Here is a 125,867-nt window from a genome sequence, read left to right as displayed (position 1 = left end):
ACTAGTTGAAGCCACTGCCGCCATTTCTGTAAGGGGCATGTTGTATATATTATTATTTACTTTTTATGCTGTAATTCTGTACGTTTTGTACCTCGCCTCGAGCTTTTTTAGACGATTAAATACATAAAAAATCCTAGACACAAAATAAATGAGTTATTTCAGCTGGTGTTTGAAACACGCACAGTAATTAAGAGATTTTGGTTTTTCTATTATAGTTATTAGCATTTACATTTTTTTTTAAAACTCCCTTTACCTAGTTATTCTCACCATTATGATCCTAAGTAGATGAGGGCACTGCTGTGCAGCCTCTGGTTTGTTATCCTCTGCAGTACTGAGAAGCGTAAATCAGGGCTTCTCAGCTTCTGGTCCCGAAAGGCTGCAGCCAGGCCTGGTTTTTCTAGGGAACCGGGCTGCGGGGGGCTGGGACTTCCTTTTAGACCATAGGTAAGCACATACACCTGGCACACGACCATTGCAGGACCGCAGCTGAGTCACCCTGGCATAAACCACCAAAGCGTGCATGGAAGGAAAGAAATTAATAATAATTAGCAGGCTAATTTAAAAAAAAAACCAAGTGCATGAGCGTATGGATGCGCTGGAATTTTAAATCGCGTGCACATTTACGCACGTAAGATTTAAAATACACCTAGCATGCATGTGCACGCTCCTAATGTTGAGCTGTTACCCAAGTGAACGAGCTTCGTGTATTTTCCTTAAGAAATTGCCGGCTTTAGCGCGCGCGTGTGAGCCGATTTTAAAAAATGCTTGCGCGAGGAAAAGTCCCAGCTTTCCCAATTGGTCCACCAGGTGGCTAGTAAATCTGGAGGTCATCCGGACCCCTCTGGTTCTTCATCCTGCAGGCCGCCCGGTCGACCCGGACCCCTCACCCTGTCGTGTAAGCACTGGAAAAGCGGTTTCCGCAGACTCGCTCCCTCATCAGGGGCAGCAGTAAATATATGCGGCTTATTACAAGCCCACTGCGCTCTGCGTCCTGCGTTTTTAAAATGCGGAGTTCCGCACGTTACCGTTGGCCCCGCCCTGGAATGCTCGGGCTCCGCCCACCCCTTTCATTCACCTTTTTTTTTTCACTCGCACCTGGGTATATAGACCTTTCAAAATACTCGTCGCTCGCGCGCACGGCCAAAATATTTGCATATATGGGCTTTTTAGCGTGAACCACACTTTTAAAATGCGGCCCTAGTGCTTCTGATGCTAGTGGTTTATAAATTGCAAATTTATTTTTCAGGCAATGGGTGTATTTGGCGGGTACTAAAAACAGGGGTTTATCCGTGTTTTCATGGAGCGAATGAATGTTTTTGGCAGGTTTTTAGGTGGATTCTATTTTTAAAAGCGTAAATCAATTTATCTTCAGATGTTTACATGCTGTCTCGCATGGTGTCAGTGACGTACTAAGAGATGGGGGCGAGGTCTGCTCTGGGTGATAACAGGGGGAGGGGTGCCATTACCGCCAGCATATAAAAAGGTCCCGCGACGGAATGGAGGCGTAACGTGCTGGTGGGCTTCCTACTCCCCGCCAGGAAAAGTGAGGTCCTGCGGCGGAAAATGAGGCCCTGCAGTACCGCCGGCTTTTCCTCCAAGCTGGCAGCAAATCAAGAGGCCTTGCGGTGCTCTGGGCCTTTCCTCGGAGCCAGCGGCAGAAGAAGAGGCTCTGCTCTGCAGCCAGCCACCAAAGAAAAGGTCCAAAATGTGTGTGAGAGAGCGAGAGACTGGCCCTGTGAAAGTGTCTGTGTATGAGAGGGTGGGTGTGGATGTGTGTGTGTGTGTGTGTGTGTGGGGTGGTGTTTGAGAGGCTGCCTAATTGTATGAGAGGGTGAATATGTGTATGAGTGTGAGAGGGGGTGTGTGCTTTTAAGTGTATGAGAGGGTGCATGTGTGTTTGAGAGGGTGTATATGTATGAGTGTGAGAGGGGGTGTGTGTTTTTGAGTGTACGAGAGGGTGCATGTGTGTATGAGAGGGTGTATATGTATATGAGTGTGAGGGGGGGGGTGTTTTTGAGTGTATGAGAGGGTGCATGTGTGTATGAGAGGATGTATATGTGTATGAGTGTGAGAGGGGGTGTGTGTTTTTGAGAGGGTGTATATGTATGAGTGTGAGAGGGGGTGTGTGTTTTGAGTGTACGAGAGGGTGCATGTGTGTATGAGAGGGTGTATATGTATATGAGTGTGAGGGGGGGGTGTTTTTGAGTGTATGAGAGGGTGCATGTGTGTATGAGAGGATGTATATGTGTATGAGTGTGAGAGGGGGTGTGTGTTTTTGAGTGTATGAGAGGGTGCATGTGTCTATGAGAGGGGGCCTGTGTGTGTATATGTATAAGTGGGCCTGTGTGTGTGTGTCTGTGATTGCCTGTGTGGATGTTTGTGAGACTCAGAGTGCCTGTGCATTTGTGCCTGTATATATGTGTGTGAGAGGATTTAAAGATTGTGCGTTCTCTCCAATTCAGGACAATCTCAGGATGACTAGAAATCTAAAGTTCCCAGGTATGGCACGCAAGAGATTTTTTTTTTATCCTTGTTAATTTTAATTATTAGATTTTTTAGATATTTTGAAATATTTTATTAGTGTTTGGTAATTCTATTCATCAGCTGTTTTGATATGTATATTTTTTTTAGTATGGTTTTACTATTCTGATTGATTTATATTTCTTGATTGTATTGTTTTGAGAAATAGTGATGTTCTGCTTTTCCATTATTGCACTACATACAGAATCTGGCTTGTTGTGGTTTCCATGTCAGTTTTTGTCTGCATGTGGGTGTGTTAGTATGAGTGAGAGAGAGAGGAAGAATGTGTGTGGGTGAGAGAGAGGGGAAGCCTGTCTGTGTTGTGAGAGACACAGAGGAAGAGTGTGTTTCTCTCACACACACTACTCTGTCTCTCTTTCTCACCCACACACACGCTTTCCCTCTGCCCCTCACCAAGCGTGTACGTGTGCGTGGGTGAGAAAGGGAGCATATTGTTTGTGTGTGTGTGTGTGTGTGCATGCGTGTCCCCAATCCGCGACAATCTTAGGATGACAGATATGGAGAGTGGGAGCTTTTTAAAATCCTTTTTAGTTTTAATTACTGGGTGTTGTTTTGAAATCTTTTATGGATGTTTAGGAAATTTTAAAATGATATCTATGGAGGGGGGGGGGGGGGGGGGGGTGCCAAAGGCCGTATCTGCCCTGGGTACCACTGCATGGTGTATGTGTATGTGGCTAGGGTGAGGGTGGCAAGGGAGGGGGGGGGGGGGGGGGGAGTGGCTGAGAGAGGATGGGGGTAAGGGGGTAGAGAGTAGAGGGAGGCAGGCTACATGTGGGTGGATGTGGCTTTGGAGTTGGCTGTGTCAGACTGTGTGTGGTTAGGGCTGTGTGGCTGCTGTGTGGGACCCTCCCCGTTGCCTTCCTCCCCTCCTCCTCCTCCTCCTCCTCCTCCCACTGAACTCCCCTAATCACTCCCTCCCTCATCTCATTGCACTTTCCTTCCCAGCTGCTCCTCCTCCTCCTTTGCCTGGCAGGGCTGGGGATCCTGGCCAGGTCACTTCTCCCGCAGAGAAGCTGCTGCGGGGCTTGGGCTCTCGGCTGGCCGCAGTCTCTCTTTTCTTTTCCTCCTTCCGGCGGGGTAGCCCGAGTCTGCTCACACCACGCCCTGCAGACATTGCAGGCTGCTTCTTTCCGAGTCACAGTGGCCACTGCCAGCTGGCATCATTGATTCATTGGAGCATCTGCAAAGAAGATCTATTTCGGGGGGCTTTTCTCAGTTAAGAAAAAAAAATTCCCACTCGAAGGTGTTTGACCCGGGGGTTTTCAGTTTTCACCGTGTGGCCATGATACCAGGTCACGCCCTTTTAGTTAACAAAAGCCCTCAAACTATATGAAACTAAACGCACGATTACAAATGGAAAAAGTAATAAATAAGAGCAAAGAAGGAGCCAGGGAACAGACAGAGTGATATTTTGGCTGATTTGTAGGGTAGGTCAGGGTATTGCTCTAATGGCATCCGGTGCTAGCTGAGCCTCCCAGGGCGAGGAACAATGGCAGGAGAGTCACCGGCGGTGCTTAATGCAGGCCGGGATGACGGCAAGCGAAAGGAATGAGATTTCGGGCATGGAGGCTGCTGAGAAATACCCTGGTGTCAGGCAATACAAATAAGCTTCATACCTTTTTTTTTTTTTTCGTATTTGAAATGCCAGAGCTACGCTGACAGCAAACAGAAGCAGCTAACAAAAAGCTGCTTTTTTTTTTTTTTTGCAGAATAGCTGAAAGCAAATTCAGATTCCAACAAGGGATTCGTTATCCTGCGTCTCCTGTTCTCATTTTGGCTCCTGCCTGGGAGACAAAAGAACAGTGGTTGGAAGCCAAGAGCCACGCGTTTTGGGGGCCCCGGGCTTCCAGCGGGGAGTGACGCGGCAGAACCTCCTCAGCCGAGCCGGGAAATCCGCAGGCCCACTGCCACCGCCCATAGCGAAGCCGCCTTCGCTCTTCTGCCAGCAGGGGGAGTCAGTGAGCAGCACTTCATAAGAACATAATAACATGCCATACTGGGTCAGAACATAAGAACATGCCATACTGGGTCAGAACATAAGAACATGCCATACTGGGTCAGAGCAAGGGTCCATCAAGCCCAGCATCCTGTTTCCAACAGTGGCCAATCCAGGCTATAAGAACCTGGCAAGTACCCAAAAACTAAGTCCATTCCATGTAACCATTGCTAATGGCAGTGGCTATTCTCTAAGTGAACTTAATAGCAGGTAATGGACTTCTCCTCCAAGAACTTATCCAATCCTTTTTTAAACACAGCTATACTAACTGCACTAACCACATCCTCTGGCAACAAATTCCAGAGTTTAATTGTGCGTTGAGTAAAAAAGAACTTTCTCCGATTAGTTTTAAATGTGCCCCGTGCTAACTTCATGGAGTGCCCCCTAGTCCTTCTATTATCCGAAAGAGTAAATAACCGATTCACATCTACCCGTTCTAGACCGCTCATGATTTTAAACACCTCTATCATACCTGTTGCTGCTGCCCCCTCCTCTGCCAGCCTCACTCCGAAGTCAGAACTGCATGGGGCTGGCAGGTCTGGCGAGATTAGGGGGCGTCCGTCATGTGGTTCCAGCTTCACAGGGAGGCGGGCATAGGAGCAGGAGGAGGAGGAGGAGAAGGCAGCAGCATTAACAGGAAAGAGGCACTGCTGGCTGGAGGCAATCGCCAGGGGTGGGGGGGGGAATGATTGCATTGGAGCAGGGAGATAATTCCGTCTGGCGGGGGAGAGTGATTATGCTGGGGGATGGAGGAGGAGGAGGAAGGAATTGATGATGTTAGGAGGTGAGAAGGGGGTGAGAAAAGGTGACTAAGCAAGGGGGATGAGAGGGCAGGAGGGAAAGAAGGTGATTAATGCCAGAGGTGGAGGGAACAGCTGGGGTGATTATGCCATAGAGGTGAAAAGGTGTGGGGTGAGAGGAGACGTGTGTGTGTGTGTGTGTGTGTGTGTGTTGGGGGGGGGGGGGGGGTAAGATGACAGTGCCCCATAGCAGAGAGAACGCAGCGCCAGGCGATACTGTGACATGGAAAAGACTGGGAAGGGGAAGCCTATGCACCTCATTGCTTTTCAGCATCCTGGCAGGCAGGTGCAGAAACCTCAGCTGCAATCTCCACCCATGTTAACCTTAGGCCCCCCTCCGCCCAAGAAAGATTCAGATCTGGCCTGGCCCCTGCTTTGGCATAATCCGGTTCCCCCCAGGCGAAAGCCAGATTTGGTCCCGTTGGAGGGAGCTGGGCCTGCGAGCACGCGGGTCAGAGCTGGCGAGCGGGTAAGGCTGCAGCCGGGTGGCGTTTGTGGAACGGCAGCTGCTTCCACACACCCAGCTCTCTGCTACAGCTGCCACTTGCTCCTGGGGGGGGGGGGGGGGGGGGGGGGGATCATCCACATAATTTTGTGAACCTCCAGGTGAAGGATCTGGGTTGAAGAGCACATCCTATATGAGTGCAGAGGGAAAAAAAAGAGCAAGGAAGTAAATGCTGTGCATGGACTCTCACACATTTCTGGATGTTGTGCAAACTGATTATGAGACTAAGAGCAAAAAATGGGAAAATAAAATCTTTTTATTATCTTGGTCAAACAGCAACTCATCTGCTTTGAATGTGTTATTCGTTTGATTTATATTATTCCACTTTTCAGACACTTCGTAGTGGATTACATTCAGGCACAGTAGCGGGCTCAAGATCTGAGTTTGTACCTGGGGCAACGGAGGGTGACGTGATTTTGCCCAAGGTTGCAAGGAACGCCAGCGGGATTTGAACCCTGGTGTCCTGGTTCGCAGCCCGCCGCTCGAAACCACCAGCTAAGAAAAAGCAGTAATTACGTAAGTCATGACATCTTGGCACATCGCTAAATAAATTCTGAAAGTTGGAAGCAAGGTTGGCCGTGGGCATTGGGCTTAATTAAGAACTGCACCGGTACACCGAGCAGATCAGACTCAAGAACCTCTCGGAAGAACTTGTAGACCCTGAGAGCCTTCCGCATAAGCTAAATTAGTCGTGGCGGCACTGGACGATGATAGCAGGACAAAATGTTTTTACATTTCTTTCATATTTTCAACCACGAACGATCCAAGAAAAGTGAAGTCAGACAGCAGATTAATGTGCCATGAGGTAACTAATCGGATGGCTTCAAGTAGAAGTGAACTGTATGGCGAATAATGGGCACCCGCGGCACGGATATCTATCGGGCTGCAAAGCACCGGCAAGTCTGCTAAACTGAATGAGTCGTATGAACCTTTAACAGCAGCACTTCTAGAGAGGGGTGGGGGGAGATCATGATCAGATCCCCATTCCAAAACCCTGCCTATTTAAGGAGTCACAATCTGGTGGGATCTGCACCGAAGTGCAATGGTCTAGAAATGAAAGGGTACAGTTTTGCCAGATTGTTGAAATCTGATTTCTGATCGTGAACCAATAAACCAGGCTTGATGGAAAATGCCCAGCCAGGTTATAAATGAGGTTTATGAATCATGACCGTGGAGTGTGGTTTTTTTGCCCCCACTCCATGAAGTTAGCAAGTAGCTCATTTAAAACAAAACGAAGAATTTTTTTTTCACTCAGCCCATACTTAAGCTCTGGAATTCATTGCCAGAGGATGTGGTTACAGCAGTTAGTGTAACTGGGTTTAAAAAAGGTTTGGATAAGTTCCTAGAGGAAAAATCCATAAACTGCTGTTACAATAATTAATAAGCAGTAGTAGTTTGTGATTTATTTAATGTCTGGGTACTTGCCAGGTTCTTGTAGCCTGGAATGGCCACTGTTGGAAACAGCGTACTGGGCTTGATGGACCCTTGGTCTGACCCTGTATGGCACATCTTATCTGCTTTCTGATAGCAGCGCCTCTCAAGAAGACTGGAAAGATCTGCACAGTTTCTAGTGCGCTGTTTTATTCTGGTGTATCACAGTGCTGCTTAAATCTCTAAAACTTTCCTAAAAGGACTAGCATATAAAGTTAGTGATCAGAATCTGTCGGGTCAATTTTAAAAGCATTGTTCACACAAAAATGGGCCTCACGCGAACAACACACATTTTAGGAAGCTGCAAAGTTATGTGTGTACATACCCGTGCACGCGTCACGAAGAAGGGGGTCGGGAAAGGGGCGGGGCATGGGCGAGGTCATAACCGTATCTGATATGCTCATGTTTTGTTGTATTGCTATCTCACTTAATAAAACAAGGCGACGTGCACCATGGTCAGCTTTCTTAAAATACAGACTTAAGTGCGCTAGTCTTGGCCCCGCCCCAGATCGCCCATGACATTTTAAATATTTTTAATTTATTTTATAAGCACTTAAAAAATGTGCACATAGTTTAAAAATTGGTAAATAGGTTTTTGCAAACATCTGCTTTTTTCAAGACGAATACCTCGCTTTGAATAATGGAGTTTTTATAATGTGGTTTACAATTATAACTGTCATGATGTTTGCAAAAACCTATTTACCAATTTTTAAACTATATGCACATTTTTTTACTATTTTAAAAATATTTAAAATGTCAGCTGTTACACACACTAAAGCATATTAATGTTTTTGGATGGAGGACATACAGCTGATGATTAAAAAAATTAAAATAATTATCGGGTGGTAATGTTTGAAGATATGAAACCTGCCGCCTTGTCCATATATATTATTGGGCCTATAATTTTTTTCACTGTTTGAGTAGCATTTCTTGTAATTTCAATTTTTTTCAAAAAAAACAATCACTGAGGCATTTAGATTTGGAAGGTGTTGGGTATTATATTTGGTATTGATATTGTACACCTTTTCAGTGGAAACTATTGTGTTTGTGGATTATTTATGTATGAACTTTAGATATTTTGGGTCCTTCATTTTCAGTTTGTTTTTTTCCTGAGAAAATATCAGCGTTACTTACAACAAAGAAAACTGGGAGAAAAATCAGTGAGAGAAAAAATCAGTTGTGTCCACTGATTTTCTCTCATTTTTATTTGTTATAATAAACACTGATAAATTCCTGGGAAAAATAAAATACAAATGGAAAACGAAGGTCCCTATTCCACCACTTTCCAAAGTTGGCCTCGAGGTGGATTACAATAAATGTAAAGGAACAGAGGCATTACAATCAAAGGCTTACAATCAAATCAGAATTTGCAATTAACATAACTCTGGAATCAAAGACGTACCGAGGGTCTCTGGGTACCTGGGGGCCCAATGCATTTATGTTGCCGTCCCTGTTCCCCTGCCCCATCCTCCTTGTAATATGCTTGCCATCACAGAAAGTCTCACTGTTACAAACCCCCGAAAAGAAATGAACTGACAAACTATCGTTGAGCTGCCTATGGGGCAAAAGCTTCCCCTGCCTGAAGATAGGCTGCCAAAAGAGTTTCGTTTGCACCTTCCCTGTGTGGTACTGCCCTCTTCACAGTCTCAAGTGGAGCCGCACACATCCCCTTTAGGACCCAATTAAGATTCCAAGATGGACATAGCTTTTGCACTGGAGGTTGCAAATGCTTTGCTCCCTGAAGAAAGTGAACCACATCAGGATGTGCGACCAGGGGCACCCTCTGCACTCTGCCTTGAAGACAGCCCAAAGCCACCACTTGCACCCTAGGGAATTAAAGGCTAGGACGTTAACCAACCCCCTTCTGCAAAAAAAAGTAAAAATATGTGCAACTGAAGCATAAGTAGGCTTCATTCTCTGATCGGTATATACCAGGACTCGAAAACCCTCCAAATCTTCACATAGGCTAAGGAAGTGGATGGTCTTCTCGCCTGCAACAAAGTGGTGATGACCTCCTCAGAATACTCCTTCCAGCTCAGATGATTCCTTTCAAAAGCCAAGTGGCGAGACAGAAGCGACTTGGATCTGACTGAACGTCAACAGCCCATCTACCGCTAGATTGACCAGATCTGCGAACCATGATCAACATGGCCCACTCCAGAGTCACTATGATCACCTTGCCTAGATGATTCTCTATCTCTTGTAGTACCTTGCCCATCCATGACCACGAATGGGCAAGGACATCAATGCCTTCTGCCCCATGTTCTCACCTGTGACTGTAAAAATGAAGCACCTTGGTGTTCTAGTGAGACATCATTAAGTTCATGTGGGGTATTCCCCATCTGACTCAAATGAGGCGCATCACCTCCTCTGCCAGTTCCCACTTGCCAGGGTCCAGCGTTGCTGACTGAGAAAAACTGCCTGTATATTTTCCTTCCCGGCTATGTGAGATGCCACCAATAGGGCCAGAGGCTGCTTCCCCCAGCGAACCAACTCCTGGTCTTCCTGAGCCACTTCTCAACTCTTGGTTCCTCCACCATCATTGCAATTTCTGACAGAATCCATACTGGCCAACCGCATAGCCATGGCAGAAAGGCAAGCAATGCGAAACGTACTAATCGATTGATAGACCACAATGCTTCCTCCTTACCATAGAGACTGGCATAGGTGGTTACTACCACTCAGGTCAGAACTTCCCGCTCCACTCCGCTACTCAGATTGGCGCAAACATGCCACCATGAAAGACTGGACCTGGCGCCCCCCCCCCCCCCCCCCACCCCGAGTGGAAGTGGAGGATGAAATTGCTCCAATAACGGATTCCAAGGGGAGAGGAGAGCCTTCTGCACAGGCTGCATATGAGCAAACATCCAAGGAACCAACTCCAGGGTCGATGCCATAGAGCTCAGGACTTATAGCTAGTCCCAGACCTTGGACACCACAAGCTATGAAAGGCAGCGAACCTAAGTCTTCAGTTTGAGCCTCCAATCCCTAGTGAGAAACACCTTCCCTACCCTGGTGTCGAAGTGGACTCCTAGGTATTCCAGGACTTGATAAAGTATGAAATGGCTTTTTGCTAGATTTACCACCCAGCCCAGGGATCTCAATTTCTGAAAAACCTGTTGTATTGACTGCTGACAGAGATCCACCAAATTTGCCTAAACGAGCCATTCATCCAGATATGGATGTAACAGTATGCCCGCCCTTCAGAGAGCCGCCACTACCACCACCATCACCTTGGTAAAAATATGCGGAGCCATCACCAACCTGAAAGAAAGGGCACAAAATTGAAAATGCTTCAACAGAACCATTAACCATAGGAATTTCTGGTGCTCTGGTCAGATTGCTATATGCAAATATACTTCCATTCGGTCTAGGGATGCCAGAAACTTCCCTTTGTGCACCTCCACGATGACTGAGTGCAGAGTCTCCATACAAAAACGGGGAACCTTAAGAGCAGCATTTAACTTCTTTAAATCTAAGATTGGTCTGAAGGTTCCTTCCTTTTTTTGGAATCACAAAATAAATGGAACACCTTCCTGATCGCTGCTCCCCCTGCAAGCGATCCATGGTCCCCGGTACTGCCACCTTCTTGGCAAGTGGAGACAATGTATGTGTCTGAGTGGTCGAGCAAATTTTAACGCATAGCTGTCTCTTACCACACTTAGGACCCACTGGTCCATCCTAATTTTGGCCCACTCCTTGTAAGAGAGAGTCAGTTGGCCCTCGATAGTCAGAATAGAAGAGTGGACCGACCTCACCCCATTGTGAGGATTTGACTCCACCAGCTCCTTGCCCAGGGTTGTCCAAGTTTGGCTTACTTCCTCCACTAAAGGACTGCCCCCAGGATTGTGTTCTGCCTGAGCCTTGCCTCTGAGACCCCGAAGGAGCTCTAAGCTGCCTAAATCTCCTATTATCCTGAAAACAGGAACGGATAGGGAAAGACCTCTTTCCCCCCTTTGGTCTGTCCTCGAGCAACTTATGACCTTTGAACTCTAAGATGCTTTACCAGGTCTTCCAAGTCCCCTCCAAACAGAAGCTTGACTTAAACCGCAAAGCCCACAACTGCAAATTGGACCAGACATCTGCTAACCAGTTCCTCAACCAAAATAGATGCCTGGCCGACACAGCCAACATCATAATCCAGGAAAAGGTTCTGATCAGATCAAATAAGGCATCATCAACATATGCTACCGCCACCTCCTGACGCTCTGCCTGCTTCACTGCAGATGCAGACGTTGGCTCCTTTGCCAGCAATTGTTGGACCCAGTGCAAGCATGCTCTTTGCATAAAACTACTGCAGCCCATATACTCAACGAGGTCACCTCAAAAATCTTCTTGAGATGAACTTCCAACTTCTGGTCTTGAACATCTTTCAGTGTAGCTGACCCAGCCACTGGAAATTGTGACCTTTTTAGTCACCGCTGGCACAGAAATGTCCACCTTTGGAAGCATAAAAAGCTCCAGTGTGTCTTCTGGCAACGGATACAACTTAGCCATTGCCCTGCCAACCTTCAGGCTGAGCTCAGGAATGTCCCACTCCCTGACCATCAACTTCCTCACCGATTTTGGAAAGGAAAAGTCTTCACCAGGCCCCTTAATCCATCCACACCCTCCTGGGGAAATTCTTACTGTGGGACCTTGATCCCTAGCTCCTTTAGAACATGGGGAATCAAGGGCCACAGCTTCTCCTTGTGGAAGAGAATCACCACCTGAGGGTCATCCCCCTCAGTTACAGGCAATTCTTCTGAGACCTCTTCTGGATCTGACAAGTCGTGATTGGAACCCGTGCCAGGAGAGTCGTCTGCTGGCGGAACAGAATCCTCTGATTACTCAGAGTCCTTTCTAGGGCTACCTGGGCGAGCTGTCAGCCCCAGGACCCTCTGGATACTTGCAGAACCTTTCCTCTTCGAGACTTTGGGTCTCTTCTTGGGTCACGAGTCCCCAACAAGGTGCACCTTGGACTGGGACCTCTGCTTTTCTGGCCAGATAAGCTTTGTGCAGGAGCAGCACAAACTCTGAAGAAAAAGCAGAAGAATCTCCAGGCTCCTTCCCTAGGAGGTCCTCTTCTGCCCCAGAAGCAGCTTCCTGCCTAGAAGCAGCTTCCTCAGGGCCCTCTATGGCAAGAGATAATGGTGATGGGGAAATTCCCTGATACCACTGCTGCCGAAGCCAAGATGGCTGCCAATCCCGCACTGACGGGAAAGATATCCGTAGCTATCCCCAAGCCGCCTTCCCCTATAGAGATGCAGCGGATACAAAAACTCACACGCAACTCCCCACAAGAACAGCAGCTGCTACCATGCACCATCCCCTTCTACCTGCAAGCCAGACCACGTGGCATCAGGAGCTGAGTGCCACGGTAAGTACCTTCTTGCCAGGAGCAATGAACTTCACTGCCGCGCCAGCTCCCAGAGTGCAGAAAACTCATCCTCCCACTCAGACTGCTGCAGCCTTTGCTTATTTTGCTTTTTTTTTTTCAACAAACTTTAACAAAGCAAAGAAAAAGTCAACTTCCCTGAAGTTGACAACTCCTGAAGCTACAGAACTGGAGCGGGATCCAATGGGTCCTCCTGGGGGAGAGGGAACTGGACCACCAGCTTTCAACCCTCACTGAGAAAAGGACTGAGCCAACTCATGGGTCACCAACCCCCTGCTCATCCGCCTCAGATGAGAAAGGATGGCCCCACCAGGACCTAGCAACCTCCTAAAAGGAAATCTAAAACTCCTTGTTTTTCTTCTTTAATTTTCTTTTTGTTTTCCTCTCCAGACTGCAGGTTTCACACGTCTACCTTCTGCTGGAGACAAAGAAATACTGAGGGACTGCAGATGGCACACTGGGTTAATATGGTAGAGTCAGTGAAGCTTTTTTTCTCTGTCTCCATCTGCTGGCAGGGAGGTAAAACCCAGGGAGTCTGGAATGATCTGGTTATGAACAGGAACTGTCAGTCTCACACTCTGTCGCAGGCCCCTTTCCCCACTGAAAAAAAGCCATGCTTCTTCCGACAATCTAAACTTTTAAAATGGACACCCTCCCCGAACCTCAATGTCAAAATTAGGCAGGATTCATTCACTAACCGGTATGGAAAAATGGTGCTGGCTGGCCTTGTAGCTGGCACCATTTTGTTGCACTGTTATGGTGCTACCTAGTAAACCCATATGGTATTAGACCTATTTTAACACGTGTTGGGTGTGGGTTTAGTCCTCAGAAAATCTTGAGTAAATTAAATGACAATAATGACACAGTAAACTTCCCATACTAAAACAGTACTAATAGCCAGCACCCAAACAAGAATAATGCTATCTATGAATAAGCAACACTGCAAATATTTCATCAGGCCTTAAAATAACAATACATGCCCTGTGGGAAAAAACAGAACAAACCAGGCTGCTGTAAACCCCTACATAGAAACTACAAGCTAGCAGAATACCCCACACCTCATTTAAAAATGCAGGACACAGACTCATCCTCACCAAATACAGAATAAAGAGACCATAAAGTATAAATAGAAACATATAGACAGAAACTGAACTGGAAACTGCAACAAGTCATGCAGCAATGAAGAAACAAATATCACCAGTCCTCATAAATCATCAAACAATAAAATCAAGGAATATAAATCAATCCTATTAGTAAAACCATATTAATAAAAAGAGTATTTCCAACAAAGTAAGGAACAGAATAATATCCAATAATTAAGAGCTCATTCAAAATGTAAAAAAATTTCAAAACAGCAATAAAATATTTCATCACCCCTAGGTAGGTTCCCATACACACACACATGCACACACAGTCAGGGTCCCATTCATATATATTCAACCAGTCACTCTCATTCATTTATTCACACACATCATCGGGAGCAGATAGGGGTGCCCATTCTGCTGCTCCTCTTTTTGTGCTGGCACCTGCGCTAGTCAAATCTCACGGGGCTAGCACTTCCTCTGTGCTGATCTTGTGCATCATGAGACCAGCATAGAGTGGTGCTAGCTGCATTTGCTTTGGCTACTGAATGCTGGCACAATGAAGGAGCAGGAGAACGGGCACCCCACCTGGTGGGCCTCCTCGTCTTCCGCCACCGGTAGGATGAGGTCCAACGGTGGCCTTGCGGGCCTCCTCTTCTCCTCGGCCCCCATCGCTCCCACCGGGCGTGCACACCCGTTAGCACCGGATCTGGTCTCGGGTCTCTTCCCCAAGGGCAAGCAAGCCCCTTTGCTTCAACTTGTATCTGAAAAGGGCCTCTAGATGTTGTCTACCTCTGGTGACATCAACAGGAAATGACATAGCTGGTAATGAACACCGGAGCGGTGGAACAGCAGCAGCAAGCAAGGGAACAATTGGAGCTCCCCTATGGCAAAAAAAATCCTGCTCTCTCTAGTTCTTCCTCTCGCCGGCAGCAGGCATCTAAATGTAATTGGCCCCTAGTGAATGTAAACACCATCACCGTACATAGTCCAGCTGCAAAACTCATGGGCATCACTGCTGGTGTAGGTGAGGATGGAGATAGGGATGTGACCCTTTTGCTTCCCAGAACAGCTGCTTCTCTCTTGCTGGTTGCTAGCAGTGAACTGGGACAGGGCAACGGAGCCTTTCTTTTCTAGGCAACAGTTATTGGATTCAAAATCTAGTTCACATTGTCCATCAGAAAGCCATTTAGTGACCCTTATGAAGTGAGTTTAGTCCATAGGGGGTGTGTCACAGTGTGGCACTAGCTACAGTCATTGCGGAAAGACCCAAGACTGTACAGGCACGCAGGCTGAATTACCCTCTCGCTCTCAGAATTGGGGTGAGGTACATTGGCAGGGCAGGGTAGGGGAGCTTACATTGCTGATGTCTGTGCTGTATCTGTTCTGTGGATAAATGGGAAGAATGATTCCAACGTTGTCAATCCAGTGCCTTTCAAAGGCACTATATTTATCTAGAAAACAAGTTTTCTTCCTTGCAGCATTTCAGATTTGGTATCAGCTGAGCTCCTAACATTCCTTATTTATTTAAAAGTAGTTATATACCACAGCCTCCAAGGTTCGGGGCTGTTTACAATAAAATACATACATAAAATTGATAAATGAAATAAGATAAAAATAAAAATACGATTAACATAAATAATGAACAAAATATCAAAGAATTATATAACAAAAAATTAAAAATGGCAGGGAAGAGTGATGGGGAGGGGTAGACTATGGAAATAGAATGTAGAACAGGAACACATTATTCTGGGTATGCAAGTTTGAAGAGCTGAGTGTTTAGTGCCTTTTTGAATTCTTTGGCATCAGATATAAGACGGATATTTGGTGGGAGGGCGTTCCAAATGATTGGGCCTGTAATGGAGAAAACAAATGTTGCTTACCTGTAACAGGTGTTCTCACAGGACAGCAGGATGTTAGTCCTCACATATGGGTGACATCACAGGATGGAGCCCAATCACGGAACACTTTTGTCAAAGTTTCTAGAACTTTGACTGGCCCCTACTGGGCATGCCCAGCATGGCACCAACCCTGCAGCCAGCGGGGGTCCCTCTTCAGTCTTATTTAAAAGCTACAGGTAGTGCCGAAAAATAAAATAATAAATGAACCCAACACCGCAGGGTGGCGGGCGGGTTTCGTGAGGACTAACATCCTGCTGTCCTGTGAGAACACCTGTCCTGTGCTTTCTCACAGGACAAGCAGGATGGTAGTCCTCACATATGGATGAGTACCGAGCTGAGGATGTCCGAACATGCACCAAATGAACCCAACGGCGTGCAACAAGCACAACAACTGGGGTGGAATTTGGTAGAGGGCATCCTGAACCCCACCGGGCAGGCGGAAGGGTGTTGGTACATCACGTCATAAATAAGTTACGCAAGACAGACTGGCCGAAGATAGAATCTTGTCTTCCGGCTTTGTCCAAGCAATAATGGGCTATAATGGTATGGAGAGAACTCCAAGTGGCAGCCCTGCAAATGTCAGGAAGCGGCACCGATCGTAGGTGTGCTACTGAAGTCGCCATGGCCCTCACAGAGTGTGCTTTAACAAGGTCTTGGAGTGGAATGCCCCCGTGCTGATAGCAAAAGGATATGCAGTCCGCTAGCCAGGAGGAGAGAGTCTGCTTACCCATAGGCTGCCCCAATTTGTTAGGATGGAAAGACACAAATAATTGAGTGCTTTTCCTGTGGGCAGCTGTACGGTCTAGGTAGAACGCTAGAGCTCGTTTGCAGTCAAGGGTATGCAGAGCCTGCTCACCTGGATTGGAATGGGGCCAGGGAAAGAAGGTAGGTAGTATAATGGATTGATTGAGATGAAACTCTGATACTACCTTAGATAAGAATTTAGGGTGAGTGTGAAGTACCACCCGGGCCTGCAGAAGGTTAGTGTAAGGCGGATAGGTAACTAGGGCCTATAACTCACTAACTCTGCGAGCCAAAGTGATTGTCAAAAGGAAAATCACTTTCCATGTGAGAAAGCGAAGTTCACAGGATTGGAGAGGTTCAAATGGTGGTTTCATGAACCGACCAAAAACCAGGTTGAGGTCCCAAGAAGGGGCCGGAGGACACAGTGGAGGCTTTCAGAACTCGTGTGACAAGGGGTTGTACTGAGATAGGGACATCCCCGATATCTTTATGGAAGGCAGCTACCGCACTGACATGCATTCTAATGGAGGAAGTTTTAAGACCTGACTGACAAGTGCCAGAGGTAGTCTAGAAACTTCTGGATTGGACAGGTATAAGGATCAAGGGCCTGAGAAGAGCACCATGACGTGAACCTGTTCCATTTGTAGGAATACGATTTTCTCGTGGAAGGCTTCCGTGAAGCAATCAAGACACAGGAGACTGGATCAGAAAGGTTAAGCGGCTGAAGGAACCTTTCAACATCCATGCTGTCAGGGACAGGGCCTGAAGATTGGGGTGGCGAAGGCACCTGTCGTTTTGAGTGATTAGAAGCAGGTCTGTTCCCAGAGGAATGTGCCTGCGAATGGAAAGATCCTGAAGAATTGGAACCCATACTTGGCGGGGCCAGTGGGGTGCTATCAGGATTATGGTTCCCTTGTCCTGACATAACTTCATGAGAGTCTTCGAGAGAAGTGGAAGTGGAGGGAATGCATATAGGAGAGCGATTGACCATGATAGGGAGAACGCGTCTCTTGGTGGATACTGTTGGCTGCGAGGGAGAGAGCAGAAATTGCCTACTTTGAGATTCTGGGGTGACGCAAAGAGGTCTATTTGAGGATAACCCATTCTTGGAAGATGGAATTCACTACTGAGGGGTTTAGAGACCAATCGTGCAGTTGGAAGGAGCGACTCAACTTGTCTGCCAACATGTTGTCCACTCCCAGCAAATAGGTGGCCCTGAGTTACATTGAGTGGGAGAGGGCCTCCGCCCATATATGTGCAGCTTCCTGACACAGAAGGTAGGATCCTGTCCCTCCCTGCTTGTTGATGTACCACATGGCCACCTGGTTGTCCGTCTGGATTAGGATGACTTGATTGGACAGGCGATCCTGAAATACTCTGAGAGCGTATCTTATTGCTCTAAGCTCCAGGAAATTTATTTGGTGTTTGGCTTCCTCTGGAGACCAGGAACCTTGTGTCTGGAGATCGGCCCCATGGGCTCCTCACCCGAAGTTGGAAGCATTGGTGGTTAGAGTTACTTGAGGGTTTAGCGCCTGAAAGGGCAAGCCCTGTAGAAGATTGATGTGATTCGTCCACCAGGCGAGAGACAGACAGAGTGAGTCGGTGATGTGGACAATGGTCGACAGGGGCTGAAGGGACTGTGTCCATTGCGACCTTAGAGTCCACTGCATGACTCTCATGGCCAGGCGGGCCATTGATGTGACCTGAACTGAGGACGCCATGTGTCCTAGAAGGATGAGAAAACGATGAGCAGTCGTCGAGCGTTGAGACTGCAGCTGATGCGCCAGAGACACAAGAGTGAGGGCTCGTTGTCGAGGCAGGAAAGCCTTTGCCTGTTAGGTGTCCAAGTCTGCCCCAATGAACGATAAGGTTTGAGATGGGACTAAGGAGGATTTGTCATAGTTGACGAGAAATCCGAGTGAAAGCAGAGTGTTTAAGATGAGATGTAGGGATGACAAAGCGGATTGCTGAGTTGGAGCCCTGATTAACCAGTCGTCCAGATAGGGGTAGACGTGAACACCTTGAGTCCTGAGGAAAGAGGCAACCACAACGAGGCATTTTGTAAAGACTCGTGGTGCAGATGCTAGGCCGAATGGAAGCACTCGGTATTGATAGTGCTTGGAGCCTACGAGAAACATCAGGAATTTGCGATGAGATGGAGTTATCGCAATATGAGTGTATGCATCCTGGAGGTCGAGATAGCAGAGCCAGTCTCCTCTTTGAAGAAGAGGAAGCAGGGAGCCCAAGGTTACCATCTTGAACTTTTCTCTCTGGAGGTACTTGTTGAGGGCTCGTAGATCCAAAATTGGACAAACGCCTCCTGATATTTTGGGGATTAGAAAGTACCGGGAATAGAACCCGAGGCCTTGCTGAGGCAATGGTACTGGTTCTATTGCTCTGGACTGGAGTAGGAAGGAGGCCTCTTGCTCCAGGTGCAATGAATGGTCGGATGTTTTCCACATCATTAGAGGAAGGGAATCTGGCGGGATGGAGAGAAATTTGAGATCTTAGCCTTGAGCAATTATTGCTAGGACCCAGTGGTCCGAGGTGATTGATTGCCATATGTTGTTGAAATAGCACAAGTGGCCTCCCACTGGGACATTTGGTAATGGAATCTGGCTGCTGCTCTCTATGCGAGAGTCAAAAACCAGAAGCAGGGCCCGATTGGGGGGCTGTCTGTGGCTTTTGCTTTCGGGTTTGACGAGAATGTGATTTGAGGAATGGTCTCGCAGAACAGCATCTGGCTGCTGGCGGGTAGGACTTTGGTCTATAAAAAGACTTTTTAGAGTCCTTCCGGAAAGGCTGTTTAGAAGGATAAACCGAAGGTATCAGAGAGAGCTGTCTGAGAGTCTCATGATGGTCCTTTAGTTCAGCCACTGTCTTTTGAATCTGCTTGCCAAAGAGATTGTCTCCTATGCAGGGGAGGTCAGACAACCGCTCTTGCACTTCCAGACGAAGGTCTGAAGACTTGAGCCAAGCCCATCGTCTTGCTGAAATAGTGGCTGCAGATACTCTGGTTGCAGTGTCAAAGATATCATAACATGATCGAATCTCATGTTTGCCTGCCTCCAAATCCTTATTAAGTAAGGTGTGGAACTTTTCTGGAAGTGACTGAGGCATGGAGGTTGTCAAGTCTTGTAGTTGCTTAAAAATGACCCTATTATATTGGGTCATATATAGTTGGTAAGCAGCAATTCGGAGGAACAGCATTGATCCTTGAAAGACTCGGTATCCAAAAATTTCTATTCCTTGCCAGGGGGAAAGAAAGTATGAGTTTTCGATCTTTTTGCTTTCTTTTGTGCAGATTCAACCACCACAGACTTGTGATTCAACTAAGGCTTTTGAAAGCCTGGAGCTGACTGCACCAAATAGGTAGTCAGTTTTCTGTGGACTGGTGCAATGGAGCCAGGATGTTCCCAGTTCTTTTTGAGAAGGTCAAGAAGAACGTGATGGATGGGGATGGAGGTGATTTCCTTGGGCACATCCAGGAATTGAAGCAACTCCATCATTTGATGTCTGTCGTCCTGTTCTGTCAGTAACTGGAAGGGGACCAATTCAGACCCATCCTTCACAAAATTTATGAAAGAAAGGTCCTCTGGAGGAGAATGCTTTCTACTTTCAGTGGGTGAAGGTGGTGAAGGCAAATCATCGCTGTCTGGTGAAGAATCATCAGTCCAGGTATCATAAGGATCAGCACCCTGTTGCTCTAGGAATTGTAGAGGGACAGGGTAGTTGGATACCTGAAGGTCCTGGCTTAGGCTCCGAAGGCATCGGAGGAATAACCGGAGGCACCGATGAAAGCAATGAAGGCTCTGGCACAGGCATCGATGGCATCGGTGGATGGTTCGATGGTGTCGATGGAGGTATCGGTATCGATCTCGATGGCTGAGGCAGAGCTCCCAATGGAGGGATGCGGAACGGTGTTTCTCCTCCCAATGATAAAGTCAGCGGGGAGGGCACCGGAGCCATCTGTGACCCGGGGTCCACTGGTGGAAAAGCAGCAATAAGCGCTTCCATCCTCGATAGCAGCGGTGCCAATGCTGCTGGAATGGGTTCAGTGCTTGGTTCCACTACCGGTACCAATATCGGTGTTGGGGGAACCTGGAGTCGGTGCATCACCTTGTCGATGGCCTCCTGAACCATCCGGTCCAATTCTTCTTGGAGACCTGGAGCAAGCAGCCCCGGCTCCGGAACAGAAGAAGGAGGCAGAGGCATAGCCGGAGGGACTACCGCTAGAGGCGGATTCGCAGCTCCTGCCACCTTGTCGGGTGAGGATTGCCTCGGTGACCCGGTCGCCGAAAAGGTGGGTGCCTTTTCTGGACAGGGTTTCTTCAGCGGCGGCTCGGACAATGGCGAGGTCGATGGTTTCGATGCCTCGATGGTCCGAGACTTTCGGTGCCGATGGCAATGTTTCTCCTAACGATCCTCTTGGTCCTGAAGGGGAGAAGCGGGTGTCGAAGGCCAAGAAGTGATCAATGCCGGGTGGTCACCGGTCGGTGGTCGATGCTGACGCGACATTGACGGTGCCGGTTCAGATGACGTCGATGCAATGGATGGAGTCGGGGTTTGAGCATGGAAGAGAAGTCCCATCTTCTCCATTCTGGCCTTGCAACCTTTTGGTGTCATTAGGGCACATTTGGTGCAGGTCAAGACATCGTGCTCTCGTCCAAGACATATTACACAGACTTTATGCAGGTCTGTAATGGACTTGGTACGAGTACAGTCTGGACACCGACGGAACCCCGACGCCATGGCCATAGAAAAATCGAGCCACGGTACGGTCGATGGCCAGTAGGCTGCGAGGGCCAAACTCGACGGTAATCGACGGACAACTTACTGGAGTACTGTGGACTGAAAAAAGTTAAGAGGGACCCCTGTGGGGCAATTTAACTTTAAATAATTCCGTGAGGAAAATTCCTGTCAGGAATCCTTGCAGAGTTCCTTAACCATGTGGCTACTGCTGCACAGAAAAAAGAAGACTGAAGAGGGACCCCTGCTGGCTGCAGGGTTGGTGCTATGCTGGGCATGCCCAGTAGGGGCCAGTCAAAGTTCTAGAAACTTTGACAAAAGTGTTCCGTGATTGGGCTCCATCCTGTGATGTCACCCATATGTGAGGACTACCATCCTGCTTGTCCTGTGAGAATGATCTTTCATGAGTGAACACTAGCCTGGTAGATTTGGGGGATGGTATTTGAAGTAGCATTTGGTTCTGAGATCTTAAAACATGCGATAGAGTGTATAAATGTAAAGTTGAAGAAAGCCAGCAATTCTTGTTATGGATTAAGTTGTGAATTATGGTAAGTAATTTGTATTGTATATGCCAGGAGATGGGTAAGCAGTGAAGATTAAATAATACAGGAGGGACATGGTCAGTAAACTTAGAATCACTGAGTAATTGAGCGGCCGAATTCTGAACGAGTTGTAATGGGCGTAAAGACGAAGCAGGGAGACCACTGTAAAGAGTGTTACAGTAATCGAGGCCAGTTAGGGCAAGGGACTGTAGGAATGTTCAAAAAGCATCATATTCAATAAAAGCTTGATATGTCTGAACAAGCGGATCTTGTAAAAAGAGGATTTGACGACTGATTGATAAAGTACCCTGAGGTTCCGTACTTTATTAGTAATATTAATGGTAAGGTCATCAACAATAATGTGTATCGAGTTATTATCAAAAGACGGATTTCCCAAAATCATGATTTCTGTTTTGTTTTAGACTTAGTTTATAATGAAATAACCAGGTATTAATGTAGGATAAACACATGGTGAGAAATTGTTTGGTGGAATTCCAGCCATTGCGAGTGGGGAAGAAAAACTGGTAGTAACTGGTAAGGTTTAGGATGGAATTTTGGTCTAGATATTCAGATAATTGTTTTAATACTGTGGATTCAATTATTTTCGCAATAAACAGAAGTGCAGAGATGGGGTGAAAACTACTAGTCAGGTGTAGAGCCTCAGGTTGCATACAGCACTTTTTAAAATACCATAAAACCATAAATAAGTGTTGAGTAAATCTGTCCTTGGCTGTTACAGGGTGTCAGCCTCCAAGCTTCATGGCTGAGTGTGCCAAGCACCCAATTATGATATGAGCAACAAGTTTAGTACAATACTGCATTATTAACAAGTCAACATCCATAGGGGCGGATTTTAAAAGAGTTACGAGCGTAATATATGCGCATAACCCTTTTAAAACCCTCCTGCGCGCGCCGAGCCTATTTTGCATAGGCTTGGCGATGCGCGCAAGCCCCGGGATGCGCGTATGTCCTGGGGCTTGGAAAAAAAGGCGGGGAGTGGGCGGGCTGGGGGCAGGGCAAGACTGAGGCCTCTGGCACAGCATGCGTGCAAGCTACGCCTGCCCAGAGGCAAGTGTAAATAAAGAAATAAAGGTAGGGGGGGGGGGGATTTAGGTAGGGCTGGGGCAGGAGGGAACAGGGAAAACCATTGGGGCTCCGCTAGGGCTCGGCGTGCACCCCCTTGTGCGCACCGACCCTGGATTTTATAACACGTGCACGGCGGCGCGCGCATGTTATAAAAATCGGGCGTAGATTCGAAAATCTGGCCCATAGTGTGCAAATATGTTGTACCTAATACCTGAAGATGTTTAACCCTAGATATCTCCTCTCTTGGCATGAATCTCTTTGTGCTGCACTAAAAAAGAAATATCCTTCACACTTGTGCTGAACTACACGCACAGAGTTAAATCTGCTTAGCAGCAGGCATAATTCTGAGTCCATACTTGCATAGTTTCGAAAACCGCAAGTAAGGATGTTAAGTTCTGTCCCTGCCCCAAACTCAACTCCCTGGACGCCTCACTGCAGGGTGCGCAAAGTACGTGTCAAATTGCTTTTGCTTGTATTTTTATTCATCCAACTCACCAGGCAATTTTCAAAAGGCCATTTATGTGCATAAATCCTTTTGGAGGTGACTCCATAGATCTTTATACAAATCACAAGGCGACATTTTTTTCTAGGGTTCCATGTCCTGTCCTGGAGGCAACACCTTCAAAACGTTATGGACAGAGTCCAGAGGGCTGTCAAAGGGTGAAGTACATGTATATATGCTAAAGGAAAGACGGAGGGGGAGAATATAACAAGACATTCCAATACTTGAGAAGTTTAAACAACATATAAGAGGCAGACAATTTTCATTGGATAAGGAAGTTCTAAATAAATAAAAAAAAGGTCATGGTTTGAGTCTAAAGGATGAACTGCTTCATAGAAACAATGGTGGATGTATGGAACAATATTCTACTAGAGATGGTGGAGGCAAAGAAACGGTAAGAGAATTCATGAAAGCCTGGACTAAGCCCAGCGCATCCTTAGTGGCAGGGAAGAGAGGGTAAAGTCTGAAGCCAAGTTGGACTTATAATATTATTAGAGGATGGGAAATGGGCAAACCAGACAGACCTTGCACTCATTATCCGTCGTCAGATTCTGTTTCTCAGTGTCACCCAATAAAAAGGTATCACAATGTATATAGGGAACCCAGTTTTCCCCAGGACCAGCATTGTTCCTACACATTCAGAACAAATGAATGAATGAAACAGCGTCTGACTTTGCCCCTTCTGACTGGCTGTAGGTTATGCCTCTATGGACAGCATTCAACTTTTGCTAGGAATGAAAGAAACATATTTTACGTCTGGCAATCCAACAATCTTGTAAAGCAGAGCAGGATGTGTATTCAGGCTGGAGGGCCCTTCATTAAAGAAAAAAAAAAGGACTCAAGTTTAAAAAAAAACTTTAAAAAAAAAAAAGACACTTTTTATTTATGTACATGGCAGTACATTATTGTATCAAAAGGTTAAGTGCAGTTCTGCTGCACCAAATGACAGTAAGGCAGCAAGTTCCGATCCAATATAAAAATAATAATTACAAAAAAAAAAATAAAATAAAAAAAAAATTCAGTGTTCTCATCACGTGTTAGTGCTCGGTAAGGCAGTACTGTACAAAACACCAAGCGTATCCGGAACAAATGACCAAAACATAGGCAACCCTACTGCAAAGAGAACAGCCAGGAAAAGATTAAAAAAAAAAACAAACGCAACACAGTTTCTTCTTCTCCCAAACATTACAAGGTGCAAGGCACAGCAGGAAAACAAAAGCACAGAACATTTTCTAAGTACCCCCGACCCAAGAACATCGGTTCCTTTGTGGGGGGGAAAAATAAAAAGCGAAGAGATCTCAAATGCTAAACGTGCGGGTGAACCAGCTAAAACGCCAAGCCCATCTCTTCCTCGACTCCCGCAAAAGCCCTGCCGGCTCGCCTTGCGCCGGCTGCACGCCCGAACACGTGCAAAGCCCTTAGCAGCCGAAAATTATTTAAAAAAAAATAATAATTAAAAAAAAAAAATACATTAACCATTGTACAAAATTAAATTACTGAATAAAAATATAATTTGTTCTTATAAAAACTATGTTTCGTACAGTAATCTTTTTTTTTTTTTTAAAAGCAAGCTAACAATGATAATAATAATAATTAAAGAAAACAGAAACTCAGGCACACGCTTGCGTCGTCCTGATTGCGGGACCAGCACAAGGAAGGCAAACGGGTAACTTCGAACTCTTTGATTCGTGCTCCTCCCCACCCACCACCCCCTCTTCTCCCTCCTGCTGTAGTAATGCTTGACTTTTTTTTTTGTACCAGTGCATTTTGTTCATTGACTTAATAACCTCCCCCCCCCACCTCCCAAAAATACAAGTCAGATAACTGCTTCTGTCCATGCCCCCTCCCCCCACACACACACGCATGCACTGCTGTAGAAAAACCAATACTGGGGGGGTGAGTCTGCTTGCTCTACAAAAAAAAAAAGTTACATAAAAGGCATTTTTGGTTTCCTTTCGTTAATGTTTGTCTCGAAACATTTCACGAGGGATTGATTAAATCATGTAATACCTTAAAGTTTAGGTAAGGCTTTTTCTATGTTTTGGTTTTTTTTTTGAGGGGGGGGAGGCGGGGATCTGCCTGTTTCTGTCCCGCTGCTCCTCCTACTCCCCCCCCCCAACCTTGGAAAAAAAATAAAAAAATCTCCCTTTAGTTGGGTTGAAATCCAACAAGAATTATGCTTTCACGACTTTAAATGCACTTTGTGCTGCTCCCAACTGTTGTACCACACTAACAACAACAACAACAACAACAACAAACAACAAACAACAATTATGTTTATCTCCCAATAATGAAAGTCATTTTTTTCAGGTAGAGGAACTGTAAATTCCGAGTCCACTTTTAAGTGTTTTAAGAACGATAGTAATGCTGCTCCAGAAATGCGCCAGTTTTCCCATCGAGGGGGATGGGGGGAGAGGGAGATGTGCTTTGGTGCTTCCCTTCACATGACCAGGGTCCTGGCGGAGAGCGCGTTCATGTATTTGTGGGCTGCTTCCGTTAGGATCTTCTGCTCCCCCGTCTTCCCGCAAGTCATGGCTTCCCAGGTGCTGCTCAGCTGCTGTGGGGGGGAGAGAAGACGGAAGGAGAGAGAGAGAGAGAGAGGTGAGGACCCAGCTTTCTGCACAGACAACCTGTCCCCCCCCCAAGCATGGGGCACGGATGCACCGCTCACAGCCAGCCCCCCCCCTCTCTCTTGTATCCTACCTCACACCTTCCGCTCTTAACCAAAGCCGAAAGCGGTTAAGAGCAAATCTCCCAAAAGGCAGTGACAGGAATGCTGAGAGAGAGGCTTTGGTTTCTCCACTCGTGGCCCTAAGGGGCTCAGCTGAGAGCACTGTTTCACCGGCAGGTGTATAGGCGCTACCTAATCCCCTTGTAGGATTTTAAAAAGCCCCGGGGCTTTACTAAAGGGGCAGGGCCAGAGAGGCCTCCGGCAGAGCGGCCATTGCCGCTGTGTCGGAGGATCGCGTGCCGGCGGGCACAAAAGGTAAAATAAAAATTTGGGGGGGGTGTTAGAGTAGGGCTAGGGGGAGGAAAGGTTAGGGGAAGGGGTGGGAAGGTCAGGTTAGGGGGGGAGGGATCGGGGGAAGGCAGCGCGGCTCGGCGCGCGCAAGGCGCACAATTGTGCACCCCCTTGCGAGCGCCGACCCCGGATTTTATGACTTGCGCGCGCAAGTTATAACATTGGGTTTACATGTGCGCGCGCGCCTGGTAGCGCGCGCGCGCACACGGACGCCCGCGCACACCCTTTTAAAATCTACCCCTTAAGAGGCACATTTTTGTACTCAGAATTTAACGCCTGCCCAGAGCAGGCGTTAATTGCTGAGCCCTCCTTATAGTAGTACAGAAAAGCAAAAAAAAAAAAAAAAAGCTTTTCTGTACATCCTCCTACTTAATATCATTACGAGGAAGTAGGAGGAACAAATCTTTAAAAAAAAAAAAAAAAAAGCAACGGCAGTCGGGTGCAGGCACCGGAGGCTCAGTTGAGAAGAAGCGTCCGTTTCCCGAACCCCTGGCTGTGCAGACGGCCGACGCTCGTGGGCTCCTTGGTAACGCAACCCCTAATTTAAATATTGCATGGCGCCCCCAGGAGGGGCGCCCGGGGGGGGGGGGGGGGCGTTAAGAAAGCGGGCGCCGAGTGTTCAGCGCCCGCTTTCTGCGCATATTTATCGCAGATCAGGTGCAGGCTGCCGCCTCTGCACCAAAGGCCACTGCCCTTCATTAAGTGAAACTCTTTTGAGATGCTCCCCTCATTCTAATCCTTCCCTCTTTACTTTTTTTTTGTTTTTTGGGTGGGGTAAGTCACACATTTTGTAAACCTGCCCATCAGAAAAAAAAAAAAGCTGAAGCTGCACAAGAAATAGCAGGAGCCGTCCCGCAGAACAAAGCAGGGCTTTGCTTCCCTGCCAGCCTGGGGAGCAGCTCCTGGCAAGTGTTTTGCCGGCCGCGGAGAGCATGTCTGGCCCGGCACACCTCGGTCAGGCATGGACCCTGGTGGCCAACATTTCCATTCCGCGTTATTAGCCCAGAGGTCAGCCGCAGGCAGAAGAGTGGGTGTGATTTTATTACCCTACACGCACGCCATGGGGGGGGGGGGGGGGGGGGAGAGCCACAAAATGCAGCCAGCCGTCACAGTACCCTTTCCTCGGGGGTACACAATCCAAACGCCAAGCTGCCACCCCCCTCATATGCAACCCTCCCACATCTACATGCACACAACTGAGGCGGCTTGCAACATTAAATAGCAATAAGGACCCACGTTTGTCTATATTACTACTTATTTTTCCCATTATTAAACGTAATGATATAAAGTTTATCAAGCAAATTGCATTTATGAATTAATACCCCGACCGCATTACTTCACTCAGTACTAAATAAGTAATATAAAAAAAGATTGCAATATATTTCTTTAAATTTGCAGGTAATAAAGCCATCATCCATTCAGCAGCTGAGTTGAGGGCATGCACACAGATTATGGAACTATACTGGAGTCACGTGACTGCTCGTGACCAATCGTGCTGCTTGGAGTCTTGGCCTTACTCCGGCAGCGATTCTGAATAACTCGCAGTGCTGGAAATCGACACAGCCGTTTTTAATATGCGTACATAGCAGACAATTTTCACATTGCTCACAATGTGGGGCAGATTTTCAAAGCCTACGCACATTGGGGGGGGGGGGGGGGGGTGGTGGGGGTGTTACATGCTCCGGGCCTATTTTCAAAAGGCCCAGCGGAGCGCGTAAAGCCCCGGGAAGCGTGGTAAGTCCCGGGGCTTGAAACAAAATGAGCGGTCCGGGGGCCTGGGGATTGTGCGCCGGCCTCTGGCAGGTGTAACTTCTGGGATAAAGGTACGGGGGTAATTTTTTTTTCAGGCTGGGGGGCGGGACAGGTAGGGGAAGGTGAGGGAGGGCCGAAGGAAAGTTCCCTCCGAGGCCGCTCCGATTTCGGAGCGGCCTCGGAGGGAACGGGGAAAGCCATCGGGGCTCCCCCTAGGGCTCGGCACGCGCAAGGTGCACTAGTGTGCGCCCCCTTGCGTGCTCCGACCCCGGATTTCATAACAAGCGAACGGCTGCGCGCGCGCGTGTTATAAAATCGGGCGCACACTGGTGCGGCACAAACGTAGGCCGCGCGCGAAGGTTTTAAAATCTGCCCCTGTATGCGTGGCTGCGTAGATTTGCCTCTGCTATTGGTACGGGCAGCCAATCGGTGGGAGGGCAAGGGAAGAGGTAAAATATATGGCATGAAACATGAAAAAATAAATCAGACATGGACAGACTGTTTCACCTCACTTTGACCTAAACACGCTCTTGAGAATGTCTCGTTTTACTGCAGATAAAAGTCAGTGCCTACTTTTTAGCTGTGTCGAGGAGGGCGACGTTCAGCCAGCTCAATTCACCTGCATATTTGCCCAGATAAATGCCTTTGAAAAATTGTCCTTCTTGCCACTGCTCAAGAGATCAAGCACAAGCACAGGTGGCAAAAGGAGCGCTATAAAGAGAGAGGATCAGAGGGAATATGCACGGCAGCCAAAACATGACAACGCTGCGGCAACGTGGGATGCAGGGCTGCCAGGCCCCAGGAGCTGCTGTTGAATTCAATGGGACTTCCCCTCCTTGCCCTGCAGAGCTGTTTACACTTTCCATTTTCATTTTAGTATTTAATTTTTAATTTTTTTTTTTGTGGTCGTTGCTGTGCCAGCCAAAAATTCCTTATCTCGTTCTTTCAAAAGGCACTCGAATCGTGAGCACCTTCTCTATCCAGCCGCTGCAGATGCTGCAGAAAAGGCCGCCGAGTGTTTGCACAGCCTTCTGGTTTAAAAAAAAAAAAAAAAAAAGTGGATTCGTGCTCACCGCGCCTTCGTTTTATTTGAGTTTTAATTACGACAAAGTATTAGGAACAACGCGGGCCACATTAAAAAAAAATCTCCCTAATCACAAATAGATCTGAGCTGCAAATCCAGTTAAAAAGCCCTTTCTCTGCCCAAGTCCTCAGCTCCCCTTGCACCACCTCCTCACCCATGCCCTCCCCCCCCCCCCCCCAGCCCACCACGGATCTGGTTTATCTCTTGCACCAATGACTCGAGCAGCGTATCCTCCTCCTTCTGCCAGTGGCATCGTTTCATTTGTCCTGTAACGGTGCCTCTGACTGCCCTGGGGGATAGAAATGAACTGTAAACAGCTTGTCAAGCTTTCCCGGGGATATCCTGGTGCAAGCTCTCTGAATAAGCTGCAGGCGTCGATAGAGGTACAGTAAGAGGTGCATCGGTGCTCTCACAAGCCTGCTTTCTAGCAGGCCCAGCGCAGCCTTGTGTTTCCCCTCAAACGAAAAGTGCCCTGTTCTCGCTTGATCTGGAAGGCAGGATGGCAACCCGTAGTTTTCAAATGGGGAAAACAGATGAATGGCAAAGATTTACAAAAATTTAAAAAAAAAAAAAAAGACATAGTACGAGCCTGTCTGTCAAACTGCTCCGACCAGCATTCTGCTTGCATTTACATTTCAGATCCCTGCCCTGCTTCGGTGAGGGAATGTAAAAAAAAACAACGGTAGATCCGGAGGTCCTCGACAGTAAGTTTATTTATAAAAAGGTCGCCCAGTAAGTGCCCGGCTCCAGGCCCGAGCTTCGCCCATGTGGGGGCTGCTTCAGGGGCTGTCGCGCATAAAACGGATTTTACTTAACGAGATGGGCACGTAAAGCCTCCAACGCCTCCAACAAAACGGTGGCAATCACCGGATTCCAAGACAGCAACGCGGGGTCCGTTAATCTCCGTTTGAAGTTCTAATGAACGGTTCAATCGTTTAAGCACAGGCTGCGGCGTCGTTTTAAAGCTTTCCGAGGTTACGGTCAAGCACTCTCACAGACGGGTCGGAACCGTTAACCACGCACACCGCTACCTGATGCCTCGTTTCGCGCCTCCGGATCTACTGTCGCTTTTTACATCCACTCAGGGCTCTGCTAGGTCGCCTTTCCTTTCTGGTTTGTTTTTTTTGGGGGGGGGCCCTGCTTTGGCGAGGGGCTGACACATTCTTCCATCATGGCGTCTGAAGCAACGCAAGCCTCTAAATTTCCTTGTACGGTGACAAGAGGGAAGAGGGGGGACAACCGCAGCTAAACCTTGGAAACTTGACAGGCAATCTAAAAAAAACAAAGCAAATTAAACAAACAAACAAAAAAAAAAATCCGTTTTTAAAACTTAGAAGTGGGTGACATCTGAATGCAGTGCTGGCTTTTTTTTGGGGCTGTGTGACCTCTTCGGACACTCAGGGGCCATGCCTGAGGGGGGGGGGGGGGGGCGCTGCAGTGCTTGGCCACCCTCTTCCTCGCCGGCAACCCTTCCCAACATCCCCTTCTTCTGTTACGGTCGCGCCGGCGGCCGGAGCTGCCACGCAGGTGCAAAAAACGCCGGCGCCCGCTCCAGAACATCGGAGGTGCGTGCAGGATGCAGAGAGTTTAGCTGTCCTGTGCCGCTACCGTGGAGAGCGTGTGCGGAAGCTTCGCAGGCCTGCAACCCGCACGGGAGCCACCGGCCAAGCTGAAGGAGCACCGGCTTGCAGGAATGGAACTAGGGAGCCACCAGCGCCAGTAGAGACTTGGGTTGCAGGTAGGGGGGGGAAGAGGAACTCTAGAAGGGAGATAGCGACTTTAGATTAGCCTGATGGTAGGGAGAGAGAGAGAGAGAAAGCCAGAACCATGCAGCCAGCAGAAGTTAGGCTAGGGGGGGGGGGGGGGGGGGGTGAAGCTGCTGCCGAGTAATGGGGCATAGAACAGGAAATTATTAGTGCCGAGTTCTGTGGTGGGGAAAACTAGTGCTGAGCACTGGGATGGCAGGATGGGAAGCTGCTGCTGCTAAACACTCTGGGGCACAGAAAGAGATGGACTGGGGCGGACTGGTACTGCGGGGAAAGATGGAGGGAGTCAGGAGATTCTAGTGCTGGGCAGAGGATGCATGCATGGAGGGGAGTGGGGACACGGGTATAACTGGACAGAAGGTAGGAAAGGGTGTAGAGAGGAGAGGGGTCGGGGTGGATACCGGTGCTGGGCAGAGGGACATTAAAATCAGTTTTCCTGCAGGATACTGCCAGCACTGTTCCAATGCACTACATGATAGCAATGCTGGAATATTCTGAATAAAAAAAGTCCCCCATCTCCCAGTAGGACTGCGTAAGGAGACTTTTCTCCTAATTTAGAAATGCAACATTATCTAATGCAGACATCGATTTTTCTTTGAAGTTCCTCCTACAACCGTCTCCTCATTTCTGCGGCGTTAGACGAATTCGCATGCTCGGTTCCATCTTCGCTAAACAGTGACGTATCACAAATGTTTCACCGCCCTTGCGAAAAAAAAAGTTCAAAGCCTTACCTAAAGCAAAAACAAACAGCAAAAAAAAAAAAAGAAAAGAAAATGAAGAGCTACTTCTGGGCAACTCCCCGATGCTATCCTGAACAGCGTGGAAAGCGACGGCGGGTTCGACCTGGGGTTTGTACCGATGCAAGGCAGCGGGACCTGGGCACAGCACAAGCAGCACCGTCCCCCTCCAAACTCCAAAATGGTACCCCCTTTTCTTGAAAGTCTCATCTCAGTTCCCCCCCTCTGGGTAAAGTTCTGGAGGTGCTGGTGCTGGCCCAGCTGGTAGGATAATAACATTTGAAATGTGCCACCATAATCGGTGTCCGTGGCCGATTTTATTCTGAGGGAATCGGCTCAGAGGCGAGCGGCCATGGTTGTTTTATTAGATGAATTTTCCCGCTTTCGACTTCCCATTCCCTTTTGTGGTGGAGGTTTGGGGAGGTGGGGACTGGCGGGGGTACGGTGCCTCACTGGTTCATTCTTTCTCAGAAGGTGGAAAGCAGCGGGTTTTTGTCTGAGCGATTATAGCTCATCTTGGGAGCCAGTGAAGTCAGAGGTTCCCCAGTTTTTTTTCAACCTTTATTTTTGTTACAAGGCTTGGGCGTTTCGTTCCAAGGTCTAGGCTGATGATATTCCACTGGCACTCCCCTGTGGAAGGGGCAGTTTTGCGTTTATCGGTAGTGTTATATCAGGAGAGTAAAATCTTACATGACCCCGCACAGCCTTATATTAAAAATGTCTCAAATATTCAAAAGCGCAATCAGCGCTATTCAACTGGATAAGCGAGACTTATGCAGATAATTAGCGGCTGCTGAATACGTGCCCATGTTCAGCAGCCTCCGCTTAGCCGTTCAAGTCCCTTATACGGCAAAAATGTACGCGCATAAAAAGTAGGCGTGTACTGGGAGGATCAGGACATATAAAACGTATACACTTAACTATCTGATATTTGGAGTTAGCTGTACAAGTGTCTGTCTAAGTTTAGATGCCCAATACAGCAGGCCTAAACTTAGCCGGGTTGCCTTATGCAGCTAAGTGCGCACACACATATACGCGTATAATCAGCAGCTTTGCCGTGCTGATGAATATACATGGATTAGTCACATTCAGCTAAGTTACTTAAACGGCCAGCACTGAATATCAGGCCCCGAGATTCTTCAGATTTCTAGGAACCGTGTGAATAACTTCCCGAGCCAGTTGCCTCTTGAAGGCTCGGCCATCCCTATTACTTCACTGGTTAGGAATTTGTGGGTACGGATGGACTTAGATTTTTCCCCTTCAGCCCCAACTGTTAACTGTGGTAAAAGCGGGATTTTTTTTAAGCTTTGTATATTATTCCAGCTCTACGGCACATCCTGGCGACATTCATGGGGCAGTTCCAACCATACATGGGAAGGAACCATAAGGTTCCCACACTCTTAAGCTGAATAAAATGGAAGACTCTCTACTGCATCACTATCCAGAATCTGAAGATAGTCTTAACCTGACACTCAGAAGTAACAAACCACAAATACATACAATTAAACTATAAGGCTAATGTTCTGTCAAGAGAAACCTCCTTTACGATGGCATAAGTTGCTTTTGTTGATCACATGTCATAATGCCTCTGTATCGCTCCATGGTGAGACCGCTCCTTGAATACTGTGTACAATTCTGGTCGCCGCATCTCAAAAAAGATATAGTTGCGATGGAGAAGATACAGAGAAGGGCAACCAAAATGATAAAGGGGATGGAACAGCTCCCCTATGAGGAAAGGCTGAAGGGGTTAGGGCTGTTCAGCTTGGAGAAGAGACAGCTGAGGGGGGATATGATAGAGGTCTTTAAGATCATGAGAGGTCTTGAACGAGTAGATGTGAATTGGTTATTTACACTTTTGGATAATAGAAGGACCAGGGGGCATTCCATAAAGTTAGCAAGTAGCACATTTAAGACTAATCGGAGAAAATTCTTTTTCACTCAACGCACAATAAAGCTCTGGAATTTGTTGCCAGAGGATGTGGTTAGTGCAGTTAGTGTAGCTGGGTTCAAAAAAGGTTTGGATAAGTTCTTGGAGGAGAAGTCCATTAACGGCTATTAATCAAGTTTACTTAGGGAATAGCCACTGCTATTAATTGCATCAGTAGCATGGGATCTTCTTAGTGTTTGGGTAATTGCCAGGTTCTTGTGGCCTGGATTGGCCACTGTTGGAAACAGGATGCTGGGCTTGATGGACCCTTGGTCTGACCCAGCATGGCAATTTCTTATGTTCTTGGTTGGAACTGGGCTGGGTTGAGCTACAACATCATGGAGCTTTCATTCACAACTACCCAAAGTTTTCCCTATTCTTTAGAACCTTCCCTCCCTCCCAGTAGCTTGCCCAGCCCCTGGCCAGGGGATCACAGACCACAGTTTCTTCCAAGAATCTGGTACATGAGTACCCCAGGTCTGACCATCGAGTGCTGTCATTGAGCAAAGCCAAGACTTGCTTCCCCTAACCCAAGGGAGAAGAAGCTGGGGCCTGGAACTAAGTTTTAAACTCTTCTTGGAGAGATGGGAAACAAAAGCAATGGGATTCTCCATTGCAATATAAAGCTCCTCCTATTATCAGATGGACTCTTCTTGATTGCAATGACAGATCTAATAAAATCATCCCAAAAAAAGCAGCAGTAGAGTCAATGGGTCATCTCAGAAAAATAAGGGATTTCTTCCGTTTCTACCCCCAGTGGGGCTGTTGCCTTGCCAGGGACATAAAATGCCTTAGTAATCACTGGAGTTATCTCTTTTGGTGCCAATTTCTTTATCACAAGAAAAGTTAACCACACGCAAATTTAAATATTGAAGGGAATTTTCAATATTTTCACTCGATGAACATTTCTGAATTATTGGAACTTTCGTTTCAGACAGAGATTCAAGCAAGAGGAACTTTATTAGTTTCATTTGCCTTTGAATCAGATAGGAGTTTAGTATTGAGATTCTTTTTTAAAAACAGGATGGCTGAATATTATAAGCAAGGTCTGGATTTATCCTGACATTGTTCGCTCTACACAAGAGCGTAGGAAATGGTTCCTAAACATGAGGCCTGAAGTTATAAGTCATGGGGGCTACCATGTAAATGCTTAATTAAATTTCAACAGAAAAATATGTATTTCTAGAGCTGGAACAACTAAGGGATTTCTAGATGGCAGGCTTTGAATTGTGTTACTAAGAAGGAAAAGGGGATATTGTCCTATGTGTTGGCTTATTACTATTGTGTTTGTTTTTCTTTTTGAGAGCTTCAATTTCTACATATCTTGCCTCCCATATTACCTTAAAAATTAGAGATCAGGATTGATTATGATGGTAAATATAAGTATTGCCTAAAGAGAAATGTTTGTTAGATCTCTTTGTTTACCTCAATTTATGATTGTAATATATCTGAAACTGCAAAATAAAAAATTAAAAAAAAAGAAAAAAAAAGGGATTTTGTAAAGTTCACTGTGATATTTCCAGATTTTGGGAGGTTTTTTTTATTTTAATTTTTTAAATCTATGATTACAATGAAGGAAGCTCTGCCTGCCCTGTAATTCCTAAAATATAGGCAGAGGTTCAAATAACAATTGTGAATTGTAGTATTTTTGGCCAGTCTCTATTTTGTTTCGGCACTCAGCTGGATGCCCCCAGGGTTAAACACATTCATTACCACCATGATCTTTCTTATTACCATAAACACGAAAGAGCAGACATTTACTGTATAGGTCATTTTTAAAGCCTTTTAGGTACGTAAAATCTGATTTTATGTGCTTAAATAGCTGTTACAAAATCTAAATTGGACTGTGTGCGTGTTAACATGTGACCCGGTTTTGCGTGCACGTTTATGCCAACTGAGCAGAGGCATTCGGGTGGGGGAGTTACGGCAGAGTCAACACCTACTCGCATATTATGTATGCACATAAGTTATGCCCGCCAAACGTGTAATGTTACACAAGCTACTTTCTGTATATACCTGGCCATTTACCTGCAAATTTTCAAAATGAAATTATGCATGTAAGTTTACTTTGTAAATGAAGACCTTACCGAGGGTTTTCAATGTAGGTGCAGACTCTACTGCAATACGGGCTATTTAAAAATTACCCTCCAGAAGTAAAGAGACAACCAATAAGGATGAAAACAAAAACAGACTTGGATAAGGAGTGATTTCCTACAAGTGACCTTGCTTCTACAGCTGCCAGCTGGGTTACATCCTTGTAGTATAGACAGGAAGAACTAGGCAGACTGGATGAGCCAATTGGTCTTTCTGTCATCATCTACTATGATGCTTATATTAGTATTTGAGTGCCATGGCTCTTATACATGGTCAAGTTTGACACAATCTGAATATCCTGAAAACCACATCCGTTTGCAGTCCTTAAGGACTGGAGTTTGAGAACCCCATGTCTGGGCATTTCTGGCTCAAAATATATAAAAAAAAAAACAAAAACGGAATAAGCTCCACATTCAGGGGAACGCATCAAACATACTGGCACGGAAGGTCTTGCAGTAGCTTTTGCCTGTGGCTCTTGTTCCAACCACATGAACGTCAGGCGCTGTATTTAGCAAAGGTGTGGGAACGTGTTTCTCCTGAACACCGTTGCAAGGTATCCGGATAAAACATAACAGTGCATAACACATGGAGGACTGACTGAACTGCAGAGGTAGAACGTGTACCCAACCTCTTCTGAAATCAGGAGCTGCCTGGTGGCAACGGCAAGACTAGCGTGAGAGGGAGGAGGGGCCCTGGCAGACCTAGCCCAAACAGCACGTTGTGCGGCGTGTGCAAGGATAACGCACAAAAAAGTTCACTTGCGTGCCCAATGGCCACATTAAAAAAAAATATATATATATATGTGATACTTTGTTACATAAAGGTAAGCTGAGAATCTTTTTTTTTTTAGGGAACGTCACTATGAAAACAATTTCATAAGTTAGAAGCACTGCGGATATCCCGCTTTTCATAACTGCTCTACGGAGGTTGGGTGAAACATTTTAAGTCACTAGGGCTTTTCTCCCATTCTGTGTCTACGGGAAAAAAAAAAAAGGCCTTTATATCAGAATCAGGTCCCGTATCTTTACTGCACTGACAACCAATAATTTTATCTCTGGGAATTCACAAAGAGTAAATAAAATATTAAAGACTGGTTATTATATGAAAAAGAAGGTCATTTTCAGCAACCCGCTTAGGGCTAACGTCTGCATGGCATCCTCTGGCAACAAATTCCAGGGCTTAATTATTCGTCGAGTAAAAAAAAAAAAGTTCTCTCTTATTAGTTTTAAATGTATTACCCAGCAGGCCTGATTGCTGGATAACTTATCTATATATATTCTGCATATATTTTTTAGCTGGATAAATACCACTGAATTATATCTGGATGAACTTATCCAGGTATCTTACCCACTCAGTGGAGGGTTTTTTGTTTTTTTTAATATGGACCTCATATTTAATATTTTGAAATGCTTCTTTAATTATTTTATTCATGTGAGTAAAACAAAAAACCCAAAATGGCTAAAATATATCACAAGTTCAGAAAAATGACAGTATATATATATATATTTATAGATTGATTGATCTAGAATATCCAAAATTCAGCAGCTCAGGGAGTAGGAATTTAGCAAAGTAAACTTAGGCCATAATTCCCCCTCCCCCCCAAATTAAATTCAGCTGGGTGGAACTCAATATCAGTGCTACCCGACCTCAGAATACTGCCCACGCGCCCTCTTTTTACCCCAGGTAAAATTTAGCAGGCGAGAGGCAGAAAACGTTCAATAAAGGTTTTCGTCCAGCAACTAAAAAGTTATTCAAACAAACCTCTTTGAATGTTGACCTCAGAGATGTCTTTCAACAAAAAGCAATGGGGCTAGCCAGATAAAAATTCACCCTCTCGCCAGCTAAATTTGTAAGCATAAAGTTGCAAGGTGCACAGAGTTAGCTGGTTACATAAGGGGTTACTCTAGAGGTATTTCTAGGTTGGTTTTCGATTTAGCCAGTCAGTGTGCAACTATACCCACACAATTCTGGTCACAAAAAGAGCCGTCCTAAACCTAGCTAGCCAAATTCTGTCCAGTTAGATATAGGGAGCTTTCAGCTGCAAGCCTAGGGCCTGATTCCCATAGACACAGAATGGGGCAAAAACCCTTGGGGCAGATTTTTAAACCTGCGCGCGGCGCAGATTTGTTTTGCACAACCTGGCGCGAAGAAATCTAAGCCCGATTTTATAACATGCGGGCGCAGCCACGCGCAAGTTATAAAATCCAGGGTCAGCGCACACAAGGGGGTGCACAATTATGCAACTTGCGTGCGCCGAGCTGTGCAGCCTGCCTCCGTTCCCTCCATCCCCCCCCCCCCCCCGGCACCATCCCCCCCTTCCCAGAACCCCCCCATACCTTGTTGAAGAAGTTACGCCTGCCTCCTGGCAGGCGTAACTTAGGTGCGCCGGCAGACGCCGGCCTGCGGTCCCTGGAGGCTCAGGCCACACCCCACCCCGCCCCCGAACCATCCTGGCCCCGCCCCAGGAGGCTCGAGTCTGTCATGAGGACCAGCCAGTTTGGAGGGGACAGGAGTACACCCCTGCCCAGATGAGCTTCTTGCAGCCACCATGGAGCCGAAAGCATACCTTCCATCGGTAAGTGGAGGCAAATTGAATAGTCTTGAGACAGTGGGTTTCCAAAATGACAGTAGGGAGCGCTGAAGTGGTTGCATTTGTGCCCTCGCCCTCGGCACTACTTCCAGGGTTGCCACCATCAAACTGAGGACTTGAATATAGCTCCAAACGTCAGGCGTATCGTGTTCATCAACAGACGCACTTGGGACATCGACTCTTTATCCATGTGGTCGGGAGGAAGAACTTGCCCTGCTTGGTGTCGAACCAGACTCCCAGATATTCCAAGGACTGGAAGGTTTGAGACTGCTTTTGTCCAGGTTAACAACCCCAACCAAGTTCCCTGAAGCAAGGAGGTCACCTTGTTGGTCACCTGGAGACTCTCTTCCACGGACTTTGCCCGGATCAACCAGTCGTCCAAGTACTGGTGCACCTGGATTCCCTCTTTTCTCAACGCTGCCGATACTACCATAATCTTGGGAAATGTTCTGGGGGCAGTGGCCAGGCCAAATGGCAGGTGCACAGAACTGATAATGGTGACTCAGTACGCAAAGCGTAGGAAAACGATGTCCCTTGCCGGATTGGAATATGTAGGTAAGCCTCGGATAGGTTCAGAACTCTCCTGATTGTATGGCCATTATCCGGAGCATAGGGTTTTCCATGCGGAAATTAATCACTCATAGAGGTCGGGTTGACGCTCCTGAGGTCCAGGATGGGGCAAAAGGAAACTTCCCTTCTTGGGTATGATGAATAGATGGAATAATGCCCCGTATTTTTCCTGGGGCGCAGGTACTTGGGATTACAGCCCTCATCCTGAGGAGTCTTAACAGGGTAAACTCCACTACCTGCTTCTTGTGCTGGGAGTGGCAAGTAGGTATCATAAATATGTCCCGAGGAGTGCTGCAAAATTCCAGCGCATATCCTTCTCATATGACCTCCAGTACCTATTTGTCTGAAGTGATCTCGACCCACTGTTGGTAGAAGAGGGACAATCGACCCCCTATCTCCTCGTTCTGAGGGTGGGTCGGCAAAACTTCATTGGGGGATTCGGGATGAACCTGAACCTGAGCCTGACCCTCTCTTGGGCTGCAGACTCCAAAAGGAGAGACCTCCCAAAGGACAGAGACCTCTAAAATGTTGAGTTTCTGTAGGGGCGTAAGTGTTGGGAGCCCCTGGGTGAGGGGTGCTGTAACTGCTTTCTCTTATCTTCTGGTAGCCGGGGTAGTGGAGATTCGCCCCATTTACTGGTCAGTTTTTACAATTCGCTTCCGAAGAGAAGTGATCCTTTAAAGGGCATCTTTGTGAGATTTGCCTTGGAGGGTTCATCTACTGACCAATTCCGCAGCCATAGCTGTCTTCTGGCTGCCACCACTGAGCCACTCCTCTGGCCAAGGTACGAACTAGGTCCGAGCCCGCATTAGCTAAAAAGGTGGCGGCAGGTCACATAAATGCTCTGGAATTCGTCCCAGCATCATCCACCTCCTGATAGAGACGCAGGCATGAACGAGCTAGCAGGACGCAACAAGAAGCAATCTGTAAGATCATTACTATTGCGTCAAAGGCCTTTTTAAGGATGGACTCTATCCGCTTATCATGCGCATCCTTTAAGGCCACTCCTCCCTCCACTGGGATAGTTGTTTGCTTAGAAACGGCACAGACCAGTGCATTCACTTTAGGGAAGCACAAACGTTCTCTCCTGCCATATCCAGTGGGTATAGAGCTTCCCCTGCTCGTCCACCTTTAAAACTTGCTTCTGGGGCATCCCATTCCAGGTCAATCAACTCCTGGTTGGCTTCCAGTACTGGAAAGTAGCAACAGGCTTTCTGTAAGGAAATAAGAATGGGATTCCTCTTTGGTTCCGTCATAGAGTCCGCCCCAGGAACTCCCAGCATCTTCAGGGTCTGGGAAACCAGGGCTGGGAATTGGTCTCTGTGGAAAAACCATAACATGGTCCGATATGGTTCTAAGCCAGGGGGGATTTCCCCATTTTCCAAGGAATCTGGATCCTCTTCTTCATCTGTGCTGTCCGGGTCCCTACCAGGGATACCCTTGGTGAGTCGAGGCATGCCTTGAGGTCTGCTGATAGAACTGGGAGAGGGAGGGCTTACTGGCTGAGGTTCGTAAGGGGCAAGTAAGGTAGCACGAAGGCTTGAAGGCCTTGAAAGAATTTCACCCAAGAGAAGGCACCCGGGTCCATGTCTAGCCCAGGAGGTACTGGGGTAATTGTAGCTAAATTTCCCTCTCCCATGGATGACCCAGTCCTGGGGTTACTCAGATCTGGGGTACTTCAGTTTAAGGACGTGGCTGAACTATCCTCTGAATGGGAGGAGCCGGGCTTAGCAAAGTCTGGGGAGGCCAACTCTCCCTGGGCTTCCTCACAGTGCTGACATAAGCAAGTATCCAGGTCAGACTAAGCAGTCCTAATATGATAAGCAGCACAGAGAGAAAGGCGCTTATGTTTCTTTGCTGCCAGAGCCACTGGTGACGTTAACTGCGAGTTCAGACAGCTCGAGTTTAAAATTTTATGTGCACAGATTTCGGGTGCCTACGCGGGCCGCAGTGAGGTGCATGCAGCCCGTGTGCCCGGCTTTACTTGTATTCTGCTCCTAGTAAGTTGAACGCGTATGAGCAAGTGCAACATTATGCGCGCAGCGTGTGTGCAGAGCTGACATGTACTGCATGTACTGAAGCTCTATGGTGGGCAATACAGGCACAAAAACGCGCACAAGATGGCGCCGCTGTGGCCTACCACACGGTGTGCCGACCAAGCCTAAAGTGGGACCTAGCCCACCGGGGGGGGGGGAGGGGGGGCGGGGTCCCTCAACCCACTCGGAAGCCCACTCTTCCCCTTACCCCAACGGGATCAGAACAACATCAGTATGGCAAGCCGAGCAAGGAGACCAGAGGAAATCTTATCGAAACCCCTCCAATGTCTCTGAATTGGGAGGAAATGCTCTTCTCTCTTCTCTGTTTTTACTTACCTGGGCTCAGTGCTTACCGGCTAAGTACAGAGACAGTCTCCAGCTGCGGGGTGAGAGGGCTTAGGCTGTCACCGCCACGCTCAGCTTCCTGCACCTGCTGCCTTTCAGCTGCTTCAGCAGCAAAGTCCACGCTGGGAACTGGCTAACGGACCAAGGCTCACCTCCGAGGGATCTCGGAAACACCTCAGGAATTCTCAACTGGGGGAGGGACCTTTAGGTATCACCGCAGGAGAGTGGGGCTTAATCTTTTCTCCAAACTAGAAGTAGAATTTCTTCTTCCAAAAGGTACAGCGATCCCCATAGGGAAAGCATGTCCGCATCTGCTGGAGACGGAGAAATACTGAAGGGCTGAGGTCACTGCAAGGGTGTATCTAGGGTGACGTCAGCTTTGAAACCTGACTCCGTCTCCATCTGGCTGCACGCTAGGAAATATTTTATTTTCATGGGTAAGAATAAAATGTTGGTCAAACTCATTTGCATACTTCCCAGTATACGTAAATCTAGGACTCCAGTGCAGCTATTATGAGATACCCGCAAAATGATCCCCCTTTTGTGTACAGTCCCTTGGCAAGTGTACACAATCAAAACTAAAGTTTGCATGCGCTATTCCTGAGCTTCTAACTCTACATGAACAAAGGGAAGAGTCATTTATTTCTTCTCCACACTCAATTGTATTTGCAGCGAGCTATTTGTGTGCCCTAATAGTCACCTACCCCATCATAATGATAACAATACACAGCTTCTTCATGTAGACACCACTTAAAAGCCTTTTCTGCTGTTTCAACAGGCACGACATAAACAAAGAAGAAAAGTTCCTAAGGCAGTGCCCGCCCCATCAAAGAGAGAAGCTGGGATTCTGCTCTTTGGAGGGCAAAAAGCATGCAGTGAAGTGTCCAGAATGACCTTTTTAGGACACTAAGCCACTGTCTCCAATTGCTCAAATACAGGCATCTGAGTCGCCACTCTGCAGATTTTAAGCTCAAGACATTCTTGTGTGTATGGATTTTTCCAGATTATTTCCTGTGACACAGATCAGTGGATTTCCAACTGGTCTAATTTCCCTGCTCTAGGCTACCTGACCTGTGCTACTTCCCCCACTGCAATTTTTCCACGGCACACGGGCTAGAACCACAGATGCCAAATGTGAAACTCCCTGCCACCGAGAGGGGGCCAAGTGGCAGGACCCACTGCAAGCCGAAGAATTCACGAGAAGCTGCTGCATGCAAGTAACAGGAGGTCAGAATCCCTGTCCGGTGCCAGGATTGTGCTCGTGCAACACAGGTCTGATTTTCAGAAGGAAAGTTACCTGCAGGGGGCTGGTCAGAGGGCGGCTCCTGGGACCAAGAAACGACTTGTGTAGGCTGTCGTCCTTGTCAGCCAGTGGCAATCATCAGAACAGAACTGGTGAGAAGATTCTGTGTGAGGCGCATATACGAAAGGTACAAAATGGTGGAGGAAAAAAAAAAGGTTATTTGCACTTCTTCATAAGACTCCTCTCGTATAACATCAAACGTAATATAGAGAATTCTTCAGCCACACTGCAGCAGCAAAATATAATGCTACAACCTCTAAGGGATAAGAAGGGAGAAATAAAAAATAACTCGTTCATTAAATAGTTCTGTTCTCTGTAACTTCAGCTGCCATGGCCAGAAACTCGTTTGTGGTAGGTGATAAAGGAAAATTGGGTCCTTACCTGCTAATTTTCATTTCTTAGTACCACAGATCAGTCCAGACTCCTGGATGCCTCCCCCCCTGCCACCAGATGGAGACAGAGAAAGTTTCACTGTCACTGGACATAACCCGGTGCGCCACCTGCAGTCCCTCAGTATTGAACTGAACCCAAGCCAAGATAATAGCAACAACCATAAATTTCTAAGCAAACTCCGTCCCCTCCAATGAGCCAGAAGAAGGTTAAGTTGCCCAAAGAGACAATGGAAAACTTTAATCAAATTTAAAATAAGCGATCAGCATTGAAAACCTCCAACTCCGCACTTTATACAAAGCAACAGTACGAGTGGCGGACTCTCCCCCCCAGTAAATGGGCGGGTCTCTGGACTGATCTTTGGTACTACAGGAATGAAAATTAGCAGGTAAGAACCAATTTCCTTTTCCCTGTATGTATTCAGATCAGTCCAGACTCCTGGGATGTACCTAAGTTCTCCTTAATTCGGGTGGGACTTGGAGAGTTCTGCTCATAGAACACTCTCACCAAAGCACATGGAAGCTGGAGCCCTGACATCCAAGTGATAATGCCTAGCAAAAGTGTGCAACGACTTCCCAGTAGCTGCCCAGCAAATTTCATGTGGCGATACCTGTTGTGACTCTGCTCAGGAAGTCGCCTGAGAACGAGTCGAGTACGCCCCTAAACGCCCCTGGCAGCGGGTGCCCTTTAGCAATGTAAGTCAACTCGATCGCTTCCTTCAGCCATCTCACAATTGTAGCTTTAGACACCTTACTTCCCTTCTTTGGACCATTTCATAGTACAAAGAGGTGATCCGATCTACAAAGAGGTGATCTGATCTACAGAAATCATAAGTGACCTTTAGATACCTCAATAATGCATGCCTCCCATCTAAGAGCCTAAACTCCACCGCATGAAGCATAGACGAATCCAAATTCAGAAAGGTTGGAAGCTCCACTATTTAACTAAGATGGAACGCCAAGACTACCTCAGGAAGAAAAGAAGGCACTATGCATAAAGATAGCCCCAAATCAGACATCTGTAGGAAGGGATCTCGACATGAGAGCGCCTGGAGCTCCAAAATTCTCCTGGCTGAACAAACAGTTACCAAGAAAACCATTTAAAAATTAAGTCCTTAACCGTAGCTCTCTTTAGTTGTTCAAACCAAGTCTCACACAATTCTCTAAGAGCTAGATTCAGATTCTAAGACAGACAAATGTTCTGGACCTGAAGATGCACATTTTTAGCTCCCTGAAGGAACCGTATAACATCTGGATGTGCAGACAGAGGATACCCTTGTACCTTACCCCGGAGACAACCCAATGTCACTACCTAGACTCTCAGAGAGTTAAAGGGCAGTCCCTTGACCAGAACCTTTCTGTAGAAAAGCCAAATTATGTGACAACATAGCTGAACAGGCTGAAGCTGCCCTCTGTTAACAGCAGATCAGGACTCCTCCAAATTCGCACATACATCAAGGATGTAGAAGGTTGCCTAGCCTGCACTAAGATGGAAATAACTGCTTCAGAATATCCCCTCCATCTCAGTCATCTCCTTTCAGAAGCGAAGCGGCGAGACAGAAGTGAGCTGCCTGACCCCAAAAATATTGGGCCCTGGTGGAAAAGAGTCGACCGATGTTTGAACCTCAGGGCCCATCTATGGCCATGTTGATCAGGTCTGGGAAGCATGGTCGATGTGGCCATTCTGGAGCTACCAGCATCATGTTGCCCGAATGTTTCTCTATTCTCCGTAATACCTTGTCCACCAGAGGCCACGGAGGGAAGACAAAGAAGAATCCCTTGAGTCCACGACAGCACCAGAGCTCCGATTCTTTCCGTACCGTGTTCTGTTCAGGGCCGTAAAACCCCGACGCCTTGGTGTTTTCTTTGGTTGGGACACCCCCATCTTTTGTGAATAAGACACATTGCTGTCTGACAGCTCCCATTCCCCAGGGTTGAACTTTCTCCAACTGAGAAAATCTGCCTGAACTTTGTTCACTCTGGCAATGGAAGACGCTGCCAGCCACGCTAAGTCTTGCTCTGCCCAGAGAATCAACTACTGAGCCTCTCCAGCCACTGCCTGATTCTTGGTTGAGGTAGGCCACCAACATCACACTGTCTGATAGGATCCGTACTGGATGGCTGTGTAACCTTGGCAGACAGGCAAAAAGCACTGCTCTCATCTATAACTAATTGATAGACTGTGAGGTCTCCTGTTTCAACTACTGGCCCTGCGCCAACTGATCTGCCACTCCGCCCTCCATCAAGAGAGGCTTGCATCAGGGGTGACTATTACCAAATTGAGAACCTCCAATTCTGCACCATGCTTGAGATTGGTGCGAGTAAGTCACCACAAAAGACTGTCCCTGGCTTCCCCCACAAACGGAAGAGGAAGATGAAATTCTTCCAATAACAGAGTCCAGCGAGAAAGAAGAGCTCCCAGCAGAGGCCTTATATTCATGAACGCCCAATGCATTAATTCCAGTGTCAATGCTATAGAACCCAGGACCTTTAAATAGACCCAGACCTTGGGCACTGAAAGCTCTAACAGAAGCCTAATCTGACTCTGCAATCTCAGCAATCTCTTTCCGTGAGAAACACTCTCTCCGCCAGCATGTTGAACTGAGCTCCCAGATACTCCAAGTTTGAAAGAGGACTAAATGGCTTGTTGCTAGATTCACCACCCATCCTAGAAACTTCAAGAGCATTGGTACCTTTTTTACTGATTGTTGACAGAGGTCCTCTGATTTTGCAAGGATGAGCCAGTCGTCCAGATACGGATGCACCAACACACCCTCCTTTTGCAATGCGGCCACCTCCACCACCATCACCTTGGTGAAGGTACGTGGAGCCGTCGCCAGACAAAGGGAATAGCTTGAAACTGAAAATGTTCCCTTAGGACCATAAACCCCAGGAATCTCTGATGCTTCGGCCTGATGACTATATGCAGATATGCCTCTGTCAAGATGAGAGATGCCAAGAACTCTCCCTTGCGAACTGCTGCTATGATGGACCTCACAGTTGGACTTCAGAGTTTCCATGCGGAAACGGGGAACCTTGAGAGCCGCATTTACCTTCTTTAAATCCAATACATCTTGAATTGGATACAAGGGGGGGTGGGGAAGAAACAGGACGCTTAACTTAAAATTGACCTCTGGCCACATACTTGGCTTTCTCGTCTCTAGAAGAGGAAGAAAGTGCATTTGATTGAGAGCCCCTTTGGACTCTGCTCAGATTTTTTTTTCTTTTTTTCACAGAGGTGTCTTGCTGAGTTTGTTGGCTCAGACCCCGAACATGCTGATTCCCCATCAGAATCCTCCGATGTCTCATGATCCACATCTCCTTGAACATTACCGGGGATAGCCTCCCTGCGGCATTTGTCCACCGTGACTGACAAACTGGAGGCTCGAGCACGCAATCCCTACATAGTAGGTTGCTTCACCTTTGCTGGTCACCCCTACAGAAAGTTCTGCAGACCCTGGAAACATTCCACCCAGGAGAAGGAGAATGGATCTATACTGGAGCCCATAGACCAAAATTTTCTCTCTCCAACTTCTCTCTCTCTCTCTCAGGGAAGCTTCTGTCCTTGTGAACAAGGAAGGAGGAGAAATGACCATTGCTTGCCTCACACTCCACTCCCCTCCAGAGACACCATAGGCCGAGGGGATGACCCAACAAGGGCAAAAGCTAGGAGTCACATCACTTTGAGCATCTAAATATTGCTGACATAAAGGAGAGAGCAAGGCAGAACTGCTATCAGACTGCAAGTCTCACAGAAAGCAAGGCACTTGGACCTGTTCGTTTCCGGCGCTTAGCTCTCCTGAACTTCAGCTCTAGGAAGTCTCCTGCGTGCACACCAATGCCACCCAGGTGTACACACACACCCTCCTCCAGGACGCGTGCAAATAAGTGCTCAAGACTACATCACGGACATCCACGTGCAAGTACATGCGCAAATATGCGCTCATATAGGCTGTTGTATGCGCCTATACAAGAGCGTACAACCTACACAACCTATATATCTGCACAAATATGCTCTCACGTTTAGGCTACAGTCTTATGCGCACAAGTACCCGTGCAAATACATGCTCCAGTCAAGGTCGCGACTTTGCACACACAAATACCTGCGCATGCAACTGCCACGTGGCGAGAATGCGTGCCCATGCCTACGCATGCAGGAAAAGAACCGCTGCCATGGCCAACCACATGGCTAAGCAGAGCCTGCCTGCACCTTCCGTGCATTTAGGCCTGGATCCGTTCAACATCTGGCACCGAAAATCATTGAAGACCCGAAGAGCTTCTCAGGCCTCTTGACTGGCCGGGAATCCATGAAGACTGGGGCTGAGGGCCAGCATCCACTGCTACTTGTTCCGCTAAACAAGCTTTGCACATAAGCAAATTAAAACCAGCAGAAGACATCTATCAGAACCAGAGACTTCTCCTCGGTGCAAGTGCTTCTCTGCACCTCCGCGGGACAGGGAACCACCGGCGATAGCTGAGATGGGGATTTTCCTACCTCTCCCATCGGCGCTGCTAGGGAAAGCTTCAGCGCCAGACTGGTACACGGCCATGCTAGACCCCTGAACGCCATATGTTTTGTCGCACGTGCCTGCTGTTCCTCCTTGCACCTGCGGCACCACCAGCACCTCAACAGCAAGCAGAGGAACGGTCCCTCAGTGCCACGAGCCAACACCCGATCAACTCCACAGGCAGAGAAGCTGCAGAAAACCCCATCGCTGAGCTCCCCAAGCTGCTAAGATAGCTCCCCCCACCTTGGAACCCCACTGCTGCACAGATTCCTCTATCTAGTCCCTTGTTCTCTTTACTCTCTGAGAACAAATAAAGATACATAGAAACCAATACTTTCCTTTGGTGCAGAGGTTCTGGTTCCAGGACTGCAGACCACATGCAGATCAGACCACAGGCTATATCCACATCCTTTTGCCAAACTTTAGCAATGCAGCCCAGGACAAATCATATAAAAGGGATAACTTCTCTGCTCAGCTGGGCTTGCAGTGCAGAACTGCCAGCAGGTTCCACTGCAGTCTTATGGGGGGATAAGGGATCTGGACCACCAGATGTCCACCCCATGGACCTCCGGACCGAGCTATCAGAAGGGTCATCAACCCCCTGCTCGTCCGTCTCAAACCAGGGGGGGGATGGCCCCACCAGGACCTCACAATCCCCTGGGAGGATCCAGAAATTTTGCCTTTTCATCTTTTTTTCTCTCTCTCCAGACAGCAGGTTTTACACCATCTACCATCTACTGGAGACAGAGAAATACCGAGAGACTGCAGGTGGCACACTGGGTTATGTACAGGGTCAGCGAGACTCTCTCTGTCTCCATCTGCTGGCAGGGAGGCAAAACCCAGGAGTCTGGACTGATCTGGGTACGTACAGGAAACTCCTAAGTTAGGCAGGAAATATATCTTTTTCTCCTATGTGGAGTGTGCAGCACTGCATGATAAAACTCCTTGCAGCTGTAGGGGGAAGGATTACAAGCTAGCCAGCTTCCAGGTCTGTTGTACTGAAATAGCACACAACAGTCTATCACCAGCACCTTCATCAGCCTAGAACCTGTTTGTGATGTAAGGGGCTTCTGTCACAAGAATGCACAGAATTAATCCACTAACCACATGAGAGAGGGGAGAGTGAACATTTTTTTCTAATGTAAATAAACAAAAAAAAGTTCGGGCAAATCAGAATTTGTAATACTTGCTGGAAATTGGGAAGAACATAGGAATTATGAGAGAAAGTGCCAACAGTTCTTTCGGGGTGCAATTTTCTTTACTGGGAGAGTCCTCGGGTATATTTTACCCACAGACTTTGCAGCAATTTGCAGAGAGAAAAAAATCACAGCACTTTGAAAGTTGCCAAGGGTACAAAGTACCCCCAGACATTTATTTGCACCTCCATTTCCCACAGGAAATAACACACTTGGCGTTGAAAATACAGTCTATGTGTGCTATTTTACTCTCCTCTGGGAACGCCTCCTGTAGATGTGGCTTAATGTGCGTGCATTACAGAACAGTGCACAGAATCTTAGCCTTACTAAGGGAGGGCCGCAGCCAGTTTATGAGCATCCTCCCCATATCTGCTAAGGCAGACGAGATCTGGATGGAAAGTCTCCTTTGAACACCTGCATTCTGAAGATCTGGCCGTGCCTCCCTTCCCCAGTGCATCACGCTGGGACCCCTGCTCTTCCCTGCACGCTGCCTGCCCCAACACTCTGGTTACTCTCCCCATCAGGAGGACCTGCAGGCAACCAGGAGGGGAGAGCCACCTCAATATTTGGCTTTCAAAGGCTTTATCAGGATTCTCCTCATACAAAGAAACCAGCTGCTTCTACCATGCAGTAAAACTGCCATGTGGATGGGAAAATAAGAGGCGTTTGATCCCTGTAGCAGGTTCTGAGCTACACACAAGTGGCTGGGAGGGTGGCATCTCTGACTTTATTTGTTTGCTTGAGTACACCCCAGACATGGTTTAAGAATACACATTGTTCAGCCAAAGGAAGGAAAAAGTGCATGCTTATTGGGAACAAAGCACTTATTGGTAATTTCCAGGCAGGCTCATCACCTACCTAGCTTCTGAGGAGTAGGCAGGTGAGAATCAAGGCTGATATAGTGACAGTGACTTCAGTGAAAACCAGCAAATGCCATTTTCAAAGGATAATGATAATCTGTGGCTCAGGGGCAGAGCTGTGCCTTGCCACACTGGGTGATCCAAGCAAAAAGGCACCAGGGAAATGATATGCTCGGGCCTTGGGTGAAGGGAGGTCGAGGATGCGCTACAACAGCCCTGGAGAGTTCAGCCCCAGAGGAGGCTTCCTTCCAACCAGTGCAATTGTTCCAGGGATCAAAAAGGAAAAAAATGCATGGTGTAAAAATGATGAATTAAGTGTTGCTCACAGAGCAGTACTGCAAACTCGCCAAGAGAATTTTAGAAATTATTAGGACGGGAACAGTGAATAAAATGGAAAATGTCATAATGCCTCTGTATTGCTCCATGGTGAGACTGCACCTTGAATACTGTGTACAATTCTGGTCGCCGCATCTCAAAAAAGATATAATTGCGATGGAGAAGGTACAGAGAAGGGCGACCAAAATGATAAAGGGGTAGAACAACTCCCCTATGAGGAAAGGCTAAAGAGGTTAGGACTTTTCAGCTTGGAGAAGAGACGGCTGAGGGGGGAACATGATAGAGGTCTTTAAGATCATGAGAGGTCTTGAACGAGTAGATGTGAATCGGTTATTTACATTTTCGGATAATAGAAGGACTAGGGGGCATTCCATGAAGTTAGCATGGGGCACATTTAAAACTAATCGGAGAAAGTTCTTCTTCACTCAATGCACAATTAAACTCTGGAATTTGTTGCCAGAGGATGTGGTTAGTGCAGTTAGTATAGCTGTGTTTAAAAAAGAATTGGATAAGTTCTTGCAGGAGAAGTCCATTATCTGCTATTAATTAAGTTGACTTAGAAAATAGCCACTGCTATTAGTTATTGGGTACTTGCCAGGTTCTTATGGCCTGGATTGGCCACTGTTAAACAGGATGCTGGGCTTGATGGACCCTTGGTCTGACCCAGTATGGCATGTTCTTATGTTCTTAAGACTAATCGAAGAAAATTCTTTTTTCACTCAATGACAATTAAACTCTGGAATTTGTTGCCAGAGGATGTGGTTAGTGCAGTTAGTGTAGGTGGTTTAAAAAGGTTTGGATAAGTTCTTGGAGGAGAAGTCTATTAATTGCTATTAATCAAGTTTACTTAGGGAATAGCCACTGCTATTAACTGCATCAGTAGCAATGGGATCTTCTTAGTGTTTGGGTACTTGCCAGGTACTTGTAGCCCGGTTTGGCCACTGTTGGAAACAGGATGCTGGCCTTGATGAACCCTTGGTCTGACCCAGTATGGCAATTTCTGATGTTGTTAGCTCAGGGGTTCAGCACACACTCATGCAGTAACAAAATACGTACTGGCACGTCTTCCACCGTCGATGTCTGTGCAAAAAGCTGAGTGTTCAGTGTCTCTCCAACCCACTGATTCGAACAGAAGAAGTTGCCAGCTTTACCCGTCGGGGACTCCACCTGCAACAGAAATAAGGAGTCATGCACTTGGCTTTTTCTGCCACCGGCTCACACTCATCGTCTTGGAAATCTGTGCGTGCCACAGCATGTACTTTCAGGGGGGGGGGTGGGAGCTGTAGCCTGCCATCTCAGCTGGGGGAAATATTGCTGCTACCTACTGCAGGAGTAGATAATGTGACAGTCCCTTTTTGATTCGTTCTCTAGCCAAAAAAGCCTCTGCAGCATCTCCAGCCTCAGCTGGGCTCAGCAATCAAAGTAGTCACATGCACTGCCACAGAGTTTTTGGGTCCAGCCCATTAAAAAAAAAAAAAAAGAAAAAGCTAATTTAAGGGGTATTCCCCTCTCACAACTGTATGTTCAGTTAGTTCAATACATTACTCCAAACTGAGTGGCAAAACCATGTACAGAGGGTTAAACCTGTCCCGCCACTACACAGTGGGGTTCACCGCATACTGGCTCTGGATACCACATTGCCGGGAGCACCTCCGTTCTCTGAGCCGCCCCAGCCAGCTGGAAGCAGTAAAGAAGGGGGACAGAGGGCCCCCATCCGTGCCACAATCCCCAGCCCATTTGGAAAAGCAAAAATCGCCTCGCTTGATGGCAGCCAAGCAGCGCTGACCGATGCAAGGTTTCCAGGTGCCCAGCAGCTTTACCTCCTGCTTGATTTTTTTCAGCAAAGGCAGTTCGTTTTCATGCAGCTCGGGCACCAAGCCAGACTCATCGGACTCCTGCTTGATAACCTCCTGCAGGTCTTCTGCAATGTGACTCGGAATCTGAGGCTGAAAAAAAAAAAACACAGAACGCAATGGGCACCCCCAGGCACAGTCAACAAGACACTGTGTTCTCCTTCAAATGACAAACGCTGCAGTCGTATAAACAAACCTAGCACCTACCAACATCTTTAGAGAGCCGTATTTGAGCTCCTGGACGGCAAGTGCATTTTTGAATGGGGTGGGCGTCCTCGGTGAGGTATCTAGCAGCGACCTTTTGATGGCTGGAGTCCTGAAGCTGAGAAAAAAAAGAAAGGTTGTTGCAGAATGGCAGCAAATCTTATCGCAGTGAGCTCGGATCAAAGGCAATCTCAAAAGCTAGGTAAGGCTGTGTCCAGCAAGTGCTTGGATGGAAGATGTTAAACAGCAAGTGCCGTTGGAAGCAAAGACTAATTTTCTTAAGCTGTCGATCACGAAAGCCAGATTAAGATGAGCAATTAGTTTTCGACTGGGTCCCAGAGGCATGGGAAGATAAAATTAACTCGTCCAAAGTCACAAAGAGGGATCAGCATCAGAGGGGTGTCCTGAATTCGTGTCCCAGAGCTTCTCTCAAGCGGAAAATTAGTTCTTATACCTGTTAATTTTCGTTCCTGTAGTACCATGGATTAGTCCAGACTCCTGGGTTTTCTCTCCCCTCCAGCAGATGGAGACAGAGAAGTTTTGACAGACTCTGTCTTATATCCCAAGGTGCCACCTACAGTCCCGTCAGTATTACTCAATAGCAAAGCAGAATGGCTCAAAACCAAACTAACTATATAAAACTAACATATAATCTGAAGTGGATCACTAACCCCAAATGGAAACAGAACCCGTTGAATACGATGAACAAGCCTGATCTGCAGACCCGAAATAAACAAATGATGATGATGATGATGAACGAGTGGACTCTCAGTTACCTCTATACGGAAAACCAGGCGGGACTCTGGACTGATCCATGGTACTATACGAACGAAAATTAACAGGTAAGAACTAATTTTCCTTTCCCTGTACGTACTCGGATCAGTCCAGACTCCTGGGATGTACCAGAGCTTTTCTTACCTGGGATGGGATCCGGACAGGCCCGCTCAGAGCACTTCTTCTCCAAATCCCCCGGAACCTGGACATCCAGTCTGTAATGCCTCGCAAAGGTATGCAAAGACTTCCAAGTAGCCGCTCTGCAAATCTCTCGCGGTGAGACCTCTTGGCACTCTGCTCAAGATGCCGCCTGCGAGCAGGTAGAATGGGCACGAAGCCCCACTGGTAAGGGTCTACCACCCAACAAGTATGCTGAACTTATAGCCTCTTTTAACCAGCGGGCTATCGTGGTCTTAGATGCCATATTACCTCTTTTTGGACCACTCCACAGCACAAAAAGATGGTCGGACACACGAAAGCTGTTCGTCACCTCTAGATAACACAGCAAGGCTCTGCGAACATCCAGCTTCTGTAAGTCCCTAGAGACGGGATAGGACCGGTCCAGTTCTGGAAAAGACGGGAGCTCCACCGATTGATTCAAATGAAATGCGGAAACACCTTTGGAAGAAAGCAAGGGAACTGTCCTGCAAGGAGAGTCCAGAATCCGAAAATTCTCAGGAAAGGTTCTCTGCATGACAATGCCTGAAGCTCTGACACCCTACGAGCCGAAGTGATAGCTACCAGAAAAATCATTTTTAGCGTGTTGCCCTTTTTAGAGCCTCAAAGGGCGCAGCACACAGAGCTGTGAGTACCAAGTTTTAGGCTCCAGGAAGGACAAGGGTGTCTTTCTGGAGTCGTCCAGGGGGACGTAAGTGCTTTGCACCCCTAAGAAAACTAGCCACATCGGATGCGAAAGCTAAACTCTACCCCCTGGATTGTACGTGCAAACAACCAAGAGCTGCCACTTGATTTGCCACTTGATTGCCACTTGATTTGCCACGAACTTGCCACTTGATTTGCCACTTGATTTGCCCCGAACTTGCCACTGATGATTTGCCACTTTGATTTGCCCGAACTTTTTTTTGTTTATTTACATTAGAAAAAATGTTCATTCTCCCCTCTCTCATGTGGTTAGTGGATTAATTCTGTGCATTCTTGTGACAGAAGCCCCTTACAATCACAAACAGGTTCTAGGCTGATGAAGGGTGCTGGGTGATAGACTGTTGTGTGCTATTTCAGTACAACAGACCTGGAGACCAGGGCAGTACATCTAGCGTTGCAAGCGTTTCTTCCACTACTCCAGTGGCTTATTTCAGTCGCCAAGGAGAGACTAAGAGCCGGCCAGTGGCATTGGAAGCTCAACAGTTGGTCAGCTGGGCGGAGCGGAATATTGTCAGCATTGCGGTGTCTCACATAGCCGAGGTTGACAACGTTCACACAGATTTTCTCAGTCATCACCATCTCAGGGAACTACTTGATAAACCCTTGGAGAGACCAGCTTGAAGAAAACACAAAATATCGGCCACTGACGCCTGGATAGGAAGAAGCCCACCTTCTACGCACCAAGATTCGAAAAGACTTTCCACACCCCGGACATAGCAAGTGAAGTGGACGTTTTATGGGATCTCAAAAGTGTCGTCACTACTACTGCGTCAGAATAACCCTTACTTCTCAGATGCTGCTCTCAAAGCCATGCCGCTAGACCAAAAGCGATCCACCTCGTCTAAACAGACGGGCCCTTGATGTACAAGGTTTGGAAAGTACTGAAAAACGCAGGGGCACCGCGCTGTGAAATTGAGTAGATCCGCAAACCATGGACGTCTCGGCCATTCTGGAGCGACAAGGATTACCTCTGTCGGGTGAAAGTTCTATTCTCCTGAGCACCCTGCCGATCAAAGGCCAAGGCGGACAAGACATACAGAAGAACGTTTCTCGGCCAGGGAAGAACCAGAGTGTCTACGCTTCCGCTTCCTGTTTGCCTGCGAAGAGCGAAGAAGCACGGGCCTTGGCATTTGAAAAAGTCCGCCATCAGATCCATTTCTGAGTGTGCCCCTCGTGTTTGCAAATTGAGCTGAAAGGCCTCCTCGGCGAAACTTCTACTCTCTGGGATTGAGATGGTGATGACTGAGAAAAATCTGTGTGAACGTTGTCAACCTCGGGCTATGTGAGACACCGCAATGCTGACAATATTCCGCTCCGCCCAGCTGACCAACTGTTGAGCTTCCAACGCCACTGCCGGCTCTGTATCTCTCCTTGGCGACTGAAATAAGCCACTGTGGTCGCATTGTTTGTCAACACCCTAACCGACGTCCCCTGGAGAGTAGTGGAAGAGAAACGCTTGCAACGCTAGATGTACTGCCCTGGTCTCCAGACGATTGATGGACCACTGAGATTCTTCTCGGGACCACTGGCCCTGCACGGACTTCCCCAGACAAACTGCCTCCCCACCGGAAAGGCTGGCAACCATGGTAATCACTGTCCACTCGGGCCCTAATAAGGGAACTCCGCGGCTTCAAATTGTCCGAGAGTAGCCACCAATCGAGACTGATCGCGTTGAATCCGAAGAGGCAGGGTAGATGAAATTGTTCGGATACTGGGTTTCCACCGAAGAAAGCAACGCTGACTGTAAAGGACGTAATGTGAGCAAAGGACCATGGACCAACTCCAGATGTCATTGAGCCGAGGACCCTCAAGTAATCCCAACTTGCAGAGGATGTTTGGACAACAAGACTCGAATCTGGCTCTGCAGCTTGACAATGCGATCCGTAGTAAGGAACACTCTCCCCTGTTGTGTGTTGAACAGAGCCCCCAGGAACTCCAAAGATTGAGATGACACTAACGTCTCTTGGAAAGATTGACAACCCCACCGAGCGCTGTAAATATTGAAGCACCCGGTGGACAGCCGAATGGCAACAAAGCGACTCAGATTTCGCTCGAATCAGCCAGTCGTCCAGATATGGATGCACCAACAGGCCTTCCCTCTGTAGCTGTGGCTACTACTACCACCATTATTTGGTGAAGGTCCTGGGCGCGGTAGCAAGGCCGAAATGCAGAGCTTGAAACTGGTAATGATGTCTAGGATGGAAAACCTCAGGAAACTTCTGGTGGGCGGCCCCGAACTCCGATATGTAAATATGCTTCTGTCAGACCTAGCGATGCTAGGAGAACTCTCCTTTCGAACTGAAGCAATGACGGACCACAAATTCTCCATGCGGAAGCAGGGAATCTAAAGACATCTGTTGACCCACTTAAGTTGAGAATGGGCTGGAAGGTTCCCTCTTTCTTTGGTATCACAAAATAAATGGTAAGGTAGCGGCCCACTTCCGTTGCTCCACAGGAGGAACGGGGTATAATCGAGCCAAGCTCGAGAAGGAGCGCTGCAATGTCTCCCGTACCGCCCAATGCTTTTTCTCATAAGCGCATGGGGAGAGACTAGAAATATGGGGACGAAGGCGGCGGTTGCAAAATCTAAAGCGTAACCGTGTCTTATCACGGAAAGGGACCCACTAGTCCAATGTCACTTTGGTCCATTCCTCATAAAAACAAGAGGACAGTCTGCCCCCTACGACCGGAACAGAGGAATGGACCGGCGGCACATCATTGTGGAGGCTTACTGCCCTGCGCAGACTGGGTGTTTCCAGCATGGTGAAGCACCATCCACGAAAGGACTGAGACCAGGACTGCTTGTCTGTTAGTATTTTGCCTAAAGGAGGGAAGTGGACGATTGTGGCGCTCGAGATCTTTGACCCCCACGAAAAGCGAGGACCTAGAAGAAAAAAGAACCCCTCGCCTTGGCCTATCTTCAGGCAGCCGGGAATCTTATTCCTCTTTCTCTCCCAGGGACTGAATCATATCCTCCAGTTCCTTTCAAACTGTAACTTGCCCTTAAAAGGCAGAGACCCTAGTTGGAATTGGAAGAAACATCTGCAGATCAGTTTTCTTAACCACTAACAGTCTACGTGCCGAAACAGCAGAAACCATGGACCTGGCAGAAGTCCGTAATAGGTCATAAAGGGCATCTGCACTATAAGTGATCGCAGCTTCAAGACGCCCATCCTAAAGAGCTTCCCCTTCAGACAGCGATTCGTTGGCCTGTAGCTGTTGCACCCAGCGAAGACCAGCTCTCAAAGAAAAAACTGCTTCACATCGCAGCTCGGACTCCCAAACGCTGAGACCTCAAAACTCTTTTTGAGCTGAAGCTCCAGCTTTCGATCCTGCAAATCCTTGAAGGCCGTCGACCCCGGTAACTGGAATGGGTGGACTTTTAGTGACTGCTGACACCGCCGCTTTCCACCTTAGGAACTCGAAGAAGGTCCAAAGCATCCTCCGGCAGAAGATATAGCTTGTCCTTAGTAACCTTCAGCCATCAATCAGGGGTGTCCCATTCCTAGAAGAGCAAGTCAGTGACCGAGAAATGAAATGGAAAGGAAGTAGGTGGACCACGCAAGCCTAACACTGGATCTGTAGCTCCCAATCGGGATTCCTCTTGGGGAGCTTCAATGCCCAATTCCCCCAAATAGTGGGAATAAGAGGCCCAAGCTCCTCCTTCCTAAACAGATGGACCACCTTCGGGTAGTCTCCCTCCACAACATGAGACCCACGCACTGCTCCCTGCTGCTGGTCCGCATCCCCTTCAACCCCCCCGCGGAAGCTGGGATGGCAGGTCCTGATCATCCGGGTCCGAAGTCCCTGAAGATGTATCTGTGTCATTCTGGGGCGCCACTGACCTTAATGGACGCTTCACCTTAGAGGGCCCAGCGCTTTCCGCAGGCTTGGAAAGTGGCTCTGAGAAAAAGGATTTTTCAGCCGTCCTCTTCTTTCCTGGCCTTAAAGGCCTTATGTAATAATAAAACAAAATCTGAAGAAAAAGAGGATGAAGAAGAGGAATCTGAATCCCCATCGGGGGTTTTCCTCTGTTGCATTTGAGCCAAGCCCCACCGATTTGCCCCCCCTCAGGGGCCATTTTGTTGAGTAGACAAAGGCGGCGGGAGACTCCCCTCCCCCGCCGCTGCTAGCGCTGCCGACGTGAGGGAATTTAAAATGGCGCCCGTTCCCGCACTCAGCGGGAACGGACCAGGAGAAGGAGGCTGCAGCTCTCCAAACGCTCGGGAGACCGTGTGGACACGAACCACGGGGGCCGTGGAGGCTCCCTCTCCTCCCGGGAGATAGGCCGTCTCTCGAGAGTCGCGCGCACGCACAACACGCTGACCTCCGCGGCATCTCTAACAAAAAAAGGGGCTTTCCCTTTTAATTTCAGGTTCTTTTTTTTTTTTTAAATACCGGTGAAAAATGGCGGCTCAAGCCCGACCGCGACCTCGAGGGAAGGGAGAGTCCGAGAAAAAAAACAGAATGAAGAGTTCAACAGATTTTTTTTTTTTTTAAACAAAACTTGCCCGGCAGCCTATAGGTCCTGGTCCTCCTGGGGTGAGTGAGCCGCGCTCCCCGGTATCACCCCCAGCGCTGCTACAAGGTGGCAATAGGGCCCTCGACCCCTAGCTGCAGCTGCCTCAAAAACCAGGGGGGGGGGGTGGTCCCCATAAGACCTGGGAGGCCGAGGAACGTCATCTTCGTCCTGATCTTTTCCTGCCTTTTTTGTTTTTTAAGTGCTATCTGTCTAAGTTTCTTTACCCTTTTTTTTTTTTTACTAAGTAACTAGAAAAGACTGTAGGTTTTGCACCTCCACCATCTGCTGGAAACAGAGAAAATACCGACGGACTGTAGGTGGCACCTTGGGATATAAGGCAGAGTCGGTCAAAACTTCTCTGTCTCCATCTGCTGGAGGGGAGGCAAAACCCAGGAGTCTGGACTGATCCGGGTACGTACATTGGGAATCGGAGTTTGATACTGCGGCCAGCGCAGTCCTTCATTCTAATGTCACTGATTAAGTATGGGAAGCCCTTGAGGCCGTACTCGGGCATCCCAGCATGGAGTGAAGGGCACTGAACTATTGAGAGTGCTGAGTTTGGATTAGACATGAACCCAAGGTCCAGTCCAGTCCAATCCATGCTGTGCACACGAAAAGATCCCAACAAACTTTCCCAGAAGAGTAGGGAAGCTAATCCCTGTGCCATGTCTACACTGCTGAACCTCTCCCCCTTCGCAAGAGTACAATAAAACTAACAAAAACCAGGGACCAGCATGCAGCTGCACGGCTCCATCATTAACGGCAAAGTGCATTCGCTGATCGGAGGGTGGATTCTGCTCGCTCTTGAAGTATTGAGCAGAAATTGCTGCACACCGAGGAGAAAAAGTTGCACATTAACAAGAAAGACAGCGAGTGGGACAACAGCACACTGGAATTGCCAGCTGCAGTCCTGCCATACTGACAAGGAGGACGAACTGTTGCATGATGTGAAGGGATCTTCTCGCCAAGTATCAAAACCATGGCAGAATTCAAACGTGCTTGGGATAGATGCGGGAGGTGGTGGTGATGATTATGGTGAGGGGACCACGGCCAGAGATTGAGTAGGGCCTGCAGAAGACACCATGGAGAGAGGCAACAAGGCAGACCAAGTAGTCCTTGGTCTGTATTTCTCCTCAATACGTCAAGAGCGAATAAAATCCAAAACGGCTTAAGTTTCCTCCCACCCTCAAAGAAAATTCTATGCAATGGACTGACTACCTGCTCCATTTACCCAAAAAAAAAAAAAGTCCGGGGCCAAATATGACCTGGAAATGTACATTTCAGCTGGAATGGTCAAGCACTAGAGCCCCAGGACTTACATGCTGTTCTCCTTCTGAGGCCTGAGCGTGTGGTCACGGTGGAGCGGCGTCATGGCAAGAACCTTCTGGACGCAGAGAGGTGTGGACGTTAAGGTAGGGTGGTCTATGTCCAAGCTTTCAAGCATGGTTGAGGTGTTTAGAAACTGAAGTCACAAAGAAAACCCAGGTAGGGGAACACAGAGACAAAAAAATTAGGCTTTGAACACATACGGACTCAGAGAACCCAAAAGTGCGTAAAAGGAGCGTGGCATGCGCACACGGGGCACATAAATCATACATCAAGACCACTAATCACGTAGAATGCCAGAGGCCCGATTCAAGGGGTGTTTTCTCATTTTGCATCCGCAGGGAAAAACCATCCCCCCCCCCCCGCCCTGAAAACAGAGAGGTAGGAACGAAAGCGTTAAAAGACAAAAAACACAAAAAGGAGAGGGAGAGAAGGGGAGGAGTTAAAACTGAAAACAGAGCGAAAGAACGAAAAGCAAAAAAGTGCAAAAAACACGCAACCGCCTTCTCCTCTCCTCCGTCGATGAGCGAGGCGGCTAACCCCTCACCTCCACCAATACTTGCATCCTCAACAATTCCACCCCTCTCCCCCCACCCCCAAAAAAAGGAGAAAACTCAATCGCTTGTTAGTTTGCCGATGAATTAAGTGGTAAAATGAGCAACAGCCAATTGGGAGCAGATTCAAGCACGGGGCACAATCAGTGAGCGCCAGGAGCAGCCGTTAGTCATTTCTTGCAAAGGGTTAGTGTCCAAAATCGTTAGCGCTCGGGCAGCTGCTGAGGATTAGTAGCGGCGGGGGGGGGGGACGCAGCTCTACCTGGGAGGGAGAGAAGGGCAGGCTTTTGACGGGGGAGCGCTTGGGGGTGGAACCGCCGAGGTCGGCTAGGACGAAGCAGCTGCTCCTGCCCGGGGCCGGGGGGCCGGGATGCCCCCTCTTTTTCCGAAGGACGACCATCACCACCGGCGACGGGCTGCGTCTGCAGACGGGCGGGGGGGCGGGAGAGCCCCGGGCCGGCGGGCTCCGGCTCGCCGCGGAGGGCCCTCCGGGGCCGCTCCCCCTCCGCCGGGGCCGGGCGAGGCGGCCCGGGGGAGCTCGGCCGGGCCAGGAGGTGCCTGCGTCTTCGGGGAGTTGAAAGCTGCCGGGGGCGCCCCACGAGGAGGAATCCTGAAACAACGCGGGAGGCATGCAGCTGTCAGACAGGGTAGGGGTGCCAGCTCACAGAAGCGTAGCGCGAGGGGGGGGGGGGAAAATAATGTAAAAATACACAAGCTCCTCGTTTTCGTTACGCTCCTGCGCACTATCCCCCTTGAGAATCACCGGGATATCTCTGCAACAGGAAGAATACTTGGCCTGCCGCCGTCACACATCGTGTGTCCCCCCCCCCCCCCCCCCCCCCCCGAGAGCTGGCAACAGGTCTGATTATCAGGATGTCTATACACAAGAGTGTTCATCGGATATAACTGCACCCAGCTGGCCTAGAGTCCGCTCCATCTGATGAGCAAACCCGCCTGCGGCTCTCCACGACCCTCACTGCCCACCTCTGGCCTATCGGTTAAACGCACCGGTTCTACCTCTCCCCTCCACCAGAGAAACTGTGAGCCCGGGAGAGGAAGGGGGGGGTTTGTAAGCAAGTGAATTATTCCTGCAGGGTAACGCCGCACCGCGCCAGCCGCGGTGCATAAAAGGTAAAAAAACCCAAAACATTCCTATCCTCTGCTTGGAATGACAAAGCCGGAGGGGGAAAAACAGAAGGCCGCTCTGCGCTGGTACCAGTCGGCCTGCTCCCACCGGTTCCCGTGAAAGAAGGGTTCGTGCTTTATGCAGCAAAGCACAGAGCAGCACCGAGTTCTTTAAAAAAAAAAAAAAAAAAGACAAAAACGCATCCACCAGGCAAGTTCCTTAAGCTCTGAAAAGAGAGAGCGTGAGAGCAAGAAGCCCCCCCCCCCCCCCCCCCACAGCTCGGGACACCCGGCACCGCAGCGCGACGGATCTCTGGGTAAGCAGCGCGCACAGACCAACGCAAAGCGGCAACCTCCTCGCCGACGCCAAGACCCATCTGGGCCTCATTAAGCGAGGGATCTCAAACTTCCACCGCGCTGCTCAAAAAAAAAAAGGAAAGCAATGGGTATCGAGCCAGGGACGAGGGAACCCCTGCTGCTGCTGCCGCCGCGATGCTTCACCCGGACCAGCAAGAAAAGACAGGCCCGGGTCACGTTCTGCCTGCCTCCCTCCCTCCCACATGCACCTGCCTCCAAACTCACCGAATCAATCAGCTGCAGCGTGTCCGCGAAGCCCGAGAGACTCTTCACCTGAGACAGGAGGCTGCCCTGGCTGCCGGCCGGGCAGCGGGCGGGCGAGGCGCTCTCCTCCGGCAGGCAGCCCTGGTCCGCCGGCGGGGACGGCGTGGAGTGCCGAGGGTGGTCCCCCCCCCCCCAGGCAGGGGTGGGGGGCGCCGTCGCCGCGGGGCCCGGCGCCGTCCGCCATGGCCGCGCTGTGCCAGCTAGGGTAGCTGCATGCATGGTTCTGCATTTTAGGGAAGGAGGAGAAAGGGGTGGGGGGTGGGAAAGAAGAGTAAAGTAAAAAAAAAACAAAAAAAACAAGAAGGAACTTAGCAATGAAATTGCACAAGGTGTCGTATACAGCTGCAGGCCTGATAAGAGCAGTTGCATCATCCCAAGGAGTTGCACTCTTCTGAAACAGTCGTCAAGATGTTTCCTTCCATTAGTGCAGCAGCCTGTTTGAAGCCACGGCACCTCTCGTCTCCTATCAATGACTTTTCTGTGCTACCGCTTACGCTGGAAAAGCTATAACCTACAAGATATGCACCTCCACGCCTTGCCAACTTTTATTTGGCACAATTTTTTTTTTGGGGGGGTTGGTTCAGAGAAAAAGAGCAAAGTTTGGAGCGCTCAGGGGATTGAGCCTGGTGGAAGCTGAAAAATCTAGGGATACAGCTGCTTTGGGTTTTTTTTAGTTAGTTTCTCTCGCTTAAGCCCCCCTTCTGTCCCCCTGCCTCGGGCTACAGCTTTCACCAATGCAGTGAAGAGGGAGTGTGGGGGAGGGGGGGGAGGGGGGGTGGGGGCTGTCAAATCAAATGCTGTTAGGAAAGCAGGAGAGCACATTAAAAACAGAAATTTGTTTCCAGTGCGGTCATGCAACAGATGAAACTAACCGCCAAAAAAAAAAACACATTAACTCAAGTTAAAAAGGTGAGTTGAACTAAGACATCATGCACACAATTATCCTCACTAAAAACAATCAAAGACATTTTAAATAAAATCACTCGTGGACATCTGCCGGCCACCAGCTATCTTCTGCATTTTGTTCACCCGCACTAAGACATGCTGCACAGCGCGAGCGAACCGCGGCGCTATTTTTCCAGCTGCGCGTTGTCAAAATAGGCGGCAAATCAGAATCCAGTAATAGCCAGCAATGGGGGGGTGGAGCATGCAGCTAAGTCTACGGGGGGAAAAAAAGGCGGTAAAAAGCGTGCACGCCAAACAAGCTGATGTTACAGATGTGCAGCATCACATAGCGCTATTCACACCGAGGGCTCCTGCGCAGGCTACAGCCTTCGTTGAATAGAGGATTACAGGCAAGAAGGAAGAACAGTTGGGAAAAAAAAGGCACTATATTTTCATTTCACGAGCCTCTAATGTTTTCAGAAATGGATACAGACCGGCAGTCTTATCATCAAGTTTATCATAACCTGAGGTCTGCACAGTACATCTTGTATGTCTGTCCATACACAGAGATATATATCTATATAGTCATATAGATATATATATGAATATCGATATACGGTATTGTATAGGCAAGTAATATAGTCAATTTTTTTCTCCCAAAAACAAAACTTTTGGGGCATATCTCAGGTGACTTCACAGACACAAAGAGGAAAAAAAACCCCCCATTGCATTCAGTCTGTGGCAGGTTCCCTTCTCTGATGGAAATATAGAGCCGTGAGCACAGGTCGCAAGCAAAGGGGATGGAGAGGTGCGGGGAGAGGAGTGAAGCACTGGGGTAAAGCTGCTATCCCTGCATCCAAGCACGCAGTGACTTTCTTACTGGTAGTGCCTGCTTCCCCCTCAGTTCAGTCTCAGTCGCCATTAGCAACAACTCTAACTCCTTTATTCGCTTTTCTTTCTCAGGGTCTTCGTCATTATAGTGTCTCTGAAATTAAGAGTTAAGGGAGAAAAGATAAAAAGGTCCAATCTGTTGGTGGGCTTTTTCTTTTTTTTTTGGAGGGGGGGGGGCAGCGAGGAGGGGGGAACAAAAAAACTTACAAAAACGTTAATGCCCGAGGTCTCCAGTCACACAGCAACAACACCATGCCAGCAAAATCAGGCTCGGAATTGAAGCAGATGGCTAATTTATGCCTGCGTACAAATCGCCGAATGCTCTCCGCGTTTTCGCTTGCTTTGGACACTGAGAGCGGCGTTTCCGGCTGGTCGTCAACTGCGACAAGACCCCCTAGTGCTTTTCCTGCCATGCAGCTTAGCCAGGGCAAGCTTACTGCCCCCATAACCCTACATCTAAACAACCGGGTGGGTACTCAACCCTGCCACTCAATGCAGCCGTGTTAGCCACATTCAAAATGCCGCCTTGCCCTAAGGTTTACAATTTCAGCTGCAGCGCCAGTCCAGCCCGTGCAGGGCTCTGCGGACTCTGTTCTGTTACAGAACCACACAGGGTGAAATCTGAAGCACAACCTGCTGCTCCCAGGCCTCCAGGCAAGTATCTTTGGTCTATAACTGAAGCTCACTCTCACCATCTTCTCTCTCATGTTAACCAAGCAAGTCCATTAATCATTTCATATCTTCACTTCGAATGGACTTACAAAATAAGAGGTAGCCTTCTGCAAACAAGGCAAGATTACTGTCAGTAGGGATACACAAGTGGCTACCTATTGCCCACTGCGCACACACTGGTCACACTGGATGGTTTTATGCCACCGTGGACAGTTGAGCCTTTCCTGGTTTAGCAACACCACATCTACAGATCTGCAGGTCTGATTTTCGCAGATATACTGCAACAACAAGTGCAGTGAACTCCTTGCAGGCTGCAATACTTTTTTTTTAATGTAAAAAACGACCCAAAAGATAATGAACGTGACCTTGGACCATGCTGACCTCTTTTTCAGAATACAAAGTTCACACCAGCACTGAGGCAAAGACAGCACTGGCTCCTAATGTCTTTGATGGCCCCGTGTCAACTCGTAACCGAGGCCCCTGTCCCCAAATAAATGTGCCGATTTGTTTGCCGGATCAGGATCTCCCTACTTTCCAGCTAAGTTGCCTAAATCACTTAAAAGCGCCTACAAAATGGTTTTCCCAGTCACAACTTGACTACTTGCTGGTTATGGGAATGTCGCAGGTCAATCCTCTATTTGTCCTTTCCTGAAACGAGCCACAAAATATTTACCTGGACAGCTGCAGTCGCTGGCTGGGGGGCATTCACAATATTTACATGCAGTGCTACAGGATAGGGGACCTAGGAGAGGCAACAAAAGATAACGTTAGAAGGAATGCTAGAAAACTGCGGTTCAAAAGTTGATCTGGTCAGTGATCAGCGGGGATCAAAAGATCCCTTGACTGAAATAGAGCTAAAACACTCAGCCGTAGAGAGGATCAGGACCGCAGGGTATGTCTTCCTTCACCTGCTGGAGTCAGAGAAATACTGGAGGATCGCAGGGTTATCATAGGGTGCCTTAAACTTTTTTCTCTCTGACTCCACCTGCTGGAAGGGAGACACAACCCAGCAGTCTGGACTGATCCTGGAATGCATCTCCATGCCGGAGAGGTTATCCTGCGAAAGACGGCCAGATCTGAGAGCGACCCAGCAGGCACGTCAACCTCCAAGTCACCGCAATCAGAAAAGCATCTAAATGGCTTGTGTGAAACGAGGTGGTGGCCTCAGCTCTGGTGGAGTGTGCACCCGCATCCCTAAAATCAAAACGAAACGCGGGTGCCAAGTGGCACCCGTAACTGGAAAGTCCACCCCCTCTGGTGCTGCCCCCCCCCCCCCCCCTCCTCCAGTGGCAGAGCCGCTCTGTGGATGAATGGAGGACGTCAGTTTCACTCCGCGACCGATTTGGCACCTCTGGCAAGTGCTGAAATTCACTAAAATTAAAAAAAAACAAACAAAAAATCCTGCACCCTTCCCCAATAAAAAAAGGGAAGGGGTTTCATCAAACTTAACTGATCCTTTTTTGCAAAAAAAATCGAAGCCGAAACAGAAACACAAGCCTGAATAAAACATGAAGGGACCGCGCTGTACCCTGTCCCCGGCTTACGTTTTGCTGCTCGGGCACGTGATAGTAGGAGTAGTTGCCGGTGGCAGAGGGCTGGGTGGCTGGCTGGAGCTGAGAGGAGGGCGGCGTAGGGTTAAACCCTAGCAGGTGACTGTTCTTCTGAAAGCCGGTGGTGGCTGCCGCTGCGGGATGGCTGCCTTTGGAGGAGTCCTGCAGATAACCTTCCTGTTCCACCTTCCTCCGCATGGTAGAATTCCAGTGGTTCTTGATAGCGTTATCGGTTCTGCACAGAGACGTACGCACACATCAAAAAATGAAAACAAATCGTTAGGAGGAATTTTTTTCCCATTCGTAAGAGAGTTAACCTACGGAAAACAGGATAGCAGGGAGCGCTGCAAACACCTTTTCCCCAGCTTATTTGTGAAATACAGACACCGTGACGATGTCTTCTGTCTTCAGATATCTCTGTGCCCCTAAGCAATCCAAAAATGTATTTTTGATGCACATATTATTGGCCAGATGTACTAATCTTCCCCCCTGTCCTCAATGAAAGGGAGAAAAATCTTTACTATGTGTTTCTTCCAGGACATGCTCTAAAGTTACTGTCAAGTGAAAACTGCTTCTGAAGCCAAACCTGTGTTCTTCTGCTCGTTTATTTATTTATAAAATTTGTTAATTTCTTTTCGGGTTTTACAGGTGCGTTTTCCAAAGCAATGCACACATCAACTAAAACAATAAACTCAAACGTAAAAATAACATATTAAAAACAATAAACAAATCAGTCGATGTAGCCATCATTATTTGTCCCTTCCTGAAGATTTATCTACCTTCAATATCATCACTCATGCCTTTACCCTTAGGGCCAGAGTCGCTCATGACCCCCAGACAGACAAATAACGTCATCAACAGGCAGTACACAGCTGGAGCTTCGCAAGTCACTGTCACTTAGCAGTACCCAATGTATGTATGCTTATAAAAACCAATGAAATTTAACTAGTAACTCAAGCCAATCGGGTACATTGTTTTCTGTTTATTATACTATTATTTACACTGTATGTCTACTTACTGGGCATTTATGATAAGGCATCCTGCCAGAATTAGTATGGATTTCCTATGGCCCAAAAATCATGAAGCGGAAAGCGGATGTGCTACTGCCTAAGCGCTTAGCTCTGCAAACTGACTGAGTGCTGGGGAGTGGGCACCAGGAAGAGCAGTGCCTCCTATCCCGATAGATAGGAGAGCTACTGGCGTGCCTTACTGCCCCTGGGATCTGTGCTCCGAATGTAATGCACCATTGCAGCAGGCTACGCTGCTGGGTATTCTGCCCGACCGAGATTCTATTCAACAGGTGCTGATGCAGGAATGTGCTCTCAAAACCTTCTGGGAGGAAGTGCTGCAGGGTTATTTTTTTTTTCCCTTTCTTGCTTCCTCTGGATCACCACAGAGAATTGCCTAAACAGGGGAGGGTGGTGGTGGTGTGTACTGGGTATATAACTCAATGGACTGATGTCTTTCGACAGAACTCTGCGTCTGACACTCCACGCGCAGCACTGAGGTTTCCTCCAAGCTTTGTGGGTAGTGCTCTGCTGGAAATGCTTATATGCTTGTCATTCAGAGGGGCGACAATCTGCGTTACATTTCAAACCACTCAAGAACGGACCCGTACCTACTCAACAACTTGGGACCAGGAAGGCAAAGTACCTGCAGTCACTTGCCCTCTCTAGCGGAGATGATTTAGAAGCATTTAAGTAACAAACACTCTCATCAATTAGATTGCTGGGAATTAATCTGAAAATCTATTCAGACTGCAATTAGAGAGGGTAATTTTCAAAGGGACTTCTGCGGGTAAAGTAGTGCTTGGCCATTTAGAAAGCCGCACGGCCAACCAGAAAATGCTATGCATGCACACTGCATGAAGTACTTTTAAGCGTATAGGGGAAATGCATGTCAGAGGGCGGAGTCTGGGCAGGCTGTGGACTTGCGCTCATACAAAAGTAGGCAAACAAAATATCAGGTGCGACTGTGTTCACGTGGCGTCGCCGGGATAGTTTTCAAAACAGACTTGCGCTCATACGTTCGCTTTGAAAGTTGGTTTAACTATGTGCATATTTGCTAACTTGTGCACGAAGATACGAAATGACGGCATTCCCGTAGTGGGCACCGTAACAAGCGGCAGCTTTTTCACGAATGTAACTGGGCAACTGGAAGCAGCGACAACAGGCTGCCATACTCTGCCTGTCAAAGAAACCCGGAATCTTCCATCAAGGTCGGGTGGCTGTAAACATCCATATAAACCCATGCATGCATCTCTCTCTCCCTCTAAACATGCACTTTTTCTTTTCCTACAATGATATGCATTTTTATCCTACTACACAAAAGAAAAGAAGGTGGACGTGTGCATCCCCCTAATGACTTTTGGTTTTGGTGCCCTACTCATACGAAGGTTTTCAGGACACATCTGGGGGCGGGGGACATGAAGACTGCCAACAAGGGTGGGTTTTTGTTTTTTTTCAGACCCTTGCATATTTGCGGACACGTGCAAGCCTAGGTCCCTGAAAACAGGTGAACTTCTAAGTTTTATTTCTAATGGTGGCCATAATGATCCTAGAGAAAACCGTAATCTTTGGCAGATTGTGACACCTTTCGTAGGACATCCGAAAAAGGGATCAACGAGGTCTTCAAAGCTCACGTACAACATCTTTTTGTATTGGTCCTATGAAAACAGTGTCACAACCTGCAAAGAATTCAGTTTTGTGTGTGTGTGTGTTTTGGGGGGGGGTTATTATTATTAAGCTTTAACATTTACAACCAAGAATATTAAACTTGATGCAGGAAAAAAGCAATTAAACATCATAAATAAAATCCTATAAAGAAGCAAGGTATTATGTTAGTCCACAATACGGAAAAGAAAGGAAAAGAGAGAGATCCCTCAAAAGAAAAAAGAAATACAGATGATCTTAGTTATTTGGGTTATGATATTACCTTGATATGAGCCCAGTTTTATGTTCAATAAAATGTAAAAAAAAAGTACATAGTTGGGATTTTATAAGTGCAATGAATTATTATTGTTGTGGGAATGTACTGGTAAGGGTGCAAAACAAAAAAAACCACAAACACAAAGGTGCCACAGGTGATCCAGGACCGTGCTGAATACACACAACTACGCACACATCCAACTTCTTTAGAGCCCAATTTTCATAGTGACAATGGCACACATGTTCAACTTTCCAAACTGTCCACAGTACACCATTTGCACATGTAGGTTATAACGAGGCATGCATAGCACAGAATTAAATGCAAAGGCAAATATTTTATAGAGTATGTGCACACTCCACTTCTGAAAATACCAGTTCTCCGATGCCTCCACCAGTTCACCCAGATCTCCCACCCAAAAACCACAGACATAAAACAAGCGCGATTCCAATTACAAATGTCTGGTAATACACACCCCTATAATGCTTACAAAATGGTAACTTGTGCATGAACCTCAAAATCCTGTCCCAGAATGCACCTAAACTGTCCCTTTTTTTCCCTTTAGCATTTACATGACACTGATAAAAACGCATATACTTCGAATGTTTGTAAAATATTACTTACGTGTCCACATACAACTTACACACACAAGTTCCAATTTTACACGCGTACATTTTTTGAAAATTCACCCTTTAATGTCTATTTTGTACCAGCAGACCATAAAACTGACCGCGATTCCAGGCCACAAAAATACAAAAGATGCAATATACCCCGTCAGCATGCCTCACAATAAGCATCACTTAGGCCTACATTCTTTTATTTTTCATCCAGCAATTTCCTTTTGTTCCTTTGGGCTTCCAGCTCAGTCAGAACTAGGGCGGAGATCCTGGCACCATAAGCCTTCATTCACAAACTACCCCCGTTTCTCTTTCCCGGCATACTTAGTCTGGCCACTGCAGCGATGGCCCTGGCACAGAATTCATGCACCAGGGATCTTTCTGGAATCCTGGAACCACTTGAGTGATGACTGCCCAAGTTCTATTTTCATAGTGGCTGGGGGGGTCAACAAAACATTTCTGCTGAGAGCAAGGTTTGTAAAAATGGGCTTCATCTTTCAAAGGGAGAGGGAGCCCAAGAAGCACTTTACAAGTCTCTCTTTTTCAAAAAGGAAAATTGGTTCTTGCCTGCTAATTTTCATTCCTGTAGTACCACAGATCAGTCCAGACTCCTGGATGCCTCCCGCCCCCTGCCACCAGATGGAGACAGAGAAAGTTTCACTGTCACTGTACATAACCCAGTGCGTCACCTGCAGTCCCTCAGTACTGACCTGTACCCAAGCCAAGATAACGGCAACAACCATAAATTTCTAAGCAACCTCCTAAGCAAACTCGCTCCCCTCCAACAAACCGGAAGAAGGTGAAGTTGCCCAAAAAAACAACCGAAAACTAATTTCCCAAATTCAACATAAGCGATCAGCATGGAAAACCTCCAATAACTCCGCACTATATACAAAGCAACAGTACAAGTGGTAGACTCTCCAATGGACAGGTCTCTGGACTGATCTGTGGTACTACAGGAATGAAAATTAGCAGGTAAGAACCAATTTTTCTTTCCCTGTACATACCCAGATCAGTCCAGACTCCTGGGATGTACCTAAGCTCTCCTTAACTTGGGTGGGACGTGGAGAGTTCTGCTCAAAGAACACTCATTAAAGCTCATGGAAGCCGGAACCCCGACATCCAAACGATAATGCCTAGCAAAAGTGGGCAATGACTTCCCAGTAGTCACGCAGCAAATTTCATGTGGAGACATCTGATGTGACTCAGCACAGGAAGTCGCCTGAGAACGTGTCAAGTTTGCCCCTAAACCCTCCAGCAGCGAGCACTCTTTAGAAACGTAAGTCGACTCGATCACTTTCTTCAGCCACCGCACAACTGTAGCCTTAGACAACTTAGTTCCTTTCTCTGGACCACTCCACAGTACGAAGAGATGATACGATCTACAAAGAGGAGATGCAATCTGTATAAATCATAAGTGAATTTAGATACATCAATAATACAGCATGCCTTCAACCTAAGAGCCTAAGCTTCCCTACATGAGGTGTAGAGGAATCCAAAACCACAACAGCTGGAAACTCTACTGTCTAACTAAGATGGAATGCCGAGACTACCTTAGGCAGAAAAGAAGGTACCATGCATAAATATACTCCCAAATAAGACATCTGTAGGAAGGGATTTCAACATGACAGCACCTGGAGCTTCAAAATTCTTCTGGCTGAACAAACAGCCACCAAGAAAAAAACACTTTAAGAGTCAAGACTTTAATTGTAGCTCTCTTTAGTGGTTCAAACAAAGCCTCACACAATCCTCTAAGGATTAGATTCAGATTCCAAGATGGACAAATGTTCTGCACCTGAGGACGCAAGTTCTTAGCTCCCTGAAGAAACCATAGAACATCCAGATATGCGGACAGATGATACCCTTGCACCTTACCCCAAAGTCGCTACCTCCACTCTCAAAGAGTTAAAGGCCAATCCCTTGACCAAAACCTCTCTGTAGAAAATGCCAAAATATGCAACACCATAGCCTGAACAGACTGAGGCTGCATTCCGTCAACAGCAGACCAGGACTTGAAGATCCTCCAAATCTGCACAAACGTCAAGGATGTAGAAAGTGTAAATAACCACTTTGGAATATCCCCCCCATCTCAGTTGTCTCCTCTCAGAAGCGAAGCCATAAGACAGAAGTGAGCCGCCTGACCCAAAAATATTGGGCCCTGGTGGAAAACAGTCGACCGATGTCCGAACTTCAGGGGACCATCTATGGTCATGTAGATCAGATCTGGAAAGAATGGTCGATGTAGCCGCATTGGAGCTCCCAGGATCATATTGCCTGGATGTTTCTCTATCTGCCGCAATGCTTTGTCCACCAGAGGCCACGGGAGGAAAGACAAAGATGAATCCCTCAAGTCCATGGCAGCACCAGAGCACCAGTTCTTTTGGTTTGTGTTCTGTTCAGCAGCTGTAAAACACGACACCTTAGTATTCTCTTTGGTGGGGATATCCTCATCTTCCGTGAATGAGACATCGCTGCCCCTGACAGCTCCCATTTCCTGGGGTCTATCTTTCTCCGACTGATAAAATCTGCCTAAGCATAGTTCATTCCGGTGATGTGAGACACTGCCAGCCACTCCAAGTGCTGTTATGCCCAGAGAATCAACTCCTGGGCCTCTCGAGCCGCTGCCTGACGGTTGATGTAGTCCACCGTCATAAGAACATAAGAACATGCCATACTGGGTCAGACCAAGTGTCCATCAAGCCCAGCATCCTGTTTCCAACAGTGGCCAATCCAGGCCATAAGAACCTGGCAAGGATCCATACTGGATGGCTGCGTAATCTTGGCAGACAGGCAAGCAACGCGAAGTGCACCTCCCGTTTCGACCACTGGCCCTGAACTAACTGATCTTGCTACAACACCCTCCCATCCAGAGAGGCTTGCATCAGTGGTGATAATTACCCAATTCAGAATCTCCAATTCCACACCACACTCAAGATTGGTGAGAACAAGCACCATGAAAGACTATCCCTGACTTCCCCCCTAACGAACAAGGAATTCCATTAATGGATTCCAGTGTGAGAAGAGTCCCCTGCAGAGGCCGCATACGTGTGAACGCCCAATGCATTAATTCCAATGTCGATGCCATAGAACCCAGACCTGTAAATAGTCCCAGACCCTGGGCACCGAAAGCTCTAGCAGAAGCCTAATCTGACTCTGCAATTTCAGCAATCTCTCTCAGTGAGAAACACTCTCTCTCCGCCAATGTGTTGAGCTGAGCTCCCAGATACTCCGAAGTTTGTAAGAGGATTACATGGCTTGCTGCTAGGTTCACCACCTATCCTAGAGACTTGAAGTGCCTCGTACTGATTATTGACAGAGGTCATTTGATTTTGCATGAATAAGCCAAGTCATCCAGATACGGATACACCAACACAGCCTACGTTTGCAAAGCAGCTGTCCCCACCACCCTCACCTTGGTGACGGTACGTGGAGCTATCACCAGCTGAAGGGAAGGGCTCAAAAACAAAAATGTTCCCTTACAACTATGAACCTCAGGAATGTCTGGTGCTCCGGCCTGATGGCTTATGTGCAGATTTGTCTCTATCAAGGCGAGAGATGCCAAGACCTCTGCCTTGTGTACTGCCTCTATGACGGACCTCAGAGTTTCCATGTGGAAAACGGGGAACCTTGGGAGTTGCATTTACCTTCTTTAAATCCAATATCTCTTGAACTGGATACAGGGGGGAAAAGAAACAGGATGCTTAACTTAAAATTTGCCTCCAGCCACACTAAGCATGTTCAGGGTCTGAGCCAACAATATCAGCAAGACATCTCTGTGGAAAAAAAAAAATCTTGAGCAGAGTCCAAACGGCTTTCAATAATATACAATTTCTCCGTCTTCTAGAAGTGAGAAAGCCAATTCCCCATCCGACTCCTCCAATGTCTCATGATCCACACCTCCTTGAACATTACCAGGTACAGGCTCCCTGTGGCATTTGCCCACTGTGACTGACAAATGGAAGGCCCAAGCACGTGATCCTTACATAGTACGGTTGCTTTGCCTTCGCTGGGCCCCCCTGCAGAAAGGTCCGCAGGCCCTGGAAACATCCCTCCCAGGAGGAGGAGGAAGATGGATCTATACCAGAGTCCATAGGCCCAACCTTGCTCTCTCGAGGAAGCTTCTGTCCTCAGGAACAAGGGAGGAGAACTGACCATTGCCTCGCCTCCCCCTCCACACCCCCTCCAGAGACACCATAGGCCAAGGGGATGTGCCAACATGGACAAAAGCTATAGTAGTCAAATCACTTTGAGCATCTAAATAGCACTTATACAGAGAGTGAGGACTAAACTGCTACCAGGAGGCACGCCTCACAGACAGCAAGGCGCTTGGACCAGTTTGTCCCTGACGTCTAGCTCTCCTGAACTTTGGCTCTAAGCAGCCTCCTGTGCACACACCAATGTACCTGGGTGTACACGCAAAAGCCTCCAGGATGCACGCAAATACGCACTCAAGACTAGGTCGCGGTCATACGCTCACAAGTACATGTGCAAATAAGCGCATGTGTGGGTCATAAGCGCACAAGCAGCTGCGCAAATACGCGCTCAGGTTTAGGTTGCAGTCTTATGCGCACAAGTACCTGCACAGATACGTGCCCCAGTCTAGGCCGCGGCCTCACGCGCACAAGTACCTGCGTAAACACGTTCTCAAGTACCTGCGCAAATAGGCGCTCATGTCTAGGTCACAGATGTACACACTCAAATCTAGGCCACGACCTTACATGCACAAGTCCAAGCACCTGCAGCCTCCACGTGGTGAGAATGAGCGCACGTGCCTATGCACGGGAGAAAAGAATTGCTGCAGAGGCCTACCACACAGCTAGCTAAGTAAAGCCTCCCTGCACCTTCAGTGCGTTTAGGCCCAGATCCGTTTAACATCCAGCACCAAGAGTCATCGGCCTGAAGAGCTTCTCAACAGCTCAGGCCTCTTGACTGGCCGAGAATCCATGGAGACTGGGGGTCAAGAGCCAGCATCTCGCTAAACACGCTTTGCGCATAAGCAAATTAAAACCGGCAGAAGACCACTACCAGAACCAGAGACTCCTCTCCTCTGTGCAAGTGCCTCTCCGCCCTTCTGCAGGACAGGGAACTGCCGGCAGTAGCTGAGGCGGGGATTCCCTTGCCTTTCCTACCAACCCTGCTAGGGAATAAAAAATGGCCGCCGTTTCCGCGCCGACGGGGGAAACCTCAGTGCTAGACCCTGGCATCCGTGAGGCTTGCGGTACCGGTGTGGTTATGCTTGATGCAGACCCCCCCCCGAATGCCTTTGCTGCATGCACACGCTGTTCCTCCCCCCACCCGTGGCACCGCCAGCACCTCAATCTGGTGCACAGTTCCTCCGTGCCACGGTGCCAACACCCGGTCTCCTTCGCAGGCAGAGAAGCTGCTGGAAAACCCCATCGCTGAGCTCCCTGAGCTGCTAAGGCAGCTTCCCCCCTGCAACCTCGCCGCTGCACAGATTCCTATATCCAGTTCCTTGTTCTTTTTTTTTTTTTACTCTCTGAGAACAAATAAAGTTACATAGAAACCAATACTTTCTTTTGGTGCAGAGGTTCAGGTTCCAGGAGCGCAGGCTGCATGGCAGATCAGGAGAGAACCAGACTTAACAACCCCTGCTCCCTAGAATGGAACAGAGAGCTGCCAGCAGGAAAAAGAAAATCAGCCAAATTTAAAAAGGGAACGACTAAAAGAAAAACAGCCGCACTGAGCCTGTAGCTGCCTCGTGGAGGGGAGGCATCTGGACCACCAGATATACACCAGATCCCCGGGAGAAGAAAGGAGCGAGCATACAAAAGGGTCACCAACCCCAGCTCCTCCACCTTGAGCAGACAGAGAAGGAGCCATTAGAACCCCAAAACCCCCCTGGGAGGAAGGCTCATACATCCAAAACAGTCTCCTGACTGCAGAACTGCAGGTTTTGCACCATCTACCACCTGCTGGAGGCAGAGACATACTGAGGGACTGCAGGTGGCGCACTGGGTTATGTACAGGGTCAGCGAGAATCTCTCTGTCTCCATCTGCTGGCAGGGAGGCAAAACCCAGGAGTCTGGACCGATCTGGGTACGTACAGGGAATTATAAATGCTCCCTTAAAAATATATTATAATTATACATCTATACATACATTTATGTATGTATCTGTATATATGTATGCAATTCTGTATGCATTTCAAGCAGGTAGAAGTGTGTTTAGGTGCGTAAAGCAATCTTCTGAACGTTACCCAGTCTCTGTGTGCATAAATGCACGGGTGATATTTTGAAGCTGCCTGGACTTTTACCTGCTGGGAGAAGCGTACGTACGCCCCCACTGCACACGTATGTCTATCTAGAGGTATGTGCGCAGTATAACAGCATGCTGCAAGCCACTGAAAACAGGGGGGGAGGTGAGGCCAGGGAATGTGCACCCCCTCTCCCCTGGCATTTTTGATAAGGCCATCCCCCCCCCCCAGGAGAAAAAAGGAATCACTTCAAGGTGTTAACTGTGCCTGAAAATACTCTTCTGACTCTTGCACGCTCCTCCACTTCCTGCCCCCTGAAGGAACCCACGCCCGGCATTACCTTCCAGGCAGCAGCTTGGCAATCTCCGCCCATCTGTTCCCCAGCCGCTTGTGAGCTTGGTAAATAATTCTGTCCTCCTCTTCCGTCCAGGAGGTTTTCTTCACCTCGGGGTTCAGGTGGTTGTGCCACCTCTCCCGGCACTGCTTGCCGATCCTGCCTTTCAGGTGCTTGGCGATCACGGACCATCGCTTGGGGCCGTACTTCTGCACCAGTTCTATCACCTTCCAGCAAAAAAAAAAAATACATGGGAATACGTCGGCACGTCTGCGTGTCACCCAGCACACCCAGGTTCACCACACAAGCCGGCCATACGACCCTTCTAGATCCTGGTGGTCATTTGGTCACCCACCCGCTGCGGAAACGTAAGGACCACAGCCAGCCTTCATGGCGGTCACTGGAGCTCTGCCACGCACAGGTTAGGTCTGGCTACAAGAAGGCGCTTGCCTTCACCCCCCCCAAAACAGCTGGAGAGGGGGGTTGGAAACCCGCTGCAGAGAGGACACGTAGCTGCCTGTTCGGCTGTATAAACAAGGGCTGGAGATGTTCTCTTACCCGTTGGTCTTCTTCTTTGGTCCAGGGGCCCTTGATGAGCTCAGGATTCAGCACCTTCTGCCACCGATGCTGGCACTGTACGTCAGTCCGGTTCTGGCCAAGAGAAAGCAAAGGAGAAATTGCAAAGGAACCCGCTTGTTATTATTATTTTTTTCATTTAAAAAGAAGGCGTGTGGGGGGGGCGTGCGGTGCCTCGTGTGCCTTTTTGATAGTAAGCACAGCCCAACCTGGCCCCCAATTCGTTTTGAAAGGTGATACAATGGGGGACGCTCTCTCGCAACTTGCTGTTTCTTTTTTTTTAATACAATCACTGCTGCAATCTGTCAAAATACGTACTGACGTCCGACACGGCAACACACAATTCCCCTCGATGAATGGATGGGGATTCCTATTTTACGATGGTGTGGAGCATCCCACTCTACCGCAAATTACAAAAAAATGCCAAAGTTACACCCGTCGCACCCGAGTCGGGCAAGGAGGGTAAGAAAGCTACAGAAAATCAAACGTAACCGGACTGGAAAGGGAGGGGAAGTGTGCCGGATGTAGAATTAAAAAGGGATCTTGCACGCTTCTGCTACCCAGGAGGGCGAAGTGCAACAGAGGAAGAGCACAAAAGCCGTCGTGGATAAGGAGCAGCATCCCACAAGTGGCTGGTAACTGGGATTATGTAATTGGCACTGTGGATAGGAATGACTGGGCAAAAAATGGATGGGACGGTTGGTCTTTTTCTGCCATCCTCTACTATGTTACTGCGTAACCTAAACGCATTTGCTATGGGGCTACAGACTATCCCCATCAAGACAACGCTCTTAATTTCCATTATCATCATAAAAATTCAGGGTTTGTTTTTTTTTTGGGAGTGGGGCGTTGCAGTACAAGCATTCAATTTATTTTTCCTGTCTCCCTTCTCTCTACCGTAGCGGCAGAAGAGGATGGATTAAAAAGATGTCACTTTTATATCCATTAGCCTCTCGCTTTTTTTTTTTTTCTCACCTCGGTCACCTCTTCCTCTACATTCGAGCTCCCAGCCCAAGCCGCATCAGCCTAACCCATTTATGAAAGGGGTGCAGAGGTGGGGGAAGCGAGCTTAAGCACCCACGGGCTTTCACTCAGGGATGCAAGGGGCTTTCTCCAATGAGTCTGCCTTCATCCTTCCATAACCACAGTTACTGTCCACAGTAAAATGTCACGGAGCCCCCTCAGAATCTGCTAACCTGACCCCCAATGATTAACATCTCTGCGGCCCAGTGACTGGGGGTTTAGGAGGCTGTGACGCCCCCTTCCACTTTCTAATCAGAGAAGGACCCATCATATAAAAGCAGAAACAGAAACGATTCCCACTTACCGGCAAGAAGCTGGCAATAACTTTCCAGTCTTCCGTGCCATTCTGCTCCACCAGTCTCTTTAACTTCTCATCCTGCGATACAGAGGGGAGGGGGGAAAAAAACCAAAACAAAACAAACACCATCAGAGCAGTGCTGAGAGCCAGGCTGGCAGGACGCTTGCATGCGAGGCGGACCACACCAGGCATGCCTTCCGAGACACCAAACGTTTGGACACCAAACGTTTGCACCAAGCAGAAAAGGGAAAAAAAAACCCCACATTCTGCTTTTCCTCCTATTAGTGACAGTGGCTTTCTGCACGCTTACTGTCGGCAGGGTCTTCAGTAAAACTGTACAGGAAGCAAGCTCAGTGCAGGTTTTTCAAACAGCCAAAAAAAAAAAAACGTATGGCACACACTTGTTGGCTCCGTCAGGCTGAGCAGCATGGCTGGAAGTTTGGTAGCTGGCCCTTGGGGAAACGTACTGAGCCCCAGGGCAAACCAGGAGCACGGCGTTTCACAACACCCTCAAAGCTGCAGAACACAAACAGGAGACGGCCCAGCAGCCCATACACTACTTTAAACTATGTATATTCTCAGAGATGCAGCTCCACCAGCATTTTGCCTCTCTGATTATGAATTATTGCTTACCTAGTAAGCAAAACTGAATGGAGCCCCTGCTCACCTTGGCTGTTGAACCAAACAAAAAAAAAAAAAAAAAAAATATATATATATATATATATCTCTCTATCTACTAGATAAATGAAGCTTGACCGACGTGCCGCAAATGCGCAGTAGAGAGCAACTTTACCACGCATGCGCGGGCAGCACGTTGGTCAGAGCTTGCCTGTAACAAAGATGGCGCGGCGAGGAGCAGTAGCGGCGGCAATGGCAAGGAGCAGTAGCACTGGCGGCGAGGAGCAGTAGCGGCGGCGCGCGAGGGAGGGACCTCCCCCGGAGATCTTCCGTCTGCGCTATCCGTAGGGGCTGTGAATGAGCTGAGAGAGGGGGAGTGACCGAGGGGAGGGAGGAGAGAGTGACTGAGGTGAGGAGGGAGGGGGCGAGGAGAGAGTGAGGGGGGAGGGGGAAGAGAGTGAGGGGAGGTGGGAGGGGAGAACGAGGGGTAAGGAAATGGACTGAAAAAAAAATGTTAATGTAGCCCGTTGTTACGGGCTTAACGGCGAGTATATACATATTCCAAGCATTGGGAAGCAGGCAAGAGAGGCAAGGCAGCCATCAGTTTGTGTTAAATTATGAAAATCTTAACCTGAAAGAATAGTGGGGAAAGAAGCATGGGCCATGGAAGGCCCTGCTAGCAGGGTTACAAAACTAGCTGGGGGGGGGGGGGGGTTTGTTTCCCTTGATAAAAATTATAAAACAATATTGGGATCCCCGTCCCCCAAAAAAGCAAAATAATCCCCAAAACAAACATTTGTAGGCAGTTAGTTCAAGATGTAGCCAATCGGATGGAGACTGGCTATTTTCCTTAACTACTTATTTCCTTCTGTCACATCCCTTTGCTTTCTCTGTCAGGATTTTCTCTGAAATGTCCGGCTCGGGTTCACGGCTGCGGGCGCTGGTTGCTAGGTAACAGCTCTCCCTTGGCCTTGTTGTTTTGCCCCTCGTTGCCAGAGCAACCGCCAGCTCAGTTCCCCGCGAGCCACCGTTCGGGGCTCCCTCGCGGCACACGGGACCTTATACTCAGACTGCAGGGAAAACCCTTAGCCTTCAAAATGAGGGAAAATTTTAAAACGTAGGGGGGGTTTTTTTGTTTTTTTTTTTTACACTTGCTGCCGAACATTTGGCATCATCGGCATCTGTGCAAAAAACTCAATTTATATTGTGAATTCATAAATATGAAATGTGTATTGGGGGGGAGGGGAAGGCAAAACGGCCAGCACGATGGTAGAAAGGTTTGCCGTTTAGGAGGTAAGGATCTCACTCCTGCACGCTAGGAGAGCCATGTTCTGGGTGATGTGGGAGGGGAGGGGGGCAGCGCCGTCACAGACCGGGGAGGGAGGTTTCTCCCATCTTACTCGGGCGACACGTGCTGGCTTGGCGGAAGCAAAACAAGAGCCGGAGGTCCCCAGGGAGCCTCTGCTGCGTGCGACAACTGAGTGGGGGGATCCCTCGGGCAAGCCCCCGCTGCACAGGTCCTAGGAAGCAGGACATGCAGACGAAGGAGAGGGGGGGGGGGGGGGGGGGGGGGGGAAGGGGGGGGGGGGGGGGGGGGGGAAAGTGGCGGCGGCAAGGTGAAGGAAAAAAATCAAAGCAGCTACCCATAACGATCCGAGGGTGTGCGCCTGTCCCGAGTAAGAGGGAGGGCGGGCGGGCATCTCTAGTAACGGGGGGAAAGCACGGCAAACCGGGGAGCAAAAACATAAACTTACTTTCTGTTGTGGGATGCAAAAAGCATCTTTTAAAAGCTAATAGTCGAAAATTCACAACATAGATAATTCATGCTGTCAAACAATCTTCTAACATTTTGTTTGTAGTGTTATAAAATAAGAAGGTGAGGAATGAATGCAGGTTAGAGCAAGGGTACAGGGAACACTATCAATAGGATAAGCTTTGTCATTTTGAAAAGCAGATGCTCACTTACGTGGTAGATAAGGACTGCTTAGCCCACCAAGTCAGCCCAGCTGTCCCTGCTAATGCTACATTAGCTCTGGTGCTCATCTTTCCTTGTCCTTACCTCTTTGCACTAAGGAATCACCCAGGTGCCAGCTGCACACACTTGACCACCTGCAGGAGTCTGCACCATATTCTTCTGGCCAAATCTGACATATTTGACATGGATCTAACCATGCAAGAGGCCCTAACACTTTACCGTTGCGTAGCCTCTCTTACGCTATATAAATGAACCGGTTTACCACCATCCTAATGTTCGTGACAAATACTTCCCAGGTCCACCTGCTTTACATCCAAACTCACAAAAAACAATCGCCGCCGTTTAATGCCAGATGTCGGGTAATGTGGTTTTTGCCTTGCTTTCGGCCATTATCGCGGCCGAGGACCCGGAAGGGCTTCACCGATACCCTACCCACTCCCGGCCTCTGCTGCAACACTCGCCCACGTCGGCGGGCGAACCTGCTGGCCAGTCACCACCGCCACCGCTGCTCATCAGCCCAGGACGGTGGGAGAACCAACGTGGAGGAAGAAAAGCTGATACTGATAAGCTTCTGCAACCGGCTGCTGGGACATATCCTTGACACTAGTGTGGGAAGCAGGAACTGGGCAGATCGAATAAGGCAATTGATCTTTTTCTACCATCATCTACTGTCGGATAGATACTGTAAAACCGCGGGAGAGCGGACGAATGCCCGCTCTCCCGGCGCACGCACCGGCCCTTCGCCAGTGCGAGCGATCCAGTATTTAAATGAGGCGACGCGGTGCAAACGGGGAAAAGGAGGCGCTAGGAACACTAGCGCGTCCCTAGCGCCTCCTTTTTGTCAGGAGCGGCGGCTGTCAGCGGGTTTGACAGCCGACGCTCAATTTTGCCGGCGTCGGTTCTCGAGCCCGCTGACAGCCACGGGCTCGGAAACCGGACGCCGGCAAAATTGAGCGTCCGGTTTTCGGCCCGACAGTCGCGGGCCGAATTCAATTTTTTTTTTTTTTTTACTTTTGGGGACCTCCGACTTAATATCGCCATGATATTAAGTCGGAGGGTGCACAGAAAAGCAGTTTTTACTGCTTTTCTGTGCACTTTCCTGGCGCCGGAAGAAATTAGCGCCGACCTTTGGGTCGGCGCTAATTTCTTAGAGTAAAATGTGCGGCTTGGCTGCACATTTTACTTACTGGATCCCGCGCGCATACCTAATAGGGCCATCAACATGCATTTGCATGTTGAGGGCGCTATTAGGTGCCGCGGGTGGGCCGCGTGTTTTCCTCCCCTTACTGAATAAGGGGTTAGGGAAAACACGCGTCCAGAGCAGGCTGACAGTGCGCTCCGACGGAGCACACTTTACTGTATCGACCTGTGTGTTATTAAGAACCTGCCCACGAGACACATCCTGCCCCTGCAGTCATGGAAGGCCATGCCACGACTGACTATATAATAAAATGGGGAATATTAAGAGGCCTGGCATGATGGCTCCCCGATGATAGCCAGAACAATGAACAAGTAAAAAACAAAGAATTGCAAGAGGAGTTTTGTTTTGTGTTTTTTTTTAAACACCTCTGGGGAGTCTCAGTTATGTATCACAATAAGTCATGAAAACTCCTCCCCTTCTTGCTTAGCAACCAACCCAAACAAGAGAGGCCGGGCAGGACGGCAGAAGCTAATGCAACTTCTGGTACTGCATGGCTGCCTCCCAGCAGGAGGAGCATGCGCCTCTGCCAGTGCAAAACGGGACATTGCAGAGGTTACGTTTCTACCACGTAGGGAAAGAAGTGGATTATCCTGACTGAAGGTTAATCTCCAAGATGCACATAGATTTGTTTTACATTTGCAAAGTAAAAAAATAAATAAAGCCGTGTGCCTCACCTCTTCACGTGTCCATCTCGTCTTCCCTAAATGGCGTTTCCCGGCCTTAGAAAGCAGGCCATCATAGTCATGGTCATACATCTCAATTTCATCATCCTCATCATCACTGCTGTATATACTGTGAGAAGAGCAAGCAGGGAGACAACAGGAGCAAACATGAGCACTGCCAACTATTGAGTTACAAAGCATACAAATAAAAAAAAAAAAATAACCCTAATCTTTACAAAGACAAAATCTTTGAAAACTTGCACAACAAGCTTTTGCTCTGCATATTTTGCTCTGATATTCCGAACTGGTTCTACTGTTTTTGGTATCCACAGATACAAGTGAAAGGGCTGGCGACCTGATTATGAATCTGCAAGTTTAGACCTGCTCATACTGTTAGATCAGTGGTGAGTTACACACTTGGCAACTTTTCCACAAGTGCAGATTTAATAGAAACTGCAAAGTCCGGGGCTAACACAAACATGGTCTGGAGATTGTGTGTCTTTTACACATGTGTATGTTTAAAAAAAAAAAATAAAATTTATATATATATACATACATACATCTTAACTTGTGAGATACTCAATCAAGTATGTATCTGTGCATTCAAACAAGCCAGTTTCATACTCCATGGAAAATAATCTTTGTTCTGTCCCCTCTCCTTCAATTTAAAATAATAAAAATCAACAGCTTGTTTACTCTTTTAGGGCAGAAAAATGAGAACTTTCTAAAGGCTTAAGTTTTTCATAACTAATTTTCAACCAAGGCCATCAGGTGATCACATTCTCTGTTTTGTAAATAAACACCAGTACCAAACACACCCAACAATCCATGGTCAAGCAGACAACCTAAGGTTTGCACAGTAGCAAAGAGAAAAGTCTATTAAACCACTTTGTGCTGTGCTAAAAATTGTGCGTTTGTGCTTATTTAAATACAATAAAACTCCTCACTGCCTTCGACAGTGCATTTCAAATACTCCCGCTGATGCTATTCACCCAAATTCATGACTAAGGGATTTCCCCAGAGACGACAATATGTTAATAAAGGAACATCCCACTGTTCCTCACACAGCATTTAAAGTTGTGCTGGCAGCAAAAACGTATTGTAACTATATCTTTCTTTTATTTGAAGATATTTTTGCACTGTTTAAAATGTTATCTGATAATCTGTAAAATCTTAAACTTAGCTTTCAACCTGAGTTTTCTTCCTTTTTTATGGACATTATTTTAAAAAGATGTTTCCCCTATAGGTCAAGGGTGGGGAAAAGTCTTCTTTTTTTTTTTTTTTTTTAATTTTAAATAAGGCCCTACATATCTGTTTTCATCTAAACAGCTTCGAGATACATAAGCTATCCTTTCTGAAACTTCACCAAGAAGAAGGCTACAGATTGCAGCTGTGACCGTTTGGAGACTGATGACAGTAAGCGAAACTTGGGGCTGCTGAACTCATAAAAAAAACGACCGAATCTGTTAATAATACAGCCTTGGGTCTCCTGGCCGGCAGGCTGGCTCATTCTGAAATGCACATGGCTTGCACGTAGCATCCAGCGCAACGTTTGAATCTCTCGACAAGCTGCAAGGGTTCATAAAAGTGTGTGCTCTGCCGCACAAAATCCAGCCTTGTCACGCTGTGCGGTTAAGGTTTACGGCCATAAACGCTGCACTTAATTCAGAAGGAAACTAAATTATGCAACTGGTAGTAGAAAGCGAGGGTGGGGAGAAGACTGTGTTACTATCAATCAAGAAAAAAAATGGATGGGGGGGGGGGGGGAGCAGGAAAACACCTTGGGCAGTCAGATTGATCCCCACTTGCTACACCTAGTCCTACACCTTTACCTCCTGAAGGCAAACTAAAATGTGATGGAAGTGCCTGCCCCACGCTGCCTGGGCCAGGGCTGCAAGCTCTGAGCTCTAACTTAGGTGCCAGAAACGGGACCCGCACTTGCATTTTCACGTCTTGAGGGCATCACTTTCCCAATAACTAAAACAGACCCAGAGTCTCTGATCTAGGCCCTGGCAGGGCGACCCTTTGCCCCCGGAGTTCAAGGTGACCAGTCAGAGACAGATTCACTTTCCCTCTGGCTGCCTGCTGCGGGCAGACAGGAGCGCAGTATCCGACCTGTGCCCCGAGTCCGTCCCCCCCCCCCCCACCCAGGAGCAGGCGGGTGGACGTGCAGCCCTCCTCCTGGCACACACCGTGCTCGAGGGGGAAAGTCCCTGGAAGAGCCCCCCCCCCCCTACGACAGGTGCCTAAAGCGAAAGGAAAGAGAGAAGAAGGGGGGGGGGGGGAGAGAAGGCACGTGTCGGGGCAGAGCAGGGCTCCGGCTCTGGAAACAAGCCCCCAACGCCAGCGGAGCCATGCACAGCCCTTCCCTTACAAACAGATCTCCCGGGGGATCCGAGATGCAAGGGGCGCAGGGACGGCACGGCGTCCGCGCGCCCCCTCCCCCGGGAAAGCTGCAGATCGCGCGCCGGGGAGCAAGCGTGAGATCCAGCGCCACGAGCTTTTCCATGCCCTCCTTCCCGGCCCGCGCCTGTCACCCGACGAGCGAATGAATGAATGAGCTAGCCCGCAAGTCCCCCCGACGAGCCCGACGTGTTAGCGGCTGTGCCATCTATCGAGCTGCCATATGCTCAGCTAACTCCGGTGCAAACTCTGCTCTTACTGCCTGCAACGATTCTATAAGACCTGCCCTCTCAGATCACCCAAACCAAACAAAAAAAAAAAAAAAAAAAAGGTAGCAAGTAGCTCAATGCTTTACTAATACGGACTGCTTCCTCCCCGAGCAAGAACGAAAAAGTTTAAGAGAGCAGGCTCGAGTTCTTTCCACGACCCGTCAAGTTTCTCCTCCACCTGCACTTTCTCCCTCAGCAAAGGGAAGGTGCTCCCGCCAGATCGCTGTCAAATGACAACAGTTCACGGCGCTGACAGCCCACAAGCGCACGGTCAGACTAAAGTGGACCGTTCGGTCATCCGGGAAGAAAGCGTGCAACCTTCTTCATATGGGAGCGCAGGTGGAGAGAGGAAGGATCCGGGCATGCTTCTTCTTTTTTTTTTTTTTTTTACCTGTGCCTCGGTCGCCGGGCCATCCTGGGAGGAGGAGGAGGAGCAGCAGAGGCAGGAGGAGGAGGAGGAGGCAGCCTGCAGAGTGCTCCACCGCCGCCACCACCAGAATGAAGTCCAGCAAGGGAGTGAGGAGGGGAAAAAAAGGGAGGAGGAGGAGAAGGAGGAGGCAACAGGTTGCGGTGAGAGGAGTAAACTCTTTTACTCTAAACAAAGATTCCATCAAACAAAGGGCTCGCGGGCACGCCCCCTCCCGCCAAATGTGGCGCGCGAGTCCAGCGCATGCGCGCCCGGCTCCTCGGTCCCCCCCACCTCCCAGTGCCTGGTCACTAGTGCTGGGCTTTCCGGAGTGCGGGAGAAGGCGCCTTTTCCTGCTCAAACCCCGCTCCGGGACTTGGGGAGGGGAGGGGGAGACGGCTGTACGCCTCGCGGGCATTGCATGCGAAGAATGCGTACACACACACACACACCTGCACGAGTATATATGTTCGCTATTTGGTTTCAAATGAAGACACGTTATTAAGTGGTAGGGGGTGGCTGGAGCGGAACATGTGCTCGCGCTTTTTCCTGCTGCCTGCCTCGCGCGCGCACATTCTTATGGCGCCCTGCGCGGCGGTTCACGGACACAGCGGGCTCCCCCCCGCCCGCGCAGGCTCCGGAGTCTCCTGGCCATCCAGGAGCGGAGGGGAGCGGACGTCCCGGGGCGGCTTGCGGGATCGGCGCCCTCAAGAGAAATGTGGCACGCGGCTAGGGCGGGAGAGCGAATTCAGCAGCGAGCCCCGACCGCTTTCCGTTCCGTGCGAGACTCTTTGTCGCTTTGCATTTGCAAGTTTGGCAGAAGCCGGCTTGCAGCCTTTTGGCAAGTGACAGTGAGCGGGGTCCGGGCGCGAGGAGCCTCGGGGGGGGGCAAGCAGGGCAAAGTTTCGAGTTGTGCCCGGAGCGTTCTTATTGTTGCCCCGGGGGAAGGAGATTTTACGAACGGTGCGCGTGAGCCGCCCGAGGAGGTTTAGTTTTAGGATCTGCCCTAGAAATCTCCCGCCCTGCGCCTTTTTTTTTTAAAGCAGACTAATTGTTTTATACTTGGTGGGGATGAAGGCAAAGCTGCGGTGCACGGGAGCTCCCAGCAGCGAGGAGCCACGCCTAAACGGAGTTCCTGCTGCTCGCTCGGCGGTGGCCGCCTTCCACCACAAATCAAGCGGGCACCTTTTTTTTCCCGAAAAAAGAAACAAACCGAGAAATGTCCAAAGATGACCCGCGCTGATCCCCCCCCCCCCCAACCTTAAGTAAACCCGGGTGCTAAATGGAAAAAAAAAGTGATTTTCAAGTTTCGGCCATTCTGTACTTTATGACAGGTTTTGACAGTTCTTCAGTTCCTGGTAGACATTTGCATGTTTCATTTCAAATAAAGATTTTGCTATATTAAGTTGCATCTCCCAACCCCCCCATACTTTAGTTTGTAGATGTGGCTCATTTTCGGAGGACACAAAGGTGACGTTTTTTCCTTCCCCCAAAGACAAGGCAGGTGCTAGGTGTGTTGGTTGCTATTGCAGTGCAGCTTGTTTGAAGAATTCCTGCTCTTTGTCTTCCCTTTAAGGCATCCTGGGAGTGATGCCTCTTATTTAATAAGAGTCACCGAACTGTAAGGTTTAACTACAGGACCATGAAATGCGATGCTGTCATGGACAAATATCAATGGTAACACTCAGAGAGTGTTAGAAAACACAACACATTTTGGATTTATAATTTTACAATACCACTAATGGTAAAGTGTAAAAAAAAAAAAAAATTGACAGGATAGAATCACATTGCACTTAACCTCCAGCCCCCCTTTAAAACGCTGTACCCAGTATGTACCCAGATCAGTCCAGACTCCCGGGTTTTGCCTTCCTGCCAGCAGATGGAGACAGAGAAAGTTTCACTGACCCTGTACATAACCCAGTGCGCCACCTGCAGTCCCTCAGTATTTCTCTGCCTCCAGCAGGTGGTAGATGGTGCAAAACCTGCAGTTTTGCAGTCAGGAGACTGTTTTAGATGTATGAGCCTTCCTCCCAGGGGGGTTTTTGGGTCCTAATGGATCCTTCTCTGTCTGGTCAAGGTGGACGAGCTGGGGTTGGTGACCCTTTTGTACGCTCGCTCCTTTCTTCTGTGGGGTGTATATCTGGTGGTCCAGATGCCTCCCCTTCACGAGGCAGCTACAGGCTCAGCGCGGCTGTTTTTCTTTTAGTCATTCCCTTTTTTTTAATTTGGCTGATTTTCTTTTTCCTGCTGGCAGCTCTCTGTTCCATTCTAGGGAGCAGGGATTGTTAAGTCTGGTTCTCTCCTGATCTGCCATGCAGCCCTCGCTCCTGGAACCTGAACCTCTGCACCAAAAGAAAGTATTGGTTTCTATGTAACTTAATTTGTTCTCAGAGAGTAAAAAAAAAAAAAAAAAAGAACAAGGAACTGGATATAGGAATCTGTGCAGCGGCGAGGTTCCAGGGGGGAAACTGCCTTAGCAGCTCAGGGAGCTCAGCGATGGGGTTTTCCAGCAGCTTCTCTGCCTGCGAAGGAGATCGGGTGTTGGCGCCGAGGAACTGTGCCCCTGCTTGAGGTGCTGGCGGTGCCACGGGTGGGGGGAGGAACTGCGTGTGCATGCAGCAAAGGCATAATGTAGGCAGCCAGGACGATCTCTTCCCTCCGCCCTCGCCCTTCACAGAATAACCACACGGTCAATACCAGGACAACCAAATTGGAATCAACAAGGCTGCAGCTTTATTTAACAATCCAGCAGTGCCCGAGCCAAACTTATTCACTCTCCTCCTCCCCCCCCCCCCCCCATTAGGAACTCCATAGAGACCATCCGCCGCCTCCCAGCAAGATGATCAGCACTGTGTCACCCGCCTGGCGATTCCAGCAATGGCCAACACGCACGACTCCCGCCGCCACCCAGCAAGGGGCCTTAACCTTCAACCCCCGCCAGCGCCCAGCATGGAGTCGTGCAGAGACAACCGTACCCAGTTGTGCCCTTTTGTGACTGCAACCTGGCACCTGCCAAGCCGTACAATCAATCAGCAAGAGACTGGCCCCCAACCCCCCCCCCAAGTAGGCTCGGGAGACCCACCACAGGCGCAGGTTGGGAACCAACCCCGGTTCCACCTCCCACGAGCATGGATGTCTGATGTGAGAGCCCCTTACCCATCGTAATCTGCTGAGTGGCCTTCGCCCGACTTCCCCGCCCTCTTAATTTACCCATTCAAAGCAGGCCTTGCTGTTATGTCGGACCAACAAATCGTGCCGCTCGGCGACAAAATAAATAACCAACGGCAGGTCCTTGCGGACCACACTAATAAGCCTACGCCCCGAAATTTTACCCCGGTCATTTCCCCCCCCCCCCCCCAAGGTGAACGATCGAGATCCTGGGCTGAGCAAAACTCTCCGGGGCCCAAGGCAAACATGGGATCAGATCATCCCACATCATCCCTCTGAGTCCAATCCAGCGCACCCATGCCCCTTTGCCATGCAAGTCCAAGCGAACGCCATATGGGCGGCCGCGGGCCTGCCGAAATGCTCGGGCGATAAAAGGAACTGCCCCAAGAAACCCAGACCTCGCCACTCGAGCACGTGGCACCTGCAGAGAGAGTAAAGCTGCTATCGTGTCTCCTGCTGGGTATAGCCCTTGGAAGACCTCAGGCCGCCACGTGCCCATCGAACGGATCATTTCTCCAGGCAAAGCAGATCCGGCAGCCGAGGCCTCCGCACCAATCCTGGAGGAAGGCGAAACAAACGTTTCTCGGCCTCTAATGCCAGGCCTGTTAAAACAGGCTTTCAGCACCGCAGTGAACTGAAACTTGGCCAAAGTCCGGAGGTCCTCGGTGAATCAGGAAATGATGACCGCCTGCCGGACGGAGGCGGGATTATATCTGCAGAATTATGCACCGGGCAGGTAACCAGGCCACCGACCTAATTGCACCGTCCCGCCAGTGTATAAGATTACGTAATCGGCACCCAGTGTTACATGTTTTGTTAAGCAACCCCGAGAATTCGGCTCCCTTCGTAGCTCTAGCCACCAGTTCACCGATTCGAAAGGCCCCTCCCAAAAAAAAAAAAAACCAGGACAAAAGCCGCTCGGAACAGCGAGCTCTTGTAAGAGGATGTACAGGCCCTGGACGATATATGCCAAGGTTGAATCAAAAGGTGGTGAGAAATGGGTAATCGTCCGTCAGCGCTAGGTGTCGGACACCCGACGAATTGCGAATCTCCCCATTGGGAAACACCCCCCCCCCCCCATATGAGCCCGCATGAAGAACGAATAGCCCGGTCACTGCCGATTTAGATATCCCCTCCGCTCTCGCTTTCTCCATGAACTGCAACAGCTGCACGTCCCATCCTTACTGCGTAGACCCAAGCACGGCCCCCAGCGCGAGGGCGATATCTTTCTGCCACAGCCAGGTTCCCCCCTAGTAAGGAGATCTTGAGACAACCACGGGGGTCGGCATAAAACGTTAGAACAGTAAGAGGTCACAGAGATAGGCTGTTGCCTGACACATGGGGAGACAAAACCCACCCTAGGGCATAAACAGTGGGCAATCATGAAAAATAGGCAGGGAAAAAAAAAAGCGACAGTCCCAGCTGGAAAAAACAAAACACACCGGGAGCACACGTTCAACCTGAAAGCGAAACGCAGAACAAACAAGGAAGGGTCCAGTCCATATAATAGGAATATTGCCATGCCCCGCTAGAAGGGCACAAGGTCCAGGCTCTGCACATAGCTCTAAAGCAGCATATTATATCAAATGCGAGAGGCCTACAACACAGGCATGGAGGTGAGAGGGAAAAAAAAACCTTCCGAGCAACTAAAGTGGTTCTCACGGCGGCTTAGCAGAGCGGGAGTTGGAAGCGCCCTGCTCGGTGAACCAGCACACCCCGTCAGGGGTGTGTACCCGCGCCTTTGCGGGGTAACAAGGATTTTTTTTTTTGTTGTAATTGTACACTGGTTCTTTCCCTGAGCGTGCAGATCGAAGAATTTCGGCCTTGTGCGCTTTAGAATTTTAGCAATGACCACCCTGGGTTTTTCTGCCTGCACTCGGCTAGGCCCCAAACGGTGCGCCCGCTCCACACGGAGAGGCCCGTGCTTCTGGGAAAATGCTCAATTCGCGGGACAGCCACTGTTGTAAAAGTTCCGCGAGGTCTGGCTCTTCCAAAGCCTCCGGCACACCGACAAAGCTCAAATTGGACCGGCGGGAGCAGTTTTCAGGGTCCTCAAGGTGTTCCTCTGCAGAGATTAGGATATTTATTTATTTTAGTTTTTTTCTATACCGGCATTCGTGAGAGTATCACATCATGCCGGCTTACAATAAACAGGGGGAGTGATAAAAGTTACAGTGAACGAAATAAATAACATGAGCTGAACGAAAACAATTACAGTTACAATAAAACAGGGAAAAGTACAACTGGGAGCAGAGAAAAGTGATAGGAAATTTAACAGAATGTGGATGGGAGTGGTCCTCTTGAATTTATTTGCGTTCGGCATCGGATGAGCTGCAGCATTTTTTTTTTTTGTTTTAATCCCAGTGCAGAGTGAGTTGCAGGATGTGACACAAGCCTGAACGACTATGGCAAATGCATGGCCATCCTATCTGTGGATGTTTTCCCCCCCCACGTCTGAGGCAGGGATGGCACCATCTCGAGGGAAGGACCCCCCTACATATAACCCTCAAGAACTCCAGGGTCAAACTTCAGGAACCACTGCTTCTAAAGAAGTTTGAAACCTACTCTGGTGGTCCGAGGCATAACATCAATAATAAAGTGCTTTCAGAGGCCAGGAAATGCATAGGATTTTCAAAATGTACATCTTGGAAGGTGTTTATGGAATATATAATTTATCCTGGATAAACAAAATGCATTTTTGCTTTTAAAATTTGAAAGAAAAATGTCTTTTAATTGAATTGCTTTAAGTGTCAGTGAGGGCTAGGCACATGGTGATGCCCTCAAGTATTGCTCAAGCAGCGTTTTCTTTTAGTCCTTTTCTGATTGTCACCTGAAACATTCTTGATCCCTTTGCAAGTGGAGCTCTACCTGTTCCCGGTGCATTGATAGTAATTTAATTTTTTAGAGGGCTATGCAATAAGGTTAAGCGTGCACATTAAGGACCGGATTTTTAAACGTACGCGCGCGGGGTACATTTGTGCGCGTTACCCAGCGTGCACAAATGTACGCCCGATTTTATAACGTGCCCTACCTAATTCCCCCCCCCCCCCCACCTGTCGGCCGGCTGCTGCCACAAAATCCCATGGCACGGGACTTTCCGCTCGTCGCTGGGCCTATGCAAAATAGGCTCGCGCTCAGGAGCGGTTACGCGCTTAAATCATTTAAAAAATCCGCTCCTAAGACTATTTTATACAAGCTGGAAATAAACTGGAGTCTAAAGATGTTAGCATGTGTGCACTAAAATTAACATGTCCACACCTGCAAACGAAGGAATGTCATATGCACTTAATGCTGTAGCATGTGCAAGGTAAATAGTATGATCTTCCACACTAGTGAGGGATTGTCAAGATCGACACGATCTAACAGCTTCCTCAGACTAGGCATTAACTTTTTAGTGTGCGTGCTATTTAAAGGGCCCAGTTACTAGTGGCAGCATGGGTTCCCAGTGGAAAACCTATGAGCTCGTAATCCTATGTATACTGATACAGGAAAGCCTTGAAGCTCTGCATTAATCTTGTAAGTAGAGGTTGTGTCTTAAGTATTGACTGTGTTTGTCCATGAAGAGGAATTACTGTGGAAACTGACCTGCACTAGATAATTAACTGGCTTTAAGCTTTGCCCCGACCTTGTGTGCTTGCAGCCTTGCCTGAAGTTACCCATTGATGTGTAACAGCAGTATCTCATAAGGTAGGGAACGTTTATGTTACTGCTTTATGGATTAATAAGGCACTGAGACACTGTCCTCAGAGTGGTTTGTACTGCAGGGGCTTCCATCCCGATCCTCTGACCCCCTGTTCCTGTGTTGGGAGGGAGGAGAGCACTGGTGAGCTTTCCAACATGTTGAACAACCTCAAAACAGTTTTCCATAGAAAGCAATGGGGATTTCTTTATGGAGACTTGGTTCTCTGAAAATGGTGATCTGACGTTTCTGGTTTTCAAACTCATCCGAGATATTCACATTGTCTCCCTGCATGCCAAATCTGGTGAATTTCCCTCCTTTTTCTGGAGCCCTCTTATGCCTCCAATGGATATCGCTCCCTTTTAATATCATCCTAACATTTTATATGTTGGAAAGCATAGAAAGCTGTCCTTGATGAGGGGTTTGTCTCTCCAGGGACCCATGCGGGGCAGTCTGAGTCTTGACACAAAACAGCAACTGGGCTTGGGGATGCTGCAAAGGCAATGAGGTCGATATTCAAATGCCAGACAGCCGGGCAAGTAATACTTATCTGGCTATCTAGCAGTCACTGAATATCCAGTTATATTCGGTGGTCGCTAGATAGCCAGATAAGTCACTTATCCAGCCATCTGGTTAGCCGGATAAGTTATGGATGGGTAATGGGCGGATCAAGGCGGCACTGCTTAGCTGGATAACTTATCTGGCTAAGTAACGATATTGAGACATAGCCGGTCTAAACCCGAGACATAGCAAGTCATGCAGCTGAATATCCGGCTAACTTAGATATCTGGATAGGTTTTCAATATTGACCCCAGAGCTCACAGTCCCAGGAGGAAAGGAGTTGCGGTTGTTGCTCAAGGGTGACACCCAGTGGCCGGATTCAGAGCCCATGACTGCGGTGTTCTGGAAGGAAGCCCTGATGAATGGCCCCTAGTCCAGTATCGTCATTGCAGTGATCAGACTAAGTATGCTGGGGAGAGAGAGAAAAGAGCAGATATAAAATAGGGGGGAAATCCTAGCTATGACTGTCCTGGAAGTACAAAGGAGTAGAAGAAAACTGTGCGGGCCATAAAAAAAAACCAAAACCCTCTATAATGAATGATTAATTTAATAAAAGATAGCAGAACAGAGGCTTGATTGACTGAATTAAATAGATTTATTAGAAACATGCCAACGGAGTTTACAGCAGGGTAGTCGCTCTTCCACTTTCTTAGGGTCTGATGTACTAAAGCCAGTGCTAAAAAACGTGTCTCCTAAAATTAGCAAATGAACAAAGCACAGACTCAATATTTTCACATTATGAAACTGCAAATTACGGGGCAGATTTTAAATACTTGCGTGATCGCGTACTTTTGTTCGCGCACCAGGCGCGAACAAAAGTACCCTGGATTTTATAAGATACGCGCGTATCTTATAAAATCCGGGGTCGGCGTGCGCAAGGGGGCGCACATTTGTGCAACCTGCGCGCGCCGAGCCCAGCGCGCGCTGCCTGTTCCCTCCGAGGCCGCTCCGATTTCGGAGCGGCCTCGGAGGGAACTTTCCTTCGCCCTCCCCCCACCTTCCCCTCCCTTCCCCTACCTAACTCACCCCCCCGGCCCTATCTAACCCCCCCCCTACCTTTGTTGGCAAGTAACTTTGCGCGCGTTGCCGGCAGCCCTGCTCCGTCCTCCGGTCCCGGGGGCTGGTCCGGAGGCCTCGACCACGCCCTCGGGCCGGCGCCACGTCCCCGGGCACGCCCCCGAAATGCCACGGGCACGCCCCCCAGACACGCCCCCTCCCTCCCCTTTTCGAAAGCCCCGGGACTTACGCGCGTCCCAGGGCTTTACGCGCGCCGGCGGCCTATGCAAAATAGGCGCGCGCGGGCCTTTTAAAATCCGCCCCTACATGCGTATTACAGCGTCGTGCATTTTTAAATGTGGAGAAAAAGACTTCATCTAGCACAGTGTCACTCGAACGCTTAAAAAAAACCCTTTCAGGTGAATTTTAAAAGCCCGACGCGTGCATCAAGAGTGGGGGATCTGCGAATGTCGGGCCAGCGCAGGTCGAGCGGATTTTAAAAGCCGGCCAAGTACGCGCGTATCTCCCGCCGCGCGCACAAATGAAAAGTTCCAAAAAAAAAAAAAAAAAGAGGCTGGGCATGATCTGGGCAGGGCATGGGGTTTTCAGGGTTTCAACTTCAAAAATTAGCACATATATACTTACGTGCACAGGCGCGTGCCGGGGTTCCCCTGCCGCGTAACTTTAAACTTTACTGCTGCTACGGATGACGTGTAAGTTATAAAATAAAGATATAATGGATCGGTGGAGTTCTAAGGGTTGGGGTTAACAGGGGGGAAGGAAGGCTATTAAACAAGGGGGGGGGGGGGTTGGAAGTTCCATTCCTTACCCTGGCGAACTGGGAACAAACTGGTAAAACTGGTAATAGTATCGGCGTGCGTGTCTTCTAAAATCCTCCCCAAGTGGCGTTTGCACGCATAAGCTCGCATCCACTTATTGAGTTGCACGCACGTGTGCAAGCGGTCAGGCTGTTCTATGTCATGCACACATGTACGCACGTATGTTATAAAACGGCTGCGACTCTGGGTGCAGGCTGACGAACCCACGCCCGTGTGTGCACGTTTAAAAGTTACTGTCCCTTTCGTACTACCGCTATAATCACCAGCCTTATCTCCAAGTTTTAGTTGGGGTTTTTGTTTTTTTTTTTTTACTGAAGCATAAAAACTCCCCTAATTTCTACAGTGAAAAATACTTTGATAAAGCCTTAAAGCTTGCCTTCAATATGTCCATAAGAAGTTTGATGCATTTCTCAAGCTTATATTAAATGTAAACTATGAGCGATTTCAGTTCATTCTGTATTTGAAAAAACCTGTGGTGCATCGCGTTTTGCCTGACGGGGCTGCATCAGGGCATCTTCTTACAAAATTGAAAAATGAAACCATGTTATTAATTTAATCACAAAATTTTGAAAATAACCATTCTCTCTCAGCTTTCCGCTCACCCACAATTATTGAACCGCACAATACATTTTTCAGCGACATGAACATTTTTGCTCCTTGGATTCCTCAAAGATGGCGTCTTGTGGAGCTATGCGTGTGCTTAGGCTTATACATCAAGGGGGAACGGTAGACAACAGTTTGAATGTACCTACCTTGATCTGTGCTTGCTGACGTTTTTGCAAATCCTTTTTTTTTATAAAAGCAATTAATGCTATTAATGAAAATAAACATATGCCTGCAATTAAATTATTCAATGTAGCACTTATCTGAAGACCATATTTTGCATGAGATGAAAATGTAAAAATTAAGGTCATTTAATTTCTCAGTGCTGTCCGTGTAAATCAATAATAGGAAAGGCCACCTCTTTATAGCTGCAATGTCTGAATTCAAAATTATGAAGAAAACACATTTTACGAAAAATATATGGAGGAGCCACAATTTTACAAAAAATAATGCCATTCAATAATTTAATTGTGCATATGTTTATTTTCATTAGCAGCCGACAGCCTCTGTCCTTCTTCGGCCACCGGCAAGTTAGGCTCTGCTAGCCGGCCCTGTGATCTCTCCTGCTGTCAATGGCCTATCACCCCCCCCCCCCTTGGTGTGCCCCCCCATACAAATGCAAGGTATTCACACCCGGTTCTGCTGGACCTGATAGCAGTTTAGGGACCAAATTCAGGGGCCACACATTTCCCAGAGCTATATCTTCGAAGTCCCTGGACCTCTAACTCTCTGTGCCATCTCACAGCAACAGGCACTGGAATGCCAGTGTCCCACGAGCGGGGAGGAGGTGTAGTGGGAACACAGACAGTCACGCTCACTCACTCTTTAAATCTCAGTTAAATAGGCTCTCACAGAAAGGAAGGAGCTTACTGAACGGAGGTCACCAAGAAAGAACACAGCCCGCAGTCCAAGACTGGCGTTCAAAAAAAAATGGGTTTGCTTCAACTTCCAAAAAAAAAAACAAAAAACAAAATCCATGCCAAAATAGAAAAGAGCATCGGCATAAAAAGCAAAATAACAACTCCAAGGTCTGCAGTTTCTCTGTCCATAGTGCACCTGCTCTTAACTCTTCACTTCTAATCAGAATCACTGCCCAGGAGGGTAGGAAAACTCCTCCTTGCTTCAAAACAGGATACAAAACCCCTTCCAAAACCTCTTCTCATTCAGTAGCCTCTGCCCCACTATTAACTGGTTGAGGGGCTGAGGTAACTGGAAAAATTAGCTCTTACAGCAAGGGTGCATTGGCCCCACTGTGTGGAACAGGTCAAAAGTCACTGGGTGCAAACTCGTTTAAACTAGCAATCTTTGTCCCCACTATTAACTGGTTACATGCGCACACTTTTTTTTTTAAATGTGGCGTGAATGAGTAATAGCCTCGTTCCCATGCATTTGCATGCGATGAGCGCTATCCCATTCACTCCGCGTCGGACGCGCGTTAAATAGGTGCTAATCCTCCTATTGCATTAGCTAATCCTATTGGATTAGCGCCTCTTTAACCCACGTCCAACTGCGGGTTATACAGAGCGCACTGTATTGCATCGGTCCCACTGTTTGCTCTTTTAGCACTGGAAGCAGCTAGGACACAATTCTGTGCACTTTAATGCACTGCTTTCCGTGTCTGGGCAGGGTCCATAAGAATGGAGTCCTAAGCAGCAAGCAGGGCAGGACTCCAGGTGGTCCTATAATTAGGCCATTATATAAAAGCTGTTCCAGACAGAATAAGGTTGTTAAAGACAGGGGGGGATGGCTTCTGGAAGGAAGATGCCAGAGGAGTCCGTCTGTAGATGTAGAAACCCCCCCAGGACTATAGGTTTGGAAAGCCCTGACTTAAAGACAAGCCCTAAGGCACTGTCTAGCTGCTAACCCAGCGAGAGGGTGTTAATGTTTGTTATTTTGCTTGCCTTCAAAATGTATGGATATTATAACTGGAGAAATACCAGTTTGCTGGTCTATGTGCAAAGAATAAGTGCATTAAAATGTTTCTTAGTATTATAAAATAGTGTGGTTGTCGTGCTAATCCACTTGCGTGCACGGCAATAAAATTTAACAAAAAAAAAATATTGGTTGATACAATTGTGTTGGGCAGTGTGCAATGTTTCCTGGGACAGAGAATGGGGACCCACACAGTAGTGCAAGGACACCATCTGGCTACTGAATGGCTACACTAGTGCTCAAAGTTGAAATATTTGCCATGATTGCTGCGAGCAGCCACTAGTGGGCTGGGCAGAGATATTTAAGTGCCTACCGCCCTGTGGATATAAGAACATGCCATACTGTGTCAGACTGTTGCGACCGTCGGTCTACGACGGCTTCGCCCCGCCTACCTCACTCTTCTTGCGGCTCCTCCTGCTCACCTCAGACTACTGGCTGCTGCGGCATCTATTTGCCGTCCTCTCCGGCATCCCCGGACCGGCTTTGGTGCTGCCTCCCGCCATGCTCCTCCAAGTTACCTTAGGGCGCACGCGCGCACGCCACCCTCATCTTTATTTCCATGTTGGCGCGAACCTCAGGGGTGTCCCCCCTGATATGACGTCACGCTGCCCGGATATTTAAGCCTACAGTATTTGCTAGCTCATCGAGTTAGCAACGGTAATTCTACGGATGGAATTTGCTCTCCGTACCGAAGCTGCTCTGCCACTCCAGCGCTATCTGGAACTCTTACACCCTTCGGGGTTACTAACAGGGTACCCGCTCCTCGGGGGCCTCTTCTGCTTCTTTCAGGTGCTATCAGGAAACCGGTACTCGCTCCTCGAGGGCCCATGTTCCCTGAGTCGCTGCCTGCATCTTCAAACCCTTCTACTTGGAGGACTTCACTTACAGTTTCCATCTGTGAGTACAACTACCTTCTATTTCTCAGTACTGCTTCACTGGAACCAGGTTCTCGCTCCTCGAGGCCCTGCCCTCTGTCCCGGTGCCAGACCTCTCGTCTAGTGGAATCTCTGTTGCTGCTACGCGAGTACAATACAACTGAGTCTCCCTGCTCTAAGGGATCAGGTTCTCGCTCCTCGAGGGCCTGCTCTCCCTGTCTCGGAGCTTCTCCTAATTCTACCTGGGACTCTGAATGCTTCTTACTGTGTACTCATAACTCTCAGTCTCTTTCCACTACAGCACAGCCTAGCAGAGGATCCGCTGTTCCAGCGTCCTGTGAGAGACCTGCACAGCCAGGCTCCACATCTACTACTCACTACTGCCACCTCTGGTGGTTTCCAAAACTGTTTAATAAAAGATTCAAATCTGTGTTTGTGTGTCCAGATTCTAGCCTGTCACTGTGGTCCCTCAAGGGACTGCCCCCATGGGCGTGGTCAGCTGCCACAGTGTCCAAGGATCCACCCAAACATCAATAACCATAACACAGACCAAGGGTCCATCAATGTCTCCAACAGTGGCCAAACCAGGCCATAAGAACCTGGCAAATACCCCAAAACTAAGTCTATCCAATTTTACTATTGCTAGTAATAGCAGTGGCTATTTTCTAAGTCAACTTAATTAATAGCAGGTAATGCACTTCTTCTCCAAAAACTCGTGCAATCCTTTTTTAAAACCATCTACACTAACTGCACTAACCACATCCCCTGGCAACAAATTCCAGAGTTTAATTGTGCGTTGAGTGAAAAAGAACTTTCTCAGATTAGTTTTAAATGTGCCACTTGCTAACTTCATGGAGTGCCCCCTAGTCTTTCTATTATCCGAAAGAGTAAATAACCGATTCACATCTACCCGTTCTAGACCTCTCATGATTTTAAACACCTCTATCATATCCCCCCTCAGCCGTCTCTTCTCCAAGCTGAAAAGTCCTAACATCTTTAGTCTTTCCTCATACGGGAGCAGTTCCATTCCCTTTATCATTTTGGTAGCCCTTTGTATCTTCTCCATTGCAACTATATCTTTTTTGAGATGCGGCGACCAGAATTGTACACAGTATTCAAGGTGCGGTCTCACCATGGAGCGATATAGAGGCATTATGACATTTTCCGTTTTATTCACCATTCCCTTTCTTTTTTTTTTTTTTTTATTTTAATATTTATTCAAATTTTTACATATCTTATACACAAGAACAATCTTGTTTTAGGAAAAAGCATATATGAAAACATCCACAATGCTATTTTTATAGTCCTCAAATAATAAGGAGTCAATTAACAAACATTTAGGAAAATAATATTATATCACATTTGTACAATGCAACGTACTCAATACACTTTATAGGGCTCACTGAACGCATGGTCTCTACGGGGTTTCCACTTCCAGGTTTTCCACTTGTGTTTTATCACTTAAAAAGATTGATAATTGAGGAGGGGTAAAAAAGACTTGCCCTTGTATCCAACACAACACTTACATGGATACTTAAGGCTAAAGCTAGCCCCTATTTGGACAACCTTTGCCCTAAGTAAAAGAAATTGCTGCCTCCTTTTTTGCGTCATTTTTGAAAAATCAGGATAAACTCTTATTTTTAAAGTCAAAAATACTTCTAACCTATGTTTGAAAAATAGACGGAACACCCAATCACGATCAGTCTCAAAAACAAAAGTAGTTAATAATGTTGCACTTTGTACCATTTCACTATCTGATGTTTCCAAAATTTTGGAGACATCCAAACAAGCTTCTAACTTGTCCATAGCCTGTGCTCCCTGCTGTTCTTCTTGTTGTATTCCTTTTTTGTACACTGGAATGTAATAACTCTTAGCTAGTGGAGGTACTGCATTTTCTGGTATTTTTAATATTTCTAATACATATTTTTTAAACATCTCTTTAGGTGATATGTGTGGCAGCATAGGAAAGTTTACAAAACGGAGATTTCTCTTTCTATTGGTGTTTTCTAGATTCTCCAATTTCATTTGCAATATTTGATTTTCTTTTATCATTACTTCTTGTACCAATTTTGTACTAACTAAATCTCCTTTAACTTTTTCTAATTCTTTCATTTCTTTATCCTTTTCCATCTCTATATTTCTTACATTCAATTGTAAATTATTTACTACTTCTATCACAGGATTTACTTGTGCTATTACAGAATTTTGTAAATTCACTATAGCTTCCATTATTACATCCAGTGTAACTACATCAGGTTTACTTATCTGGGGAACACATAGTTTAGACAAATGAACAAGATTGTCCGTCTTTACTTGATCCTGGTGTAAACCCCCTTGTTCCACATTCAGTGAGTTGGTCTGTCCTACACGGACTACCGCCGGGCTTTCCATCCCAGACAATTCCAGGGGCTTCGGGCCTGTTAGTGAGGACCCCAATCCTGCGACTTCTGCAGGGGGGGCTCTCCCTCCAAAGCTCATGGGCTCTAGATGTTGCCGGATTTACAGGTGGATCCCTTAAGATCGGGGATAAAGATATTGATAGGTCCGATGGAGAGGCCTCAGAAATAAATTCAAGAGGTCTCTCCACCTGCGCCTCATCCGATCTTACAGTTCGTTGCACGTGGTTGTCCATAGGTCCTTTTATTGAAGTACCAGGGTTACTGACAGGCTCACTTCTTTCCCTGGCTCTTCTTTTTCTCACTGTATGAGGCATAATATTATTTCAACAAACCAGAACCTAACTGGGCTCCCACTTGAGTACAGTTATTAAACTTGGCTCCTTATTGACGATGAAGGGGGAGATAAGAATATTACTTACAGTTAGGAGGTAAAAGATAAGCTTATCATCCTCTCAAATCCGTCACAAAGCCGCACTAAGCCGCGTGCCCCTTAGGAAGCGCGGCTTAGGACAAGCGCCGACGACGACAAGCGCCGCTACTAGGCCGTTCTTATGGGCCTCGAGGTCCCGCGTCGATGACGTCACGGATGGGCGGGGTTTCAGCGCGTCGGGGTCTGGGCAGCCTCACCTCAGTGTCCCAGGGCCGGGCTACCCTCTCCCCTGCAGGTATCGTTGCAAAAAAAAAGACCTCTCTCCTCCTTCACCGCCCACCATTCCCTTTCTAATAATTCCCAACATTCTGTTTGCTTTTTTGACTGCCGCAGCACACTGAACCGACAATTTCAATGTGTTATCCACTATGACACCTAGATCTCTTTCTTGGGTGGTAGCTACTACTATGGAACCTAACATTGCGTAACTATAGCATGGGTTATTTTTCCCTATATGCATCACCTTGCACTTATCCACATTAAATTTTATCAGCCATTTGGATGCCCAATTTTCCAGTCTCACAAGGTCTTCCTGCAATTTATCACAATCCACTAGTGAATTAACTACTCTGAATAATTTTGTATCATCTGCAAATTTGATTACCTCACTCATTGTATTCCTTTCCAGATCATTTATAAATATATTGAAAAGCACGGGTCCCAGTACAGATTCCTGAGGCACTCCACTGGCCACTTCCTTCCACTGAGAAAATTGTCCATTTAATCCTACTCTCTGTTGCCTGTCTTTTAACCAGTTTGTAATCCATGAAAGGACATCACCACCTTTCCCATGACTTTTTACTTTTCCTAGAAGCCTCTCATGAGGAACTTTGTCAAAAGCCTTCTGAAAATCCAAATACACTACATCTACTGATTAACCTTTATCTACATGTTTATTAACCCCTTCAAAAAAGTGAAGCAGATTTGTGAGGCAAGACTTGCCTTGGGTAAAGCCATGTTGACTTTGTTCCATTAAACCATGTCTTCCCATATGTTCTGTGATTTAATCTTTAGAACATTTTCCACTATTTTTCCTGGCACTGAAGTCAGGCGCACTGGTCTGTAGTTTCTCGAATCGCCACTGGAGCTTTTTTAAAATATTGGGATTATATTAGCCACCCTCCAGTCTTCAGGTACAATGGATGATTTTAATGATAGGTTACAAATTTTTACTAATAGGTCTGAAATTTCATTTTTTTAGTTCCTTCAGAACCCTGGGGTGTATACCATCCAGTCCAGGTGATTTACTGCTTTTCAGTTTATCAATCAGGCCTACCACATCTTCTAGGTTCACTGTGATTTGATTCAGTCCCTCTGAATCATTACCCATGAAAACCTTCTCCAGTACGGGTACCTCCTCAACATCCTCTTCAGTAAACACCGAAGCAAAGAAATCATTTAATCTTTCCGCGATGGCCTTATCTTCTCTAAGTTCCCCTTTAACCCCTCGATCATCTAAAAGTCCAACTGACTCCCTCACAGGCTTTCTGCTTCAGATATATTTTTTAAAGTTTTTACTGTGAGTTTTTCCCTCTACAGCCAAATTCTTTTCAAATTCTTTTTTAGCCTGCCTTATCTATGTCTTACATTTAACTTGCCAACGCTTATGCTTTATACTATTTTCTTCTGTTGGATACTTCTTCCAATTTTTGAATGAAGATCTTTTGGCTAAAATAGCTTCTTTCACCTCACCTTTTAACCATGATGGTAATCGTTTTGCCTTCCTCCCACCTTTCTTAATGTGTGGAATACATCTGGACTGTGCTTCTAGGATTGTATTTTTTAGCAATGACCATGCCTCTTGCACACTTTTTACCTTTGTAGCTGCTCCTTTCAGTTGTTTTCTATTTTTGTCATGTTATCAAAGTTTCCCTTTTGAAAGTTTAGCACTAGATCCATGAATTTACTTATTGTCCCCCTTCCAGTCATTAATTCAAATTTGATGATATTATGATCACTACCGTTACCTCTCTCATCAAGTCCTGTGCTCCACTAAGAATTGGATCTAAAATTGCTCCCTCTCTCATCGGTTCCTGAACCAATTGCTCCATAAAAGTGTCATTTATTCCATCCAGGAATTTTATCTCTCTAGCATGTCCTGATGATACAGTCAATATTGGGGTAATTGAAATCTCCCATTATTACCGCACTACTAATTTGGTTAGCTTCCCTAATTTCTCTTAGTATTTCACTGTCAGTCTCACCATCTTGACCAGGTGGATGGTAGTATACTCCTATCACTATACTCTTCCCCAACACACAAGAGGATGTTGGGGAGGTACCCGTAATGGAGAAGGTTTTCATGGGTAATGATTCAGATGGACTGAATCAAATCACGGTGAACCTAGAAGATGTGGTACGCCTGATTGACAAACTGAAGAGTAGTAAATCACCCGGACCGGATGGTATACACTCCAGAGTTCTGAAGGAACTAAAAAATGAAATTTCAGACCTATTAGTAAAAATTTGTAACTTATCATTAAAATCATCCATTGTACCTGAAGACTGGAGGATAGCAAATGTAACCCCAATATTTAAAAAGGGCTCCAGGGGCGATCCAGGAAACTACAGACCGGTCAGCCTGACTTCAGTGCCAGGAAAAATAGTGGAAAGTGTTCTAAACATCAAAATCACAGAACATATAGAAAGACATGGTTTAATGGAACAAAGTCAGCATGGCTTTACTCAGGGCAAGTCTTGCCTCACAAATCTGCTTCACTTTTTTGAAGGAGTTAATAAACATGTGGATAAAGGTGAACCGGTAGATATAGTATACTTGGATTTTCAGAAGGCGTTTGACAAAGTTCCTCATGAGAGGCTTCTAGGAAAAATAAAAAGTCATGGGATAGGTGGCGATGTCCTTTCATGGATTGCAAACTGGCTAAAAAGGAAACAGAGAGTAGGATTAAATGGGCAATTTCTCAGTGGAAGGGAGTAGACAGTGGAGTGTCTCAGGGATCTGTATTGGGACCCTTACTTTTCAATATATTTATAAATGATCTGGAAAGAAATACGACGAGTGAGATAATCAAATTTGCAGATGACACAAAATTGTTCAGAGTAGTTAAATCACAAGCAGATTGTGATAAATTGCAGGAAGACCTTGTGAGACTGGAAAATTGTGTATCCAAATGGCAGATGAAATTTAATGTAGATAAGTGCAAGGTGATGCATATAGGGAAAAATAACCCATGCTATAATTACACAATGTTGGGTTCCATATTAGGTGCTACAACCCAAGAAAGAGATCTAGGTGTCATAGTGGATAACACATTGAAATCGTCGGTTCAGTGTGCTGCGGCAGTCAAAAAAGCAAACAGAATGTTGGGAATTATTAGAAAGGGAATGGTGAATAAAACGGAAAATGTCATAATGCCTCTGTATCGCTCCATGGTGAGACCGCACCTTGAATACTGTGTACAATTCTGGTCGCCGCATCTCAAAAAAGATATAATTGCGATGGAGAAGGTACAGAGAAGGGCAACCAAAATGATAAGGGGAATGGAACAACTCCCCTACCCCATATTGTTTTAAATCAAAAAGTATGAGCATAAGTACCAACTCCATCCCCCTGAATGCCTCTGTGCATATACCAGGTTACGTGAGTACTTTTATGTGCACTGAAGCCTGAGCTATTGTTACGAGCGCGCGCGGGCGTGGTCGTCGTAAGCGGGTGGTGAGCCCTTGGGCCACGGCAGGACCCCAGGAGGAGCCCAAGGCCACACCGTGGGAGGTGAGCTGAGCAGGCATGGTGAGCCAGGCAGGCAGGAACAGAAGCAGGAAGTCCGACCCTCAGCCGGACCTGCATGCCCAGGGTAGCCAACACGGGGAAGTTGACTAATGAACGGTCCTCCGACTGTTCCCGGCCCTTTCGGACCTGCCGCAGGGAACGGCAATGGGCAGCAGGCCGGACAGAGGCGAGGGCAGACAGAGTCCTTAAACAGAAGACATCAGACGGGGCAGAAGCAGGCTGAAGCAGACGGAGACATCAGGACAAGGGCTGAAGCGAGACACTAGAAGGATCCAGGCGAGTAGGAACTCCGATGCTGGGATACTCACATCCGAAGCCCCCTCGGCTGGCAGAGGAAGACATCAGGGTACGGGCTGAAGCAGACACTGTAGACAAGGCTGGACGGGAACATTGCACTGTCCATCAGGGCGCCCTACTCAGCCCACCCGTGGGACTGAGTCGCGGACCACCCTGTCCCAGACGCGCCCTACACAGCCCAGGAAGGCTGGTCACGGACCACGCTGAGAAGGAGGGTGCGGGGAAGACCCAGGCGAACAGGAACTCCGATGCTGGGATACTCACATCTGAAGCCCCCTCGGCTGGCAGAAACCGGAGCAGACATCAGGCAAAGACACTGGACTAGGAACCATGGAAGACCTGGATCAGCACGGTTACAGCCAACTGTAAGGCCTGATCGAAGGCCCTTAGCAAGTGAACAGGCAGTCCTTAAATACTGGAGGCAGAAGGCAACTCCCTGGGAGGAGCTTGCCAGGACCGCCCACCGCTGGTCCTATAAGTCAGGTGGAGAGCTGCGGGCCAGCCCCTAGGAGAGGGCGTCGCCAACAGGAAGTCCAAACGCAGAGGCATGCAAGCCACAGGCACAGCTAGGCCTCTCAGGCCCTGGAGCAAGTCCCGGATGGAACACAGGCGAGGCCCTGGCTTCAAGGCGGCCTCTGGAGGAAGGTAAGAGACCTCCTGTAGCGCAGCAGCAGGGGGGATCGCAACAGCTATTCCATAATAGCCATTTATCCCCTTAGTTTCCATCTCAGACTCTGGAGCAAGCCATCACAACAGGAAGCAGCAGGAGTAACTGAGAGAAGACTCAACAGCAGCTGCGCTTCCTTAAAGATTTCTTTTTTTTTTTTGGCTGGGGTTTCCCCTTCGTGTTCTGCTGTTTCTAAAGAAAACTAGAAAAGTGAAGAACATAAACAGTGGAAAAGGGACGACCCCTGCTGGGTGTGCTGGGAAGTGTAGAGAGCTGCACAGAAAGCACCGACCGGATGCCTTGCACAAGGGCCTCGGGATTGGCAGAAGCGTGTTGGGCGGGGATGAAAGACAGGCTACCGAGAACCAATCATGGCCAAGGAGCTTGGGCCTGGAGCTGCAGCAGCGCCGAGCGAGCAGGTATCATCCCCGCCGCCTGCTGCATCTGATTTCTGCCCCTAAGGACCCAGCTGAGTGCCTCTAGACGGGATCTGGGGATCTGCTGTGCCAGACTGCAGAGGTGATTGCAAGAGGCAGGGAGACGATGATCTTCCAGCTCAAAATCGCCCGTTTCATCAGGAGCAGAGTCCCACACTCTGGCTGCAATAGATGAGGAGACACTCAGAGGTAAATTTTCAAAGGTTTTAGGTGAGTTAGGCTCTTAAATTGGTCCTTTTGTAAATTTATTAGGGCTGTTTCACTAGGTTCCTAAATTTAGGAGTATAAAAAGTGGGTGGCTCCAGGGGCATAGTTAGGACAGAAGAAAAGGTGTTCCACAATATTTTTCAAGATTAGGCACCCACATTAGGATCCTAAATTTAACAGTGAACTTAAATTTCAGGCCATAAGTTTTAAGTGCCCTAAATTTAGGTGAATTTTCAGTTATTTAGACGTGCACAGGATTTGCAAAAAGCAGAGAGATTTTGAGGATGGGACTATGCCCAAACACAGCTCTTCAGGTGAAGGCCTGTTGTGTCACTCATAAATGATCTTTTATGCAATTTGTTTCAACCATATGCACTCCAGCTTGTACACATCACGTTCAGCTAACTACAGTCTTTACCCTTTTGGAAAAAGACAAGCATATAGGGGCACTACAGTTACTTAAAGAAACTGGGGGCTTTGTTTATTTCTATGATCTACATGTGACCATTTTATTGTTATTTTCCTTTGATTCTTTTTTTTTATATAGTAAACTAGTTATTTTGCTTTCCACTGTGGTTATCTTCCTGGTTATTTTATCTTATGCTACCAGTGTTTCATTGCCAGGAGAACTATGGGTACGTATCTATGCACACCAATGCTTCTGAGTGGAAACATCATGAGACACCATCTTTCTTTAATCAAGAACATAAGAATCGTGAGTGGAGTGGAATGGATAAGTGTGAATCAGCTGTTTATGCTTTCAAAAAATAAAAAGACTAGGGGACACGCCATGAAGTTACTAAGTAGCACATTTAAAACAAATCAGAGAAAATACTCTTTCACTCAATGCACAATTAAGCTCTGGAATTCATTGCCAAAGGATGTTGTAAAGCCAGTTAACATAGCATGGTTTAAAAAAGGTTTGGACAAGTCCCTGGAAGAAATGTCCATAAACCTTTGTTAACTAAATAGTCTTGATGAAAGTCACTGCTTATCCCTGGGCATAAGCAACATGCAATCTACGGTTTGAGATCCTGGCAGTACTTGTGACTTGGTTGGCCTCTGTTGGAAACAAGATACTGGGCTTGAGGGACTCTTGGTCTGACCCAGTATAACAGTTCTTCTGTTCTTATGTAAAAGTCCCAATCAGCAGATTTGTAATTTGTTTTATTTAGAGCCCTACTGGGTCACTACTAAAAGAATTAGTCCATCAGGATAAGGAGAAGGAAGTAGGTAGTTTGGTTTTCAGCTCCCCCATGTGGGCTGCTGGGTTGGTTGCTGCCTTCTGCTTTACAAAGCAGTGCCCCCTGTAGTAACTGTGGAGTTTTAGTTAAGCTTTTGAGGAGGCAGGGGTGCTTATGTCATTTCTTGTTTCTTTTAATTTGGGCTTTTTTTCTCAGGGTCTGAAACACAGAAACATAGAAATGACAGCAGAAGAAGACAAAACGGCCCATCCAGTCTGCCCAGCAAGCTTTCACACTTATTTTTCTCATACTTATCTGTTACTCTGACTGCTGAGGTCAGGGACCTTATTGGTAACTTTTTGGTTCTAATTTCCTTCCACCCCCGCCATTGATGTAGAGAGCAGTGCTGGAGCTGCATCAAAGTGAAGTATCAAGCCTAATTGGTTAGGGGTAGTAATCACTGCAACAAGCAAGCTCCTCCCATGCTTATTTGTTTACCCAGCCTGTGCAATGTAGTCATTGTTGGTTGTTGTCTGAATATAAATCCTCTTTTCTTCATCCCCCTGCCATTGAAGCAGTGAGCTGCGCTATATGTGTAATCAAAGTAAAGTATTAGGCTTGATTGGTTCAGGGTAGTAACCGCCACAACAAGCAACCTACTCCCATGCCTATTTGTTTACCCAGCCTGTGTAATTTAGTCGTTGTTGGTTGTTGTCTGAATATAAATTCTCTTTTCTTCATTCCCCCCTGCCGTTGAAGCAGTGAGCTGCTTGGATATGCATTGAAAGTGAAGTATCAGTCTTATTTGGTAACCACTGCAACAAGAAAGCTTCCTGACATTGGTTCTGAGTCTTCCTCCCTGGAGTTTTAAATTGTGACCCCTGGTTCTGTTGATTTTTTTTCCAACGGAAAAGGTTTGTCGTTGACTTTGGATCATTAAAACCTTTCAAGTATCTGAAAGTTTGAATCATATTACCCCTGCTCCTTCTTTCCTCCAGGGTGTACATATTTAGATTCTTCAATCTCTCCTCATAAGTCATTTGATGAAGACCCTCCACCTTTTTGGTCGCCCTTCTCTGGACTGCCTCCATCCTGTCTCTGTCCCTTCGAAGATATGGTCTCCAGAACTGAGCACAGTACTCCAGGTGAGGCCTCACCAAGGACCTGTTCAAGGGGATAATCACTTCCCTTTTCTTGATATTGCTCTCTCTATGCAGCCCAGCATTCTTCTGGCTTTAGCTATCGCCTTGTCACATTGTTTCGCTGACATCAGATCATTAGACATAACTATACTTGGATTTTCAGAAGGTGTTTGACAAAGTTCCTCATGAGAGGCTTCTAGGAAAAGTAAAAAGTCATGGGATAGGTGGCGATGTCCTTTCCTGGATTGCAAACTGGCTAAAAGACAGGAAACAGAGAGTAGGATTAAATGGACAATTTTCTCAGTGGAAGGGAGTGGACAGTGGAGTGTCTCAGGGATCTGTATTGGGACCCTTACTTTTCAATATATTTATAAATGATCTGGAAAGAAATACGACGAGTGAGCTAATCAAATTTGCAGATGATACAGGTTGTGTCACAAGCAGGTTGTGATAAATTGCAGGAAGACCTTGTGAGACTGGAAAATTGGGCATCCAAATAGCAGATGAAATTTAATGTGAATAAGTGCAAGGTGATGCATATAGGGAAAAATAACCCATGCTATAATTACACAATGTTGGGTTCCATATTAGGTTCTACAACCCAAGAAAGAGATCTAGGCATCATAGTGGATAACACTTTGAAATCGTCGGTTCAGTGTGCTGCGGCAGTCAAAAAAGCAAACAGAATGTTGGGAATTATTAGAAAGGGAATGGTGAGTAAAACGGAAAATGTCATAATGCCTCTGTATCGCTCCATGGTGAGATCGCACCTTGAATACTGTGTACAATTCTGGTCGTCGCATCTCAAAAAAGATATAATTGCGATGGAGAAGGTACAGAGAAGGGCTACCAAAATGATAAGGGGAATGGAACAGCTCCTCTATGAGGAAAGACTAAAGAGGTTAGGACTTTTCAGCTTGGAGAAGAGACGGCTGAGGGGGGATATGATAGAGATGTTTAAAATTACGAAAGGTCTAGAACGGGTAGATGTGAATCGGTTATTTACTCTTTCTGATAGTAGAAAGACTAGGGGGCACTCCATGAAGTTAGCATGGGGCACATTTAAAACTAATCGGGGAAAGTTCTTTTTTACTCAACGCACAATTAAACTCTGGAATTTGTTGCCAGAGGATGTGGTTAGTGCAGTTAGTATAGCTGTGTTTAAAAAGGGATTGGATGAGTTCTTGGAGGAGAAGTCCATTGCCTGCTATTAGGTTCACTTAGAGAATGGCCACTGCCATTAGCAATGGTAACATGGAATTGACTTAGTTTTTGGGTAATTGCCAGGTTCTTATGGCCTGGATTGGCCACTGTTGGAGACAGGATGCTGGGCTTGATGGACCCTTTCTCTGACCCAGTATGGCATTTTCTTATGTTCTTATCACCCCAAGGTCTCTCTCCTGCTCCGTGCACATAAGCCCTTCACCCCCATCGAATACATTTCTTTCGGGTTTCCACACCCCATATGCATGACTCTGCACTTCTTGGCATTGAATCTCAGCTGCCATATCTTCTAGAGATGAGCTTTGTTTTTCTGGCTCGGGTCGGGTTTCAGTTCGGGCACTTCATGGGAAAACTCGTTTTCCCACAGATCGTTTTTCGGCAAAAACAAAGCTGGATCCCGAACCCGAAACCGGAAAAAAGAATTAAAAAAAAAAATCCTAATCGGAAAAAAACCCACCCCAACCCTTCACATTTACTGTATTATAACCCCCCCCCCCCACCATCCCGATCCCTCCCCAAGACTTACTAAAAGCCCTGGTGGTCCAGCGGGGTCCCGCAAGCGATCTCTCTCTCCGGGCCATCGGGCCTGCTACGAATCAAAATGGCGCCGATGGCCCTTTGCCCTTACGATGTCACAGGGGCTACCGGTGCCATTGGTCGGCCCCTGTCACATGGTAGGAGCAATGGACGGCCGGCGCCATCTTGTGCTCCTACCATGTAACAGGGGCTGACCAATGGCACCGATAGCCCCTGTGACATAGTAAGGGCAAAGGCTATTGGCGCCATTTTGAATACTGGCAGCCGATGGCCCAAGGGCAGGAGATCGCTCCAGGACCCCCGCTGGACCACCAGGGACTTTTAGTAAGTCTTGGGGAGGGATCGGGATTATGGGGGGGGGGGGGTTGTAATACAGTAAATGTGAAGGGTTGGGGTGTTTTTTGTTTTTTTTTAAATAAATGTGCCCCTCCCCCCCCCACACTAACCCGAAAATCCGTTTCGTGGTTCACGTCCCCCGAACCACGACAAATGCACATCTCTAAAAGAAAATTAGGTTCTTACCTTTTGCTAATTTTCGTTCCTGTAGTACCGAGGATCAGTCCAGACTCCTGGGTTTTGCCCCCCCTCTAGCAGATGGAGACAGAAGTTTATAAACAAAAAACTCCGCCTACATATAGGCTGGTGCCACCTACAGTCTGGCAGTATTACTGAATGTCAAAGTAGCAGGATAACCCGCAACAATAACCCAAAGAACACTGAAGATTACCTCCAAACTAAGCCAAACTGACGCTTAACTCCACCCAACTGGGTACCGAACTCGAGGTAACCAACAAACAAACATATTTCAGCAAAAAACAGCACACAGACCACACATCCTCTCCCGGCAAACAATCGCAATACTGGGCGGGACTCTGGACTGATCCTCGGTACTACAGGAACGAAAATTAGCAAAAGGTAAGAACCTAATTTTCTTTTCCCTGTACGTACCAGGATCAGTCCAGACTCCTGGGATGTACCAGAGCTTCCCTTACTGAGGGTGGGAGCCGGAGAGGCCTGCTCTAAGCACCCCTTCTCCAAATCCCGACGGCCCTGGCGCCTTCACATCCAAACGATAGTGCCGGGCAAAAGTATGGACTGACTTCCAAGTGGCCGCCCTACAGATCTCCTCTGTAGGAATATGTTGGCATTCCGCCCAGGATGCCGCCTGGGCGCGAGTCGAGTGGGCTTTCAGACCCACCGGCAACGGCTTCCCCGCCAACAGATACGCTGAGCGAATGGTTTCCTTCAACCAACGAGCAATTGTAGTCTTGGAAGCCGCTTTACCTCGCCGGGGACCACCATGGAGGACGAACAGATGATCGGAGACCCTGAACACATTAGTACTCTCCAAATAGTGTAACAAGACGCGCCGAACATCCAGCTTCCGCAGGTCCCTAGCTAAGGGATCCGAAGACTGTCCCTGACCGAACGATGGCAACTCCACCGTCTGATTGACGTGAAAGGACGAAACCACTTTTGGTAGAAAAGACGGCACAGTACGCAAGGAGACTCCCGAATCCGAAATCCTCAGAAAAGGCTCTCGACACGACAGAGCCTGCAGCTCAGAAATCCGCCGCGCCGATGCCATAGCCACCAAAAATACCACCTTGAGCGTCAAGTCCTTAAGAGTGACGTGTCGCAGAGGCTCAAACGGTGCCTTACACAGCGCTTTAAGAACCACATTCAAATCCCAAGACGGACACGGAGGACGAAACGGAGGGCGTAACTGTTTTGCCCCCCGAAGGAAACGCACCACATCCGGATGCTGCGCTACCGAAACTCCGTGCACTCTCCCCCGAAAAGATCCTAGCGCTGCCACTTGCACCCGCAAAGTACTACAGGACAGGCCCTTAGCCAGCCCCTCCTGGAGAAACAGCAGAATATCCGGAATAGTCGTCCGGGTAGGCGCTGTGCCGCGATGCACACACCAAGTCTCAAACAGTCGCCACACGCGCATGTACGCCAGAGACGTAGACTTCTTTCGGGAATGCAACAGCGTGGACACCACGGAAGGCGCGTATCCTTTAGAGCTCAACCGCTGCCTCTCAAAAGCCATGCCGCTAGACAAAAGCGATGCACCAGGTCGAAACAAACGGGCCCTTGATGGAGGAGATCCGGCAGAAACGGAAACCGAAGTGGCCCCTCAACCGCTAGATTTACCAGATCCGCGAACCAGGGCCTTCTTGGCCATTCTGGAGCCACCACGATCACCTCCGCCGGATGCTGCTCTATGCGACGCAGCACCCGTCCGATAAGCGGCCACGGAGGAAACACGTAAAGTAACACATCCCTCGGCCACTGAACTACCAGTGCATCCACTCCTTCCGCCAACGTCTCCCGACGACGAGAGAAAAATCGAGGAGCCTTTGCATTGCGGAATGTGGCCATCAGGTCCACCGCTGGTGTGCCCCACCGATCGCAAATGAGCCTGAAGGCGGCCTCCGCGAGCTCCCACTCCCCGGGATCCAACCAATGCCGACTGAGAAAATCCGCCTGGACATTTTCCACCCCGGCTATGTGGGAAGCCGCGATACTGCTCAGATGGGCCTCCGCCCATATCATCAACGACCGAGCTTCTGCCGCTACCGGCTGACTCCGGGTTCCCCCCTGACGATTGATATAAGCCACCGTAGTCGCATTGTCCGACAGAATCCTGACGGAACGCCCGCGGAGAAGCGGGAGGAACTTCACCAGAGCCAATCGCACCGCTCGAGTTTCCAACCGATTGATGGACCACGACGCCTCCCGAGCCGACCATGTTCCCTGAACCGCTCGACCGAGACAGACTGCTCCCCAACCGAGCAGACTGGCATCCGTGGTAACCACCGTCCACGACGGAGTTTCCAACGAAACCCCGCAACTCAAGTTTTCCTGGCAGAGCCACCATGGCAAGCTGTCTCTGGCTTCCTGGGTCAACGGCAGGCTGAGGAAAAATTCCTCCGAAACCGGGCTCCACCGGGAGAGCAATGCGGACTGCAAGGGACGCATATGTGCAAACGCCCATGGAACTAACTCTAGCGTGGAGTTCATAGAGCCCAAGACCTGCAGATAGTCCCAGACCACTGGGACCGGTTTGTTCAACAACCTGCAAATTTGTCTCTGTAGCTTGAGGATACGCTCTTGCGTTAGGGCCACCGTGCCTTGACACGTGTTGAACACCGCCCCCAAATACTCCAGGGATTGCGACGGCACCAGATGACTCTTGGCCAGGTTGACCACCCAGCCCAGTGAGCGTAACAGGTGCAGCACCCGCTGAATCGCCAGCTGACAAAGAGTCCTCGACTTGGCCCGAATCAGCCAATCGTCCAAGTATGGATGCACCAACAGCCCCTCCTGGCGGAGTCTCGCCGCCACCACCACCATAATCTTGGTGAACGTGCGCGGAGCCGTTGCGAGGCCAAATGGCAACGCTTGAAACTGGTAATGTTGTCCCAGTACCGCAAAACGGAGAAACCGTTGGTGCTCCCGTCGAATCCCAATGTGCAGGTACGCCTCTGTGAGGTCCAGAGAGGCCATAAACTCTCCTTTTCTGACCGACGCGATCACGGACCGCAAAGTTTCCATTCGAAAACGCGGAACCCTTAGACACTTGTTGACACTCTTCAAGTCGAGGATGGGACGAAACGTCCCCTCCTTCTTGGGTACCACGAAATAAATGGAATACCGGCCCTGTCGGAGTTCGCCGGACGGAACCGGAACGACGGCCCCGAGGTCGCACAACCGCGCCAGAGTCTCCCGCACCGCCCGGCGCTTTTCTGAAAACCCGCAAGGGGACACCAGAAAAGCCGGAGCCGGACGGCGTGAAAAATCTAACGCGTAGCCGTGTTTTATCACCTCTAGGACCCACTGATCCGACGTAATCTTGGTCCATTCCTCGTAAAACCGGCTTAACCTGCCGCCAACCGTAGGAACCGAGGAACGGACCGGCCTCACTTCATTGTGCTGGCTTACTGCCCTGTACAGCCTGACCGGCACCCGGACGGCCGAAGCGACGCCCACGAAAGGACTGCGAGTACGATTGTTGGCGGGCCGCACCGTGACGGAACGAAGAGTTCGATCCTCTCGCCGCACGAGTTCTACGGCCCCCACGAAAACGCGACCGAGCGGCTGGAGCACCCCGGAAGCGGTATCTATCCTCCGGTAAACGGTGCGCTTTATTCTCCCCCAAGGATTCTAGGATATCCTCCAACTCCTTACCAAAGAGCAACTTCCCCTTAAAGGGAAGAGAGCCTAACCTAGCCTTGGAGGTACCATCCGCCGCCCAATGGCGAAGCCACAATAGTCGCCGCGCCGCTACTGCAGAGACCATGGTCCGTGCCGAAGTGCGCAGAAGATCATAAAAAGCGTCCGCACTATACGCGATGACCGCCTCCAAACGACTCGCCTGTCTCGCCTCCTCTGTCGATAGAGACTCATTCGCCAACAGCTGCTGTGCCCAGCGTAAACCTGCTCGCAACGAAAAATTACTACAAACCGCGGCCCGGATACCCAACGCCGAGACCTCAAAGATACGCTTCAGTTGAACCTCTAACTTCCTATCCTGTATATCTTTGAGAGCCGTACCACCCGTTACCGGGATGGTGGTCTTTTTGGTAACCGCCGCCACCGCCGAATCAAGTTTTGGCAGGCGCAAAAGTTCCAAAACGTCCTCCGGCAGTGGATATAATTTATCCATAGCCTTAGCTACCTTGAGTCCCAAATCCGGAGTATCCCACTCCTTTAACATCAAATCCGATGCCGAGAAATGTAGTGGAAACGCCGACGAGGGACCCCTGAGGCCCAAGACAACCGGATCCGTCTGACCCAGACGAGATTCTACCTGGGGAAGTGGGATTCCCAGTTCCCCCAGGATTTCCGGGATGAGGGGCCCTAGCTCATCCCTATGGAACAACCGAACTACCTTCGGATCGTCCCCATCCGCAGCGTGCAGAGTCCCTGCATCCTTAGGCTCCAGCTCTTCATCCCCCTCAACCCCCCTCGGGGGCTGGGATGGGCAGTCGAGATCCTCCTCCGGATCCGCCAGCGCCTCTGACTCTGACGAGGAGAGCGAAGGCCCCTCCGCCCCCCTGGAACGAAGAGGCCTTGGTCTGGGCCGGGGCCTAGACAGCCCCCCTCCCCCCGTACTGGATTTTGGGGCCTTGACCGCTGGCGCTCCGCTCTCAGAAGCCGGGACCCCGGGACCTCTCTTCCGAGCCAGGCGGCGAGCTTTAAACGCCTTATGCATCAGTAACACGAACCGCGAGTTAAAGGAGGAGTCCGATGACCCCTCCTCCTCTTCCCCATCCTCGGGGGAATCATCCGCAGGAGACCTGGACCCTAACGGCCCTTCTTCGCCTCCAGACACCCTCTGGGGGGACAAACGCGGTGGGTCCCGCACCTGAGCGCTGGTCTGCCGGCCCGCGCTAACCTGTGCTGCCCGCGCTGCGAAAATGGCCGCCGTTCCCGCCGAAAACGCTGGCAAAATGGCCGCCGTCCCTGACGAACTCGCCGCCGTCCGCTCCGGGAACGCTGCTACCTCGCGGTCCTGTCTACCCCGCCGAGACGCCGAAGTCACCGCCGACCCTCCTTCTCCGCCGCCCACGCACGCGGAACAGAGGCTGTCGCGCGACAGCCTCCCTGCCGCGGACCCGCAGGCCCTGCACGATGCCTGCCGAGGCATCTTCACACTGCCGCGGCGAAAAGGAGGCGAACGGAGGCAGAGAGAGAAGAAAAAAAAAAAAATCAAGATTCTCCCCTGATCGGCGGGTCCCAGCCACCGCGAGCAAGCACAGCCTAGCAAGCACAAGCACACACAGCACACACACAGCAGACAAAATAAATGAGAAACAAAAATTTCTTTTTTTTTTTTTTTTTTTAACTGCTTACCTCGTATCCGGAGCCGGCTGGGGGGAGTGAGCCGGGACCCCCGGTATCACCCCCAGCCCTGTGGAGCCGGTACGTGGGGCTCTCCCACTCCTCGGCTGCCTCTACCAGGGGGAACAGTCCCCTCAGGACCCTAACTTCCCCTGGGAGGCGGGGATTGGGACCAGCAGGCAAGCCTCTGCGGTCCCTTCCCACTAGAAAACAAAACACCAACCTTTCCTACCTTTTTTTTTTTTTTTTTTTTACAAAAAAAACCACCTAACCAACGTAGGCCTAACACAGACTGTAGGTTTTGCACCCTCTCCACCTGCTAGGAGACAGAAGAATACTGCCAGACTGTAGGTGGCACCAGCCTATATGTAGGCGGAGTTTTTTGTTTATAAACTTCTGTCTCCATCTGCTAGAGGGGGGGCAAAACCCAGGAGTCTGGACTGATCCTGGTACGTACAGGGAATATCTTCTACCAGTCTTCCAGCTTCCTTAAATCCTGTCTCATTCTCTCCATTCCATCCGGCATGTCCACTCTTTTGCAGATCTTAGTAACATCCGCAAATAGACAAACCTTACCTTCTATCCCATCCGCGATGTCGCTCACGAAGATATTGAACAGGACCGGTCCCAACATCGACCCTTGCAGCACTCCGCTCATCACCGCTCTCTCTTCCGAGTATGTTCCTGTTGTGTCCATCAGTGTCCAACGCCCTCTCTCCGCCCTCCTTACCTCTCTGGCACCTCCCTCTCCGTCCACGGGAAGATTGGCTACCGCGGCGTTCTCCTGCCAGTTGTCCTCAGGCATTCCCGGACCATCTCGATGCTGCAACAGCCATGTTTCCTGGAGGCCTAGGGGTGCGCGCACAGCGCGGCCCCGATTGAAGTACCGGCATTGGCGCGAACCTCGGGGGTGTCCCCCGAAGATGACGCCACCCGAGACGGATATTTAAGGTCTCAGTATTTGCTAACACATTGAGTTAGCAAGGGGTTTTGCTACCTAAGCTACTCTGCCTCCTCGGACTTACCAGAGGTACCCGCTCCTCGGGGGCCCCGTTCTCTCTTTGTTTTTGCAGGCGACAGTCTGGAAGCGGTACTCGCTCCTCGAGGGCCCTGATCCCAGACTTGCTTCATGTACTCCTCTGCCTGGAAGTCTTCACTACCAACTATATCAGCTACATCAGTGAGTTACCATCTTTCTCTCTGAGCTTTCCCTGGAACCAGGTACTCGCTCCTCGAGGGCCTATTCTTTCCAGCTCCTGGGCTTCATTGGGACATTATGTTAATGTTACCATCTGCATATCCTGCCTACTCACTATATTCTCAGTCTCTCTTCATCTCAGCCTTCAGGGATCGCTGTTCCAGTATCTGAGGGACTACAGCCCAGCCGGGCATTCCAGCTCACTACTGCCACCTCTGGTGGTTCAGTATGCTGTCTAATAAAAGAACTAGTGTGTGTTTGTCTCCTAACTTTGAGCCTGACCGGTGGTCCCTCTTGGGATCCTCCCCCGGGGGCGTAGTCATCTGCCACGGATCCACCCACTACTCTCCTAAATAAATAACAGATTGCTAACTCCTAGCATCAGATCCTGAACAGTTCCATTTATCATCATACATTGTCTTCTGTCCTTCAGCCAGTTTGCTATCCAGGCCACCACTTTGGCACTCACTCCCAAGCTTCTTGTTTTATTCAGAAGCCTCCTGTGCGGGATTGTATCAAAAGCTTTGCTAAAATCCAAGTAGATGACTCCTCCACCCTCCCCCTCCCTCCCTCCCTTCTATCCCTTTCACTGACATCAATGGTCTGGTACCTACCAGTCCACCTGTACATATATTGTCTATTGTTCATTTATATTTTTCAAATATCCACCTGTACATATATTGTCTATTGTTAATTTATATTTTTTAAATATCCACCTGTACATATATTGTTTATTGTTAATTTATATTTCGAATGTTCCTATAAAATCTCTCCTTCTCTATCCTTCCTATTGCTGTCCTCTCTCCTCCTTCATTACTGCTCCCCCCTTCCCTTCCCTGTTTATTGTATTACTCTCTCTTGTTAATTTGTTACAATGTAAACCGGCATGATGTTCTGACGAATGTCGGTATGTAAAAATCAACAAATAAATAAATAAATAAATAAGCAAGCACTCTTCCTTGATCCAATTCCTTAGTCACCCAATCAAAAAAGTCTATCAGATTCGACTTACAGGACCTTCCCTTGGTGAATCCATGCTGCCTCTGGTCCAGCAATTCTGCTGCTTGTAGAGTTCACTATTCTTTCCTTCAGCAGCAACTCCAATACTTTTCCCACCACCGAGGTGAGGCTAACCGGTCTGTAGTTACCAGTCTCCTCTCTGCTCCCACTCTTGTGAAGAGGGACCACCGCCGCTCTTCTCCAATCACTCAGCACCACTCCCGTTTCCAGGGATCTATTGAACAGGTCACACAGCGGAGCCGCCAGCACATCTCTGAGCTCCCTCAGTATTCTGGGATGAACCTCATCAGGCCCCATGGCCTTGTCCACTTTCAGTTTTCCTAGCTCTTCCCATACATTCTCTTCTGTAAATGGAGTTTCATCCATTCCACTCTCCTCCAATTTCTTGTTAACTAGCGACGGTCCTTCTCCGGGGTCTTCTTTAGTGAACACTGAACTGAAGTATTTGTTTAATATTTCTGCCATTTCTTTATCTCTCTCCACACATTGATCATTACCACCTTTCAGTTTCACTATACCACTTTGGACTTTTCGCCTTTCACTGATGTATCTGAAAAATGTTCGCTTTACCTCTTTGGCAATCCTTTCATCCGCTTGACTTTTCACTTTCTTGATTACTTTCTTCGTCTCCCTCAGTTATACCAGATATTCTTCCTTTTGATCCTCCCTTTCTTAAACGCTGTTCTTTTATCTTTTATTTTATCAGCCACCTCCTTTGTGAACCAGATAGGTTTCATTCTTTTCTTGCTTTTCTTTACTTTTCTTATATGTTTATTACTCGCTTCAGTAATTGCTCCTTTTAGTTTGGCCCACTGTGGTTCCACATCTCTCGTTTTCTCCCAGCCTTCTAGTTCTTCCTCCAGGTACTTTCCCATTTGAACAAAGTTCATGTTTTCGAAACACAAAACCCGGGTCTTTGTGCGACTTCTCTGTAACCTATTAGTGATATGAAACCATACCATTTGATGATCGCTGGTGCTGAGGTGGACACCCACCCGGACATTAGAGACATTATCCCCATTAGTGAGCACTAAATCGAGTGTAGCTCCCTCCCTCGTAGGCTCCATTACCATTTGTTTGAACAGAGCCCCTTGCAGGGCATCCACAGTCTCTCTACTACTGTTAGATTCCGCAGAAGGGATTCTCCAGTCTACATCCGGCAGATTAAAATCTCCAACAATCACCACTTCTCCCTTCTTACTCATCTTTTGGATGTCTTCAATCAGATCTCTGTCTAGTACTTCCATTTGATTTGGAGGTCTGTAAACCATGCCAATAAAAACGGATGCCCCGTCATCCTTTTTTTAGGACGGCCCATAAAGCTGCTTCTTTGCCCATTTTCCATGCAGCTCGGATGCTTGGATATTGTTTTTGACATAAAGAGCCACTCCTCCCCCTTTCCTGTCCTCTCTGTCCTTCCTTAATAAGTTATATCCCGGTATGGCCGTATCCCAATCATGTGAATCTGTGAACCACATCTCCGTGACAGCAACAATGTCCAAATCTGCCTCTACCATTAGGGCTTGCAGGTCTGGGATTTTATTGCCCAAACTACGAGCATTTGTGCACATAGGGGTACATTTTAAAACAGGGGACTTGCATGAGACTTGCAGGGGACTTGCGCGCTGGCGCACCTATGTTGCATAGACCGCCGGCGCGCGCAAAGCTCCAGAATGCGCGTAAGCCTCGGGGCTTTGCTTGGGGGGTGTGTCAGGGGTGTGTCGGAGGCGGCGCAGCATTTGGGGGCGTTCCAGGGCGGGGCCATGGGTGTGCTGCTGACCCAGAGGCGTTCCGGGACCGGAGCGGCCTTGAAGGGAACGGGGAAAGCCATCGGGGCTCCCCTCGGGCTCGGCGCGTGCAAGATTAACCCTTGGTCAAGGTTGTTCTCAGGACTCTGTATCTGCAATTGAGTTTGAGACCCTCCCCCTGATTGGCTTACTAAGTTAAACTTTTACTTAGCTGGACACAAGAAGCTTTAGTGCTTCCTGTCTCCTGGCAAGCACAGCCCACAAAAGATCAGCTTGACCCCTGCTGGCTCTGTGAGTCAGCAGCCCCCACTCTAGTTAGGGCAGGACTGTTTTTGTAATTCTATGTCCTTGCTTTAATGGAACCCTCAGCAAATGTATGCCCCAATATTAATATCTAAACAGAGATTATTAGTGATAGCTAAATCCAGTGAGAGATTTTATCTAGATTGTTTTTTTTTCTTGAATCTTAAAGAAACCCAACAGCAATTTAAAACACAGTGTCAATATCTAGAAAGAGAGAGAGATACTTTGAAAGCACAGACAGCAATATATTATTCAGAGAAGCCTTCTAAAATAATTATAACTTAATAAAAACAGTTTATCCTTAGCTGGACACTGGAAACAGTCTGCCTCCTGGCAAGCACAGCCCACAAAGGATCTAGAAGAGAGTGAAGAAGGTGTTCCCTGTTGTTGAAGAGTATTACTTACTATGTTTGGAGTTGTAGTGAAAGAAGCTTTATCTATTTTTCCTTTTATTTATTTTTTTAGACCTGGCCTTATTTTTGATTGTCGTCTGAATTTCCCTTGCCAGAGGAATTTAGCCCTCACTCTTTGCTGAAGTTCTAAGGAGACTGGAACAGCCACCAATGTACCTGAAGAGGAAGGGAGACATGAAGAACAGTGGCTGCCATCCGGTGTAAAACCACTTGAAATATCATAGATATTTTAGAGAGGAGTTGGGAGGTGCCATCCAGGTACTGACAAAAGGAATGGAAGAGATTGTAGAAGCTGTAAGAAGTCTATCTAAGACATCCTGACTAAGGTATGACAAACTGGGAATTGAAGTGTGTCACCTACCCCATCCAATACTACAATCCTCGTTAATCTGGAGAATAAACAATCTTACCTGCTTATTCTTCTGGATCTTTCCGCTGCATTTGACACGGTAAAACACTCCACTCTAATAGACCAACTAGCCAACATAGGGATCAAAGGCACAGCCCTTAGATGGTTCCAATCCTTCTTAAGCAACAGATTCTACAAAGTGAGAATAAACAACAAAGAATCGCATCCAATCTTAACAGAGCAAGGAGTCCCACAAGGATCATCACTCTCACCTACCCTATTCAATATCTACCTCCTCCCTCTCTGCCATCTACTCTCAAACCTTAAGCTCACCCATTACCTCTACGCAGACGACATACAAATCCTCCTTCCGATTACAGAATCCCTTCAAAAAACCATCACGTACTGGAACGAATGCCTACAGCCCATCAAAAACCTACTCTCAAGCCTCAACTTAGTATTGAATGCTAATAAAACTGAAATGCTCATTGTCTCCCAGGATCCACGCACAATCTCTTCCAGCCTTTCTCTACTAAACACAAACAACTCATTCTCATCTGACGTCAGAGACCTTGGAGCATGGCTTGATAATCATCTAAACCTAAAAAAGTTCGTAAACAATACCACAAAGGACTGCTTTTACAAACTGCAAGTCCTCAAAAAACTTAAACCCCTCCTTCACTTCTCCGACTTCAGGCTAGTACTACAATCCATCATTCTTTCTAAACTCGACTATTGCAACTCCTTGCTACTAGGTATACCCGCCAACACTATCAAACCATTACAGATGGTTCAAAATTCAGCGGCTAGAATTCTAACTAGCACCAACAAAAAAGATCATATCACCCCAATCCTTCGGAACTTACATTGGCTCCCCATTAAACAAAGGATACTCTATAAGGTACTCACTATCATCCACAAAGCGACAAATAAACTAGCTCCCATCTCATTAAGCTCTCAACTACAACCACACACCTCCTCCAGACCAATCAGAAGCGCATACAGAGGAACATTGCAGGCTCCACAAATTAAATCATCATTGAGCAAACGAGCGCTATCTTCAGCAGGCCCTCACCAGTGGAATATGCTTCCCCCAGATCTTAGACTAGAACCCAGTCATCAAGAATTCAAAAAAAGATTGAAGACATTTCTCTTCCAACAAGCTTTCCCAGACGATTAATTTTACGGTGACGAACAGACTTCACAATTCCTAAGTATCCTAATTACCCTAATTATGAACACGGCATCAAGTACTAATTTTAGAATCTGCTACTGGACAATTACCGTTAAGCTCAAAAATTTACTATATTTTATATATATATTTGGCATTGCTTATATTTATATTTATTGATACGTTAAACAGTTAAACTGTCTTTATAAAATATTATATTGCTTTATTTATTTCCAGTTAAACTATTATTACTTTATTTAGCACTATGTTAAATTGTCAATCAGTTATACTGTTCCATATGTTCCTCGGTTCCATGTAAAGCTCCGCTCTCTGTTGAGCAGTTCTTCGTTTTATGTAAACCGGATTGATTTGTAGTCCCTACAAGAACTTCGGTATATAAAAATTAAAAATAAATAAATAATAAATCCAAGTTGGAAGGAAGCTTCAAAACTGTCCCTTAACGTGGGAAGAGATCTGGATTGGTAATTCAACTACTTAAAAGACTAAAAGAGTCACAGATTTACCCAGATGAAATAATTTTGTGTAAATGATTGTATGAAGATTGGACTTGTAACATCAATTTATAAATCATGTTTATTTATTTATTTATTTATTTATTTATTTATTTCAAATTTTTATATACCGGCATTCGAGACAGCAGTCACATCATGCTGGTTCACATAAAACAGGGGTGCAAAGTAAACATAACTATAACAATGGTGCTGAAAAGGCAGTTACATATAACAGGGTGATAAGAACTTGGCTGAGAAGGAAGAGAAAGGACAGGATTAATTCACACAGGTAAACGATAGAAGATATGGTTAATCAAGATATGGTTAATCAAGGTGTAGTTGGAGATTAGTTGACCATGTTGGTGTCCGGGAAAGCTTGTATGAATATCCAGGTCTTTAGTCTTTTTTTGAAGGTTGAGATGCATGGTTCTGTTCTGAGATTTGAGGGGATGGAGTTCCATAACGGTGGAATGGCTGTAGAGAAAGCCCGATCTCTTAGTGTGCAGTGTCTGGTAGATTTGGACGGTGGTACCTGTAGCGATCCTTTGTATGCATCTCTTGTCGGTCTTGACGAATTGTGTAGTCGGAGAGGGATCTGTATGTCAATGGGAGCCAGTTGGTGGATGATTTTGTATGTGGTAAGAATGGCCTTGTATATTATTCTAAAGTGTATAGGTAGCCAATGGAGGCTCTTTAGAATGGGGGTTATGTGGTCCCTTCTCCTGGTATTTGTCAGAATTCGTGCAGCTGCATTTTGCACCATCTGAAGCGGTTTGGTGTATGAAGCGGGAAGGCCGAGTAGGATGGTGTTACAATAGTCTAATTTTGAAAAAATGATTGCTTGTAGAATAGTTCTGAAATCTTGGGCATGGAAAAGAGGTCTAATTCTTTTCAGCACTTGTAGTTGGTAGAAACAGTCTTTGGTGGTTTTGTTAATGGTGGCTTTGAAATTCAGGCGATTATCAATTAGGACTCCTAGGTCTCTCACTTGTGTGATTGTTGGCGTGGCTTGTTGTGCAGAGGTGATGGTTCTATTTTCTGAGGCGATGAGCAGGAGTTCAGTTTTGCCGGAATTTAATATCAGGTTTAGGCTGGTGAGGAGGAGTTTAATTTTTTGAAGGCATGTGTCCCAGTAAGCCAGAGTTTTTGCAAAGGAATCCTTAATGGGTATCAGGACCTGGATATCGTCCGCGTAAAGGAAGTGTTTGAGGTTGAGGTCGGTGAGAAGTTGGCATAACGGTATAAGGTAAATGTTAAATAAAGTAGGAGACAGGGAGGACCCCTGTGGGACTCCTACTGACGACGGATGTTGAGAGGATTCTTTGTTCTGTATCTTGACCTTGTATCCTCTATTGCTGAGAAATGATATGAACCAAGATAGTGCTGTGCCTGAGATACCTATGGAGGCTAACTGGTTAATGAGTAAGGAATGATTGACGGTGTCAAAGGCTGAAGAAAGGTCCAGTAGGATCAGTAAGAAGGCTTGACCTTTATCGAGGCCCAGGATGAGGTGATCTGTTAAGGAAATGAGGAGGGACTCTGTGCTTAGTGTTTTGCGGAAACCGTATTGTGATGGGTATAGGAGGTTGTTTTCTTCAATGTAGTTTGAGAGTCGGGTGTTCACCAATTTCTCCATAATCTTAGCTATGAAGGGGAGGTTGGCGATCGGTCGGTAGTTGTTTGGGTCATTAGGATCTAGATTAGGTTTCTTGAGTAATGGTTTGAGAGAGGCCAATTTTAGGTCATCTGGGTAAGATCCTTGTGTTATAGAGCAATTTATGATGTCTGACAAGGATTTGGAGATGGAGTCAGGAATTGATAGAAGTAATTTCGAGGGGATGTGGTCCGAAGGGTGAGAAGATGGTTTCATTTTCCGTAGAATACCTTGGATCTCAATGGAAGAAGTGAGTTCCAGTTCTTCTAAGCGGGTATTTTTGAAGGCGGTCTGAGGAGGTGTTGAAGTAGATGCGGTGTTGGGGGGCAGCTGAGTTAGAAGTTTGCTGATTTTGTTAGAAGTTTTTTTGTTAGAAGATTTTGTTAGAAGATTTTGTTAGAAGTTTGCTGATTTTGTTATTGAAAAATAGCGCTAGTTCTTCCGCTTTAGATTTGGCTTGGTTGAGGGCGATTTCTGATGGGTTTATTTGAGTGAGGTTAGAGACGTAGCTAAAGAGGGCTTTAGCGTCGAAGATTAGGTGGTGGATCTTGGATGCGTAGTAGTTCCTCTTGGATCTTAATGTATTCGATTTGTATTGGTGAAGAGTAGATTTATAGGTAGATAGAGTGATGGTACATGGGTTTTTACGCCATTTAGCCTCATTTTGTCTTAGCAGTAGTTTAAGCTTTCTTAGCTCTAGGGTAAACCATGGTTGTCTTTTGGACGAGTTGGGGTGAGGTTTTTTTGTTGTTAGGGGGCATAGCTTGTTGGCTATCGATTCCGTGATGTTGTTCCAAGATCGAAGCGCTGAGTTCGGAGTGGTGAAGTCTACTTGGGTGAGATGTGATAATAAGTGATTGCTAAGATCTTCTGTGGTGCATGTTTTCCTGTAAGTGAAGCAATGTGAGGGTATGCGAGATGGACTGGTATCTTTTATTGAGAATGAGGAAGTTATGAGGGAGTGATCTGACCATGGTACCTTCGTGCAGGTGGGGTGCTGGACCGGTTTGATTGCTGTATTGACGAAGATAAGGTCTAACGTGTGTCCGGCTTTGTGTGTGGGTTTGTTGACTAGTTGAGTGAAACCTAAAGCGGAGTATGCTGTGAGTAAGGCTTCGCAGTTGGGTGATAATGTGGAGTTGTCGACGTGCAGGTTGAAGTCACCTAATATTATCGCTGGGGCATCTAGATTGATAAGGGAGGTAGTTAGTTCAACCAGGGGAGATGCGTCTGTTTCCAGTAAACCTGGAGGAGCGTAGAGAAGTAAAATTTGGAGTTTGTCTGACAAGAAGAAGCCAAATTCGAGTTTCGAGTCGGTATTGGAGGAGTGTTGAGTGAATCTGTGGTCCTTTTTTGTAGCTAGGAGGATTCCTCCTCCTTTTTTTTTTCCATGACGTGGGATGGAGAAGAAGTTGTATGTCTCCGTGGGTAATTGGTTAATTATTGCAGTGCCTGAAGGTTTGAGCCATGTCTCAGTAATTGCGCATATGTCCGGTTTCACATCGATGAGATAGTCGTTTAGTATTACTGATTTCTTAGTTAGGGATTGTGCATTGAATAGTGTTAA

At 47.8% G+C, this 125,867-nt stretch overlaps 1 protein-coding gene across 1 annotated transcript; it reads right to left on the bottom strand.

Annotated features, from left to right (window-relative positions):
• Positions 1-25,514: 25,514 nt before the first annotated feature.
• Positions 25,515-85,337, bottom strand: MYB (MYB proto-oncogene, transcription factor). Its single transcript, XM_029596613.1, is given in 18 exon segments — positions 25,515-25,813; positions 42,477-42,557; positions 42,559-42,585; positions 50,828-50,938; positions 51,592-51,717; positions 51,832-51,946; positions 59,326-59,468; positions 60,149-60,496; positions 61,594-61,761; positions 61,763-61,855; positions 63,398-63,502; positions 64,754-64,822; positions 65,625-65,865; positions 75,727-75,947; positions 76,279-76,371; positions 77,624-77,695; positions 82,086-82,203; positions 85,137-85,337. Coding segments are annotated over 18 exon segments (2,271 nt in total). The 5' UTR covers positions 85,160-85,337; the 3' UTR covers positions 25,515-25,696.
• Positions 85,338-125,867: the final 40,530 nt, after the last annotated feature.

Source organism: Rhinatrema bivittatum, chromosome 3, assembly GCF_901001135.1.
Source record: "Rhinatrema bivittatum chromosome 3, aRhiBiv1.1, whole genome shotgun sequence".
NCBI classification, from domain to species: Eukaryota; Metazoa; Chordata; class Amphibia; order Gymnophiona; family Rhinatrematidae; genus Rhinatrema; species Rhinatrema bivittatum.
This window is presented reverse-complemented; position numbering and strand designations above follow the sequence as displayed.